Source organism: Chionomys nivalis, chromosome 4 (genome assembly GCF_950005125.1).
Source record: "Chionomys nivalis chromosome 4, mChiNiv1.1, whole genome shotgun sequence".
Taxonomy (NCBI): Eukaryota; Metazoa; Chordata; class Mammalia; order Rodentia; family Cricetidae; genus Chionomys; species Chionomys nivalis.
Window position 1 is genome coordinate 93,340,501 of NC_080089.1, and position 144,179 is coordinate 93,484,679.

Consider the following 144,179-nt stretch of genomic DNA (forward strand, 5'->3'; position numbering starts at 1 on the left):
GACAACATACATGCACGCATTCAACACTGATTGCCTTCAAAGTGCTGAATCGGGAGCAAGGCAGGCTCACGCGTATAAGGAACTGTTGCAGATTCCCGGCTGGTACATTAGCGCCCTCTGGTGGTGGGATTTCCTTCTCCCTCTCCCCTCCAAGACCGTAGTTCTGTCGCCTTCTGAGATGCCATACTGCAGATGCCCAGGGAGAGCAGAGTTCGAGGGCTTCCCTACTAATGCTTTAATTGGGGGCCTCAGCTCCCAGCAGTCTAAGTGAGGCTTTTGTCTTTGCCTCCACAAACTTCCTTTCAAAGCGTGTTCACTTTCAGATACACTTTTATTTTAAAATTCTCAAAAAGGGTGCCGGAGAGATGGCTCGGTAATTAAGAATGGGTACTGCTCTTGCAATGAGCCTGCGTTTGGTTCCCACATCAGCCTCCTACAAGCGATTGTAACTCCAGCTCCAGAAGGACCCAACGCCTCTGACTTTTGCAGGCTTCTGCACACACATGCAGATTCCAACACACAGACACACAAAGTTTAAAAAAAAAAATCTTAAAACAAAATTCTCAAAGAGGGAGCCGGCCAGGGCCCAAATAATGGAATTCACTCTCTGAGACCCAAACGGTTCGAAGGAGAGAACCGCCTCCTGAAGGTTGTCCTTTGATCTCCACGTGTTCCTGCGCGCACACGTGCACATGCACACAAATTAAACAAATGTAAAAAAACCAAGACGAAAAAACAAAATTCAAAAATAGTATTCCCAAAACAATTTCCACTACCCAAACAAGTCTGCTTTTTTTCCTTTTTTTTTTTTTTAGAGACAAGGTTTCTGTGTAGTCCTGACTGTCCTGGAATCTGCTATATAGACCAAGCTGTCCTTGAACTCACATGGATTCACCTGCCTCTGCCTGCCTACTGCTAAACTTTCATGCATTCATAAATAATAAATAATAAAAATACCACCCCACCCCACCCAGCATTTTACAACACATCAAAGTGAAATGAATACTGAATAAGGTTACTCTTCCGGTCCGCACTGGCACCTGGATGCTGAGGTACTATTTATAGATACACAAATTACACCTCCTCTAGCTACCCCTCACCTAACTCACAAACCAACGCAAAATGCAGCCGTTGTTCACGCATGAGCCGCATCTAAGTCAAGCAGACCTTTTGAAGAACAATCCAGGCACATCTGTCCTGGGGGACTCCAGCCCAGGAAGTCAGGCTGCCAAGTTGAAGCCATTGTGGCAGATCTTCCAGGATCCTATAGGATTTTTGCTGTTGTTTGTTTTTGAACAACTTTTTCCTAAACCTCTTGTCTTTGTGGGGCCACCGGGTGGCACTTGAGAGCCTTTTCCAGCATGAGGTTCGCCTGTGGGCGGAGTCTCTGCAGCCATCTTCACTGCAGGGCGCTGACTCTATAATCAGAGCTCATTGGGCCAGAGGCTAACTCCTGACCATGCAGGAACCAATCCTCGCACGGGGGGCGTGGTGGTCGGAAACATTCCCTTGCCTGGGAACGACCGCATCTTCCATCTACAGCTCCGGTAAGCCGCAGAGTCCATCAGCGCTGAGAGAGCACAGAAGGATGACTGGAGAGTGGAACGCAATTTAGATGAGATGTCGTGGGGGAGATGTTTGTACTTCCCGTTGAGTTTTTGCCCAGCCTCCTTGGATTCTATCGTACACTATTCTTCCCTTCCACCATGGTATTTTTTTAAGGAAGGAAAGTTCTCGAAGACACGGGCTTTTATTAAACTGACGTTTAAGATATAGAGCAGAATTTTGAAAAGCTTTGCGAGCTCAGACTTTAAATTCATACAAATCACCAAGAAACCCCGTAATGGGATGGGGTTTTGTCATGCAGGAGTTTGTGTTTAAAGGAGAATGAGACACAGAAAACCTTTCCCCCAATTTGTTTCTGTATTCGCTATAAAAATCTATCTAAAAATGCATAAACAAAAGCAAAAGATTGAAAACAAAGGCCACCATTAGGAAACTAGTTACATACCCATCATACAATTCCAGATTAGGCAGCATGTTGAAAGGACAACATGGAAGGAAGGTTCCTACATTCTATTTTAAAGAAACTTGTGTGTAGTGTTATATTCTAAAAAAGGATAAGAAAATCCAAGTGCATTCACACACACACACACACACACACACTGATTGGCATCTATGGAATGATTGTATCATGTGAAAACATGTTTTCATGTACGTGTATTATCTCGTGAAATACACAGTGGACACATGCGTATAAACAACTGTACCAGCCCGCTTTTCACCTTTACCGTCTTTGTACTTAGGACCCTTCATAGTAGACATTTCTCTTACCCCTCAGAGCGCCTGGAAACGGGGTGGATCTTCATGATGTCTACACTGCTCGAGTCCCATCCTGCTGCACTTCCTCTTATTTGTGAATTAATAGTGCAATCAGGTGGAAGAGGAGGGGTGTGAAAGGTCACTATTGCTTGCTCCACACAAAGTGCAATGCGGAAGGGTGTAGTTTGTGGACTGGGAAGTTGGTATCTGAAGGTGAGGAATTGCCCAGTAAGTGAACAGGGCGTCTTATCTGCATTCTCAACACCTAGACCTGTGGAGTCCTTGGCGTGGGCCTGCCGGCTCTGCACCCAGTAATTAGTGAAAGCAATACCCTTTCCCCCAGATTCTTTTAAATACAGATTAGAGCATCTGGTGCAGAGCCTGGATGAGTTGGCTGATGTTGAATGTTGGGTGTCATTTTGATCAGCTTCTCTTCAACATCCCCTACAAGGAGGTTATACCACTTAGGTTAGAAGAGACCGAGTGTCTACTATGATGCTGGCCTGTTCTGTTTGAATTCAGTTTCCAAGGACATTGTTAGTGGTTTGTCGTTGAATGTTAATATTGTTGTTGTTGGCAGGATTTCACTGTGTAGCCTCGACTGGCTTCTGACTCTTTTGTTGTTATTGTTGAAGGTCTGATTTTGTGTATGTGAGATTATAATATAATCACATCCTTTCTCCCTTCTCCTTCCTCCCTCTAAACCTTCTTTCTACATACCTCTCCTTGCTCTCTTTCAAATTCCTAGCCTCTTTTTTTTCATTGATTGTTGTTATACGCATTCCTAAATATATATAACCTGCTTAGTCTGTACACTGTTACTTGTATGCGTGTTTTCAGGGCTGACGCATTTGGTTTTGGTTGACGCTTGGTGCGCTCATGCTTGGGGAAGACTATTTCTCCACTCTCAGCGTTTGCTAATTGTCTGTAGTTCTTCGTGTAGAGCTTTCCTCTTTCCACGCTGGCATGACTATCGGTGTTGTCCCTGTTCAGCTCATATTTAGGCAGTCATGATGGGGAGACTTTATGGGTGGAGCTTCTGCCATCTGACTGTGTGACAGTCTCACGGCAAGCTTCCTGATGCTCTGGCCTCTGACTCTCAATCTTCCTGCCTCAGTCTGCTGAGTGCTAAGATGACATTTGTGCTGTCACATTATGCCTGAGTTTAAAAAAAAAAGTTTTGTTTTTAATTTTTGAGACAGGGTCTCACCATGTGTCTCCGGCTGACCTAGAGCTCATCTTGTAGATGAGGCTGAGTTTGTACTTAAAGAGATCCACCTGCCTCTGCCTGTCAAGTGCTTATATTAAAGGCATGTGCTACCTCAAATAGCTTTATATTGTAATTTTAGTTTATTGTTTGTGTGTATGGTGTGGTGGTAATGGTGATGGGGCATTTCCATTCTGTTGCTATGATATATAATACATAACCCGAAGCTACTTAGGGAAGGAAAGGGTTTATTTTAGCTTACATGTTACAATCTGTCATTGAGGGAAGTCAGGGCAAGAGTTTATTTTATTTTATCTTTCTTTCTTTCTTTCTTTCTTTCTTTCTTTCTTTCTTTCTTTCTTTCTTTCTTGATGGAGGTGGGTCATCTTTTTATCTGTTGTTTCATTGGTTAAGTAATAAAGAAACTGTCTTGGCCCCTTTAATAGGACAGAAAATTAGGTAGGCGGAGTAGACTGAACAGAATTCTGGGAGAAAGAAGCCGAGTCAGGAGTCGCCATGATTCTCCCACTCCAGACAGATGCAGGTTAAGATCTTTCCTGGTAAGCCAGCTCGTGGTGCTACACACAATATTAGAAATGGGTTAGATCAAAATGTAAGAGCTAGCCAATAAGAGGCTAGAGCTAGTGGGCCAAGCAGTGTTTAAAAGAATACAGTTTCCGTGTAATTATTTCGGGTAAGTCGCCGCTCTTATTACAACAGAGTGGCCCCCAAAGGGAGTCGGGTTCAGATCCCCGAATCCGGAGTGGCGGAGATGGGCACCGCAAGGCGTCCAGTGCGGTAATGCGACCGATCCTGGAGAAGAGCCCCGGGGAGAGTTCTCTTTTCTTCGTGAAGGGCAGGGCACCCTGGAATGGGTTCTCCCAGAGAGAGGGGCCCGTGCTCCAGTCTGGCGGGCGGGGCGGGAGTGTATCTTGGACTCGGCACTGGGGCCTGAGTCACGAACTAAAAAACAGCGGGGCATCCAGCAGCAGGCCGAGGGTGTGCTGTGATTTTAGAACCCAGGCAGAGGGCTACGAGATTGGGGCATGTAGCTCTCTCAAACTAAAACTCAAGACTACGTCCCGAGCTGCTCAGGGCGGGGCAAAAAAGCCCCACGTTGGGCGCCAGGTGTCGCAGCGTAAATGAACGGCAGACGGAAATTATAATAAAATATTCGGCTTTAATTAGGGAAAGACTCACAGAACCGAAGTTACAGTGGAGAACAGGAAAACAGAAGGGGCAGCTGGGAGCAAGCCTGCAATCTTTATAAGTAAAAAATATCCTCGGGGGACCCCGCCCCCTGCTAGCAAGGTGATTGGCTGGGTCTCCCCTACAATTTATTAAAGATTTCTGCTTCCTCCTCGCCACCGCCTCCCATTTCCCTCCCCCTCCCCCGATCAAGTTCCCCTCCCTCGTCAGCCCAAAGATCAATCAGGGTTCCCTGCCCTGTGCGAAAACCAAGGACCACCCACCTCCATCCAGGTCTAGTAAGGTGAGCATCCAAACTGCCTAGGCTCCCACAAAGCCAGTACGTGCAGTAGGATCAAAAACCCATTGCCATTTTTCTTGAGTTCTCAGTAGTCCTCATTGTCCACTATGTTCAGCGAGTCCGGTTTTATCCCATGCTTTTTCAGACCCGGGCCAGCTGGCCTTGGTGAGTTCCCGATAGAACATCCCCATTGTCTCAGTGTGTGGGTGCACCCCTCACGGTCCTGAGTTCCTTGCTCGTGCTCTCTCAAGAGTTTAAAAGATGAAGCTGGATATGGGAACTATGGAGGAATGCACCCTACCGGCTTGCCTTCTCACCCAGGCTCATCAGCTTTCTTATACTGTCAGAGTCATCTGCCTGGGGTGGTGCCTCTGGTAATGTTCCAGGTCCTCCTGCATCAATCACCAATCATGATAAGCCCCAAAGACACGCCCTTAACCCAGTCTGATGAAGGCAATTCTTCTTTGTATGATCCCACGTGATCTCGCCATGTGACTATAGGTTATGCTGGTTGTAAAAACTCACCAGCACAGAACATGCGCATGTCATAGCGCACATGTGGAGGGCAGAGGACAACTAGAGGGGTCAGCTCTTGCCTTCCATTGTGGACTCTGGAGACAGAATTCAGGTATTCGGGCTTTCAAATTAATTATCCACTGTGGCATTTTTCCAGCTCCTCCTGTATCTTTTTTTTTTTTTTTTTTTTTTTTTTTTGGTTTTTCGAGACAGGGTTTCTCTGTAGCTTTGAAGCATGTCCTGGAACTAGCTCTTGTAGACCAGGCTGGCCTCGAACTCCCAGAGATCCACCTGCCTCTGCCTCCCGAGTGCTGGGATTAAAGGCGTGCGCCACCACCGCCCGGCTCCTACTGTATCTTTTCAAGGATGTTTTCTTTTTGGCTGGAGAGCTTTGTTGTGTTAAGTAGAGACATCTTTGCCATAAACTTGGAGGAGCAGTATTATACGGAATCCAACCCCGACGGGAGTGAGCAGGAAGAAAAGGGTGGGGGCAGAGATGGAGAGAGCTGGAACACTGCAGTGTGAGTCAATGGATCCAGCCTTGCTCAAAGCCTACGATGGTTTGTGTCACTTTAGATGCTATAAGCTCTGAGCTACGTCACTAGGCAAACTTATTGTATGGACTTCATACTTGCACAAAATTAGATGGTCCAGGTTGATTGCTGGGTGTGGCCTCTTGATGCAGTGGAGAAAATGGTGAAGACGAGACGTATGAGGACGGTTGCTGGCCCTCCTTGTGTATTTTCATACTGCAGCACACACCAACGCACATAAAATAACCATAAGAATACAGGGTAGCAGGTGTAGAAACCAGTAACACCGTTGTTCCTGTTTGAGTCCGGTGTCCTCCGTGGGTTCATGGTCCGCAGCTGGTGGTGCCATTTCAGGAGATGTGTGGCACGTTGGGGAATATTATTTTCAGGTGTGCTACTTTTGTTTATGCTGCATTTAACTCTGTGTTACTGTGCCTGTTCTAATAAAGAGCTGAACGGCCAATAGTGAGGCAGGAGCAAGGATAGGCGGGGCTGGCAGGCAGAGACGATAAACAGGAGGAGAAATCTGAAAGGAGGAGAAAGACGAGCAAGAGAATAAGGAGAGGAGGACGTCAGGGGCCAGTCATCCAGTTACATTGCAAACCACAGAGAAAGAAGTTCAAGTAAGCATACAGAAATAGAGAAAGATAAAAACCTGGAGGCAAAAGGTAGTCAGGATAATTTTTTTATAACTTTATAACTTTCTTTTTTATTTTTAAAGATTTATTTATTATGTATACAACATTCTGCCTCAATGTATGCCTGCACGCCAGAGGAGGGCACCAGATCTTAGTACAGATGGTTGTGAGTCACCGTGTGGTTGCTGGGAATTGAACTCAGGACCTCTGGAAGAGCAGCCAGTGCTTTTAACCTCTGAGCCATCTCTCCAGCTCCCTAGTCAGGATAATTTAAGTTAAGGAAGAAACAAACCAAGCTAAGGCCAGGCATTCATAGCTAAGATTAAGTCTCCACTGGTTGGCGGTGGTGCATACCTTTAATCCCAGTATTTGGGAGGCAGAGGCAGGCAGATCTCGGAGTCTGAGGCCAGCCTGGTCTACAAGAGCTAGTTCCAGGACAGGCTCCAAAGCTACGGAGAAACCCTGTCTTGAAAAACCACACACACACACACACAAAGTCTCCATGTGATTTATTTGGGAGCTGGGTGGCAGGCCCCTCGAAAAGCCACAAGTAAAACATCTCACAATAGGGGCCCGGCTGGCTGAATGGGCACCTGGGAGTGGGCCTTTGAAAACTGGTTTCCGTTGAGACTTTTTTGTTCAGAAATTGGGGCTGCTGAAGAAGAGGGTAACGGTGGCTTCTGAAGAAAATTTAGGGACTTTCCTTGTAGAAATAGGAAAGGGCTCAGCGGGAAAACCCACAGGTATCCACCACACTGGGAAGACATTGTTTTGTAGGAAGGCCACTTGTGTGTTCCGCCACCCAGACTCCCGAAATAACCACACAGAAGCTATATTATTTGCAATACTGTTTGGCCAATAGCTTAAGCATATTTCTGGCTAACTCTTATATCCTAAACTAATCCATCTCCATTAATCTGTGTACTGGCAAAGTTTCAGCATGTCTGTCTCTGGAGGCTTGATCTGGTACGAAGTCTCTCTAGGGGAGCTTTCTCAGTTTGTAAACATTGGGGAAAAGGAAGCTGGAGCCCAGACTTTCTGCACACACTACCAACATTTGCACAAGGACCAGGGGAAGGCTTTGTCGCCCCCGTGGGTCTGAGGCACTGGTGTCCTTGACACGTCTATGTTCAACAGCACACATTCATCCTGACTCATCCACTCCCACAGAGTAGCAGTGAGGTCCCAGGCAAAGACAACAGAGGTCTGAGGAGGAGCCATTTCCCAACAGCACTGCAAGACAGGACCTTCCAAATTAAGCGTTGAAACATGACTCTGTGGACAGAGGACATGTTAATATGGCCCAGAACTTGTACACAGACACAGAGTGACGAAAGGGTTGTTGTTTGTGGGTGCAGTGATGGCTAACCCCTCCCCAACCCCAACTTTACAGGAACAAGTATACAGATGGAGTCCTGTATATCATGTGTTTGAATACTTAAAAGTTATAAATCCGGCCTAAGGGTCTTAATTAATATGTTCTATTCTGTACGTAGCCTCAGGTTGTTAGATGTGGGAAAGCAAGCAGCCGTTCCAGAGATGAGTCAGCTTGGCTCTGGCAATGCCTGGCAGCTCACGCGAAGTCAATAACTGGTTTCTAGCCGACATGCCATTTCCTGGTCCCTCCATTAGAGGGACCAGCATGTGTGTGAGTGTGATCGATTGCCCCGGCTTTCAGGCTATGGTATTATGCAGCAGAATCTACTGAAGGAACTTGATCTCTGCAGAGACCGGTTTGTCCACAGATTCTGCCTTTCTTCTAAGCTTTGGTCTTCTCCATAGGTGACCGGTTTGAATGGAGCATTTATTTGACCATCTCTCAGATACTGGCGTTCTCTGGAACTCTGGCTTCTTTCTCATATAAGCTTCATGGGGGTGCCTGTCATTGCCAGGTGCAATCATCCTAAAACCAAAAGATGATCCCTGACCCCTCCCTAGCCCTCATGTCTCAAATCCAAACCAAGAGCAAGTCCTGCTGATCTTACTCCCTAAGTATCTCTCAACGCTTCCCTTTTCTTCCCTTCGTCACTGCTGACTATAATCTGGACCACTGTCAGCTCCAGCACAGCCCCTTCCTAAGGCCGTCTCAGTCTGTAGACCAGGCTAGGCGTGAACTCACAGAGTCACCAGCTCCTGCCTTCTGAGTACTGGGATCAAAGGCGTGGACCAGGAGACCTAACCACAGGGACTCTTTTATCATAAGACAGTGGCTGAAATGCCTTCCCTTGGGCCTGGGAAGTTGTCTCACTAAGTACTTGCTGTGCAAGCACGAGGACCTGAGTTTGATTTCCAGAACTCACATTTACAAAAAAGCAAAACGAAACCGGATAACCAGTAAGGTGGCTCCTCTCTGAGAAGAGGTCAGTTCTCCCAGCAGTCATTGGTTGCCTATGTTTTGTTGACAGAGTGGGATCCCATGAAAAATCCCTCTTCCATGTTAGCATGTTTATTGCTATTGCCATTGTTTTGGTCTTTTGTTTACACACACACACACACACGCACACACATATGGAATAAGAATAATCAAAAAAAGAGCCTATCAGTTTAAGAGAGGGGCCACGGGAGGGGTGGGAGGGAGGGCTCCCAGAAGGACCTAGAGGGAGGAAAGGAAAAGGGGAAAGTGATCCTATTCTAATTGTCGTTGAAAATGTATCTTTTTAAAATGGGGGTGGTGTAGTGGTGCTTGCTTGTAACCTCAACACTGATGAGGCAGAGCCAAGCAGATCCCTAGGGATCCCTGACAGCCAGCCTACTCTCCTTGTTAAACTCCAGGCCCTGTCTCAAAACACCAAGGCAAATGGAATCTGAGGAATACCACCTGAGGTTCACCTCCGACCTTCGCAGGCATGTACCCACACGAACACATACATACACATACAAAATAACTTTCCTTGTCTTAACCTGCTCAAAATCACTCACCGGCTCACTCTTTCCTCCTTCCCCCCATCCGCATCTCCCTCCCTCCTTTCCTTTTTTTCCTTTGGACTGAACTCAGGGGCTCCCATGTGCCAGGCAAGCACTGAGCCCCACCTCCAATCTCAGTGCCTTTGTGCTGCTCTTCATACAAGACTCAAATCTCAGCATGATACGACAGCCCTTTGTCCTTCCGTTTGATCTCAAGCCCATTGCTCCTGCTTTTTGTTCACAACTGCTCCCCCATCCCACCCCCGGGCACCGTGATCTCTCCAGAGGCAGACCTCAGCACACCCATTCCTCAAGTCCTCTCCTTGTTAGCTGTTTGTAGATAGAGACTGCTCTTGCATTCCTGGTTGCCCAGACCCAAATAATCACACAGAAACTATTAATTGCAGCACTCCTTGGCCAATGGCTCAGGCATATTTCTATCTAGCTCTTACATCTTTAATTAACCCATTTCTATTCATCTGTGTCTCACCATGAGGCAGTGACTTACTGGTAAAGGTTTTGGGCATCTGTCTCCTTCAGCAGCTACATGGCGCCTCTTTGACTCCATTTACTCTATCTCTATATCTCTTCTAGCCTGGCTATATTTGCCCTGCTATAGGCTGAAGCAGCTTTATTTATTAATCAATAAAAGCAACACATACAGAAGGACATCCCACGTCAGCTCTTACACTATCCTTAAGATCTCAACTTAAATGCTACTTCTTCAAGGTCTCTTTTGGACATGTTGTCCCATTAGATGGTCTCCTAGAGCCATGAGCCTCTTCTTCATAGCGCTTAAAAGTGGTCATTTATTCATTTTTTTGTGTTTCCCACTGGAGAGTGAGACCCGTTTTCTGCTTCTCTTCCTGGATTCTCGGTGCCTAATGCAGCTCTGCTTTGATGACTGAAACACGGCTCTTGAATACACACTCGTTACTAGTCTCACCTTCTGAATCTTTGACCGTGTGTCTCGTTGTCTGTAGGCACCTCCATCCTTCCAATTGCTCAGGCCGCAACAGTCATCCTTGATTCATTTTCCTTACCTCCTGCTACCTAAACACCAACAAAAACTATGAAATCTATCTTCAAAATATACCCAATGTCTTCCACATTGTGTGCTTTCTAATGGAAGAACAGGGCCCCACTGAGGAAGTTTTCTTGCTAATACCTACATTGGGAACAGCCTAATAGACTACATTTAAAAAGGAAGTAAAAAGGGGAACCTACAGATCAGGAAATTTAATCATAGATCTCATTGAATTCTGATTTAAATCATAAAAAGCGTGACAATTATGATAGATTTTTAAAGATTTTTTTATTTTTTGTTATGTGCATACACAGGCAGGGACAAGAGAAGGTATGCGTACATGAATGGAGATGCTGCAGAGGCCATGGGCTGGTGTTACAGGTGGTTGTGAACCGCCTGATGTCGGTTCTGGGAATCAAACTTGGGTTCTTCTCAAGAGCAGTATATGCTGTTAACCATTAGCCATCTCTGTGGGGGAGCAGATGAAGTATTAGGTGAATGAATTGTTCACATGAGCACTGCCGTGTCAAGGACCCTAGTGCCTCAGACCCGTGGGAAAGGCAAGACCTTCCCTGGTCAGGCTCTAAGGAGAGGCAAGGTCTTCCCCTGGTCTGGTGCAGAAAGTATCTACCACAGCCACGTTCTCCCTGAACCAGCGGAACCAGGTCAGACTGCTCCTCTAGAGAGAACCCCAATGATTAGCTCCCTCACTCCTTGCTTGTGTTGTGCTTAATAAACTCATTTGAGTGTCCAGGCTTCTGCTGGAGCATCACTGGCTGAGCTCCAGTCTTTCTGTATGTCTGTCTGTCATTTCTTCATTCCCAGTCAGGTTATGACCAAAGCCATGAAGGTCATAGTGATCTAGCTAGCCCACGATAATAAAAAATTGTAGCTTATAAAATTTAATATGAAGTAGCATTTGGGGGTGTGATATTTGTGTATGTGCACATATACATGTGGATGCATGCAAGTGCATGTCCTGCATGTCTGTGTGTGTGCGTGTGTGCATGCATGTGTGTGTATGCATGAGTATATACTTCCATGCTGAAGACAGAGGTTAATGTAAGGTGTCTCCATGGTGCTCCACCTTACTTTCTGAGTCAGGGTCTCACTGAACCTGGAGCTCACTGATTTGGCTAGGCTGGTTGGTCACTGAGTCTTGGGGATCTATTTGTCTCTGTTTCCCTAGAACAGGAAAAAGGTGCATGTGTGTAGCTTTTTACAAGTGTGCTCAGAATCCAAACTCAAGTCATCAGGTTTGAATGGCAAACACTTTATTGATAGCTATCTCTGGAACTGGTAATTATTAATTAAAAAAATAGATTTATTTCTTATTTTATGTAAATGAGTGTTCTATGTATGGCAACACTATACACATTCCTGGTGCCTGAGAAGACCAGAAGATGTCAGATCCCTTGGAACTGTAACTACAGATGGTTGTAAGCTACCTTGCAGGTGCTGGAACTTGAACCCAGGTCCTCTGAAAGAGCAGCCAGTGCTCTTAACTGCTGAGCCATCTCTCCAGCCCACTATTTACTTTTTAGAATGATCGTAGTGATATTAGTACATGTGAAATGGTCTGCTGTCCAGACCCTGCTTCAAAATAATACAATAGAGAGGAAGAGTTGGGGAGGGTACAGCTAAACTATATGATTGGTGACAAATTGTTGGCATAGAATTATGGGTACTTGGGAGCTGTGTATTTGAAAATTTTCACATCAAAAGATCTAAAAATATATGTCTAGAATGTGACATGCTCTTATTATTCATTTTTGTTGTTGTTTTTTTGAGACAGGGTTTCTCTGAAGCTTTGGAGTCTGTCCTGGGACTAGGTCTTGTAGACCAGGCTGGTCTTGAACTCAGAGATGCGTCTGCCTCTGCAAAGGCATGCGCCACCACTTCCCGGCTCACCCTTATGATTTCCAACGTCCTTCTATGTTCCATTCTCAGGCTTGTTCAAGTCCCTGACACCTCCCACCCAGCCATTCTCAATCTCTTACCTGCTCTCCTACCTCCAGCCTTGCCCTCACTGGTGGTGTGCTCACTACACTGCAGGAAGAGTGTCCTCTCTGTGGTGTGCTCACTGCACTGCAGGAAGAGTGTCCTCTCTGTGGTGTGCTCACTGCACTGCAGGAAGAGTGTCCTCTCTGTGGTGTGCTCACTACACTGCAGGAAGAGTGTCCTCTCTGTGGTGTGCTCACTACACTGCAGGAAGAGTGTCCTCACTGGTGGTGTGTTCACTGCACTGCAGGAAGTGTGTCCTCACTGGTGGTGTGCTCACTACACTGCAGGAAGAGTGTCCTCTCTGTGGTGTGCTCACTGCACTGCAGGAAGAGTGTCCTCTCTGTGGTGTGCTCACTGCACTGCAGGAAGAGTGTCCTCTCTGTGGTGTGCTCACTGCACTGCAGGAAGAGTGTCCTCTCTGTGGTGTGCTCACTACACTGCAGGAAGTGTGTCCTCACTGGTGGTGTGCTCACTGCACTGCAGGAAGAGTGTCCTCTCTGTGGTGTGTTCACTGCACTGCAGGAAGAGTGTCCTCTCTGTGGTGTGCTCACTGCACTGCAGGAAGAATGTCCTCTTGAAAGCAGCAAATCCTTCCCCTTTCTGTGCAAGCTCTCCAAAGGCCCTTGGACTTTAGGTACCTCTCTGACCATGTCCCCTTCCACTGGGCCCTCCCCAGCTCCACCACAGCCCCATGTGTCAGAGGAGAAAGAAGTTCAATGCTGTGCCTTAGCACTCCACAAAGACCTGCTGTGCCCTTTGCCTGCCTGTCCAGCAGGCTTACCCAAGCTCAGTCTTTTGGAACAGTTTACATCCATCTATGGCTCCTTTTGTTCCAGTCATACCAACATGGGCCTGACCCTGAGGCCAGGGTCTCCTCAGAACTTCTTTCTGCTCTGGTTTTGAGCCCTTGGGAGCTCAGACTCAATTTCCGAATTTTCTGTTGCTTCATCCTCCTCCTTCGTGAGACTTAAGTAGTATGTTGCCACACATCTCTATGACCCAAGTCTAAATAAAATGCACAATACTCAGAATTAAGTATGATAGGGTACAGATGGATTTTTCTTTGGGCCACCAGCTCACAAATGACATGGAGACTTATTAATTATGAAAGCTTAGCCTTAGCTTATGCCTGTCCCATTAGCTCTTACAACTTAACCTGTTTCTATTAATCTATGTTTTATCATGTAGATTTTTTTAACCTTTTTTTTTATTCTGTATGTCTCCCTCCTGCACCTACATTCCTCCTCCTCCATCCTCTCTCTCTGCCTGGAAGTCTTGTCTATATTTCCTGCCTAGCTAATGGCCATTCAGCTCTTTATTACACCAGTCACAGCAATATACCTTTACACAGTGAACAAATATCCCACAACATTAAGGCCTACCTGTAATCACAGCATATGGGGAGTGGAAAGAGGAGGATCTTGGACTTGAGGCAAGCCTGGTCTACACAGTCAGACCCTGTTTTTAAAAACCCAAATCAAAACCAAACAACAGCGAAAAAAGAATTCTATATAAATTAGCATTGATCCAGCTTTTTAAATCTCCACCTACAGAAGTTTTTTATGTTAGGCAAAAAATACCTACACCTATAATCACTCAGAAGGCATAACTTTTATCAGAAGACTAACACTGATTTTTTTTAGAAACATTAAAAATATTTTTATGTGTGTGTGTGTGTGTGTGTGTGTTCTGCCAAAGCCCATGTATGGAGGTCAGAGGGCAACTTGTGGGAATCTCCTTCCACTATGTGAGTCCTTCAAGTCTAACCAGTTGTTAGACTTGGTTGCAGGTGCTTTTCCAGTGGAACCATCTCCTTGGCCCACAAAACCATTTACTATATAATTGATGCCTTTGCCATCGCTAAATATAGCATCTCTAATATGACTAGGTTTTCCACTCATTGTAATCAGAGAGATTACTGCGTGCCAACCAACCTGCTCAGTGATCATATTTCTTGAAGAATCAGGGCCAAAGGGTGCAAACTTGGGAGGAAAAAAAACTATCTGGAAGGAAAAACCAAAGGATGGCTGGGTTTTGGTGGTGGTGGTGGGGGGGGGGAATAAGAAGTTCTCAGACTCGGACAAAACCCAAACTGGAAGTGTCCTTGTCTCTGCAAAGAGAGAGGTGGGCAGTGGAGTGAAGCCGCATCAACAAGGTGGTGACTGACACATGGATTTTAAAAATTATGTACCAAAGCCTCACCTTTTAAATTTGATTTGTTTTAGATGCTTTTCATGTGAGTACTTCCTTAATTGCTATCATCTCTTGTTGAGACAGGGTCTCTCTGAATAGCCCCGGCTGCCCTGGAACTCACTATGTAGACCGGGCTGGTCTCTAACTCACAGAGATCCATCTGCCTCTGCCTCGTTGCTAGGATAAAAGGTGTGCACCACCATGCCTGGCTATAAGCTTGTTCACTATTTAAAAAGTTCTGCTAGATAATGTGGTTGTGTTTAAAAAGTCTGGATTTCTTTGCTTGTGTTGATGCACTACATTCTCTGAGCCTCAGAGCCCTTTTCTGAATTTCCCTTGTGACTGACTGTATTGCCACAGGATGACCAGCTAAGGTTAGGAATACAGCCTGTGACAATGGAACATTTCTTCCTAAGAAAGATTGCTGGCTGATAGCGGCATGAAATAACTTCACTCCATTATCTTAAAAAATAAAAAAACAGGCAAGGCAGACGCTGTAGAAGCAGGTTTTATGGAGGTAATATCCCGAGACCATAAGAGCAACTAAGGACATACGGCACTGAGTTAGACAGCTTCCTTCGGCCCACTCCACAGAAGCCTCTAGAACGTTCCAAAGCTGTCTGACTTTGTCTTGTCCCCTCTCCAGCTTCCTATAAGCATTTTTATTAAAAACGCGGAGAAAGTTCAAACACATGGGTTTTGGGATCGGGCACACTGTACCCTGTCTAGCTGCAGGACCACCACTCCAAGTTCACTACAAAACAGGGGCTGGGGCTCCCTTCAGACCTGGGGGTGGATAATGAATGCCTAGATCCAAAGACATGGCCAAGTGCCTAGGACTCAGTAAATGTAATTTGTTCTCTGTGAGACTAGAATACTTTCAAGTGAGTATTTCACTCTGAGGTACCACATCACATCAGGCTTATCCCGACAGTAATCTACGAGAGATCAATGTCTGCTACTCAGTTTTTTTGTTGGTTTCTCTTAGTAGCTCATTATATAGACCAGTGGCTCCAAACTCAGAGAGATCTGCCTGCCTCTGCCTCCTGAGTGCTGGGATTAAAGGAGTTTAATATCACAGTTTATAAATCTGAAGCATGTAGGTACCAGGAGATGTAAGCAAGGAAACAATATATTGAATGAGTATCGTGTGTAACAAAGCCCTGACTCACCAAGATGAAATAGCTGCACAAGAATTAACACTAAGACATTTTAAAAAGAGACTTAATGTAGGAATAAGCTATTTTAATCAAGCAAAACAAATTTATATTCATTATTTCTAAAAATAAAATTAAACCTTTCCAATCCTTAACATCTGCATTTAATAATATCTTCTAACCAAAATACAGATGCGAAAACAGCAAATTACAATATATCTTGTACAGAATACAGTATGCTCACTGTTTACACTGTAATTCTACTTGGTCGTTATGGACTTGATGCATAATTAAACACCACTCATAACATTTTCACAATCAGGAAAAAAATGTAACCAGTTGTCTTAAAATGGCTCTGCTATAAATTGTATAGAATATACAGAATTACAAAGTCAAGTATTTTATCAAAATATACACCCCTCCCTGAAACTAACACAAACTATCAACATTTTAAATGAACAATACAATTATAGAAAATATTTGCAAAATTATTTTTATGTATAAATATTCTGCCATGTTTACTTTGGTCTAGAATTATCAGCATACAAGTCCATTTAAAAAATATCCACAGATAAGGGCCGGGAGACATCAGTACATATAATCTTATATTTGTAGTTAAATCAAAACAACTTAAATACATAACTGATTGCTTTATAATCATAACAGATAAAACAAATTAGTGGATCACAGGATTGCTTGTCATCTAATTATTAACTCAAAAGTGATTTTCATAAGCCCTTTGTGACTACCTCTTTAGCAAAACACAAGCGAACCGTGTGGGTGTACATATATACAACAGAAAAGTAAAGTCGAATTTGCTTGCATTTCCCCGTTTTCTTCTAGTACATAATACTGCATGTAGATGAACATAGATGAACAAATGGTAAATGCAGATACAATATTGGAGTTGCTTAACAACTACAGTATAACAAGGTCACCTTGAATCATGTCCTTTTTCCTGGGTGTTTGAATATTTTCTTGCCTACCCCAAACCACACTAAGTCTTCTTCATGGAGACAAAACACTAGGTGCAACCAACTGGAGTCCTCTGAGCTACTTCTCCGTAATGACAACCTCTCAGCCTCGGGTTTCCATCTATCAAATCCAGTGAACAGGAATGGCTGCTGGCCACTCTTGAACTCTTCTGAATTTTGCTGATACTGGTGACTGAAGGGAGGTTAGGAATGAGTCCTTCTTCCCTCCTATTCTGGCAGTTTTAGCAGGAAGAACAGTGAGCTCCAGCTTTCCAGGATCCTAGTTCACATGAAAGACCATCCTGAAGGGCAAACAGACTTCTGAGGGCAATGTTGACAGTTTGCATCAATATGAAAAAACGATTTAGAAAGGTGAGGCTTTAACGAGGGAGCTAGATGTCTGCAAACATAAAGACAGAGCTTCTAGCTTTGTGGATGCTTCTGAGTCATGATAGTAAGGGGCAGAACCCTGTCCCTCCACATCCTATCTCCCCATCCCGGAAAAACAATGCTGCTGTTTGAGGCAAGGAAGGTCACTTCCCCTTTGTCCTCATGTCATCAGTGGGAGTGGGGGCTTCTGTCCTTTTAGCCCTGTGGGCTGCATTATCTCCAAGGTGTACAATTCAGGAATTGGGCTTTCTGCTGTTTCCAAATGCCTGAAACGTCATTACCACTGAGGTATGTCTTGTGCTCAACCTTTTGCATACTCCTTCAGTAGAATGGGAGACATCAGGATTATTTGACCCCTTAAGTCTGTGCGGAATAGCCCCCAACATCCATGGCCTTGGGATGGCTGGAAGACTGCAGAGAGTTCAGAAGAATTTGACCATTCTTCATTCTCTGAGGTGAGGCCACTGCAAAGGGTTATACGGCATAGGTAATCTCAGGTAGGTTCTGGGAAGGCTTTCCCCATAGGTAAGGCATGACTTATGTTTTGTGTGACTTGAGTGGTTCTAACAACAGCACAGCATTCCATCGAGAAGCACACACATGCTCGTAAGTCAGATTCCAAACGCTCTATGATTTTGACACCAGTCCTTGGTATTTGCAGGTCTATTGCTCGTTATAATTCTCTACAAGGGACACAGAGAGTTAAATGTTATAGTGACTCATATATGTATTTTACAAGGTTTATGTTGCAGAAAAGTAGTTCTAGATGCTGTATAAGTGTCCTACTGTAGGCTACCCATTACAGATTTTCAGTTATATTGTGAAGTATTCTGTAAATACCCATTACTTTAAACAAAGATTAATAGTGCAGAAATTGGAGGGGGATAAATACTGTCACACCTCATTTAGCATTGAACACATCTCAGAGACATGATTTTCATGATCCTGACCCTCATTTTCTCCAGTGACTAACGACAGTCCAGCAGGCCTCATTAGCACTCACGAGAATGTTTGAAATTAGGCTAAAATTCAGCGGCTTTCTTTCACCGTTCAAAATACCACAGCTAAGAACTTTATTAGCCTTCACAAAATACGTGGGTCCTTAGAGAATGCAGCTATCTTGTTCTATGCACTCCGTGAGAAATGAATGATAAAACCCAAAGGAGGTGCTAGGATCCTTTTTTTTTTTTTGAAGAGTTTATACAAATGAGAATTAGCTTCCCCATGCCTTTGTGAGTGGTAAGTGAACAAAACTAAAAAAAAACAAAAAACAAAAACAAAAAACTGAAAGAAAAAAAATCTCACAATTTTTTGAAGACTTTTCTAACTGTTCTTGTCACTAACGTTTTCAGCAAAGGTTTGCATGTCATCCTTTTGGTCACTGTCTTCCAAATCAGTGCAATGCTGACTCTCCAAGAGATCCGAGTTTTCATGGCACATGTCACCTGTATTCTCCTGCTTAGTTAAGGTCTTGAATAAATGTTTCTTTTGGTGCATTCTGAGGGCGGCAGCTGTCTTGCATATTTTGGGGCACTGGAAGCAAGCAAAGCCTTTCCCATCGTGCTCGCGAACATGCCGCCGCTCATGATTCCGCTTTGTGGAAAGATATAAAAATCCCTGGAAGCAGAACTGACAGTGGTAACGCTTTTCCCCGGTGTGGATTCTCTCGTGGATTTTGAGAGTCTCGTTCAACGTGAATGCCTTGTTACAATATTGACAGACGAACTCCTTCACCCCCAGGTGGATGCGCTCGTGTTTCTGCAAGTTCCCTTGGACTGAGAAGCACCGCCCACAGGTCTTGCATTGGTACGGCTTCTCTCCAGTATGGCAGCGCATGTGCATTTTGAGCGTGGAGGGGCTCTGGAACTGCTTTGCACAAAGCTCGCAGATGTAAGGCTTCAGCGCGAGGTGTTGGTGGGGCTTGCCTTCGGCGTCCACCCCTGCTGCTTTGTCGGCATCGCAGAGCTCACACTGGAGCTTGGGCATCTCTTTATTTTCTTCTTCTTCAAAAGCCTTATCTGGTGGCTTCACCTCTGCACGATCCAGTTCAGCTGGGTACCTGCGCCTACCGCTGGGGCTTCTGCTCCCACGCTCCTTCCTCCACTTGACCTTTCTCATTTTCCTCAACTGTTTGGATTTCTTCTTGGGCTTGTAGTTGTAGTATGGGCGCCACGGCTTGTCAGTGGAATCCTGGTCACTTACGTCATCAAAGGCTTCACTCATCTCTACGCAGTCAGCCTGGCAAAGCCCAAGGGGGCTGTCCCCATGTGTTTCTGGGTCACTCTCCTGAGGCAACGTCTCCTCCTGCTTTTGATATTTGGGCTTTCTCCCTCTTTTGCAAAACAGCTTCGACCCAAGGATATGCCTTTTCACGATGGCTTCATTCCCAATTTTCACTGTTATTTGGCAAAGGGGTGCAACGTTGCTGTTTGTGGAGGTGCCAGGCAGAGCAGGCTTTGCAATGTAAGTCTCAATTTTACTGGTTTCTTCCATGACATTTGTGGTTTTGCCCAAAGCCCCTCCATGATCACTAACGTGCGTGGCCTCCTCTGTTATTTCTCCCTTGTTACACAAAAGAGCTTTCTTCTTCTCCTTAATGCTCTTGGGTCTGCTTGCAAGTTTACTGGCTTTATCTGCCCCCAGTTTGCTATCCTCCTTCAGGGGCGGATTGGCAGCTGGTTGTGAAGGGACTTTGTCATTGCTGCTGGTCAGGGCAGCAACTGTATTGCTGTGTTTGATCACGGATGAGAACTGGCTGCTGTGCACAATGACAGAGGGCACCGAGCCACCGTAGCTGATCACAGAGGCCGCGTGGTCACTGCCTTTACCCACCGGTGAACCATGTGTGGACTCGGCCTGGAGCTTGACACTGACAGTGTTTCCAGTGGAAGAAACTGACCCCTCGGTTGAATCCAAGCTATCGACGGGATCAGTTTTCAGGGCCTCCTTCTTCCATTTGATGCCTTCTGCATTTACTTTGGCAGAAGTGGGTGCACCCTGATGTGAAGGCGTTTCCCCTGGTATAGCAGGGCTGCCGGTCAATGTGTTCCTGCCATCTTGGAAGTTCAGTGTGGGCATTTCAGAGCTTTGTGAATTTGGAACAACAAATGTATCCGGTGCAGACTCGCTCCTTTGACTGTTTTCTCGAGAACGTTCATAGGAAGATTTCCGGAAGCTCTTATACGGTGCCCTCTTGCATCTCATAGGCAGGAGCCTGTAAAGTTTATATGGATAGACAGCAGGCTTCAAGCCTCCATTGGCAGTTTTTTTATTGATGGAGAGTCTGTGATCTATGGCATGAAAAGACTTCTGATGGTTTTTTAGTATGTAGTAGGTCATAAACGTTTCAAGACAAAATATGCATTGGTACCGTCTCTCTCCAGTATGCCAGATCTCATGCCGTGTCCTGTACTCGGCCAGGGCAAAGACCTTGTTGCAGTAGTGGCAAGGATATGTTCTTCTCCATGAGTGAACGTTCGCATGCCTTCGGAGGCTGGACAAAGTCACATAACTACGCTTGCACACGATGCAACTGTAGAGCATCTGCCCGTTCACAAGTTTCACCATGTGCTCCTCATCTGGCAAGGCACCCCCAGCACTGGCAAGCTCACCAATCCTATTTTCTGGTACTAAAGATTCTGGACTTGTGAATGAACTTCCATTTTGTCCAATAGTGGGGTAGTTTTCTAAAAACGGTTGGCTTTCCCCTGGGATGGGCACGTGGCTAGACCTCATGCAGATCTGCTCGTGCCGGTCCAGTCTGTTGAGGGTGGTGAACTGCTTGTTGCAGTACTTGCACACCAAAGGCTCCTGGGTCGGCCTGTGCAGCTGCATGTGGGCGCTGAGCAGTGTGCTGCTGTCGAAGGATTTGGAGCAACAGCTGCAATTATAAACAAGGGGCGGGACCTCTGCCACTGCTGGACCAGGAATATCAGAGGGTCGGCTTTCCTCTTCTCTGGGAAAATGGACATCTCCCTCATTGCTGGGAGATTTTGAGTGTGACAGAATTGGAGCTGGCTGTGGGCTTCTTTCTTGATTAACCTCTGGGTTGGTTACTGGAAGCAGTGATATATTTTCTGTGGTTGAGTCAGAATCCTGGGTTTGGGTCTTTGGCTTTCGGCATGACTTTGCTTTTGTGGCAAGAGCCTCGCCATTTTCTTTTCCTGTTTTACCAGATAAACTGCTGTCATGTTCCCGTACAGGCTGACTCCTGTAAGCCTCAGTGATGGAAGAAACGGCGTATGAGTGTTCAGCAAGCGTGCGGACAGGCTCTGCCTCGTGGCAGACATTGGTCCTCTCCTGGCAGAGGCTGGCTGTTCTCATGGAATCAGACACTTTTTTGAAGCTTGCCCTCAAGTCCAGTGGAGAAAACATGTTATTACTATTTTCCGTTTCAATGATGGAAAATGCATTTGTGATCCTTGGCCCATTAGTAATGGCTGGTTCTTCGTGCCTTTTTTCATTTTTTTCTTCTTTAACCACACCCTTTTCAGTAATGCAGACTACATAGGGACCTGGGGAATTTGAGAAGTTGCGGTCACTAAGGTCTTCCAAGAATGATATTCCCAGCTTTTTTCCCGCAGCTGCAAGATCGGTGACCGTTTCCTGCCTCTTGACCACAACGGTGGAGCTGTAGATATAATTAAGTATTTCTGTAAACACTTCAGCTTTCAGATCATCCAGCTCCAGGACGTGACTGGAAATACAGATCGTATGGCTCCAAAATATATTTTTGAAATAAAGACTTGAGGCAGCCAAGACATTGCTGTGGGCTTTAAACTTGGTGTCTTCCACAATGATGGTGACATCGCATAAAATGCCCCGAATGCGCTGCTCATTTAAGATGGAGAGCACCGTGTCACTGTGGAAGTCGTCCTTGAGGTCCCTGGAGAGGGACATGACTGTCATCTGAAATGAGAGACAAATGGTCAGGGGGGCTTCCAGCAGTGACTTGTTCATTTCTAGCTATTCACTACTTCTGGGGGAAACTATCTTTACACATGAAAACTCAGACTTTTATCTCATCTTGTTGTTCTTCCTAAGACTTGGAAGTCAAAATTAGAAGCCCAACCTTCTCACACCAGACTGTTTCTCACGCCATTGCTAGTAGCTGTAGCTGGAAATCTCCCAGGACTCCTTTCCCTGCCATCTGCGAAGTCTCGGCTATGTGTGTGTGTCCAAATATGGGGAGGGTGAATTTCCGTTATGTCCGAGCAGGAAGGGTCTCGCCGCTCAAGGCTGCTGCTCTGAGACTCTCTGAGGCTGAGTGGCATCACGGTCTTTTAGAGACATCCTCTATTCACTTGACTTTCGCCTTAAGACAAGGTCTTACTATTTAGCCCCGATTAGCTTGCAAGTTGGTATCCAGACAAAGCTGGCCTTGAACTCAGATTTACCTGCCTCTACCTTCTTTGACATCCCTCCCCTACAGAGGACCTGGGGATTAAAGTCAGCCTATCACACATGCTAGGTGGGTCACATCCCAAGCCCTGCTGGCCTGGAACTAGCTCTGTAGGCCAGGCTGGCACTGAATTCACAGAGATAGGCCTGCCTCTTTTCCTGAGCAGTGGGAGTAAGGGCATGACTATATTTGATGTGTGTGTGTGTATGTGTGTGTGTATGTGTGTTGCTGAGGACTGAATCCCTGGCCTCTACATGCTGGTCAAGGCTTTACCATTGAGCCATACTCCCTGCCTCTTTTATATGTGTTCAGTGATAACCTTAATAATCTGATCCAAACATAATTCATAAAGCAGAAGTAATTTGTTAATTTATTTTTAAAAGTTTCCCATAGGTGAGTGGTACCTCTATGTCAGGTATCTGCTTAGAGAAGTAGCAAGAATGGAAGGAACTATGCTAATTCAGTCCGCTGAGGAGTTCTTTTCTGAACAGCAGCCTGTGTGACTGAGTCTGACAACCAGGGACACCTGCCTCCTCGCCACATGTGATTTCCCCTTTATGATACCCAGACTAGAGTTTTTAAAATGAAGGCAAAGATGACGAGACAGCAAAGACGAGACAGCACACCAGGACAGGGTGTTTTTCAGTCGGTGCTAATGAGTCTCATCACAGCCTCCCGTGCTAGGACATCAGAAAGGCATGGCGACTCTTGGATGCCGTGAGAAAGGTTTGCATGCAGTGTGCACAACTCATTCTCTTCCGTTAGACTTGGGGTTGTGGAAAATGTCCAAGAAACAATGGTTCAAAGGATTTAGTTGACTTTGGAAGAGTATGGTAGAGCAGGGCAGCTTACACATGGTGGGGGAGGGGAAGGGGAGAGAGGGAAAAGAAAAGACAAAGGAGCCCAGGCTAGATGACTCCCTTGCCCCACTTTTACTCTATTCAAGCCCCCAGCCTGGTGCTGCCCTCTCCTCTCATCCTTTCTGACACACCCTGGGCCATGTTTTACAAACCTGTGCATTTCTCAACCCAATCAAGCTAACAATTAAGAGACCACACACTCTTACACCACCACTGGGTGGCGGCTAAATGATCGCGCCATTCTCTGTTTTACTGTGAACCGGGGATGACCAGAGCTGACTGACACCCTAGTGGTCAAAGCAGCCGCTTCCACAGGTATCCAGAGCAACAGATACATGGCACTCAGTGACCTAAGACACAAATGAGATGAACACCCTGACTTCATGTGGTACCATCTGTTCTGTTCTAGTACTTTCCACTTTAAAACCATGCAGACAGTAACTCACTGTTCTCGCTCTCTGCCAGTTCCTCACCCTTGCATCTAAATGTGCACCGTCATTCTGCTGTGATCTACAAGAAACAGCACACATCCCTGAGCTCACCTCCTGTGCCATCAGTACGTGCAGGCCCCAGAAAGTCATACAACTCGGCAATGTTTCTCTGCCAGCTGCAATGTCTTGCTAGTCTATAGTGTTTAACTCATGACAGCTATTCAGTTAGATAGATCAGATGTCCATACAAAAACTCCTCTCATCTTTTGTAAAGGGTTTGTTATAAGCTGGGCCCTATGGTCTATTTAGCATCCTTTACACAAGCAACATCTGATAAATTCTTCCATCACCTTTGGTCACAGCGAAAGGGCACCTTCCTATGAGTCCATCAGTTTTGACAAAGAAACTGCATGTGTGCTCATCAGCTTCAGTCCTCCAATGAGGAAGCTTGGGCTTTCGGTCATCTGCTGCAGCCACTCCTAGCCGGGGCCTCTGCTGCGACTGTTGTTTCAGTTCCTTTATTTAACGCTAGTTCTACTTTGCTTTCCCTTGTCTCGAACTTAATTTTTCATGAGTCTTTTCTGGAATTGTGGGGAACTGCTTCCACCAGTAAAAGTGGAGAGCAGAAACATATCCTATAGGATCTACTTTCCCCATAGGTGCATCTTCTTATCCTGTTTAATGTCTCTGTACACACACACACACACACACACACACACACACAAACACGAGAAATGACGTCTCTTCTTGAAAAGCAGGAAGGAATGGATAGCATTGGAGTAGTCAGTCGCTTGGCGAGGACCGGTGCCCCGTAGTCATGCCCCCTGCATCGTAGTCATGCCCCCTGCATCGTAGTCAGTCATGCCCCCTGCATCGTAGTCATGCGCCCTGCATTGTAGTCATGCCCCCTGCATCGTAGTCATGCCCCCTGCATCGTAGTCATGCCCCCTGCATCGTAGTCATGCCCCCTGCATGCACATCCTGCCGCCTGACCAGTCACGGCCAAGCAGCTTTCCTTAGTAGCTGGGGTTAGAGTACTTGTATTTAAGAACAAGAAGTGTGATAATTACTATCTTCAACTTGACAATCTATCATCACCTGGGAGGTCGACCTCTGGACATGCCTGTGAGAGGTTATCTTAATGGCCCCGAGAGTGGGAGACCTGCCCAGTGTGGGTGGCACCATTGTTCGGTTGGGAGTTCGGACGGTGCAGTGGGGAAATGCGTCTAAGGAGCAGCATGCATTCATTATTCTCTGCTTCCTGATCATGGATGCAGTGAGACAGCTGCTTCAAGCTCCCACGCCTTTCCATCTCCTCCATGATGGAGTGACTCCTTGAACTATGAGCTGGAATGAATCCTTTTCCCCTTAAGTTGCCTTTTTAAAATTCAAAACAAACCATTACTCTGTGTGTGATGTAGAGGGTGATCCAGGTGCCATGGTATGCATGTGGAGGTCAGAGGGCAGCTTTGGGGACTCTCTTCTCTCCCACATTACACGGGTTGCAAAGACGTCCACTAGGCTTGCAGGGCAGACGCCTTCGTCTGATGAGTCATCTCACCAGCCCTTAGGTGGCTTTGTCACAGCAGCATCAGCTAAAGAAACAGGAAGTAGATGATGGTGGGGGGACGGGACACGATGACACAGGGACAGGACAGGGGACGGACTTAGCACTGAAGGGGAGGAGGCCCTTCTCACCAACATCGGTATTCTCTGACATTAGAGATGTAAGCACTCTACAGCAAACCCTCCACATTTCTCCACAAGTGAGTAACTTAAAAGAGAAGTCAGAGGAGCCTCAGCAGACGGAAGGCCAGGAGCCTCCTCAGCAGACAGAAGGCCCACAATAGATTTTGGAACAAAAAGTGTAAATCACAGAGAAGATGAGGTTTAATTTACATGTAATTTCTAAAATGTTTTCTAAAAAAGTTTCATGCAACAACTTCACTATTCTTAGCAGTGCGACTGAGAAAAAATATAGAACCATGAAAAGGCTAAAATAGGGGGCTGGCTCAGCAGTTATGAGCACTGGTTGCTTTTCCAGAGAACCCATGTTCAATTCCTAGCACCCACATTGGCTGCTCACAATTGTCTGGAATTCCAGTTCTGGGGAATCTGACACCTTCTTCTGGCCTCAGTGGGCACCAGACACACATGTGGTGTACAGGCATACATGCAGGCAAAGAATTCATACATACAAAACAAAAAATTTTAAAAGGCTAACAAAACCATTCTAGATATAAAAATTTAGGTGAGTCAACAGTAAAACAATCTGTAATTTGATAACTGCCCAAACCTGAGCTATGTTACTAGTTTGCTGAGTCTGTACTGTTTAAACTGTATTTATTAATGTGCATTTGTTGTTTATGCGTGGGGGAGGCATCCAAGTGTATCAGCACACACACCGAGGTCAGAGGACACCTTTGTGCGTCGTATCTTCACTTTAGTCTCACGTGGGCTCCAGGGATTGAAGTCAGGTCATCAGGCTTGCCTGACAAGTGCCTTTATCGGCTGAGTCATCTTATCAACCCCTAAGTTTGTATTTTAACCAGAATAGCGTTTAAAAGCACTTTTAAATATATAAATACACACACATATAGACACATGTATGTATGACTAAATGATGAATATTTGAACACATAATACACTTCTATTTATAAGTACAGGTATAGAAATAGGGTGAATAATTCAGCACCCAAAATAGGACCCCAGAGAGAGAAAGCAGGTGTAATTAATAACTATGCTAGAGAAAGGGCACATACTGGGACTAGATCCCAAGATGAATGGTCATCCTATATTTACATATATAAGTATGTAAGCAGAATATATAGCTGCACAAAATCTAACATAAAAGCCATGTGCTTTTTAACATAAAACACATCTTGTGTGAGTATGCAGTTGCCACGGAAATTCTAGTTAATCAGCCTATTTAGACTTTTGAGCTGGTTTTGTCCCCTGCCACACTCCAATTCTACAGAGTAAACACATATACGTATAGTACAAACATGGGCACCTAAGTCAGATATTTCGAATAACTAACATGACTTTGCAAGGCCAGGTATCTTGGTGCACCCTTATAATCCCAGCAGTTGGGAGGCTGAGGAAAGAGGACAATAAATTCAAGGCCAACCTGGGCTACATGCAAGACACCATTTAAAAACAAATACAGCTGGCCAGTGATGGTGCATGCCTTTAATGGCAGTACTCAGGAGACAGAGACAGGCGGACCTCTGCATTTGAGGCAAGCACAGTCTACAGAGCTAGTTCCAGAACAGACAGGGCTGTTACATAGAGAAACCCTGTCTCAAAAAAAGTAGCTGAAACCCTGTCTCAAAAAAAGTAGCTCTAACAAATAAGTAAATATGAGTAATAATTCTGCTATATTTGCTTTCAAAATCAACTACCTTGTGTATGTGTTGATGTGTGTGTGCAGATGCTTATATTGGGGGTGGGTATACACGGTACATGTGTACATGCCCATGTGGATGTCAGAGGCCAGTCTCAGGTGTTGATCCTAAGGAACCATCCACCTTGATTTCTGAGACAAGGTCTCACTTTGGGACTTAGGGCTCACTGTTTTAGGTTAAGCAAGTCCCAGGGATATTATCTGACTCTGCATCCTCAGTGCTGGGATTACAAGCATGCCCGACTTTCTTATATGGGTAATGGGTGCCAATGGTCTTCATGTTTGTGGAGCACACTCTACTGACTGAGCTACAGCCACAGCTCTAGAATTACCTACGTTATTAAAAAGAAAATAAATCTCGGCTCATGGTAAAGATTCAAACAGTTGGGAGCAGCAGTCCCTCCTCCATCCCAGCTTCCCACCCCCATCCAGAGGTTCAGACAGCACATCTACCTTTTCATGGACCACTTTTCTCATAGCATTGGAAGACCTGCTTTCTGTGTGCATCATGCTTCTCCCGCCTGGAGCTCTCCTACTTGGCAGTCTTTAGACATACCCGTCTCAAGCAACACCTTACGGGGGCAGCCTCCTCTTTCTATGATTTCTGGTTGTGTGTTCATGCCCACACTGGAGCTTCTGGGAATACATTTGTTCACGCGAATCTTTCTTGATGAGTCCCCAAAGTGCAGGGACAGCCTTGCCCATCTTTGTACTCGTATACCTATAGCACAATGCATGCTGACTATGCTGACGATGAGCATAGAGCAATTTAAGCAAATGTCCTAATTTACATATTGTGCAAACAGAGCTTCCTGAGTTAGAGCCTTAAAAATCAGACATAAGTGAGCCCAGGTCTGCTTAAACCAGAGCCAAGTAAGAGGAAAATAAAAATGAGTTCTTGCCGATCTTATTCCTGTGTCCTTTTGCCTGGCAGTTTTTAAAGCACGTTTCAAAGGCCTCTGGGTTTCCTAAGGTGTTTTCTAAATTTGTGTGGTCAAAACTACTTTTGTAATGACACAGAGGTATGGATTTATGTGTTTTTTTGTATGCTGAAAAGTATAGAATGGCTCAGTAGCAATGACAGGTAGGTTCTGGCACCTCAGCAGGCACTATGCCACAGATAATCAATGGAAGGAATAAAACTTAATCGTTTTATTAACTTTTAACCTCGAGATGTGTGTGTGTGTGTTTAAGGATTCTGTGTGCTAAAGTAGTATATGTAAAACTCTTAGGAGTGCATACTGAAACAGAACTGCTACCAAGAAAAGCAACTGGGTAGTTCTTTGAGTTGTAGGCTTGGCCAGCTTAACCTTTTGTCATGGATTACTAGAGAATCGCTGGTAGACAGACTGCAGCTATTTAGAGTTTTGAAAATAGACCAAGATTCCCTGGAATTTTATGGGTATAGGTATTTTGCTACCAATAATAAAATTTTATTTTTATATGAAATTTAAATTTTGGAAGTGACATTTCCAAATACAGAATGATTTTTCTGATGAGGCTGATAGTGATGTGAATAAATATGGTTTTTTGGGTATTGTTTACCAAATCTGGAGGTTGGCCTGACTGAGGGGACCAGTATTTTCTAGTGACCAATGCATGTGTTAACATGTACAAAAGAGACTAGTAGACTTATAAGTAATAAAGTACGCAAGGTTCAAAGTTCTTGTTTCAACTAACTTTTAAGAGATCGTCATGTCAAATTTTGGTGTAATATCCAAGACTATCCACAATTAAATAGAAAGACTATTTAAAAAAATCCTCTTTTCCAACCATTTGTGCAAGGTAGAATTTCTTTATATACCTCAACTAATATAATATGTTGTATTACAACTGGATGTAGGAACAGATGTGAAAATCAAGTTGTCTTTTTACTAAGCCAAAATTGAAGATATTTAACAAAATATAATACTTCTTACTGATTTATTTCATGCTATCGTCATTTTAAATGTTACTTGATTGTTTAATTAGGTTGAACAAAGTCATTTTGCATGAGCATTTAAATACTCATTTGAATTTTTGAATATAGCAAATAGTGACAGACCTCAGATGAACAAAACCTCTTTGAATCTTCAATGGTAAGTCCAGAGATTGAAGAGATGGCTCAGTGGTTAAGAGCACTTGTTCTTCCACAAGACACGCTTCATAGCAGCTCACAGTCATCTATAATTCCAGGCTGAGGGAATCTAACACCCTCTTCTGGCCTCTGTGAGTACCAGGCATGCAAGTGGTGCATAGACATACATGCAGGCAAAACACTCATGCGTACATAAAAAAGAATAAGTATATCCTAAGACAAAAACTTTGAAATTATTGTGCTAATCCATAAGGCAACATTCATAATACTTTGAAATAATTTCTGCCTCTAGGAAGTTTATTTTATTTTACTCAATGAAAAAAAAAAAAAAACTACATGTATGCCTAACAGAATCACACACAAAGTGACTGAAAATAAGACACAAAGTAGAGTTCTCCAGGAGACAGGTGGGGAGCCTGAGGGATGAGGGGTGGGGCCATGCCCACAGTTGCACAGAAGCACACTGTTCCCCACCATGAAATGAGCGTTCTCTTTGGGTTTGAGTATGGCTAAGCAGCTAGGTGGACCATGGGCCAGGTGGACCACGGACTGGTTGGACCACAGGGCGGCTCCTGACCAGTCTCAGTGAAAGCTGTTCTTTGATTGGCTCGGTTATCATCTTACCCTGTTGGTACAATTTACTACTGCTTGCATCTTGTTTTCTAAGTCTCAAGACCTATGTTGGTCACGACAAACTTCCTGTTCAAATGATTTTGTCCACTCATTTTATTTAAAAATCAGGTCCTACATCATCCTATCCACAATGCTGTTTTTAGGCCTTTGTTCCCTGATTGAATTTGAAAACAAGAAAACAATCCTTGGCGATGATGTGACCATTACTTCCCAGTATCTCTGTTTAATTAAAGCTTCTTTGTCTTTAACCAGTTAAGACAATTCTATCAAAATACCAAAACACATAGAATTATAATTCCCATGTAAACTCTATGAATTTACCATGTACTTCTTTATAGAGCTTGCCATCAAAATCTGGTGTTTAGTGTGCGTGTACATGTGCCTATCTGTGCATATGAAGAGACCAGAGACTGTCAGGTGTCTCCTCCATTGCTTTCCACTCCGCTTTTCTAGAGACAGGGTCTCTCACTGAATACGAAGGTTACCGATCGGACCAGACAGTGAATTCTAGATATTCTCCTGTCTATTCCCCCAGCACCATAGTTACAAGCTCATGCCACATTAAGTATTAGGGATCCAAACTCAGGTCCACAAGCTTGCAAAATAAACATTCTATCCTGTCAGTCATCTCCCCAACTCCCAAAGTCTGTTGTGTTTTATCGGCAAATCTCTAAGACATGACAGAGGAAAATGAAGCGGCCCTGGCCAGGGGAAGGCTGCTCTCCAGAGGCAGTCTGGATTCCGGTTTTCTAAATCTTCCGATCAAAGAAGGCCAAGCCTTCCTGCCAGCACTCAGACGACTCAGTTCCTAACATAAATAAAATAATAGCGTTGAACCGACAAACAACTTTCTCCCCTCTCTACTGCAAGTCGTGTTCTATAAAAAGAAACGTAGAAATCAACCCTAACTAAAAAAAGAATGCTCTATATGAGGATACTGACCTGGAATCCTGCAAAAGTCAAACTCACATTCCATATCCAGCTAGCGCAGGCCGGCCTATGGAAGCAGAATCCACTGTGTGGGGTTGCAAGGCCCTATGGAAACTTTCTGACAAAGGGCGGTTTGCTGCAGGGAGCTGGCTCCGCCATCCCACACACATCCTCACAGTGCATTTGCTCATAGTCATGGTGAGGTCTACGTCAGACCACACGTGATGGGGTGTTAGAAACACAAGCACCAGATCTCGAAAACAGATTACAAAACAGAAGCCCTTTACAGAACAGAACTGTGTCTAAGAAGAGGAACGTCCTTTTGACTTTTGTCTTCAAAATGGGTTCCAGCAGGGGCGTGGACAAGCTGTGTATGCTAGGCTGCAGTGCACCGAAAGCTATCAGATTCAAGGTAACACGGCGTGACGAGGGAAGTTCATTTTCTTCCCTGAAACTCGGAGTGACTCTGTGAGCTACAGATCGCACTCCACATAGGGGAGGCTGACTGGGGCAACCTCACCCATCATGGTGAGTAGGTAAACAACGGGCCTCCAGACCTGTAGTTGCACGCACAGACTGTGAGAACGGGTATTGTCAGATTCATGAATGATGCAATGGGTCCAGCTAAACGTTTTAGGTTGCCTGTTTGCAAAGATGAAAAGGGAACAGGTTCGTGGGTTCTTTTTCTCTTGCTGAAATGGAGCAGTGTTTAGGATGGCCTGCCTACCATGGGTTCATCTCAGGATCAAGCTTGCCCAGACACCTGCTGGCTTGAGAAACCTGGCAAACAGGCTCAGAGGCAGTCTCCTAAGCCCTCAGAGTTCTATGTCCTTGTTTCAGCAAATTCCAGCAGCACGCAATAGTCCCAAGTGGTGAAGGCATTTTCCAATCTGAATCTTGTTCCTTAGGACTGGTTCCCGTTCTCTGAAATGTCGCACTGCAAGAATGAGCTACCTATTAAGACAGCTGGCTTTTAACGGGCAAACACTGTTTTCCTGTGAACGTAGAAGGGCTGGCGGAATGAATGGAGGATGGCCCTTCTTTTCTCGCTTGACTGATACCCCTGGGGGTGGGTAGAAGGAAGAACTTTTGCGCATTCTGGCTTCTGAACAAGAACGTACATTTAACTAATGGCAAAGACAGGTTACCCTAAGTAGACAGAGCACACCAGCTGCTGCTTTGGTACTAGCCAATCTGGATCTACACCATTGTTCCCGACCTTCCCCGGGTCTTTTGCACTTGGTTCTGGGGACTCAACACAAGGCAGTGAAATCATAGTTCATGGCACACACACACACACACACACCATCAAGTGCATCACTTAGCACATAGTAGGGGTTCCACACAACCCATTAAGTGAAGTCCTCAGCATACAGTAGGGGTTCAGTGAATGTCAACAAATAGCGAGAGAACTAAACTGGCTGTGACCTGCCTAGTTCCCTGTGGAGAGAACCACTTAATCACCTAACCTTTGTATAGAGCACAAATACAAAGAGATCTGGCCAATCCATGCCAAAAGCATTCAGAGGCCTTTCCCCATCTTGGGGATAAAATCCAGGTTTCTCTGCAGCCTACGGGCACTGTGTTACCCATGGGTGCCCCATTCTCCCTGATTCACTTGTTCATTCCTGCCCGCACATAGGCTCCCCTTGCTTCTCCTATCTGCCAAGTTTCTTTGTGCCCTGGAGCCTTTAAAGTACCCTTGTTCAGGTACTGCCTAGGGATGGCTTCCTCTCATGCTTCAGGCCTAGCTCTAAAGTCATGGGCATCTCTTCCGTATGCTCCCATTTCTATATTCCCTCTGCCACCCCCGGGTCCATCATGTCTGACATTTGTTCCCCGGCTGGCAGTGCTGTCTGGGAGGCTGAAGCACTTTTAGGAAGTGGGTTGCTGGTGCCAAGACCCACCCCCCCTTGTTTCTTGAATCAATGCACTGTAAAAGCAAGCAGCCCCGTGCTCCCGGCCATCCTGAGCTGGCTTAAATCTCCATGCCTTCCTTGTACAGCCTTCCTCCTTCAGGTTCCTTTTTTAGATATTTTGTCCCAGCAACAAAGCAACACCCTCCTATCACCTTTCTGCCTTTATACTGCTCAGCTCGACCTGCAGTTATCACACACACACGGGTCCCTAGCTATCTGCAGAGCAGGGCGCAGATAGTGTCTCCCCTGCCATACACAAACACACTTTCCCCTATGCATACATATTATGATAAAGTTTAATTTACAAATTAGGCACAAATAGACATTAGCAATAGTTAAAATAACAAATAAACTATAATAAAAGTTTTTTGTTGTTTTTTATTTTTAGAGTCAGGATTTCTCTGTAGCCTTGGAGCCTGTCCTGGAACTCACCCTGTAGACCAGGCTGGCCTCGAACTCACAGAGATCCACCTGCCTCTGCCTCCCAAGTGCTGCGATTAAAGGCGTGCACCACCACCACCCAGCTATGAAAGTTCTTAATACTTCTAAGTTACTTCTGGAATTTTCCACTAAATATGATCAGACTGTACCTGACCTTGGAAAACCGAAACAGTGGAAAGTCAACATTTAGATAAGGGGAAACTACTGTTTAGTCTTCACGCTTCTTCCCAGGAAGGAAGCTCTGGGAGGGACAAGCCTTTCTACTGTTGCTGCTCATGACACATGGAAGCCATTCAGGTTTTGCTGGGTAAGGAAAGATAAAAATATATGAGACAAAGAGGGCTCAGTGTGATGAAAAATCCAATCTATGAAGCCTCGTGTGGTAGCTCACGCCTGTAATTTCAACACTAGAGAGGCTGAAAGAAGATTGGGAGTTTGAGGGCAGGCTGCTTACATAATGAGGAACAGAACTATACAGGTTTGAGGCCATCCTGGGCTACACAGAAGATTTTGTCTTTTTATCCCAGTTAATTTTTTACATACCAATCTCAGTTCCCCCTCTCTCCTCTTCCCGCTACCCCCTCCCCTCAACCCCACTTCCCATCCTCTCCATGGAGAGGTTAAGGCCTCTCCTGGGAAGTCAACTAAAACTGTCCATCCGCTCACTGAGGCAGGACCAAGGTCCTCCGCTCCCCCTGTACCTAGGCTGAGCAAGGTATCTCTTCATAGAGAATGGGCTCTATAAAATCAGTTCATGCATTAGAGTTAGATCCTGGTCCCACTGCCAGTGGCCCCATATACTGCCCAAGCCACACCATTGAGGAGACCTTGTTAAGACAAAAACAAGCAGAAAGGAAAATGCAAACTGCCTATCTCCTGCACGCTCATCTCCGTCTACCCCCACTGCTTCCTGACTTCCCCAGCACAGGCGCATTTCAACACCACACGCCACTGACATTTACCATGCATCTGCTTGCTAGGATCTGAGCCCCGGAGTGCGTGCGCAAGCTTTTACTTCTTCTCTGATGTGCTTTATGCACCTACAATATGGCCTGACACAGAGAAGGCCCTTGGTGAAAATTTATTAAAAATCTAAGTCATTTGTACCAGAAATAGATATTTGTTTGTGAGTTAATACTACATAAAGACAGTTATTGCTGACAACAATTTTCATCTTCTAAATTCTCCAAATCCACTCTGTTTCCTAAGATTTGACCATGCTCCAGTGACTATATGGACAAACAAATTGGACTTGTTCTTTTTTGTTTTTTTTATTCTTTTCTTTGCAGGGAGGCCATAAGGATGTGGGGAGGTAGACCTGGGAGGACTGGGAAGTAAGGGTAATTGAGGTACATTATATGAAATTCCCAAATAGTTTTTTAAAAAAAGACCTACTTATTTTTGTTTCTATATAAATGTGTGTGTGCCTACATGAGTTTGTGTTCATGACAAGCATGCAGTACTTGTGAAGTCCAGCAGAGGGTGTTGGCTCTTCTGGAACCCGAGTTACAGGCATTTGATGTGTGTGCTGGGAACCAAACCTGGCAAAAGTTTTGCAGGAGTAGTAAGTTCTCTTAACCTCTTAACCACTGAGCTATCTCTCCAGTCCCCAAACCCACTTTGATAACACTGTTTTACTCAATGCATTTCAGGCTGTAAAGCATTTTGCATATTAACTCATTCAATGCCCTCCACAGATGAAATGAAAGGATTACTATCCACTGATAGGATTAAATGAATGAACAGAGGCAGGGATTGAGATATAGAAGCGGCTATCATTATCATGCCTGTAGGAGAGATGGGGAAATTGAGTCCATAGCAGTTACTCGTGTATACCAGGGCATGAGGTTTCTGATGGGGAATGGTGCTCAATCTGCAAGAAGGTTCTTGTTCTATACACAAAAGAGTGCTGAATTCAGACTGCAAATTTATCACACAAGACCACTGCTGAAGGTTGCAGAGATAGGCTCTTAAGGCTCTAGGCAGAAGAGCTGCCATAGTGCATTGACAGCCATGGGTCGGAAGAGCTCCGAAAGCCACTGAAGAATATGCTGGAGAGGCCCCCAAGCAGGGCAGTGGAGGATGGGCAGTAAAGAATTCCCCTAGCAGCAGTTTTCCGGACAATCTGGGCATTGCTAGACAGCGGGCCTTGATTATGGTCTGGGCCTAGGAACCCTCCCAGCAGTCCAAGTGTACAGAGCAGCTGTACCATAGGCATTTCCAGGTGTGGCCTGCTGTGTCCTCAGTTTTGCCCCACACCCTGGAAAGTGTCTGCATAGCAAGGATTTGCTGATCTAAAGGTAGGCATCAGGAAGAGGCACTTGAGTGCAGCCCCTGACCTAAGGACAAGAGTGCAGAGGGACCCTCTCGGTACAGGCTAGTGATGCAGAGGGACGAGGAGGTTCTAATCAGAGTGCAGCAGGAGGTCAACCGTGGGAAGCCGCAGAAGAATGCTGAAGAGAGATTCTGCAGGGAAGGCAGACTTCTAGTGTGACCTCCTGCATGGGAAAGGGAAGAGCCTCCTGGCCAGTGGGGAGCTAGAGTCTTGTACCTGTATGCTAGTGTCTTTACAAAGGCTTATTAAGTCCCTTACAATTCAACCTCTTTTGCTTCTGGGGGCTGGACTACCTTCTAGTCCACCCTGGTCTCCATCCACCCCCCCCTCCCACTCCCACAAGCCACTCACCCGCTGCACACTCTCGGCAGGCAGCCTTGCCCCTCCTTTTTAGTATTTATGACTAGTTCAGAGTTGCTTGGTAAATGTATGCCTTACTACAGAGTAAAGCTCCCAGACTGTTCAGTTCTGCAGTTGCCGCTGAAGCTTCCTTTACCACAGCACCAGCACTAAGCGGCTCTGCCTGGTTCTATTCCCAGTTTCCCGGGTTCAGCCCTGGGGCAGCATGGGGCAGTTCTGCTATCTCCTCCTGTGCTACTGGGGGTGGGGAACACCCAAGTGCAAGAAAGTCAAGAAGGCTGCTGTGGCTTGGAAAAAGGACAAACAAAGCCACCCCCCACGAATGATCATTTCTGGGGATCTGCCAAGCAGGTTACATTATGAGAGCCGAGCTGCACATGACAAGCCAGGGCTGTGCATAACCCAGAAAGATAACACACAAGTTTGCAATGATGAAAACATGTGTTAGTTTTCAGTCTCTGTGACAAAAACCTAAGAAAATGGCTGAGAGGGGAAGATTTATTTTGGCTCAGAGGTTCATTCCTGTCCATGCTTGGTGAGGCAGATATCGCTGGAGGAAGAGCAAGGCAGAGAAAGGCTGCTCACCGGGTGGCAGTCAGGGAGCAGACTGAGCACGAGAGGTGCTGGGAGCGAGGTAGAGCAGGCTAGCCCACTTTCCCCGCTTGTCAATCTCCTTGTCCCCACCTCCTCCTAGCTATGCTATCAGATTATGACTCTACCTGTGGATTCAGACACTATGGTCAGAGCCCCCAAAATCCAATTGTTTCCCCAAAGCCTGTCAGCTGGCAATGATGACTATGACATGTGAGCCTTTGGGGTCATTGCCATCCCAAGCTGACATGATCACTGCTTTCCCTCAAAGGAAGGAAAGGAGATCAATCCTTTAAGCTCTATGGTAACATTTCATTTAAAGCCCAGAGACTGGGCCACTGTCTCAGATACCTACAACAAACTGGTAACAAATTTCAAAGTTAACTTCCAAGTACACCTTTAACCCCAGCTCTCAGGAGGAAGAGGCAGGTGAATCTTATGAGTTCCAGGTCAGCCAGAGCCATACAGGAAGTTCAAAAGTGTTAAGAATTTAACACTAAAAGTATAAAGTTGGCAGCCCGCATGTGTCATTTCCACGTGGCGTCCTCCCTCTGGCACCCACACAGCTTCCCGCTCCCTGTAACCACTTTTAAATTCCTTCTGACCACAGTCCCTGCCTTCTCTACTGAGGAGCACTCATCTGGAGGTGGGGCTGGGCCTGTGACCTACTTCTGGGTTATGGAACTGTGGGTGCCTGTACATACCAGTGCCCCGTATATGACTTACCCTAAAGGCACACGTGAGCTGTCTTCCCCTGTGAGACAACCAACAGGAAGATGGAAAACACATGGCAATACGAGCTTACCACGGTGGTACTCAGCTCAAGAGTGTGATCAGATACAGTAGTGGGACCTCAAAAAGAATCACATTATCACTAATGCTGTGTTGAGGCTTTGGGGGATAGGTCCTAGGCTGCCATGCTTCTTGTGTCCTACTGTGTGCTTTGAACACAACCTTCGGGACGTTACACAGCACCATCAAGTCATATAAATGACTATGTTTCCTACATGTTTATCCTGGAGCCTGCTCGGCATCTTTTCTAAGTATCACTGTAGAAGGGCATTCACATTCCTCCCAAATGCATCAGAACCCCTACTGAAAACCCGTCTGCTGGTGGGAAGACAATCAGGTAAATATGACATCCGTTCGCTGTGCCCAACACCTACCAAACATAGTCGTGTCCAGCACCATTGTACACATTGCGTACATTATCCCAGTAAGCCTCATTGCGGCAATTTGTGTGCACGTGTGTGTGTGTAAGTGGAGATCAGAGGGCAACTTCTGGGAGCTGGTCTTCTCCCCCCACTTTGTTGTGACTGAGCCTCCCTTAGAGTTTTCCGCTGCTGCTAACAGGCCGGCTGCTCCTTTAGCTTCTGGCCATTCTCCTGTCCCCACCCTCATCTCACGAGGATTATAAATGTGTGCCGCTGTATCCAGCTTTTAACAGGGGCTCTGGGGCCTAAACTCAGGCCTGAGATTTATATAGGAAGTACTTTTAACTGCTGTGCCATCTTGCTGGTACCAATGGCAATCTTATTTTACAAAGGATAAAACTGAGAGTCAGAGAGGCTGTGGAGCTTGGCTAAGATCATTTAGCTTGTGAGTGGCAGAGCTGGGGATTCAAATCACAGACTGACTCAAATCTGCAATTTTTATTTCAAATTCAGGACCATGAAGACATAACAAAACTTAGATGTGGGAGCTAGACAGCTGACTCAGCAGTTAGGAGCACTTGTTTCATCTGCAGAGGACCCAGGTTTCGTTCTCAGCACCCATGTGGCCACGCACAACTATAACTCGAGTTCTGGGTGATCCACCATTCCCTCTGACCAGTGTGGGCACCAGGCACACATGTGGTGCACACGAAAGCATGCAGGCAAATCATGCACACACATAAATAAATGAATCTAAGAAAGAACTTATATCCTTGTCTTCTGGTTGCATAGAGTGATATGTACTGGGGACTGAAGACCCAGAGGTTTGTAGGATATCAGCCTTCTCCCCACTGCTTGTTTGGTGAACGTAGCCTGAACTTAGACAGGACTGCCGTGTCCCTAGGGTACAGTTTGTGCACAGTGGTAGGCCGTGGATAAACCACACACTACCAAGTCTACTGCTTGGTCAAGTATGTATCTCATACGGGCCTCTGCCCACCAGAAAGGGCCCATTTCATTTCTCTTTTGTGTTCAAAGGTACCATATGTTCCACAGGTGGCCCTGGAAATAATATTTAAGGGAAATTAATACTTTGTATAACATATTAATTCATTTTCTTAAACTATATAAACCTAAAAGTACCATATGGCATTTAAATATCACTTTTTGGTTTTAAGGCCTACCACCTACTATGTCTAACACAGGGCTTATCACAAGATGGGGCAATGGAGAAGGAATCGTCGGGACAGAAGTCACTAATCGAGGAGAACAGAGAGACCTCAATGCCTAGAAGGAGTCCACGCTCAAGGCAGGCTTCTTCCTAAGGAGAATTTAGAATGAGCAGGCTGGCACTATGGGAGTCCAACCTTGGTGTCAGGTGGTTCTGTCAGGATTCAAGTGAGCTTCTTAGATCTTTGTGTTATAGTTTTTTAAGCAGCCATATAGCACTAATTTCTGGATACCAGCTCTATTGGTGTTTCTTCTAGGCAGATGCAAAAAGAAATTAATAGTTTAAAACCCCCTCCCCCTTTTTTTTCTTTCAAGACAGGATTTCTCTGTGTATCCCTGGCTATCATGGAACTCACTATGTAGATCAGGCTGACTTTGAACTCACAGAGATCCACCAGCCTCTGCCTCCCAAGTGTGTGTACCCACTACCTAGCAAAAAACCCTTTTAAGGTAACTACTTATATGGTCAGTACAACCATGACATGCATTTTCCCTCTTAAGTCAGAGGCTCATTAAATGTGGCTATGAATTCAGGAATAAACACTCACAAGACCAAATGTTACCTGCTTGGGGTTTCTATATATGGGAGCAGTCTTTTCTCTTCCCCCACACTGTGTCTCATTATCTTGATTATCTACTTTCAAACTCTCCACAGACCGCTCCTGCCCCTTTGTCTTCACATAGGAGGGATTTTTACAGTGCAGTCTCGGGACCCAGGAACCTAAGATCTTAGCAGTTTGGTTGTGATTTAGCCTACAGAATATTTTCTTTCTTTTAGTTTAAGTACTAAAGGATTCACTAGCTTATAGTTTGGTAAAAAAAAAAAAAAAAAAAAAAAAAAAACTGGGTTCAGTTTGAGGTTTAACATAGTTCCGTACTTTGTTGTAGACCATGCTTCAAACTGCCGCCAAATTCCTTGATCAAAATCATCAACAAGTGCTGGGGTTAAGCAATAATTCAAGTCGTCTTGCTCGGCTGGATCGGTCTTTCTCTCAGTTGATTCCCTTTCTCCTCTGAAGGCAAAGGTGGGCCCTGCCTATTGCAGCGCCTGTCTCGTCTCTCACTCTGCTGCCTTACTTGCTGTATGCCCATTTCATTAACATAGTATCTTGGGCAAAGCCCTTGCCTGGAAGTTTTGTCCAGGGTGTGACTTGTGTTGTATCACAGCTGATGATCAGAGCCCACTTCCAGTTTACCTATAAGGTGTTAAACACATCCAAAGAAACATCTGTCCTCCCCCAGCTGCCAAATCCATTCTTTCAAAATGTTTCTTAAAACAAAGGCAGGCATGAAAGCACTGCTCCAGCAGGATGGAGCAGTTTGGTTTAGACACTCAAAGGCACAGGAAAAGCCCACACCTGAACTCATTCTCCACTTGCCAGAGATTCCAGAGTCTGCTCCACTCATTTGAGGAACCCAAGGGATCTCATTGCAGCCCTTGTCCCACCACAGCCCTTTAGGGTTTTTCCTTTCCTTATTTTGATCTCAATTCATTTGGCCATTCTCCTTTAAAGAGAATATTATAGAGAAGCCAAGGGTGATGTGGGATGTCTTTCTGTATGCTATAAATAGTGTTGCTCTCACTGGTTGATAAATAAAGTTGCTTTAGCTTATGGCAAGGCAGGATAAAGCCAGGTGGGGAATCCAAGCAGAGATGCAGGAGAAGGGCAGAGTCCAGGAGATGCTAGCATCTGCCCAAGGAGCAACATGTCAGAGCACCACTGGTAGGTCACAGGCCACATGGCAATACAGATGAATAGAAATGGGTTAATTTAAATGTAAGAGCTAGCTAGTAATAAGCCTGAGCCATTAGTCAAACATTTATAAGTAATATTAAGCCTCTGAATGGATATTTAGGAACAGCTGTGGAGCTGGGTGGAAAACAGGCCTTTGTTTACACAAGGGTCTCACGTGGTGAGTAAAACAGGCCTCAGACTTCTGGCTTCTGCACCAGGCTCCACAAATGGCTGTGTTGGGACCACACTTTCTGACCTTGGAAGCTGCCTGACCTCACGAAGCCTGCATCAGCCTGTGAAAGGGAGCTCACACTGCTTCCAGAGTGCTGGACTCATGGGAGATCAGCGTACAGCAGCAGCCAGAAAATACAAGTGCAGCTGACTGACTTTATTTTGAGTTTGTGCTTTTAGATGAAGGCATGTGGGCCTTTCTTTACTTTTCTGCCAGCTCCAATTTCCAAACGTCTAGGACTAAATTTTGTAACTGAAACTCAAAATTTCATGTTTATTCTTTTTCTATTAAATGTGTTCAATTGGTCTCTTCTATTTTTACCTGCTAATACATTGAAGAACACTAATTGTATCTCAAATGACATCCACTGATTGTTTAAACGTACACAGATTCCTGCTTCCACTTAGGATGGTGATGACCAAAAGGCATGAAGGTAGCTAGAGAGAAATGTTCTTGCATTTACCCAAATTGCCTTTGAAGGGCAGTACTGTGTATTTGTGACTCTTTAGGACACGTTTCTCCATCTTTCAAAATAGGAATGCTGGAGCCTCAGTCTCCTTAAATAGGGAGGCTGAAGGTGCACTACCAGCATGCAACCCTGAGCAGCAGCTCTGGACACTAATGCACTTAGACTCCAAGACACTAGTGAGTGAGTCCTTGACTTCAGATTCAGAAGGCTACAGAGCTGCAAGGAACAGCCTCAGAAAGAGAGAGCACACATTCACTAGTGAAGTACAGCTCAGCGCTGGTCTTTGGTTACAGGGGACTGGGTGCAAAAGCATCATCCTGTCTACTCACTCTTTTCAATGAATGCTCGATTAATTTCCTTTCTTTTCCAGTCCCTCAAACCCTTTCCCAGCATCCTTGTTCCCTGCCTCACTGTGGAATTCAGACAGTCTGCACTTGTTTCGGCTCCCATATCCACTTACCAAGCAGAATACCTCCTCCTGATCCCGACACCTTCCCAAGACAACTTTCTGAACTCAAACACAGAGCAGCCAGCCATATTCACACTGCTTGGGCCTGTCTCATCTACAAGTCCCTCTCATAGAAACCAACTCATTTCCCTTCCCATGATGTCCCTGTTGCTATGAGATGATATTTCCATTCCAAAACAAAGAGACACTGGGACTCAGAAAAGTCAGACTGCAGTCCTAGCACCACATAGCTTACAACTAGCAAGGATGGGAATCAACCTTGGTCATGTGGTTCTGTGTTTCAAAAATATTTTTGTGCATGTGATCTTAACATTAGTAAACATAAACCACCACCTCCTTTTGATGAGCATGTTTGATTTCTGGGATCACTTTATGCCAGATGCTGCATTATCACTAGCTGACAAGCCTGTATGCAACAGATCACGTGATGCTACAGATCATGAGGTCACTTCTTTATTCTGCTGTGCCACCCTTCATTACCTGACCATAGCACTATCTTTAATCTGTTCAGTAAAATGACAGCAGTATCTAAGAGGATTACAATAATTATGTTAAAAGCATTTTATGATGAACAAATCTTGTCCCTATGCCACACAGCAGCCTTAAATGCTTGGTAAGTAAGGTGGAACAAAACCCTTATAATTCTGTCTAAATTATAAGGCAGAATTATATGCTATTCTCATTGTATTAAGGAATTTTAAAGAACCTCTCAATACAGTTACTGATTTGTGATATGCAGAAAGAGCTGCCTTCCATATTGAAACCACTTGATTTATACCAGATGATACAGAATTGACTTCATTATTCATTCAGGTTCAAGATATAATCAGGAACAGGCTTTGTCCCATATTCATAACACACATCCGATCCCATACAGGTCTTCCAGGTCCTCTAGCAGAAGGTAATGCGGAAATTGACCAATTATTGATTGGAAGTGTTCTGAAGGCTTCATAATTTCCCAAGAAACATCATGTCAATAGCAAAGGTTTAAAGAAAGAGCTTCTATTACATGGCAACAAGCTAAGGAAATTATAAAGAGATGTCCTACTTGTTTTTTCTATAACCAAACACTGCTACCTGCAGGAGTAAGTAACCCAAAGGGTACTCAAAGGAATGAAATCTGGCAGATGGATGTGCTCCACTTTGCGGATTTTGGAAAATTAAAATATGTACACCAAACCATTGATACTCATTTGGGTTTTCAATGGGCAACTGTTTTGAGCTCAGAAAAGGCCAATTCAGTAATCACATTATTTATTAGACGTTATGGCCATCATAGTTATACCTACACAAATAAAGACAGATAATGGTCCAGTATATGTCTCTAAGAAAATGAAATGGTTTTTTGCTTATTAAAATATAAAGCATATTGCAAGTATGCCAAATAATCCTATAGGTCAGGCAGTTATAGAAAGGTCAAATAGAACTATAAAGGACATGTTAAACAAACAGAAAGATATGGAAAATACCCCCAGAAATAGATTGTATAATGCTTTATTAACCTTGAATTAACCTTGAAGGAACAACAGCAACAAAGAGACATTATACAATAGAAAAAACTTCTGAATTAAATCACCCGGTATATTTCAAGGATGTGATGACCTCACAATGGAAACCAGGAGATGTGCTACATTGGGGAAGGGATTTTGCTCTTGTTTCCACAGGAGGAGAAAAGCCATAGATCAAAATTAATAAAGATTGGGTTTGAAAAAGAGAAACCTCTTGAGAAAGAGAAATGACGGCTCACCCACAGAGGTGACAATCATACAGGAAGTAAGAAAACCTCATAAGAGTTGGGGCAGGGTTCTGTTCTTGTCTTTGCAGGAAAATACTCATCTTCATAAAGTCAAGAGACCCTGGACATCAGGATGCCTAAAGAGGAAAAGATAACTATCCAGATTGGATCACCAAGCAAAGAGAATTATGATTTATGAGGACAGGTTACCTGAGGGTAAAAAAAGAAATCACTGAACATAAACTAAAATAATAGTCATGACTCACTTAAAAATCAAAGCTGGCTTTGGAGTTGGACAATGACTGTATCCTTCTCTAAATCCAAACATGTTGTTAAAATAAAAAAATCAGAGTTGCTGTCTCATGTCAGGAGTCATCTGGTATGGGACAGAAAGAAGAAAGAATTCAGGAAAAATTTTACTTTTCTCCATACCTATTTTTGTCTTTATCATATCTTTCATTGAATATATGTCTATATAAATACTGTTTAAGTTTTCCACAATGAACAACAAATTTTCCTGCTGTAAGTATTGAAGTTTCCAGGAAGAAGTTGGTGTCCCATAACAACAACTCCACCTGATAGATATGACATCATGATGCTGATAGCACTACTATAAGACCGGGTTTTGGTATCAGCTCCTCAAGATGACTCCAACTTGGTTAGCTGAAATGGTGCACCTTTTTACAACCTTCCAGCCAGAACTTCAAATAGGAACCTCAGAAAAATCCTACCAAATACTCAGAGATTATTTGTAATTATACCAGGCAGTAATCTTGACTCTTAACCATCATTTGACTTTTACAGGATCCCATAGAAAGAACATTGCCCCCATGACAGTTGGAAGTAATTCTAGAAGACAATGTTCCCTCTTCCAACAAAGTTTGTCCTCAGGGTTAGGGGCATCAATTAGAGATTGATTATAACTGGTATAAGGTTGGGGGTTAGGGGTTGGGGTGGAATTTATGTAGGCTCAGGGATCTCTTTGAATAAAAATGAAAAAAGGGAAATTGGATGGGATAATAGGTATATTAGTTTGAGCTTATTCACACTAATAATAATAGTGAGCAATAGAGTGAATACTTGTGGGACAATGGTCTGTACCCGTCACTTATATTTTAAATAAAAGCTGATTGGTCAGTGGCCAGGCAGGAAGAATAGATGGGGTGACTAGGCAGGAAGTAGAGGTGGGGCAAGGAGAATTCAGGGAAGAGGAAAACAGTCAGTCTGCAGTTGTTACATAGTCAGAGAGGAAGCCAGACACAGAGCAAGCAAGATGTGACTGCCTCACCAAAAAAGGTACCAAGCCACGTGACCAACATAGACAAATATTATGGGCTAAAATAAGTTATAAGAATTAATTAATAAGAAGCCTGAGCTAATAGGCCAATCAGTTTGTAATTAATGTAGATCTCTGTGTATTTCTTTGGGGACTAAACGGATATGGGACCGGGCAGGACAGAAACTTCTGTCAACAGAATGAGCTATTATTTATAGGCAGTTTACATTGATATAGATTCTTGTATATTGATACAAATTCAAATTATATTTGCTATATTGAATATGCTCTTATTTCTGTTATAATATTTGTACAAATATTGTACAAACAGACAAAGTTATTTTATCATATTGTATGTATGCATGCTTCTACCTCTGCTTAAGACATTTTGTATATTGATATAATTTATCATATTGCACTATATATTTCTACTTCTGATCAAGATATACATTGTTTATATTTTAGTACGCTACATAATATTACATCATTGTCCTCATTTGTTGCACAGTTGTTTAAAGATTGTTTAATATTCTAATATTAAATCTTAGTCTTTAAGCTATTTAAGTATTAAGAATAATAGGTCAATAATCAGCTATGTTTGTCATACTCATAGTTAGACTAATCAGGTTCTCTAGATACATAGAGATTGTATTCTGCATAGATAGGTAATCTTCAACCACTTCTGTTGATGTAAGACACAATTGCTCCTGGCAGTACTGATCTATTCCCCAGAGAATGTTAAACACCAAAGACATTCCACTTGGAGGTTGTTTTCTTCTTGGCAAAACTGGTCTTTAGGCAAGGACTGCCCATGCCTTGACCACTGACAAAATGCACAATGTCTAGCAACAACAAGCAGGATATAAGAAAAAAGACTGTCAAACCTTGCCAAGACAGGGTAAGATAGTTCTGAAAATTCTTCTGCCTCTGAAAATGGTCTGTCAGTTACTCTAGGCCTTAGCCAAAGTTAGTTGCTCCAAGGTTGCAAATGAGACTTTGGGTGATTGACCAGGTAGCTGGTTTTCTCTGTCATTTATTGTACATTTTGGAAGTTGCTTGATTGCACTTCCTGCCTACCCAAGTAATATTATCTCCCTTCTCAGGCCTTTGATGTGGTTGAAGATTAGATAGTCATAGTAACTTTCCTCTCATGATTTGGTCAAGCTATTTATAATACAAGACTTAGACTCCTTAGGGTAGGATAATTATTGAAACATTTAGTATGTTTCTTGCTCGATATTGTTAATACTTGATATATGTTCTTATTGTATATAGTTTTGTATTGGGTTTGGAACTCTCTTGCTTAAACAAAAGGGGGAGGTGCTGTAGGAATTCTTACAGCCAGTAGCCTTTAAGATACCAGCCCACTTGAGTGTGGCCTCTTATACTATAAATGCCTATGTAAAGCATGCACACACATATGCACACTCTCTCTCTTTCGGCTGCTGAATTTGGTTCCTGTTCCCCGTTCGTGCAGAGGACTGTGACCTGTGAGCCTACCCCTAAATAAATAGCCCTTTACTATGCTCAAATCTGAGCTGGTGTGGGATTATTTTATAACTTCCATCATCACCTTGGCAGGGAAATGTTCAGGCAATGGTATGACATATTACTAGTAATGCATTTTCAATACATTCTCTAAAATCACAAAGTCTTTTGTTTTATTAGCAAGTATATGAGACAATACTAGTTCAAAGAAAAGGAACTATTTCCTGCTCTTGGCCTTTTGGATTCCTTGATTTCTTCACAGGGCACCTCCGGGAGGAGCTGTCTCAGGGAATTGATGGACTTGCAGAAACCCCCATAAGGTGATCAGAGAAGCTGCTCATGGGTGCTCAGGGCTGAGGAGAAGGGGGTATTAGGCTTAGTTTGGGAACTCAGAGAAAGGGGAAGGAGCTAAATCCTGGAGGACCCAAGAGGGGAAACAACATTCAACTCCAGGAAGAGGACTGAGCAACTCAGAGTCAGGAAATGGAATGATACATCCGAGGGATGGACAGAGCGGTGGCTGCTTCCCATGGCCTGATGGGAGATGAAGAGGGAGAATGGCAGGGCCCCAGATGGGAGTGTCAATGCCATGACGACTTGGACTTTTCCTCTAGCTCCAGAGATTTTAGTACTAACTACTTAGCAAAGAGAAGAAGACGGTGGGAGAATTTCCTACTTGGAAATTAGAGGAAAGAATGGCCGACTAGCCATTAACAGGCAGGGATCTCAGATGAAAGCTAGTGTGGAGGAGAATAATGAAGCGTGGGTCCCTCTAAGTAGCATGTGGGAAAGGCAGGAGTCTCTCTGAATCTAAGCACCCACAGTGGACTTGGCTGCTGGAGTAAACTGCAGTGCATTGACATGGGGTGGGGGATGTTGAGAAATATTATTTTCAGGTATGTGATTTTTGGTTTGCTGCATTTGTTTAACTCTGTGAAGCTGTGTTACTGTGCCTGTCTAAAATACATGATTTGTCTAATAAAGAGCTGAAAGGCCAATAGCGAGGCAGGAGCAAGGTTAAGTGGGGCTGGCAGGCAGAGAGAATAAATAGAAGGAGAAATCTGGGAGGAGAGAGAATGAGGAGCAAGAGAACAAGGAGAGGAGGACATCAGGGCCCAGCCACCCAGGTACACACAACAAGCCAAGGAGAAAGAAGTAAAGAAAAGTATACAAAAATAGAGAAAGATAAATCCCAGAAGCAAAAGGTTGTCGGGATAATTTAAGGAAAGCTGGCAAGAAACAAGCCGAGCTAAGGCTACAAGTTTATAAGAAAGAATAAACCTCTGTGTGTGATTTATTTGGGAACTAGGTGGTGGGCCCCCCCACCAAAAGCCAAAAGACTAAAATGTCACACTATAGGGGACTGCAAATGTGATCATGGATTTTGCCCAAGGAAAATAACTGCATCAAAAGAACAGTCCCAAAGGAACTTGACAGGGACAGAGAGGCTACCAGAACCCCTGGGGACCCTTATTAAAAGCTTTCCTGCTGTCACCTTGAGCTGGAATAGCCTGTGTTGTAGAATATTATTTTAAGATGTGTTATGTTGACTGAGGTTGCTGTCATGCCTGGTCCTGCAATAAACACACAGAAACTATATTATTTGACATACTGTTTAGCCAATTTCTAAGTTAGCTTAAGCATATTTGCATATTTCTAGCTAGCTCTTACATCCTAAACTAACCCATCTCCATTAATCTGTGCATCACCACGAGATCGTGGCCTACTGCCAAAGTTTTGGTAGGCTCCAGCGGAGACATCTCCAGTGGCAGATATAAGGCTTCTTACTGATTCCACCTTCTCTCTCTCTCTCTCTCTCTCTCTCTCTCTCTCTCTCTCTCTCTCTCTCTCTCTCATATATATATCTATATCTTTGTTTAGGCTGGGGACCATTTGTTTAATGATGTACAAATGTTCTTTTGTTTATGCTGCATTTGTTTAACTCTGTGAAGTTGTGATCCTCTGCCTGTCTAAATCACCTGATGGCCTAATAAAGAGTGACCTATAGTAAGGCAGGAGAAAGGATAGGCAGGCCTGGCAGAAAGAGGATAAATAGGAGGAGATATCTAGGAGAGAAAAGAAGGAATGGAAGCAAAGGTGAGGAAGACTTCAGGGGTCAGCCACAGAGTAGAAGTAGAAGCCAGCAAAGGAAAAAGTCCAGAGGCAAAAGGAGTTTGGATGATTTAAGAAAAGATTGCTAGGAACAGGCCAAGCTAAGGCCAGGCATTCATAAGTAGCAATAGGTCTCTCCAGATCATGATTTGGGAGCCGGGTGATGCCCCCCAAAAGAACAAAACAGCTAGACTAAAAGGTAAAACAAGAAGCTTGAAGTGAATCTGAGTTTTTCACAGGTGCCCAGGTGCGTTTAGATCAAGGCAGCTTGGGGCATTAAGCTGGTTTCCTAAGGGTGCTATCACAAATTAACACCCTCGACACTAACTTGTTCTCAACAACATAGAGCCAGAAGTCCAGACAAGGTGTTTACAGGACCAGGATCTCTCTGACAATCACGGGGCACGGGCAGAACCCTTCCTTGCTGCTTGTAGCTTTGCTGATTCTTTTTTTTCCCTTGGCTATGGCGGCAGGACCCCCACCTCTGCCTTTGTCTTCTCCTGCCCGTCTCCTCTTTGTGTGTATGTCTCTCTTCTGTGTGGCTTGCCTGATCATCTAGGATGATTTTTCAAGTTCCTTAATTATGACGATATGTGAGATCATTTTTCCAAATGAGGTCCCGTTCACAGGTTCTGAGCTATAGGCATATCTTCTGGGAGGCCTCACCATCCAACTCAGTAAAACCATCAAGGCAATTAACTTATATGGATGAACGGGAGAGGGGCATGGATCCAGAACTGCAAGCTGAGGTCCCTAGCAGTTGACAGAGAAGAAAAGACAGAACGATTGTGGGACCATTCATATACACAGCAGCACCTCTCTGGAGCTGAGAGACAAAGCCCCATGCTGCGAAGCATCAGGGCAAAGCCCACCTGAAAGTAGTACAGGATAATAACACACAAGTTAGCGGCGTCACTGTGCCCATGCCACCTTCAAATGCAGGCAAGAACTCTGAACGGCCAAAGAGACTTAGTTCACTTTCTAAGTTGGATTAATTTGATATGAAGCTCAGATTTCCTCTCTAAAATAGTGACGTCCTTTTCTCCCCACCCTTGTCCTTAAAGTTTGGACAAGCCACCATGGCGGAATGGGATTATTTTGGCTTAAGCTGTTTCTTTAGGGTCAGGCAATACTGCTAGCCACCAATACTGGGGTTGGTTTTGACTCTCCCTTCTCACCACCTACTATGGCCCCAAACACCTTCAAGAGGAGTAGCTCATCCTGTGTTCTTATAGTGATACACACTGCCCCATTAATACGCCTCATTCTAACCATTTACAGAAACGTCTCTTCTTGGAAACCATTACAGCAGTTTTCAGAATCGATTCTTACGGAGAATCCAACTCTCCAGCATGCGTTTCTAAAGCAGAATCCAACCCATGCCCTCCGAGACCGTTCCTAAGCATGTTCTAGTTAGGAAACTGGCAGACTCGCCTGCACAAGTCTGTCTCTGCTTTGCTAGAATGTCTACGGCAATGTCCCCCAAAGGTTGAATTCACGTACATTAGGGGGATCTTAGGTGCATTCTTCCTCCTAGTGGGTCTGGGGTAGTGTGGGAGGCAAGGATCTCAGGTTGGGTCCCCACTGCCAGTCCAAGGACCACACTGAGGAGCAAACAGCATGACTTCACTGCACTGTCTGACGACTTCCCATCTGTCAACACACCTTGGAGTTAATTCCTAGAACAACTACATTCTGGCTCCCCACTGGTGACCCCACCTGACACAAACCACACAGCCTTACCAAGTGGCAGGAATTTGCCTGACTCACTCCAGTGTTCCAAAACAAGATTGCTAACTATAATAAAAGCGGGTGAAGTAAACAAAACTTATTCTAGAGCACTGCCTTACATGTGTGTTCTGTCTTCACTTGTCTAATAGAGATGGTGAACGTTCACCTACACACGTGGGTTAAATGAAGCCTAAGGAGGCGAAGGTCCCCTCCTCTGATGAAGCGGTAATAGCTATGATGGAGATGATGAAGAAGCCAGTGATATCAAAGCTAACATTTGCTGAGCACTTTCTATGTGCCAGGCTCTGTATTGAATGCTGTACGGACATCATGACTCATCACTGCCAAGAGGAAAGTGGGAGTCACTAAAAAGATGTCAAGGAGAAAGGGAAGGTATTTCACACTCCATGGTATAGAAGGGGAGGGGACAATTCATGCAAATCCAGGACGACTCAGAAAGTTGCTGCTTGACAGTTTGGTAAACGTCCCTGTTGAGTAAGGATGTCTAAGTCTCATGCCGAAAGATGCCTGCTGTCCTTCATCACCTGATGCTAGCCTTGGCCCTTCTGCTGCCTTGGGAGTGCCGTCCCGGATATGGAGGACTTCCTCCGGCGGACTCCTCCTGTTTCACCAGTGCTGGCAGTCTTACCACAGATACCTGATGCCTCTCCAGACGGCACAACCATCTGAAACAAACCATGTTGTTTTCAGCCACAGACTTCACAGGCTTATTTTGTTCACATGGAAAGGGTATAGTTCTATACGAAGTGGGTGATTTGTGTGCTGTGATACAGAGACAGAATGGTCAATGATGATTACCTTTCCTTGGATGAGGCTGTAGACAATTTCAAGCCCGGTGAGCTACAGAAAAAGTCTGCACAGGTTCCACTGTGGCGATCCTGATGGGGGGGGTGCACTCAGACAGGATGCAGTGTATTCCATTGCTAACAACAGCCTGCATACCAGTCTCTAAGTTCCCAGAGTGTTCTTCACATGTTTTGGAGCTGGATAAATGGCTCGGTGGTTGAAAGTCCCTACTGCTCATGCAGACGACCAAGTCTGGTTCCCAGCACCCACGTCTAGTGGCTTACAACCACCTCTAAGTCCAACTCCAGAGGGATCAGACTCCTCCGCTATAAGTGGGTGCTTGCATTCAACTTGCACAGACCCACACACATGTAGTTAAGAAAGAAATCTAGAAAATATAAAGGTCTAACGCCTTCTGGCTTGCCACATGCCCACTACTCCCTATCTCATCGCAGCCCACAGTGAATGCTCATACTGCCTCCTTGCGTGGACCGCATCTGGCTGACACGCTAGTTCTTCAGCGCCTCTCCAGGCTGTGGGGGAAACGCTCTCCACACAGGAATCCCAGCAGGCAGAGTGCAGGGTGCACACTCCTCGCTTCGACCTGTGTGTTTTCACTAAGGGGTCTACTCAAGCGGCAAGAAGTGATCAAGCCATCAGGTCTACCCACACTCCCTTTAGAAGAGAGGCCCATACACATCTTCAGTGGATGCTGTAATGGGGAACAGTAATGGCCGAGTACCATACACAGGCCTTTATTTAGCTCAGCACTGTGTCAGAGGACTCTGAGCTGACATCATCCCAGTACATCACTGTGTCCTAATGTGACAAGGACAAAATGACAGACCATGAGAATGGAGCCCGGCAGTCAGGGCTTCAAGACAATGGGGCAAAACAATACAGCGAATCCACCGAGACACAAATCAAAACTGCTTCATGGAACAAAAGATGTCAATGCTAGGAGGCCAGTTTCCTCTCTAGAGCCACGGAGACGATGTGCTGCCCGGAGAACAGTCTGAGTGGTCACTGTGCACTGGGAATTCCTGGACCATGACTCCGGGGCTTTGGTCTGGCTCTGCTCTCACCCCCTCTCTACCTTCAGCGGGCAGCCTCACTTTTGCTATGGTTTCCCATGGCGTTCTAGACACATGGGGTCAATGTACAGAGCCCTCTGTTTGGGGCTGCGCCCCAGATGTTCATACTTTCTCTATACATACATTTCCCACAACTCCCCCTGCATGTTTGCAGTTTGAAGTCACTGTTTGCACTGTGATTACTGGAGGGAGGCCAGGTATGGTAGTGCAGGCCTTGGAGATGTCCTGGGGTTGGTTTTTTTTTTTTTGGTTTTTCGAGACAGGGTTTCTCTGTGGTTTTGGAGCCTGTGCTGGAACTAGCTCTTGTAGACCAGGCTGGTCTTGAACTCACAGAGATCCGCCTGCCTCTGCCTCCCAAGTGCTGGGATTAAAGGCGTGCGCCACCACCGCCCAGCTTGTCCTGGGGTTGTGAAAGCCACTTCCTCCTAGAGTTTGGGAAACCTGACTGAGCAGCAGAGTTGTTGAGCAAGTGCACAGAAGGCCTGAGGAGGAGATGCACATGGCTTTTCAGCGATGGAAAGGCTACAGAAACTCTGGTAAGCCAACAAATGGATATATAATAGTCTTGACCGAGGAAATCAACAAAAAGTGGACTGGAGTGGGAGAAGAGTATGAAGAACTACATTCGGGAGGCATGTGCTGACTTTACCCTGAAATTACTTTTATTAAAACGGAATTTATCAGGTGTGATACGTGTGGGGGCGAAAGCCTGTAATCCCCGCACTGGGGAGGCAGAGGCAAGAAGATGGTGAGTTGGAAGCCAGCCTGGGCTACACTGAGAGACCTTCTCTCAACAATAACAAAACTCAGAATGCATGTTTCTGGCACTCTCTGGGTAAATATTTCTCCTGTTCACACATTTTAGAGAGAATTTATCTACACTTTAAGCCGTAAAACTCCTCAAACCCAAACTGTCCCAGATAAAAAGCCTACAGCACACTGTTGAGAGCAACTGTTCTTTATACTTACTCAGCTAAAAATAATCTAAACACAGGTTATGCTCCCCACGCCAGTTTCTGCTTGTGCTTTCACTGTAGAAAACAGCTCAGAGGCTGCACAGTGGGCGGAGCGTCACCCTGGACTCAGTACAGAAAATGGCCACCCAGTTGGGACCTGCACACAGCAAACAGGGTATCTTCTGGGGACACGCTCATCCGAGACACAGAGGCACTTTTTTCACCTCCAGTATCGTAAATCTTGCTTCCCAGAGAGTTTGTTTGCTGAACACCGCAGTAACTAACCACCAGAGCTCTTACTATCTCCCCAAGCGAGGAAGCCTCGTGGGGAAAAACTTTTTTTTTTTTTTTTTTTTTTTAAACACAAGATGGTTGTTAGGATTCAAAGGGAGCTTACATTAAACCTTACTAAAGAAGAAAACCATGCTGACAGGTGTTTCTGAAGAGAGGAGCAAAGCATTTCGTCAGAAACTCTAGAGTCAGCTCTGTCAAAAAAACAAACAAAAACTTCTTTTAATTGGTTTTCCGAAAATAAAAATGCCAAAACAAAAGATAGAGACAAACACAGAGAACAAAGCAGGGCAAGAATACACGCAGCAGGATATTTCTGTTTTGGAAAGGACGTGTCTTCCAGGTGACTGAGAGTGCATCTGTGCAAAAAGTCAGCTCACAGCGAACAGGGCCTGAAGACACTCAGAATCACCAGAACTTGATAGGGGAAAAATGAAGGTCAGGTTGTCTTCTTCACTCCAGTTAGCACAGGCCCTGAGGACAGCCAGGGCTCTAATGCCCAGCCTGGGAACAACTCCACTCAGGCCGCCCTTCAGTCACCCACATCAGCAGAGCGATCCTTCCCTCGTTTCCCATAATTAAAGCCATAGGAAGGGTGAACGCACATGGAAGGTGTGATTCAACAACAGGCACTCAGAGGGTGTGCCAGTGACACTTCCATCACACAGATGGGTGATTCAGCGCTGAGGCAGTACAGAGAACGGCTATTTGAGTCACATCGGGGACCACAAGACCAGAAGACGGACGCTGAAGCAGAATGTGCAGTGTGCTTTTAAAAGAGGAAATCCTCATTTACATTTAGGAGCCAATCCCAGTCCTTAGAGCTGATGGGAGGCATCGAGGGTCACACAAACACACTGAAGCTTGGGAAGGCGACTGTGGTTACATGGCAGAGAGCAACGTGGGGCGGGTGGAGGGGGGTTAATGCTGGACCACAGGCACTCGGAGCCTATTCTTACATGATTACAAATATGATCCATCAACATGGATAATACAAGTATGCAGTTTTGGAGCACAGGCGCCCTCTCTTCTGTTTCCTAGAGACGGCCATTTGGAAATCTCCATCTGCAGTCATGGCAATGTTTGCTTAAAACACAGATCCCTGGTTCCACTCCAAACCTACTGAATCAGACAGACTCTCACGGCCCAGACATCTACATTTCGGTCAGAGACCCCAGTTAAGTCTTATTTATATTTATTTATTTATTCATTCATTCATTTTTAACAAATTTCCTTTAAAAGATTTGTTTCTATTTTATGTGAATGAATGTTTCATCTATATGGATGTAGGTGCCCTGCATGCATACCCAGTGCACGCGGAGGTCAGAGAGGGTACTGGATCCCTTGGAACTGGAGGTACAGTCCCTTATGAACTGCCACCTAGGTGCTGGGAATCAAACTCAAGTCCTCCGCAAGAACAGCGAGTGTGTTTAACCACTAGAGCTATCTACCTCTCCTCTGGTGAAGCCTGATCCATGCTACACTCCTGGTCACTTCAACACACGCAGGACAGAACATAAAACAGGAAAAATAAATAGACTGGAATGAGTCAGGAAGACACAGCTTCCTGTGCAGATTCACCTTAGACGTCCATCTGTGCCCAAGGCTAGAGACGAAGGAAATCACCACTTGTCAACTGCTTACCATGGTGTAGTTACTGATCAAACTACCACTCAGAGCTTCAAAATAGACCAATAGAAGTTAACTGGGTGGAAAAACTCGGGACTTTGCGTAAGTCACAAGTCTGGAAAATGGCCCAGCTAGTTTGCGAGACTGGGCTTATCTGACCCCAGGATCCTCATTCCATTGTATTAAGTCATATGCTCAGAAAAATAGACACATTACTTAATATATATGGCAAAAAGCAACGGAATTAAATTACTTCTAGAAACTTTGCAATGACAAAGGTTTTTTTTCTTTAGTTTATGCTTTTAAGAGAGATTCTCTGATTTGTCTGCCGATAATAGAATACAGTGTTAACCCCACTATCAAAACCACATTTAGCATCCTGAATTTTAATAATGAGGTATATGCTTGAGAACATGCTAGGATCAATGATTTATGCAAGATTCATTCTTGAAACATATGCACTGTGCATATCACACTACCTTGCAAAGAAAAATGCCCACAGACACACACTACACCTCATGCTCTTGGGCCCATCCCTCCTTCTCCACGGTCCAGTGAAAGCCATGTTCCAGAGGCTTCTGGAAACATGCTCCTCTGAGGTTTTTTGCTTTCTTCGCAGGCTTCTGTCTCCCCAGGTAATTTCTTTTCTTACAAGGCTCAATACTCAATCACATTTTCCCATACCCTAATGGAAACCTTGTCTCTTACCTTTTCATAATTTTCCTGTATACCAATAGCTCCTGAACGGGCCTTTCCCTTCCTATGGGGTCCTGAACCCCATCTGGGTGAGAGATAGCAGCTTCGGGGCTTTACACATAGAGTCCCCTAGGATGCAACTCGTCACCTTCTTCTCAGGGTCACCATGGCACCATGGCTCTGGATGCTGTGCCAGTTCCTTCTCCAGCGAGACAGCTGAGCCAGCCCTTGCTTCTCATCTTACCACTCGCAACCCTGATTGGATAGCATCACTCCGGCCGGCCCCTTTTCTGGGAGGACTGAAGCAGCCTTCTTCCTTGTGTCCTCCCAACCTCCTCTAAGCTCTATACAGGAGCAGGCTCCTACTGCACAGCCATGATATTTCCTTGTTCAAAGAGCCTTAATGACACCATTGATTAACACATTCCAATTTCCTAGTTGGCATTCAAGACCATTATTGTTCAGCAACAAATATTCTCCAGTTCTGTTTCCCCCGTGCGCCTGTACAGACCAGTTCTAACTCAACTGGACTTAACACTTTTCACAGAATTTGCTCCATGCTTTCTCAGTCTTTCTATATTTTTATTTCAAATGCCTCCACGAATCACCAGAATGATTTCTTTTTACATTTACTGCCTGGACACACACACACACACACACACACACACACACACACACAGAGGAGGGGGATGTGTATGTGTATGTACATGTGTATTTCTTGTTGTTTTTTCCCAGCTTTATTAACAGTCTGAGAGGGAAGTGTCAGTTGATTTTCTGCTGAATTCTCCAGTCCTTCTAGCTGGGCCATACTATGGCAGCTACTAGATAAATATTTGCTGCATAACGTTTATGGAACGTCATGAAGTGCACGGACCACGTGCACATTCGTGGTCTCATTTGTTTTCATATGAGACTTATGACATAACAAGTGGCAGTCAGGTTGTGCAATTTGAGTTCTAGTGCTTACTGCAGTTCTTGGGGCTGCCTTTTGGCTTTTTGTCGCATTATTCAAACAACAGTGTTTGTGTGTCTTCAATTGCTTTATTTTAGAATGCCCACAGTCCTCTGGTCTACGAAGCTAAAAGACATTGTTTTGAATAAAATGGTCTCTCGTCAGACCGCATGTCCACCTGTGGGTAAGGTGTAAAAATAAGAAAGGCTTCCACTGCAAGTCACAGAAATGGAAAAATGAAAAATCTCAAGTTAGATTTCAGGACTTCGAAAACGAAAATGACACAAGTCAATCTCTAACATTCTTAAAGCTGATTACCAACAGAAAACCACCAACAGCTGGACAAATGATTCCTTGCTAAAGACTGGCCATGACAAATATAGTTATAAAAGCATAATCATCTTTCTGAATATTCAAGAATCTCAGAGAAGTTCAATAAAAAAATAAATGAATCCAGAGGCCTGACGATTGTGTATAAATTCAAAGCACAAGTTTAGTAGATGTTAAAAGTGGAAAAGAATGAAAATTTGAACTAAAAAGCAAGAACTTTGAAATGTTTGTCTCTGCTGTCTGTTCCTGTGTCAGACGGCTTTGTGCGGCTGCTGAAGCAGCACTTAGAGTTACGGCCGAGTGGCTGGCCCGCCGACTCTGACTCTTTGGATTTCAGTAGAAATTAGACTGCAAGCATCAGGAGGACAGGCATCCAACCGCGAACTCTGTGGCCCCAGCCAAGCACTGTGCATACAGAATACACACCGGCCTTTCATGGCCCGCCACCATTTTACATTTCAATCCTTTAAATCTCTTCTTCCTTGACTTAGTACCGTTGAGGAGTAAATTATTAACACACAGCCTGGCACATAAAGACACACAACCGTTTGACAAACGGTACTTGTTTCTGTCACCACCTAGGACTTTGTAACCGCCTCCAAGGTAGAGCGTAGCTGCCGGGGCTGCCAGTACATCTGTGTGAGAACTGCAAAGGGCTCTTCACGCTTGCACACTCTATGGCTAGCAGAGGGCTCACCCTACCATGAGTGGAGAGGCTGGGAAACAGTTCTGCCTTGACCTCAATCTGCTGAGGTAACGATAAAAATGCATTTTAACTCTCTGGGCTTTTGTCATGTTTTGGGGTCCTTACGACTTGAGGAAGCTCTGATCTATCAAGACATTACAAAAGTTCACATAAAAGCTACCAGCAGAACTAACATGAGAAGCCAGTTGTTTTGAAGTCCTGTTTTCTAGTTCTCCCTCCCCACAGGGGACTGGCACACCACGTGTCCTGTGTCCTTAATAACACACTGCTTGAGAGTCATGGAAATTTTGCAGTGCACAAACGTGGCAGGTCGAGATCATGATTCAGACCCCTCCAGGAGTCTTTCAAAAACTGCCATTTCTTATTTTTGTGTAGACTAAGGAAAGACACATAGTTTAGTTACCTCAGTTAGAACGGACCAGCCTTGACGGAGTTAGTTTCTGTGCCGCGGCAGAAATCACTTGGCAATCCTTGGTTCTGAGTCTTCCATCTCCTCCACACCAGGATCTAAGAGAAGACAAACGCGCAGCGTTTCATGGCTAGCTTCTAGGATTCCATAGTTCAGCGACACAATTGCAATTGGTGTATGTGGAGCCCCCCTCCCCGCCGCCGCGCCCCCGTAAGCCAAGGACTGCCTCAAGTGCAGCCAGTTGACGAGGAATCTCTGCAATACCCCTCAGCTGAAGGGCACATTTCCTCATTTTACAGCTGCTAGCATTGCCAGGAACCTGTTGCTGGAGGTCACACAGTTGCATGAGCGCTGGGACTTAAACCGAGGTTACCTTTAGCGCAAAACCTATGCCATAAAACACTAAGCCGGGGTCTTAAAGGCTGTTTTGACAGTGACCCATTTTTTTTTCCAGATTACGTTATATAAGCCAGAGGCTTCATTAGACAATGCTCATCTTTACTATGTGCAATGCTTACTCTTTTTTTTTTTTTAAAAAACCGTACTATATATTCTAATCTTTTAAAATATTTTTTTCAGCTGTGACCCACCAAAGGGATTCTACTAATGGGTTTTTGGTCTTGGAAAAACATTGGTTTGTCGAATGGCATGCTAGAAGCCTGTAACCCTAGCAGTCAGCAGACCGCTGCGAGTTCGAAATCAGCCCGAACTGCTTGCATCTTTAACATTCTAGGCTCCTTAGCGAGACCCTGTCACGAAACAAAAACTCTACTCTTTGATCTTGGCTACAGAAGGTCACTATATGTTTCTCTGGAACCACAACAAAACTCCCATTCTTCCCAGCCATGAGAACCCGAGCGAGCGATTGAGCTTCCCAGTTAGAACAGTCTTTAACCTTTCAAATAGGTATACAGTGCATAAACGCATAACATCTAGAATAGATCATTAGAAGGGATTTTCAATCAGGCCCAAACTCCAGAACGGAATCAGACACTTACCCACCGCGGAACAGGAGTTACAGAGCGGAGCCGCAGATAGGCTAAAATCTCAGGTTATTTATCAGCTAGTCTGCAAAGAAGGGTCTAACGACTGGCTGTTGAGTTGTCCCAACAGACCGATGGCTGCAGGAGGAGCAAGAGGCCGAGGCTGCAACCCCCTGGGGGCAGGGCCCTGGCTTGCACGTCCGGTTCAATTCCAGGGGCTTGGTGTCGCATCAGGATCTCATCGCGATCCGGTAGGGTCAGGACGCTGCTCGGCTTCGCGTTTACAGGGGATTGGAGGCGCGGTAATCCTGAGCGGTTCCCGAGCCCCAGGTGCGCGACAGTCACCCCCCCTTCCCCCACGTCCCCCCTGCAGCTGGGCCTGGTGGGGCGGGACGCTCCACCTGCGGACGGACGCTGGCTGCTCGGCCGGCTCGGCGTCCGCGGCTGCGGCTCGGCCTGAGCGCTGCCCCCTGGCTCCCGGCTCCCTCCCGGAGACGCGCGGCCCCGAGGCACTTACGGGGCTCCGCCGCCCGAGCGCTTCCCGCGGGGTCCATGGAGCTTCCGGACCTGCGAGTCCGGCCGCAGCGCCGCCCAGAAAATGGACGCCGGCTGCTGGGCCCGAGCGCTCCGTTCCACCCCGGTGCAGGCCGGAGGGCGGCCAGACCTCGAGCGGACGCCCAGGCCCCAGGGAGGTTGAGGGTCGCGGGGCTCCAGCTCCCGGTGCCACCGCTACAGAGCCGGCTGGGACAGAACTGCGGGGTCACAGAGCAGGCCCTGGGCACCGGGCGCAGGCCTCGCGGACCCAGGTCCTGTGTAGTTTGAGCCGCACCAAATTCTCAGGAACAAGGTGTCACCTGTGCTTTCCCATGACCGTCAGGGGAGGCCTAGATTATTCCCCAACATGGTATAAGAATTGTCTCACTCGAAAGAGCCGACCCTCTTCCTCAAATAAAGGCCACTGCCTGCCTGCTGGCATCCTTCCTCCACCAACTCACAGTGTGGCGCGCTTACTGCCTCATGCACACCTAGGTGCAGGTGTTTGTTTTGTTTTGAATCATCCAGCACTGAATCTTTAATTTGTTTCTTTCGAAAAGACTCCCAGACTACACCTTAAGATTTTGAAAAAGGCTATTTTTGTGTAATACAGTACTGCCCTTTCTGTATGCATCCCAATTCCTCACCAAGTGTTAGGAATGTGGTCATTTTGGTGAGTTGAGTAGATTTTAATAGTATATGCAAAGTAAAGCATCTTAAATGATGCAGGAAAAGAATGAGAATGATGTCATTTAAGAACAGAGCTGTGACGGCGGATGGGTTGAACAACATGCATAAACACGTAACAAGCAGTTCCGAGCCGTCTCAATGCCAAGAACCCTTTTATTCGTTCTCTCCGTAGGCCAGTGTTCAGAAAGATCAACTCCACTAAACTGCATTTATTAAACAATGATTCATCTTCCCCTTAAAAAAAAAAAAAAGCCTGAAATGTTTTTGTCTACATAACTGTCAATGAGAACTTCCACAAAACCTGAGCTAACTTGTTGATAATGGTGAATTCCAACCTTAAAAACAAGACCAAAGGAACTCATGGTCTAATTGCATGTTTGTACGTTTGTGGTGATATCTTGTTTGTATTCTAACAAATAAAGCTGGTCTGAAGATCAGAGGGCGGAGTTAGCCACTAGTTAACCATAGAGGCCAGGAGAGCCGCCTTAATCCCAGCACTTGGGGGGTGGAAGCTGGAAGATCAGGAATTCAAGGCCACATTGGGCTACCTGAGATTTAATCAGTCTAAAAGAGAGACAGAGCTCACACCTTTGATCTCAGCACTTGGGATCTCATGTCTTTAATCTCAATACTAGGGAGATGGAGACAGGACAGCTAAGCAGAGAGAGGAGACAGGAAGGAGCTCAGCCCTTCGACCTGAGGTTTCAGTAGAAGTCTCTCTAGTGGCTTGCTCCTTTGTTTCTCTGATCTTTTCAGCCTTTTCCCTGAAATCTGGCTCCAGGTTTTTATTATTAAAGCCAATTAGAATTCGTGCTACATATGTCTCCATTGAGGCTTCTGGAAATTCCGAAAATGTTTGAAAAACTTCAGAGAAAGCTGATGTACACAGAAGAGACTATAAGTCATACTGTTGGTGGTGACTGCTTGCGACTGCCGGGTAGGAGGTGAAGAGCAAGGCAGTTTGGCCTTTTGGATTCAGCCTGCCTGAATTGACAGCTCAGGTTTGTTGCTCTAAGGCCACACCTCTGGCCTTCAGCTTCGCTATCTTTAATAGTGATGCCTACCTCCTAGGTGTTCTTTATTTTGGTTTTTTTTAACAGAACTACATAATACATGTGAAGCTTTCACAGCAGCACCCAGCGTTATAAGGTTGCTCTAATTTCAGGCAGGTGTGAGTGTTAACAGTGCAGGTTAACTTTCTGGGCAGTTATTTTCCACGGGGGACGCTGCTAGGGTCACGTGGGACTTAGACCCAGGTGGCACTCCGGGGTCCACTCTTCATCTTGCTAAGGGTTCCGGGAGGCGTCTTGATCAGGTGCAGTCAACAGCTTGTTTCTAGGGAAATTAGGCCCTGGCTTTTTGAAGTTTAAGTGTGGTAGCATGGCTCCTCACCTCTACCGGGGCATTCACAAACAGTTGCACTTCTTTCCTAGAGGAGCCACATGTGTTCTCCAGAAGCAGATTTCCTCAAATTGTTATTAAAAACTAAACTATCACAGTAATAGCCTAAAAGTTACGTAATCAGCGAGTCCTTCAAAATTTTCCATCCTCTCTCATAACCAGGCTGTCTTAATCATCCTGAGTATGAGGAACTATCTGGAAATTTCCAGAAACATGCCACCTTATCAGAATCATACACTTTTCTGTAAAGGTTTTCTTTATAGAAATTTTCTTTTCTAAAATAACTACATGTGTCGTTGTCCCTGTAACAATGTCCACTTCAATGCATTTAAAGAGGAAAACAAGGAATCTAAGACTTTAAGTTTCTTCCTCTTAAACTTCGGTCTGGTTATCTTTGCTGCACAACTCCTATGCCTTGTTCAGGAAGCTATCTTTGTTTTCTGTCTCATTTCGTTTAATTCCCAAAGGATTTCTGTTAGACTGCATGTGCTTTCTGATTAAGACTGTGGGGCAGTTTAACACTGACTGCACCCTTTCTTTATAGGACTTCAAAGACTAAAATGTTGCCCCTTTAAACTCTGGAAAGTCATCCTCCACAAGTCAGGTCTCTCCCAACTCTGCCAATTTATAGTGAACATTGCCCCTCACCATGACATTCTCAGTTCTCAATTCTAACTTTGCTCTTCTGTCATGGTCTGCAGATCAGCCCCACGTCTGGACACCATTATGTCAGGGTCTGGTGCTAGCCCGGACCAGAAATTATTTCTCTCTGGACCAGACCCCAACATAAACTATCTCTCTCTGGACCAGCGTGGAGGTGCAGGAATAAAGACACAACTCACATGGCGTTATCGGGAGGGAGATTCTCCATGGTCCCTCATGATTTCATGAGTTCACATGCTGAAGAATTCCTCCTCCTTTATTCTCCAGTCTTTACTACCAAAACTTAACTGAGGGGAAATACATTAGCATTCTGTTTCCTAGGTAACCAGGTGAATGGCTTTTAGCCACATCCATAACCACCTGTGTGCTCTGTATGCTAGGTGTTCCATAGGTTTGAATTAGCACCTCTATCAGGCATCCTCCAAATTACAAAGAAAGGAACAAAACAACATCCTGACCTTTTGTTAGGTAGCGACAGCCTGTCTGGAAGGTCATGTGGCCATCTAAGGTAGGGAACTATGGCTTGATAGCCTGGCTGCCATACCATATAGAAATATGGGATGTGCACGCATGTTCTGCCTGCATATATATCTGTGTGAGGATACTGGAAGTGGAGTTACAGGTGTTACAAGCTGCCATGTGAGTGCTTGGAATGGAACCCAGGTCCTTTGAAAGAGCAGCCAGTGCTCTTAACCACTGAGCTATCTCTTGGGATTTCTTTTCTTATGGCTGCTTATCTCTTTCCGCTCAAGCCTTTCAGACCATCCCATCCCTATCATTTTGTCTTCTACACCACATTCCTGAAGGACTTCCTAGGGATGTGATATGGTGTTGACATGGATCACAGCCTCTGTCGAAGCATTTGGAGTTGAGATGTCGACTTGCAGATACATTTGAGTACCTCTGGCAGAGAAATGTATGAAAATGCCCATCCTAAGAGACGTGGCCCTGGCGTACAGGAGGGTTCCTGTTCTACCCAGGATGGGGATTGAGAGTTGAGTGCTTGCTACCCATACCCAGACCCAGGCTGACTATTAATGGGAATGGGATAGTCCAATGAAACCCCAAAGCAGGCTGTCACATAAGACAGACGAGGTGTTGGCCCTGCCCCTTAAAAAAAAAAGTCAGGAAGGTGGTGGCGCACGCCTTTAATCCCAGCACTAGGGAGGCAGAGGCAGGTGGATCCCTGTGAGTCCAAGGCCAGCCTGGTCTACGGGACAGCCAGGAACTCTCTATTATACAGAGAAACCCTGTCTCAAACAAACAAACAAACAAACCAAAAGAAAGAAAGAAAGAAAGAAAGAAAGAAAGAAAGAAAGAAAGAAAGAAAGAAAGAAAGAAAGAAAAAGGGAAGGAAAACGGAAAGAGTTGGAATTTGACCAAGCCTCAGGCCTCTAGCCCTAGACTACCAATTTACTTTTTACTTTTTTTTTTTTTTTTTTTTTTTTTTTTTTTTGAGGATCTAAGAGAAAGGGGGAATTGTTTGGAGCCAATGAAATTCAATGTGAGATGAATTATGTGGAACTTACTTGGAATTGTGCTTGTCTGTTTAATGACCTAATTGGACAAATTCATATATCCCTAGAGATGTGGTGGCATTCAGCAGTACGGTATGGCCCTGTCACAGCTATACATGTTTTCAATAATCTACAGTTTAAAAACGTCTTTTAAAGAAATATTTCAAGCTTACAGAAGAATGGCAAGGACTCCTCTCTCTCCCCCTTCATCTCTCCTCTCTCTGTCCTTTTCCTCTCTCTCCCCCTCCCCTTTTTCTCTCTCCTCTTCCCCTCTCTTCCCCCACCCCTCTCTCCCCTCCTCCTCTCCTGATTCATTTGAAAGTTCCAGACATTATTCTGGAACATTATCCAGTCCCACATAACATAATTCAGCATTTCTTTCCTAAGACAAAATTTTTCTTAGAATTTGTCTCTTTTAGAGAAGCATACTCAAGAGTCAGAGATAAAAAGATTTGAGGTATGAAAGCCAGGCTTAGTGGTCCACACCTTTAATCCCAGGATTTAGGAGGCAGAGGCAGATGGATCTCTGTGAGTTCAAAGCCAGCCTGCTCTATATAATGAGTTCCAGAACAGTCAGGGTTAGAGACCCTAGCTTGAAAACAACAACAAAGATATATAGTGTGGGATTTCCTTTGAAATAAAGAAGGAATTTGCATAAAAGAAGGAGAACCTTTGTTAAGCCCTTATATATTCAAGATTTTCATAGTAAAGTTTTTTTTTTTTTTTTTTTTTTTTTTTTTTTTTTTTGGTTTTTCGAGACAGGGTTTCTCTGTGGCTTTGGAGCCTGTCCTGGAACTAGCTCTTGTAGACCAGGCTGGTCTCGAACTCACAGAGATCCGCCTACCTCTGCCTCCCAAGTGCTGGGATTAAAGGCGTGCGCCACCACCGCCCGGCTTCATAGTAAAGTTTTAAAGTGTATGTTTGTGAAAGATTTTTAAATGGTATAAAATGCTTGTGCTGTGTTATCAGTTAAGAAAATATACAATGTGTCTACAAAACATTAAAATGTTTACTGAATGCAGATAAAAGATTAAAATGATAGGTGTAAAACATTAATATTCTAGTTGTTTCACTGTATGTATATCACAGTTTTATTTTAAAAAGTAATAAAATTAGGAGATAACATTCAGTAGAAAATATGACTAGAACTTTGGGCCAGTGGGCTGGTTCTATGGGCAAAGGTGCATGCTGCCAAGCCTGGTAGCCTGGTAGCCTGAAACCCCTGGAAGTCATCCCCTGATCTCTACATGTGTGATGTGTGTGCACGTGCACACACACACATGCACACACACACAGTTTTAAAAATATTAGAAATCAAACAAAACATATTGGCTCAATTGGCCAATTGGTCCCCAAAACATACTATAATTTACAAAACAGAATCATCATCCATTCATGTAATCCCAGTACTCTAGAGACTAAGGCAGGAGGAACGTGAGTTTAAATTCAGCCTGGGCTACAAAGGGAAACCCTGCCTCAATAAGTGGAGGAAGAGAGGGAGGAAGGGAGGGAAGACGGATCTTCAAATCTGAATCTAACCTGTGACCTGTTTTTGTATGCCCTGAGGATAATTTTATATTTTTTAAAGATTAAACTATATTTTTTAAATTATGATATTCATAATATGTATCTTTGTTGGATTGTGTGCACATAGTACAGGTGCCTGAGTAGGCCAGAGGCATTGGATCCCTTGGAGCTTGAGTTACAGACAGTTGTGAGCAAGATGAGTTTTGGGAATCCAACTTAGGTCCTCTGCAAAAGCATTATTTTCTCTTAACCATCTGAGCTGTCTTTCCAGCCCAAGTATTACATTTTTAAGTGATGGGTTGAGGGAGTGTCAAACAGAAGAACATTATATGATGAGAAAATCATATGGAGTTCAAATTTCATTGTGCAAAATAGTGTAGAGACACAATTACAACCACATCTATTATAGTTATTATGGCTAATACTGTATATTTTATTTAATCAATACAAAATTTGAAAATTTGCTTTCTTCTTTGTTATATAGATACTCATGCAATATCCTTAGCTTTGCATCAACTCGCTGTTTTTGTTTTTGTTGTTGTTGTTTGTTTGTTTTGTTTTTTGAGACGGGGTCTCACTGTAACCCTGGCTGGCCTGGATCTCACTATGTGGACCAGACTGGCCTTGAACTTCCAGAGCTCTGTCTGCCTCTGCCTCTGGAGTGCTGGAATTAAAGTTGGACAGCACCACACCCAGCTGAAATAAACTGATACAGAGTTCCTTGTGGATCCCAATAGATGAACTAAAGTTCCAAATGACTGAACTAGAATTAGGTTGAGAAATCAGAAGATAATTCTGAAGTAGGCCAACCCTGGCTATCACATAAGAAAGTCCCTCTGCTTTAACCCTCTTAAGGGCAGAAAACTGAAGAAACCAGTGTGAACCCCCGTGTTTCCTCTCAAGCTACCTTATAAAACTTGGCTCTTGCCAGGCCCAAAGCAGCCCATTTGTTATAGAAAAGGAGCTACCTGGTTCACAGATCTCTAGAGAAAGTCGACTCCATCAATCAATCTGTTGAAGTTTTGTCTAATTCTTTATTTTGGTTTATTGCTTGAACCCAAGGCCTTATGTATGTGACGTAAATACTCTACCCCATATTCCTAATTAAAAAAAAATATTAGGCATTAAAAAAAGCCTCAGCTGTTTTCTATTTGATCTTTTATAAACGAAAGGGCTAAACTTCCCTGTTAACTGAGAACAGTTGGTTTAATAGAAGGAACAATAGACTAGGAGTCAAATATGAGACTACATTTGACTCCCCACACAACCTCTGAAGGCACAATTGCTCTGACCAGTTCCTCCAATGAGAGAGAAAAAAAAAAACATGCCTGGGGCATGTCAAGTCTGGTTTGAATTTCTGTCAGCAGCAGGCAAGAAGCACAAGGAAGACAACATACTCAATGTTCCCATGCCACCCTGTCCTGGTTCTTCTGCAGACCAAGACATTCAGACAATCAGAATCTCCCCTGGGGATGGCCAAGGAGCGATGAGACCACACAGGATGGCGAAGAAGAAGGAAGGATGACAGGGAGGGAGAGGGAAAGAAAAGAGGGAAGGAAAGAGGAAGAAGAGGAAGGAGGAGCAGGCTTTGAGGGAGCCAAATGCAGAGAAGCACGGATTTGGGAAAGAGAATTTCTTGGTTCTGCATCTTACAGCAGGTATTTTGGGTAGTGTTAGCCATGGTCACATCATTTTGTAAAGCTTTACAAGTGATAATTCTCAGAACTAAAGTAACCTGTTTTTCTAGATTCTTACCCTCCCTATTCTACCAGCCCCTGGTAAAGGCTAACCACCACTGGAGAGTTTATGGTTCGGCAACATTCTGTAACCCACTGCTAACTTTATTTCTCCGGTTACACTAGTATCGGCTGACCACGGGCCAAAAGAGGGACGTTTTCCCATCCCCTTCTCCTTTTCTGCCCTGAGACTCCCTAGCCTTTAAGTGAAGAACTTAGACCACAGATATCTCTCTAGGTCTTTTCCCAGATAAATTATGTACTGATCCCGAGTCATTGTCTGGCTTTCCTTCTCCCAGACCCTGCAGGTTTAGCTCTAGGTCTGCTCTGTGGGAGCCCAGCTGTTCTTAGGCACAGCGCAAGCTAAAAGCCCTCTCGCTTTGCTTAAACTTTGGTGGAGGTCTCATGGAGGGAAGGGGGGTCTTCGCTGGCATTCTGAGCTTTAGGATGGAACTAAAGACTTTGTAAGGCTTTATAAGATTTATCACATCGAAGGAGAGCCATCAGTGCATGCTGCCCGATAGGCTAGGTGGCACGATTAAGTAACAAGGTCAACCAGACGTCCGAAGCCCAACAGAATGGCTTAGAGCTTTGTCTCCATGCAGCTGGCCGGCGGCCTGCACCCCAGACTTCTTTCTCTACAGCAGACTCTCCATTTTCTCCCTTGTACCCTGAACCCCTGGTTTCAGAGTGGGGCAAAGCAGCCTCCCCTGCTTGCCCCCACTGCCTGCTGTCTGCTCCATCGTTCCCATTTTCTGACCGCCTCAGCCGCTGCCCACTGCATGTTCGGTCGGCACCACCCCATTTTGCTTTCCAGATGACGCCCTGTTCTCTCCACGTGACTTCCTGTACCCTGCATACTTTAAAGAATCCATGACGAGGTTCCTCCCTGTCCCTGCTAAAAATCCTCCTTTTCCCTTTCTCAGCTCCAGAAATAAAGAGAAAAGGGGGTGGGGTGGGGTGGGGATTACAAGGGCACTGCCCTTCTGGGATTTAACCACATTCTCTGCTGGTGGCTTTTGTTTTCCCATCTCACAGGCTTGTTAGGCCCTCAGGCGGGCACTCTGCAGCAAGCTCGGGATTGGGGAGAAGGGCAGCACAGTGAGACCTTAATTAGAGCAAGGCCTTGGACCCAGTAAGGGGTTTTAGTATGCAGAAGGAAAAGATATTTCAAAATACCCATTTGGTAGCAACAAGCGAGGGAGGGTAAAGAAGATGGTTATTTTATTGTGTAAAGCAAACAATGAAAGCCTTCATGCATTCATGAACACAGAAAGAATATTTATACTGGCATTTAAAAAAACAAAACAGTACTAGAAAACAAACTCCCTCTGCAGGCCTAACAGAATGAAAGCGGACACAAATGCTGGTCTCCAACCCTTAGCCGGAAAGAGCCGCGGAAGCAAATATTCCATTAAACAAAAAGATGCAGAGTCAGCTGCCAGACCAGAGAACAATTTTCTGGTCACGGCCGATGTTTAGACCACAGCGGTGACTGCTGGGATCACCTAACAAAGATGAGTGATTTAGCAACTGGGTTCAATTTACCTGCTGCCCAGCAAGCTTTCTGCAGATGTCAGGAGCCAGGCCTCCCCGCCCCTTTGTTGCCCGCATCACAAATTCAAATTCTTGCATTCAAGGGCTTCTCAACCTAACATCTGCTCATGAATTCAAAAGTGGCAGCCGTTACTGAGGTCACCTGGCAATGTAGGCGGACCAGCTTGGAGAAGGGTAGCCAGGCATACGGTGGCTTTATTAGTAGCCAACACGTCTTAGCGAGGTGGCGAGAGAAAAGACACTGAATCCAAGCGAAGGAACCTGTCCTTGACATTGGCTGAGCTGTCTGTACACTGAAGAATCGACTTCAGGGAATGGTAACAAAGATTTCTTTCTGCGACCGGAAGGATACGTCATTGTGCCTGTCTATACCATTATCTAGCCTTGTGGGGGGGACCTGAACAGAGTCCCGTGGGGGCACGGTCATATCCATTTTGCCTGGCCGACAACAGTGTCCGTTACCTAGGAAATGCTAAACAAACACTCCAAGGGTGAAGCAAATGGCTGAAGCATCTCTTGCTTCCACCCGTGGTAGGCGATTCTTTACAGCAAAGGACTAGAACAAGCTTGCCCTGCAGCAGGATGTTTTGTAAAACCAACGAAGTATGAAGAACCCGCCAGGCCACCTCTGGGGTACTCGGTAATCTGCTAAGTTACGGATCAGTTTTAGAAAGTGCTTCTAGAATGTTCAGAAGGCTTTTAAGGACCGTAGAGTGTTTAACTTGTATAACGGATCATTCCTGTTCTCTGATCCCCATCGGCGACTAACCTGACAGGCATGGAAGAGCAATAGCTCTGAAGACCCTTGTAAGCCCTGTTGCTGTATCAGAGAAAAACCAGGCAGAGCCCGAGTGTGTCAGGCTTTTTAAGACAAAGGCTGTTTACTGGGCAGTTGAAATGTAGACCCTTCGAGCATTTTGCCCTTGGGGGAAAAAAAAGAGAGCAAGAAATGGAAGTCTCGTTGTTTTGCCATGAGCTTAAATCCTGGAGTCCTTATGAAAAACAAAACAAGATACTTTCCAGAACATTCCTTGCTCCAAGAGGCCGTTACTGAGTTGACATTGGGTCTGCGCCGGCATTGCATCACTCCTTGGGATGCAGTGCCAAGAGTTTCACTCTACCTTCCCACGTACACTCAGGGCGCTGCTGGGGTCAAAGGCAGACATAGCTGGTGTCTGACAGGCCAAAGCAGCCGCCCGCAGGGGCCTGGACTGCCTTCACCCCAGGAGCTCGCAAAGGCAGGAGCAGCCACCGAGCTGTGAAGCCTGGCTTCAGGAGGCTGACGGGTCCACAGAGACAGGGTTGCAGCTCATGCTTGCACACTCTGATGCACATGGTGCAGTTCCTCCAGCTCCTTGTCCTGCTGCGTCCTTACCTTGTGGGTCTCTATTCCAGTGCCACAGCCCCGGAAGGCTTTCCCAAACCAACCATTCAAGTGGTTCTCCGTACAGCACATCACCCTTGCTATTTTTTTTTTTAACTTCTAGCTCTTCTTTATTTGTTTTTGAGACAGGGTCACTTGCCCAGGCTAGCCCAGTGCTTGAACTACACTGGGTGCTTGTGCCACTGCACCCAGCTACTTCTCCTTCTTGTTCTTGGGTTTGTTAGCTATTTGCCTCCATGTTGTTGCTGTTGGTTTTTTTTTTTTTTTTTTTTTTTTTTTTTTTTTTTTTTTTTTTTTTGGCCACTGCCCTACTGTCTACCCCAGCAGAAACATGAGAAGCAAGCTCTGGTCTGTCTTGTCGATTATTGTATTTCTAGCTTCTGGACTATGTCTGGTAGATAGTAGGTGCTCAGGAAAAATGCTGAATGTTTAGCCTTGGAAAGCAGCCGTTAGGACGAGCCGCCGCATGGGACTCAGTTTGATCCCCACCCCCCAACATATAAAGCAATAAAGAGACTCCAAGCCTGTGCTGTGGCCTGGCTGCCAGTCCAGCTACAGGAGGTCCTCAGAGAGGACGGAGTTAGATCCACGCCAGTGTAGAAGCAAGAGACGAAGCCTTACACATCACCCCTGAGTTAAAGCTTGGAAAAATATTTTTCTATTCCCCAAAGAGAAACTTGAGTTGAGAGTTTTATACTATAAATCATTCAGGCAGAAAACCACACATTTGCCCACTGCATTTTGATAGAACAAAGCAGTTGTTTGCACATTCTCCTGTCGCACCTGCTCTGGCCTGCCCAGCACAAACACCTCAGCCAAAAAGTGTAAAGGGGTTAAGCCTACCTAGTCTGTTAGACAGCAAGGAGTAAGTGCCACTTTCCCTCATTTCAGCTAATCTAGGAAATCCAATAATAATTGTAAATGGGTAAGTTTAGAAAAGCTTTATGCCTCGCAAATATCGCTCTAAGAGACACACGACAAAGTAATAAATAATAATTATTCTCTCATTCACGGGTCTATTTATTAGAGTGATAACGGTGCAGTATATTTCCCAACAGTCGTATTCGGTTTTCTGGATCTATGAATTATATTTTAATTATATTTGAAATTCTTTTAAAGCAACACAAATGAATAATGTCACTTAAAAAATCATTAGCTATGAAAATCTACATGATGACGCAACCACGGTTAAGTAGAAAACAAAAGGCTCAACATCCTCTGAGCGTGGGATCTATCCGGCATTCATTCACGCAAAAGCAACAACTGCATTTCATCCACCCAATCTTGTAGTTCAGATTCCAATTCATTTAAAAGGATTAGTTTGTCCTGGCCTATCAAGATGGAAGACATCCTGCTAGGCTCTTTCTGAGCAGCAAGTATTTTAACTACAGATGCTGAGAGTTCACTATGCTTGTCCAAGAGTGAGTGACAATTAGCCCCATCCTCCTGAAACCGTTCACGCTGCTGGTCCTAAAATAAATGTCCATTCTTTATCAGGCTTCTGACATTTCCCTTCAGTCTGCAACCTGACGGATCGTATATTCGAAATGTACTTAGTCATTTTAAGTCACAGGCAAGAAACAAAATGGCTCCCAAGCAGATTTAAAAAAAAAAAAAGGTGTTGCAGGAAGACGGCTATTTCGTGGCAAGCCCAGAGAACGAATCACCGTGAGAATCATGCTTTGATATAACCGAACCACATAATGATTCCAAGCACAATAACTTAGTTGGCCTCAAAACAACACAACACCAATAAACAACAGCTACTCTTTAACCCATGAGAGATTTGACTGCAGATGTTCCTGTAGGAAGTGAAGCAGACTGCTGGAAACAAGCGCCCATTTATATAGATGGTTCTGAACCTCAAACTGCTTCACCTGGGAGCATCTCCCAGAGGGTGCAGGCCTGGCAGCAGCCCCAAAGACGCTCCCATGAGGGCTCAACAGACACCTGTCATGGGGAGGGAGGGCTGGGGTTTGGGTGCAGCTCTACCCGAAGCTGGGAGGTCACTATGGAGGGCTGAGGAAGGCAGAAGCAGAGGCATTGGCTGATTCTTAGAATGTCTGAAACGGCTTTTGTTTCAGCGGCGCTCGTGAACTCGTGAGAATGAAAGCCCACCTCTCTCCACAAACCTGGACTGCAATCTAGAGCGCGTGGAGAAAGCTTCGTTGAGAACGTGCTGAGCACAAAGGGGGAAGGGAAGAGCTGCCGCGGAGCAAGCCTCTGCTGATTTGGAAATGCAGCTGGGATGTTAGGGTTTGAAGACTGCCATTTAAAAAGGAATGTCTAAAGCAGTGCACATTCTGTGGGAGAGGACACAGGGCTGCAAGGCTCTCACTTGGCAAGTGGCTCCGTTTCTAACACATTCTTGTGCATATCTATTACTACATTTTTAAATACGAGTTGGTTACCAAGGAAACAGGTTCTGGCCCAGTGTTAATTTGAAACTAAAATATTTTTTGAGGGGTTCGGCTCAAAGGAAAGAGCTTGTGAAATGATTTTTGAAAAATACCAGGATTTGGTACACAGGGAGTCACGGCTGTATTTCTGCAATGAGCCATTCTAAGGGCTCAGCTTCATTGAATGGAGCTCGATTTCTGTGAGGAGGGCCATGGAAACTTAACATTTCCCCCTTCAGAAATGATAACGCCCCGCCCCCCAGTTCCATGCACATACAAATGATGGATGTATCATTGTATACGTCAAAAAATATGATTTTGAAAGAATTTAATTTTTAATTTTCATATTTCACACAATACAGTTAAAGTCCGCTTCTTAAAGATTAAACATTTTTAATAGTTCCTATTGAACTTATTTATGCTCTTGGAGATTATCTCAGAAACCCATTTGTTTTTTAGTTTTAGCTAAAATTGAACCAAATCACCAGACTTTTAAAAAAAAAAAATTCTTTTGTCTAGTGGCGCCACACCTATCATAAACTGAATTTCTTTAAAACAGAAGCCATCTCTCTTTTACAGCAGAGTCTCTTTATAAGTTTATGCTTGTGTTTATGTAGTATTTGGATACAAGGGGCTATTTAGCTTCATGCCATCTCCAACATATTACAAGTATCTTAGTTTCAATTTTTAAAAGTCACATTTTAATGCATCTGATGTTTTTCCTGCATGGCTCAAAAAAAAAATCTATAAAACATGCAAATTCCAACCTACCTGTGCGCGTCACTCAGGGCAGTGTTAGCATAGCAAGACACTCGGCCATTTTTATGTGAGGCGATGGAGACCACTGATTTCTCCGTCTTCCTGCTCACGAGTTTTAGATGCGATGGTCACACAGACCAGGCGTCACACGCAGAGCAGCCTGAGTGTACTGTGATCACGAGGACTGAATTTATCAACGGCAAAGCAGGACTGAAGGAAGAAGTTTCTTCTCCGAGGACTCTCTGAGGCTGCAGCCAAGGAGGTGGTGTGTTGGATATTCTTCTCCTCCCTTGCTCCTCAGAGAGTTCAAAGCTCAGAACTGACCACTGCAAAGGCCACAGCCACAGTCACAGTCTGCTGAAAATCAAACCACTGATCCCAGCACTGAGAACACAAACATGAGGCAGGACCTGCCCTGCTCGCACACGATGCGGTACCTAGGAGTTAAAAATAGAGTTCACCTGGACTCCTACCTGCATAATAAACATGTAAGTTTCAAGTGTTTAATTTGATATTCACATTAATTAACAATACAACATACATTATTTAAAAGACAGCAAATGCAAGGAGAAAGGGGGAGACACCATCTGGTAGCAGAGTTTTGTTGTTCTTGTTTGGGTTTTAGGGTTTTGTGGGATTTATTTGGCTTTGTTTAAAAAAAAGAGAGAGAGAGAGACAGAATCTTATTTTGAACGTGATGGAAAGCAAACCTCCAGCAGCAAATGAACTCGAAAAGAAGGGTGATGTCGAAATAACGAAGGCTGTAAAGATGCAGAGCCAGGCTTCGCTACCAGATGATATGGCATAGAGAGCGTTCACATACTCACATCGGAAATACTAGGCAACATGTAATGAATTCTACACAGCACGCACACACAGCACAGCACGGCTAATCCTGCCTGCCATCTTAGGCTCACACAAGCAAGCTACGCACTGCATGCAGCCCACAAGCGAGCCAGCGCAGCGCGAGGGAAGAAGGAGGAGGCAAGGGACAGCTCACCTTAAATGCAGTATCTGATTAATGTTGTAAGTGACATTGCGTATCAGCCTCAGAGTCTTGGCTCAACTGGGTAGGAGGGAACAAAGAAAAATGTCATCAACTGGTGATGCAAGATGAGCCCAATCACTAACCACTGTTTAGCAAACTCCAAATTCTGCAACCAGGCAGTAGAAGGCATTCCATGCACTGAAGCAGAGCGGCTGCACAATGAAGGAGTCCTTCTGCTTCTGAAAAAAAAAAATTAAACAGTCCTTTTGCTAAGGAAGAAAATCAGCTGGAATGAGCACAGTCATATCCTCTTCTTGGAGAAAGCTTGCAATACAGTATGTATCTGCTTGGGGATGCATTTTATAGTCTGTTAATTTCATAGAATTGCTAGCAGCAGCAGAAAAAAAATGAAAAAAAAAAAAACCTGCTAAGCTACTGCCGAGTGACGACGGATTCTGAAAAAGGGAATAGCATTTGTAGATTTTTTTTTTCCAAACCCTAAGGTGGCGGCAGGCTTGTAGAAGAATGCATGATCAGTTGTCTGTATCCGTTCTATAACCTTTAACCACAGGCAGCATAAATGCATCCGGCTAAATGGATCTGCAGAACAGAACAGCAGATACCGCTGCAGACATAATTGTATGAAGATGGAAGAGACTTTCCTTACAGGGAGAAGCCCAAGAAAATCAGTATAGAAAAATAAATTATGTCAGGTTCCTTAGGATGTATAGCTTGCCTTCATAAACAATTAAAGCTATCTTTAGGATATTGACCTAAATAATAGTAAGATTTACAGCAGCATACTGTATGTGTTCCAAACATAGCAAATGCGGAGTGATTTGTCTTCCCCCTCCCCCTCCAAAGCGAACAAGCCAGTTATAGGAATACCAAAGGCAATGGACGGTACACACTGGCAGGGAGGCAGTGTGTGTCTAGAGGCGATGTCCCTTTGTTTTACTTGGAGGTTTATTTAAGCTACATGTGCACCATGGCATTGACATTAGGAGGTCGGGGCTGATATCCATTTTATGAGTGAAATGTTTTCCCAAAATTAAATCTCATCTACTCAGACACCAAATTTCATGTCTTCCTCAGTGTCACCTCCCCCGCTGCTCCGGATTGATGGGACCTAGTGTGGCTGTATGTAATAAACTGGGATTGCTGTCTATAGAATCCAATTCGTAATTATGAGAAATTATTTTTAAATTATTTTTAATTATTGTATTTTAATTTTAAAAAGCCTTCAAGAACTCATATGCACAGATCCTTTCATTCTTCTCTCTCACACACACATATACGTGCATGCACACACATAAGCACACACACACACACACACACTTAGAGCTCAATTTGCAACAAAATGTTAACACATGGAACAAAACTGTTAAATGGCTGCTTATTCAGGATTTTAAAGAAACACTTCATAAGCAAATGCTATTTTTCTACGAAGCCGGTGTGGCTACGTCTCCAAAGTGGAAAATAGGTTAGCTTGGTATATTTTTTTTAAGATCCCACCAGCAGATTTAAAAACAGAAAAAAAATATTTAACACGCTGTATAACAAGAAGTCTTTATTTTAAGAAAAGAAGACAGACTCTTTTCTACAAAGAAACCAAATCCACCTCCACCCTCAGAGCCCAGATATAGCTAGCATTTTTATGAAGTGCTCTGAGGTTATTTCTAAATATGTAATCTTTACATTTTTCTCCTCACACAGTCTTTAATTGCCTCTTGCATCACCAATATGCCGTTGTTAATTAATTTTAACAATGCACCAATGAATTAATGTTTTCCTGGTTTGCCAGTTCTCCGGTGACTCTATTCTCTGTATGAGCTGCCTGATAATAACGCGGTTAGCAAAGCATTCACGCACCCTAGAAACTGTTTAGAGGAGAAAAGCCATCGGAACACCTCGGCTTAGGTAGTAGGCTTCCCTACTGGATTGTTTCTAGTCTGAATTCTATCTTCTCCCTCGGATCAGAAGTGATTGGCAGCTGACTGTGCGGAAAGCACCCCTGCCTATCTCTAGCCCATAGGCGTTATTCTGTCAGTAGGGTAGGCTGTCGGGACAGTGAGACCTACCTGATCCACAGCAAGTCACCTTCTGTTGAAGCACAATTCTCTCTCACAGTGCTCCAGAAAGAAAATGGTAGCTCTGGTGTTTCTAACACCAGTGGTGGAGCCCTCTTCCCCACCCCCACATCAGGGCTCTTGATACTCTGGCTAACAACATTGACAGCGACCAAAAATTAGAATGGAATTTCCTTGTGCTAATTCCTTCTTTACCAAGGGGGTCTAGAATTAGATGGTTATGTGACATTACAAGCACCAAGCTAACTACCATCATCTATAAAGCAGAGCCCTTCAAGAAGAGTTGAAGAAGGGTGAAGGAAACACCTTGGCACGTGACTGTTGAGCTAGTCCCCATGAATGACGTCGGAAGGCTAGACGGTCACATTACGCATGCACAAAGTATTATTGGGATACAGAATCAGTGGTGATGCTATTGAGCCAAGTCAGCGGCTCCTCTGTCTGGGCTAATAACTGCCGATGGCAACAGCAGTCATCCATCTCAGGCCCCCTGGAGATGAGGGGATAGTGTCACATCCTTTACAGCAGTGGCTCTCGACCTTCCCTGTGCTGCGACCCCTTCATACAGTTCACGTTGTACAGACCCCAACATAAAATTATTTTCATTGCTACTTCACAACTGTAATTTTGCTACTGATATAAATCGTGATGTAAATATCTGACGTGCGAAGTATCTGATGTGTGACCTCTGTGAAAGGGGTTGTCCAACTCCTGAAGGGGTCAAGACACAGGTTGAGAAGGGCTGCTTTGTATGTCAGGGTGGTGGCTGTGGTTGGGCCCTATCTGGGTACTTCTTATAACCAGATGCCAGGGCAAAGGGTTTCTACACCTCCTGTGGGGTATCCTTGTTCACTCTTTGTGTCAAAATGATCAAGAAACCCCCACATATTGAATGTTATTTTGTGATGTCCCCAGTGAGCAAATTTGATATATTCACCAAGCCTACTTGGGTTAAGCAAACATGAATTCTAGCTGTAAATATTCTGAGAAATGAATCTGTTTGGGCAGATGCTGTCAACTAATAAATCTTGTTTTGCACTGGAAAAAAAAAGGCATGCTCATGCTTGAATTATTTAAACTTTGTCACGATTACAAGTGGCAAAGATATGCATTTGCTTAGGATTTAAAAAAAAAAAAAATCACATGCCCTTCATCCTCAGGGCATATGCACAGACATTAACTCAAATGAGAATCCCTTCTCCACAGTGAACATTGTAGGCTTTGACAAGTCAAACACAAGGTTCCCAAAACAATGCGGCAAGAACGAGCTGGAGCACAGAGCAAGGGAGGAGAGACTCCTTTACTGGCGTGTTATTCTTTGGCCTCTGCGTTCTGCAGGCGGGGCTAATTTTATTTCCGGGCCTGTGAGCTAAAGTTAAATTGCATGGCTTATGCAAAGTACATAATTCAAGTACGAACGAAGCTTGGCTCTTCTCATTTGAAAAAAACCCATCAAGTCAGGGCACTAAGTCCCAGAGGAATCCCTGGTTTATAAACATTTGAATGGCTTTGCATGTTTCTTGATGCCATTCACAGCTTTAAAAATTACAGCTGGTTTCATTTTATACCTAATCTACATATCAGTAGGTGAGCCCATGATCAGGTTAGCTAGTCAACGGAATTTTAAAAATAAATATTTACCATGTATAATATTTTTGTTTAAATTCTTATGTTAATATAAAAAGCAGAATTTTTTTTTATGATGTTGATTATATTCAGGCTTGGAAACAATTTGGTAGTTCTCTTTCTTTTTTTTTTTTCCTTCTTTAATTATCAATGGCATGGCCATACCACCCTGAACGCGCCCGATCTCGTCTAATTATCAATGGCTGTGTTCTTTGAGACAAACTCTCACTGTGTTGCCCTGGCTGACCAGGAACTCACTGTGTAGGTGGGTCTAACATCAAACTCAGAGATGCCTGTTTGCCTCTGCCTCCTGTATGCTGGGATTAAAGGCATGCATTACCTTAACCTTCAATAAAGTGATTTATCAATGACTTAACTTTGGGGGGCTGGAGAGATGGCGCAGCAGTTAAGAACACTGACTGCTCTTTCAGGGGACCTAAGCTTGATTCCCAGCATCCAAATGGTGTCTCACAATCATCTGTAACTCTAGTTCCATAGTTCAAGAGGATTAACTGCCCTCTTCTGAACTCCATGGGTCCCAGGAATACTTGTGATACTCAGACAAAGCACTTATACATATTTAAAAAAAAAAGAAGAGATAATCTAAAACATAATGGGATGATAATTTAGCTGGCATTTTAAGAAAGTCCATCATACTTCCAATGGCTATGTCTTGTCCAGAGATCTGCATAGGAACTGTGGCTGATCAAAGCTGAAAATCATACTAAATTATATTAATAAATTCTAACCTGATAGTACAATATCCTATAGTATTGACTATCTTCAGTTTTAAAGATAACCATCATATAGAGACTAGGATTTAAAATCTGAGACTAGTTGATTGAAAGCCTGGACCTTCCCCCAACCCTAAGGGATGAGACTGCATCCTGCATCTCATCTCTACCTAACTCCAGAAATCCTCCCAGACATCCTGGGGGGAGGTTTCTCATGGAATTGTGGGTACTTAGACGATCACCAACCAGAGACATCCTGGGCCTGACCATTTGAAAAAAGAATAAAAAAAAAAAAAAACCCAAAGAGACCATGTTGGGAAATTAGGAGTAGAAAGTAGAGTACCAACTTTGGAGGGAGGCTTGTTGCAGTTTGTAAATGGTTCATGGCATGCAGTAGCTGGGGAAAGTGTGCATTTCTGCACATGCTAACATCTCACTGAGGAAAGTCCAGTTTTTCCACATTACACCTTAGGCTTGCGGTGTAGCTCGGTTTGAGTTTGCTCCCTCGCACCGCATCTATACAGATTTTCTCCAAATCGCACCTGTATTAAGCTAGTTCGTCTAATCATTGTAGTAAAAACCACAGCTGGCTTTCTTTTATACCTACTATGTTTAGCATTTATGAACAAATTTGTTATAGATTACCTGACTTTTAACAGCCTAAATTAGTAGTGAATGAAAAAGTCAGCATAAATCATCGAGGTCAACCTGGTTTCAAGTTACAAACAAAACAGTATTTTTTTAAAACAGAAATTTTTTAAAAAGAATGTTTAAAAAATTTTTAAACAGAAAATCAGGTGCATATTATGAGGTCCTTTTCCCAACATGTATTTTTCCTTTGTTTTTTTTTTTTTGTATGTGTGGGTATCTTTATTTGTGTTTTGAGGGGTACACATGCATGCATGTGGAAGCCAGAATCTGGTCTCGGGTGGTGGCTGTTCCTCAGCCCACATCTTTTCTCTTCTTTGTGGCTCATGCATATATTTTTAGTGTACTTTTTAAAAATTTACTTTATTGTAAGGAACTCACAAATAAAAACATCACACAGCTAGATTAAGGGAGCCACTCAAACACTTTCCCAGCTCCAAACTCTATACAACTAATGAACTTCTGTACAGTTAGAATGGCCATTCTGAAGCCATGGAATTTTACTTAGGATTTTATACTTTCATTCTCAATTACATTTTATCACACTTTTCTATTATTAAGAAAAAGAAGAAGAAAGAAAAAAAACCTATGATAGAGTTGAAAGTAGAAAAACATTTAAGTTATATCCTCCTTCATGACTTGTGTGTATTTAAGAGCCCAATTTTCCTCAACTAAGCCAAGTGGTTAAATGTATCATTTTAATGAATGAATGTGTAACAGCTGTTCTTTCTTTTTTCTCTCCTTTTCTTCTTTTCCTTCCTTCCTTCCTTCCTTCCTTCCTTCCTTCCTTCCTTCCTTCCTTCTTTCTTTCTTCTTGAAATAAGCAACACTGGTTATCCTGGAGATTGCTAGTTAGACCAGAGTCAGTTATTCCAACTCAGAGATCTGCTTGTCTCTGCATCCTGAGCGCTGGGATTCATCTGTTCATTTGTTCTGATCTAAAATCCCTCTGTACGTATCTACATATATATAGGAGTTCTATTTGTATGTGATCCTAAAAGAACCCATCCCAGCTTGCTTTCTAGGTTGAGCAGACCAAGAGCTGGATTCCAAGCCTCCTGCCTCCTTACATCTTGTGGCAGATTATTTCGATTAACTGTCAGCAATTGTGTAAGCCAGTGAGATGGCTCTCAAAGGGGCTTTCTTATCAACCTGCTCCACCCTGCCTGGGAATGGGAGAGGATTATCTTGCTCTGTCTAGTGAGGGATGAGCAATTAGAACACTAAGAAGCCTTCAATTTGTAGATTTCAACTTTTTACTTCCACCTGTCAGCATCTGGGAAAGATCTGATAGCAAAGTCAGGCAGAAGCCTTGGGGACTACTCAGAGGTGGATATTCCCAAGCCTTGGGGATCACGCTGAGGCAGATACTCCCAAAGTCTAGGGAAACTCAGAGGCAGATACTCCAAGAAAGAGCCAGAAGGAGAAGGGGAAACCGAAATACAGGTTTTCAACAAAGAAAAGAGAAAAACTGGTAAGATGGACAGGAGGCTGTGCAGCTCAACCCAAGCTAGTCCAAACGACAAGACATCCTCAGGTGGAACCCCCTCAACAGGTGCCACTGCCACGAGGTCTGCTTTAGGAGCTGTGTGAGCTCTGTTTTCACGTCTTAGTGTGTCTGAAGAGTGCTAGCTGAAGAACATTATTTAGACGACCTTGAGTCTATTCGGGTCCGTTGCCACACCAAGCCCATTTACCACCATGATCACCTGCCACTGACCAAACAGACAGACAAAATGATAGGCTAGTCTAGACTTGAAACTAGGAAAATACTGATCCGGCAGGGAGGCTGTTTCTCTTTCTAGAGAACATGATAATTGGATAGAAAGAGAAAGGTGGAACTGTAAATAAGATTTCTTATACATGACAGCATCTACCTCATGTGAGAGAATCATCCTTCCCATATGTCCTTCCCCTTGACAACAGATATTCCCAGACTGAACCTAGGAGTGCACTGGTCTTTTCTTTCACCAAATAAACTAAAGTACCAAATGAGTACCGAGAGCCTCACCTCAGCCCGGCAGCTCAACTCACATCCCACTGACTTCTTTTCCTTGTTTTGAACATAAAACGTCGCAAGCATTTACTGGTTGAAGCAGCCACCATTACCTGAGTCTCTGGGCTTGCCTCCTGCGGGATCTTTGTGTCTCCCAGGGCACCTGGAGTTTTGCCTTATGCAGCGAGATGACTCGCTAGAGTTTGTTACTGACTCCTAACTTAAGTCATGAGATTCTTTCGCTAGTTCCCTCATTACCGGTGGCAGCTTCGGTCTTGGGGCTAGCAAGACGCTTCCTAAAATGGAGAACTTCAGCCCACGAGAGACAGATGGAGATTCCTATGGAGACCTTTCAAAGGTTTCATCACTCGCTCCTCAAAGAAAAACCCCAAGCTGACTGAAAAGCTGTGAAACCTGCCCTTTTGGGGGCAGGGAAAGGGGAAATGGAAATGAGGGTGGCCCGACAAGACCACCTCCACCTCCAAAGAGCACCTCCCTTTTCCCCTGGGTCTTGGTGCCTGAGGGTGTTTCACAGAATTGTAGGATGGGGAAGGTAGTTTGGGAAATGTTGTCTACACACTCTGAGGCCAAAGACAGTACAGTCGGACCTTACAAGAGGATAGAAACAGGACTCCTTGCTGTCCAGGGCTCTGTTCCTTGTGATTTCATCATCTGGTTCCTTCTAGAAGGAATTTCAGACTGTCAACTTGCTTATTGAACTGCTGCAGATTACATGAAAATGATCAGATGCCCAAAGAGGATTTATAATGTGTTTCTCAATTCCTCTGGAGCAAATACATTTACATCTTTAAAAAGCTCAACTAAAAACAATTTTAAACAAAATATGTAAGTATAGGCTCAAAATTCCCTAGGTCCAAGAATCTTTGATACTTGGGTAGTAGCAGAGACCCAGGCTTAATCGCTGTAAGTCAATCATTCTAAATTTAGCTAGTTGAAGTCACCTTTCTTCTATTTGGTTTGCAAAGAAACATCTCATGAGTTAGCATGAATGGCTAAAAATAAGCTGCAAGTTTCGTTTTCTGTTGTTCAGCATGACTTAGAAACAAAACAGCACAAGCCTCGGAGATGCGTTGAATGGTGCGAAAAGTCAGCAATTCAAACTGCTTGCTTTCCTGCTCATCCCCAGGCCTGAAAAACTCACACCTCTGTCCCTCTCATGGTCTTGGTTTTTTTTTTTTTTTTGGTTTTTCGAGACAGGGTTTCTCTGTAGCTTTGGTGCCTGTCCCGGAACTAGCTCTATGTAGACCAGGCTGGCCTCGAACTCCCAGAGATCCACCTGCCTCTGCCTCCCGAGTGCTGGGATTAACCTCTCATGGTCTTGAAATGAATCACACATGCACATAAATAAGACACGGCAGGAAACCAGGGGCTGAGGCTAGTAATGGGGGCGCGGGGGCAGTGGCTTGTACGTAGAAGCATCATCACTTCCGCACAGGGTGTCACGTACCCTTTGCCCGAATCTCAAGTGATGCTGGAGACCCTTCTGTGGGGTCAGGGATAAATGAATAAACAAACCGTAGATTCTGTGACCACAGGTTCTGAGGGATTGAGCTCAAAGTCTCCCTTGACCCAAATGCCATTGTTCTTATGCAATTCCATACTACAGACCCAGGCAGCTCACAAGTTCAATTTCAAAACTGTCTTTTCAGGGCCAAGTCGGGCAAAAAGGTGTTCAGCAGCAGTGCCCGTGCTTCAAAGCGTTCAGCCGTGTTCGTGCCCGGCAAGCAGCACCGTGGCAAGCAGGCTCTCAGCTAAACAAGATTGAAAGGGGGCGAAGAAGGGTTAATCTCCCTCCATTAAGGAGGGGCCGCTGGGTAGAGGTGAAGAGAATAATCTGTATGAAGTGAAGAGCAGACAAAGCACGTTCTGGAAACGAAATTACGGTGTGGGGCGAGAAGAACGACTGTCCTGATTTTCACTGTGGCCATTTCTTAGATCTCGGGGTCTTTGCTTAGCTTTGAAGTTACAGCCTCAGGGAGGGGGATAAGGGGCTGTTCACACCGAGAGCAGGACTATTTGAGCTGTGATTCCATGGAACTGGGCTGCCTGGGAGGAGAGGGTGAGGCCACAGCTGCCAGGATATTGGACAGGCTTACCCAAGCACAAGTTAGACACCAGTCACATAAATAGAACAGTTGCTTCCCCAGGCTATGAAATGGCCTCTGCATCATCTTCTTTTTCATTTAGAAAAACTTTTTAAAAAGGGTTTATTTATTATTATTATCATATGTATGTGTGCATGTGTGTATGCATGTGCGTGCACATGTGCTCAGAAGCATGTTGGATCTCTTGGAGCTGAACTTACAGACAGTTGTAAACTGCCTGATTGGGGACTGGGACTCGGGTCCTCTACAAGAACAATACATGCCTCAGAGATAACACTGAGTTATCTCTCTATACCTTATTTTTTGTTTGTAATTATGTATGTGTAAATGTGTATGATGTGTGGACATGGAGGCTGGAGGCATCAGATCCCCTGGAACTGGAGTTATATGTAGTTGTGAGCTGCCTGACCAGGGCACTGGGAATCAGAGCACCAAGTGTTCGTAACTGCTAAGCCACCTTAACAGCCCCCTATTTTGAAAAACAATCATTTGAGAAATTTTAAAAATAAATTTTTCTTCCTGTTTTTGGCAGTGGGGAGGAGTCACAAGAAGTTACAAAAACAGTAAAGGAAGGATGGTGTCGCACACCTGTGATCCCAGCAGAGGCGGGAGAATGGGGAGTTGACGTCCAACCTGGGCTCAGGGTGAGACCCTGCCGGAAGTAAGGGAAGGGACAGTAAGCGTAGTACTCCCCAGTGGTCCGGGTACCTTCCAGACTGTGAGACACTGATTCTGGGATCCGGGGATGGAGCTTATCTGGTTTCTCTGGTTTTCTCATGCGCTCTCTGTCGCAGTAGCTTTGCTGCTCTCTCACGCAGCATCAACACCATCAGGATGCTGTGGTTCATCACTACCACTCCCTGGGCCTCCTTAGAGTCACAGCCTCCCCAGTCCTGGACCATGGCAGCCATGGAACTCATCTCCCTCACTGCAATTCACTCCCCTTGAAAGTGTTCCGTATCTGTGTAACCCTTTGAGATGAGCCTGTTCGTCCTGTGGGAGGTCCTTCTGACCCATTCCACTTCCTGGATAATGTGGCCCGCTCTACAGCTGGCTGACCATTCACCTGTTGAAGACTCTCTGACTGGCTTTTAGATTGTAGGTATTGCATGCAAAGCCATGGATATGTATATACAGACAGCTAGGTGAATGTAAGTTTTCGCTTCTCTTGTGTAAGTATCCAGGAGCGGATTGGCTGGATCATATGGAAAGAATGTTTAACTTTGTCAGAAAACTATCACCTGTTTCAGAGAATGACTGGATCATCTTACATTCTTCCCGGAAAGAAAGGCCCAAGGCATCCAGTTTTCCCACCCCCTGGCCTGAACTTGGTGACAGTAGCATTTTCTACTGAGTCATTCCGGTAGATATATTGTGGTTCCTTTTGCTGACGTACAATAAAATGGGGTAAGGTTTGATCCTGGGTAGGATGGTCACTAAAAAGCTCTCGCTACCTCAGCTTTTCTGTCCACATGGCAGTTCATGCTGCCTGGCATTTAGGTAATGGACAATTGCTGGTCTCTCTGCCTGGGGCGAGCCTTCAGTTTTGCTCACTTGCTCCTGACTGCAATGATGGGATATCTCCTTCAGGAGCTGCTAAACCTCTTTGAGCCAGTACCCCCTTGAACTAGTGGTGCCTGTTTCTATAAGAAGAGATGAGTGATACAAATTCACAGAGAATTTTCTTGGGCTAGAACCTTCTTTCTGCTATGGTCATAGACTGTGTAGAAGCCTGTTTTTATAGTGGAGGTGGGGCATGGAGTCAGTATAGACAGGAGTAAGGAAGGCCTCCAGCAGTACCTGCCAATCAGAAGACCTACTGAACACTTTTTGCTTTTGGACTTTGTGCTCTATGACCATATAGGACTCTTCAATGGGATGTAGAAACCCTGTCTGCATGTCCTGGAACTCTGACTTCTCTCTCCCCTTGGTTAGGAATGGAGGTACCATTCTCTCCAGTTTCCTAGCACGAGGACCCAGTCCTTTGAGTGGCCAGAATGTCATTTAAGTACCAGAAGATGCTCGGTCCTGAAAGTTTTGAAGGGAGCTACAGAGATGACTCAGTGGTTAAGAGCACTGTCTTGTAGCGGGCCTGGGTTTGGTTCTGAGCACCCACGTGGTGTCTCACAGCCATCTCTAGCTCTAGTTAGAGGGGATCTGATCTCGTCTCACTTCTGAGGGCAGCAGGCACATAGAAGACATACTCTCATGCCAACAAACATTCATCCACATAAATTAAAATAAATCTAAATAAGTTGTTTATTTGTTTGTTTATTTTGAGACAGAGTCTCACTATGTAGCTCTGGCTGTCCTGGAACGCACTATGTAGACCAAGCTGCTGGCCCCAAACACAGAGATTCTGCTGTCTCTGCCTCCTGAGTGCTGGGATTAAAGGTGTGTGCCACTGTGCCCAGCACAAAAAAAAATTTAAAGAAAAAATTTCAAGCCAATAGGAACATAAGCTTCATATAGAGCAAACATAGTGAGGACATGGATTGCCCCAGTCATTCCTGTAATGTCAGCCTGCATCAGTTGAACCCCGGACTTCAAGGACAGTATAAATGCTACTAGAATCCGTGCTTATCACAGCCTGCCCTCCTATGTTTGTACTAGAAAGCCAAGAATCAAGAGTTACCAACGGGGATGAGGACAGTCACGGGACGATGAGGACATGTGCAGAAGTGGAGACACTTGGTGAGAACATCAGCCTCTCTGGTGTCTCAACATGGAGAGAGACGGGCACAGCTGAAATGCTACCACTGGGTTTTGTTCTTCACCAGCTGATGGTGGGGGCATGGATAGCCTCAGAGGAACTATGGGCAGGTTTATGGTGTTTGAAGGCGCACAGAGGGCCTGCCGACAGTGGTGTGGTCTGTAGAGGCAGAATTTGAAAGGCAAACAATGGTGGTGCACGCCTTTAGTCCCAGCACTCAGGAGGCAGAGACAGGTGGATATCTGAGTTTGAGGCTAGCCTGATCTACAGAGGCTAACCAGGGCTACACAGAGAAACTCTGTCTCAAAACAAACTAAAAATAAAAGGCAAATGGCAGATGTGCCCCTCTAGCAGTTAAGGCAGAAGAATGGGAGGAAGTGCGGGGCTATCAGAGACCGTTATGTGACTGGTGGGCATGGGTTAATGATTTCTGCAGTGTTGTGAAGACACACGGACCTTTATGCTTTCTCTCAGATGACAGAGTTTTTAGGTTTGGTTGGGTTTGTTCAATAGGTTCTCTGCGACTACTGTTTCACTCCTTTCTATGGTTTCATTCTCCAATCCCTGCTGTCTGGCTCATTGTTCCTTCTTTCCTGGTGATAAGGCTCAGTCACAGCACCTTGCAGACACCATAGACACCTCCCCTGGCTCGGAACATCATCACATTCTTCCTGGGGGTGGGATCCACCGGGGCTCCACACCAAACCCTGGCTGTGTCTTCTCTTCAGTTCCTGTCTCCTGACCTGAGATCCGCCCCACACTTAAGCCTGGCATTTGCCGTGGCGCTGTTTTGCAGTTCTACTTTCTGTCCTTCAACCCACCATGGCTCAGTTCTGAAGAAAAGTATTTTAAAGATGCTTTCTGTATGACTGTCCTAAGTCCTTGTCAGGGCTCAGAGATCACAGGGGTCTGGCATCACTAGGTGACCAAGAGTATGACCTGGGCCCCTGCGAGGTTCAAACTGTATGTGTTAGTCCTGAGATTTGACCCTACCTATCAGAGAGCAGACACAATTTCCTTGACTGAGGCAGGGAGCTGTTTCAGGAGTTGTCTTCTTGTTGGTTTCTTTTGTCGCTACCAGACGGTTGGGCATGTTTAGGTCCCTTGTCTAGGTCGCCCTCTGCCAATAAATCTCTGGGTGACCATTAGGAGGCAAATGATCTATGTTTACTATACTGCTCTCATATTTACAACAAGCTTTTCTGGTTGCCAAGCTAATAATCTTTGTGCCAGATAAAGCTAAAACTCAGAAGCCAAAAAGAACTTTTCGTTTCTCGTTTGGATATGTGCTATGGTTTGGGTACAGTTTTTCCTCCAGCATTTATGTGTGTGCTAGAGGCTTGGCCCTCAGGGTGGCGGTGTTGAGGCAATGGGACCATCCAGAAGTGAGGCTCTTGGAAGAAGGTAATTAGGCCATAAGGGCATTGCCCACTGAAGGGATCTTTGTAGGTTTTGTGAGATGGGATTAGTTTCCATGAGAATGGTTGCTGTAAATAAGCCTGGTGCCTCTCCTCAATCCTTCTTTCTGTGTAGCAGGTGATGTCATTTGCCCAGAGGCCCTCATCAGGGAAGAGCAGGTGCTAGCACCATGTTCTTGAACCTCCAGAACTGTAAACTAAATATCTTTTTAGTGATGACTTTTTTTTTCCAGGTGTTTTGTTATAGCAGTACAGACTATGACGTATCCCAGCCCAGGGCTCGCTAACGTTTTTTTCTGTGTAAAAATGCCTAGAATTTATTAGGTAGCAAACTAGACAGACGAGTAACTAGTTCTCAGGCTTTGATGGATAAGAGAATAGGGAGGGTGTGTTAGAATGTATATTCCTGATATTTGAAAGATAGCAAGTGATTCTTAGATATGGGTCGGTCGAAGTCTCCATAGAGTGACATGGATGAATCTAACATGTCTGGGATGACGGTCAGAGTTTCTGTTGTCACAGGGACTTGTGAACATGCATTTTCACGTGAGAAACCTCAGGGGACCAGGTTCTGAGGTAGACACTGATGATCTGTGGACCAGCATTTACCAAAGGTAACTTTAAAAACAGATCATTCAACTTGACACTTCAATTTCTGGGGATTTTCCTTAAATTGCCCACAAGAATTTACGTTCAAGAGTGTTTATATATTTGTAACAGTGGACCACCAGAGGCAATCAAAATAGCCATTTAAAAATGGTTAAATTAAAATATGCCAATGCAAAGATAATAACCATTTAAAAAAACCCAGCAAAAACCAAAACTAAAACTACAAACTAAAAAGGAATTTGTCTTCTGTAGAATGGAAGAAGGAAGAGAAATGTAATGAAGTTGAAAGTCCAGCCAAGCGTGGCCCAGCTGCAGATCGGGGGGGTGCAGCCTGTCCCTGGGGAATCCTAACCTACTCCCTTGCAAGGCACCTTGATATAGTTGCTGCCTTGGACTTAAGTCAACAAGAGAGGCCTTTTTACTGGCTACTCCCTTCCTCCTGTGATGCAGGATGATCGCCTATGAGATTCTGAATAGAAGGGTGACCACCATCACAGCAGGCAGAAGCACAATCCCAAATCAGTGCCTCTAGGATGGTCAGTATCATCTGTCAACCAGCCAGGCTCTAGAATCGCTTAGGGCTCGGGCCTCCAGGTATACCTGTGAGAAACGACTATTTGAGAGTTAGCCTCTGAGAGTATCTGCGATAGAATTTATCTTGTTAGGTTAATTCTTGTGGGAAACCCCATCTCAGTTGTGGGCAGGACCATTCCCTGAGTGGGGATCCTGTACCTCATGAAATGGAGAAGTCAGGCTGAGTAGGAACATTCCTTACTCTCTGCTCCTGGTTTGTGGATGTGCTGTGTCTGGCGGCTTCAAGCTCTTGCTGCCGTGACTTTCCTACACACTGGTAGACAATCCCAGACTGAGGCAAAATAAAGCCCTGCTCCCTTAAGTGACTTTTGTCAGGACATTGTATCACAGCCACAGAAAAATGACCAAGATTGCTTCCACAGAGTAGACATCAAGCCTGCCTTGTTCCCATGTGCTGGGACCCTCAGTAGAATTCCAGGAATCAGCACTCAGCACAGAGATGCTCAACCAGTTTCTCTCAAAGTCTTTCGTGAAGTTGGCTCTTTTGAGCCGCTGGCCCACACTCACACCTGGCCAAGTGTTTGAACTAGTTGTACCTACCATGTGTTTTGCTTAGGCATGTTTTTAAGGATCACAGATGCAGGCGATTCAGAGAGAATTTTTCTTGTTTCAAAACAGCACTACTTCATAGCAATCTCCAAAGTCAAGACATCAACGCTGACCATACGGTAGCAATTGTCACGAGCACGCTTAGTCTTCACAGTCCTCATTGCCTAAACCATTCGGCGCGGAACCTTACTCAATTTAACGGTCTCAGCAAAACAAAACACAACTTTGAAGGTGAGAAGGAGCTTGAAAGTTCTGGTAAAAACCAGAGGCTTCTTGAGTTAACAACAAAACCCCAGTGTCCTTTGTGTGGTGTTTTCCAAATTGGTTCTTGACGAGAACTGGGGATTTCAGTGTGAGAAACAGCAAAGGCCAATTACTATGAATTCTTAGCTGTCGTAACTATGACGTGAGCTCCTTGCAAAACTCTCTAAAAGGGGTAGCAGGGCATTCATAATGCTGAACCAGGAAGAAGGGGGCTAGCGTATCTGTGCTTTAAGAACTCTATAACCTCTGAGGTCAAAACAACCAACTGGCCCAGAGTCCATGTGAAGCTGTCAAGTTCAACTTCTTGTCAGTGTTCGTTGTGGATAAACAAGGTCAGGCGCACATCTTCAGATGACCTAACTCTGCGAAGACCCTGGTGTCTCCACTGTGAATCACACAACTCATGTATGATTAAAATGAAAAATAATAAAATATAAGATTAAAGTGAAACAAACTTATGAAAGCTTTTTTTCTGTGAGATCTATTTGGGTGCCATTTGAAAAATGTCAAATATGAAAATATGAATTGTGTGCTTGTACACAATCCTGCCCTGCTGGTGATGCCTCTGAGGTCACCCCCTGCCTGCCATTCTAATAATGTCAGGTGATCCTAAGGCTCTGTAACTTTCTTTCAGACATTACATGTTTACAGCAATAAAATTCTGGTTACTCGATTTAGTGGTCATACACCTCTCCTTGTCATACAGTGTAGCTAGAAGTGTCAAAAGTCACTCCTGGATCAATTTGCTATGCTATATGTATTGAGGGGATCATATCGAATGGTAGCTGAAATTAATAAGCCATGATTAGTCGGTGTTAAGGTTTGAATCTGAAATGTTCCCTTGTGGGCTCATGGATTTGTACACATGGCCCTCAACTGGCGATGATCCTGGAGGTTCTGGATGCTTTGGCAGATGAAACCGAGCTGTGGAAAGCAGGTTAACGAGGGCATGTCTTCACAGCTCTGTCCGACCCTGGTCCCTTCATGGAGGGCATGTCTTCACAGCTCTGTCCGACCCTGGTCCCTTCATGGAGGGCATGTCTTCACAGCTCTGTCCGACCCTGGTCCCTTCATGGAGGGCGTGTCTTCACCACTCTGTCTGACCCTGGTCCCTTCATAGAGCTCTTTCTGGTCCCATGACTCCTCCACTCATCTCGCTGCCGTCATATCTTCTGCTCAAGAGCACAGCCACCATGGAGTGAATTCTCTGGAACCGTGAGCCCAGATAAATATGTCCTCCTCTGGGCACTTTGTCACAGCGTGAGGAAGTAACGAATGCAGCCCAGCTCCTAAGTGAGTGGACCGGTGACACTGTTCTTCCTGCCTGTGGCCTTTGGCTCTGCGTTTCCTGGAAAACTCTGTTAAGACAGAACTTTTGAGATCTTGTGCGTCTTCAGCTCACTCCGTCAGGTGGTGGCTTCCAGTGGGCAGTGTGTTCCCACACTTTGGACTCTCCCATCATCCCAGCCTGCTCAGTAGACACTCTTGGTGCTCAGCAACCCCAGAAAGTACACCTTCAGAGGTGGAAGTATTTTTGAAAAACTGAAACAAAACAACTTGCTATTTATTTAGCCCATTCCCGATGTGAAGGGATGAACAGCAATCGAAGAGGCTATCAGATTGGCCGGGAACAGATCCTCCTACACAATGGACAATGCTCACTTTTCAGGGTGGGGATACGGGAGCCAGGAATATCAAGTCTAGTGGCAACATTTCATTTGCTTAGACAGATACTGACCACAAAACTAGAGAACTATGCTCCATGCAGCCTGAACCGATCTTTACTAGAGCCCTTTCCTGACATTTACCAGTGAGAAGAGAATTCTACAAAAACCAACAATGGCTAAAAATCTACATAAATTATAAAGTGAGACAGGGCTCTCCAAATAGGGCTCATACATTTGCCCCTCACTGTTTCAGTAAATGAGACTTCCCAAAAAGAAAAAGGCAGAATTAGACATTGGGTATAACTCTTTTATATTTCGTGGGGTTAGCATTAATATTCCTGCCCAAGTCTTTTATAGTCTATATTAAATATTTTTCAAATAGTTTCATTTGAGGGTCTCTTCTTAGAGGAGCCCTCTCACTAGTCTCCCAAATTCTCCAGGACTGGGCAGAACCATAGCTCAGGGCTCCAGGCACGTTCCTATACATCACTGCAGTTCATAGCGGTGGGAGCAAAATCCCATTGACAGCTAGTTTGCTTGACTCAAGAACACGAAAGGAACAAAGCCAGAAAAGACCTAAACAAGAGAATCGAGGGAGGAGACATATGGGGAAGATGCCCTTTCTGTTTCATTGGCCACTGACAACAGGAATGTGTTTACCTTAATCTTAGGATTAGAATGGACAGAGGCATCTTGGGAAAGTTCTCTCACTGTTCTTTGCCCTCATGGCCAGGTAAAACCTGTGAGTGTCCAATAGTGAATTCCAAATATCTCCTAATTTTTTGCTGTTGTTTTGAGATAGGGTCTTGCTATGTTGCCCTGGTTGGCCTGGAACTCAGTATGAAGACCAGTTGGCCTTAAACTCACGAGCAACCCTCTTGTCTCTGTCTCCTATCTGGGTTTACAGGTGTGCACCCTATATGCTTGGCATTATAATATGCTTTTATAAGATTTATTTTTATTTTATATGTGTACACTTGCTACTTATCTGCCTGGAAGTATGGCTGTGTGCCATGTGCATGCCTGGTGCCCAAAGAGGCCAGAAGAAGGCACTGGATCCTTAGGAACTGGATAATCCCAGATAGACATGAGCCCCCGTGTATGCTGGGAACTGAACCTGGGTCCTCTGCAAGGGCACCAAGTGAGCTCTCTCTCCAGCCCCTCATCTACCATCCACTACCACCACCCCCTCCCCACCACACACAGACTGTTCTACTCTACCACCTTATATTTGAGCATTTCCAAGCTTTTACACTCAATGCCGAAGAGATTATCTTTCTCTGGAACCTCTCCACGGTTGTCTCTGGAAGTGGCTGCTCTAAGCTACCTACAGTCATGTCCCTGGGTTTTAGCCAATGGGATGGGAAGAAAGATGATATGGACCACCTTAACCCATAAGACGCTTTTTAGGTTCTTTGCTCTTTCCACTGCGGAGTGAAGATACACCCTGATGGTTCTGAAAACCACCAGCTGCTGACAGCAGAGTCTCCTTCAAACTCTGAATGTTTTGCTTTTGTTAGTGTTTGTTGGTCATCAAACCAAGGGACTTGAGCACTTAGGACACGCCCATTGAACTCTACCCCAGCTTTGAATCTGAACAAATGCTTGAAAGAGAGTTATCCCAACCAACCTGCACTGTGACATGATCAAAATGCAAACCCTATTGTGTTTAAGCCAATCTATATTTATGGTAGCAATTAGCTTATCGTGACACATGTTCCCTTTGACACAGCTGTTGTCATTCTGTGAAACAGTACCTATGCCCTGTATCCTTTTCTTTATTGTCCTAAAACCCCCCAAAAGTAGAATTAGAGACGTAAAAGCAGGGAGTCATCAGGGACAAATGGCACTCACCACAGTATTTCTCACGCAGCGCTCAGATCTCTCAGCCAGAGGAACAGCAGACTGGCATAGTCTCGCTTCAAGACAGCCTCATCTGTAAAATTATATTTAAAAGGTAAAACACAAGGCCTTCAAAGCATAAAGTGTGATGGTTCATCTCATAGGATGTTGGCTCACCAGGGATTTGTGTTTCTTGCTAAACGACAAACTTCTGCACTGCCTTAAAGTGAAGGTCATTTTCTAAGATACACACAACCACATTGGCGCGTGAAGAACAGACTTAATGTGCCGAGGAAGGTCTACAGAAAAGGGACCGTCACTCGGGAGGTGACTCAAGAAGCCAGGAGAACTGAGATACAGCTTTAGGCCTGTCTGCTCTGTGGTTCTCACACCCCGTGGAAAAAAAATGTTTTTCCATAGAAACTGAAATTTCTTGAGTAGAAACTTCCAGAACTCATAAATGACAGGTTATGCAAAGGCCTAGGAGTTTTTAGACGATACGAAAACAGATGAACTGTGTTTCGCCTCTGCTTAATGTCCCTGCTTGATGGCAGCGTAAGTGGAAATGAGAAACTGTAAACAGGACACCAAGGAGATAACGAAGCACAGAACACGCAGAAGGCCAGAAGGCGCTCCCAAGGCAGGCAGGCCCCTTTCTGACCAGGTCTGCCATTATCCATCCCCCACCCCGCCCCTCCCCCGCTAAGTGTGAAAATACTTTGACCGACAAAACATATGCTCGCCTAGGATGGGGCTTGTCTTATGTCTGATCACCCCCTAGACGATCCAGGAAGCAAACTCTCCAGAACCCCAGATACATAGTTTGGTTTTCTTCTTGAGACAGAGCTCAGGTAGGCAGAGCAAACAAGAATCCCCGACCCAGTAGGACATTCTCCTCAGGGTTTCGCCTGAGCAGCTTTTGTTTATCCATTCTTGCTGTGCCCCCAGGGAAGAGAGAGAGCAGGCCCCTCTGAGGCTATGTTTAGAAGATGTCCCAAAGTCTGTCCCCACTCCCTCCTCTGGGCCGGGGCCTACCAGGCCTGGCTCTTAGGAGCAAGATGGCGCCCACCATGTTGGGCTGAGGGGCTGAGGGGCCTTCACTTACTCAGAGGTGCTGGCTCTGAAGCCCACACGCTGCCAACTTCCTGGACTCAGGAGGCCCCACTGCATTCTTCCTCTGGATTCCTCAACTCCTGGTTGAGAGCTGCGCCACATAATCTTCTCATGACGTCACTCATTCTGACTGCTGACACTTGGAAAGCTGATTTACAAGTAAAGCCCTCCTTAAGGCTTAAAACAAAAGAAGAAGAAAAGAAGAAATAAGGTGGCTCGAGGGGAGAGAAAGAGAGCACAGCCGTGGCCTCCGGTTTTGAGATTTGCTGCAGCTATGAGAACCACTCCCTGGTCAGGTTCCTGGCTACAGACCGAGGCCAGCAGCAGGGCGTGGGTGACGTCAGGGCCAGGCCTGAGTCATAGCCAGTGGCCCGGCTGCTCTGCCACTCGGAAAGGGACAAAAGGAACCTTTGATGTCCAGAGGCCCTCCTCTCTCACAGGCTGGCTGCGCTCAACAGCAGGCCAGAACATTCCAGCTGTCTCTCCACCCCATCCGCCCTTCCTCCTTCCAGAACAGTCCCAGATAGATTCAACAGGGCCTCCCTGAAGGACATCGCCCTCTGTACAACCTTGACATGGCCACCTTCTGTAACCGAGAAGCAGGGAGGAACGGGGGTTTTCCCCCAGGACCCTCTCACTTCCCCTGTCATGTGATGCTCACCTTAGCCCAGAGCTCTAAGGGTATTTAAAGACATGGAAAGATGGACTCGCTGTCGCCATCTCCGGGGCAGCCTCCACTGCTCAGGCTGTGTTTGCTTCTGCTGCACTGTGGAGACAGGCCTCAGGTCTCCACTCTGTTCCTCCTGGGTCTAAGTGGCTTTCCTCTCGGAAGACACAGTCATAGCACAGTACCTGGCGTGAAGCTCACTAAGTATACCATGAATGAATGAATGGCTGGCTGGCTGACTGGCTGCCTGAACGAATAGATGAAAACCTTAAAGTAAATGTGGAGGGCATATATTGAAAACGTTTGGTGAATGTTTCAGTCTCCGCAGTAAGTTCTTTGTGACAATATTTCACTTACTGTGACAAAGCTGCAGATGAGGAAATAGATCGAGGAGGAAATGGGTTCTCGGAGAAACAAAGACATCTTTGCCGCCTAACAGCTAATCAGTGGCAGAGCCTGGGCAGTCTTCAGACCTCAGGTTCTCTTTCAGCCTCCATGTTGAGAGGCTGGGATGAATGAGGAAATACTGACTAATGTTCTTTCCAGGAGAGGAAAGATAAGAACAAAGATGGGCCTCGAAACCTGACCCTACAAGAGCATGACGGAACAATCAGGTATGTTCTGTCTAGGTGAGGTAAGCCTCGCGGCCTCTTGATGGGTCAATGTCACAGCTGAGGCGTGACAAGCAACTAGTCTATCCTGAGAAGCTGGAGCCAGAAGACAGAGCCAGGGAAGCCTGGTGGCCCAAGCTCTGGTGTGGTAGAAGAGCCTCAGTGGGCAGAGCACTGGATGCCATGTGCAGAGAAGAGAGGACGATGGGCTAGGAGTGAGTCTGGGCCCATAGGAAAGCAAAAGTGTGGGGCGATATTATCCAGGCCACATATTTCTGCACTGTATGATGGCCGGGCTCTCAACCGCAGCTCCGCAACTGGGATGGTCACACAGCAGTTACAGACTGACTGCCGCCTGGGTCAGGTATGCTGATGTTGTTCTGCCCCTGCTTTGTAATTATGGGGACCGCCTGGGAAGAGGTGCTAATCCAAACTAGTGACAGAGATGTGGACATGACTTCAGTCCTGCTATCCCAGAAACAGAAAGCTAATGAACTTCCCCCTCAGTTTACCTTTGGGGATAAAAGCTACTTTGAGAATAAACGCAGGTGATCTTCAGGATTTGAATGAACCCCGAGACTCCCTTCCGATATTGCTGTGTGAACTGTGTCTCAATTATTCCCGTGCCTCCATGCTGGTCCAGAGAGACAATTTATGTTGGGGTTGGACCCCAACGCTAAGGGGGAAAGGACACATTAGTGCTCGGGAGAACCGGGAGGCCCAGATGAGGAGCTGAAACAGTGCTTTCAGAGGACTAGAAGGGGCCTATGCCAAACAATCACAATCCCTTCCTTCTGTCATGTCCCCGGGAATAGCAAATAGTGGGAATAGCGACCAGGCCAGGACACAGCCAGAGCCCCGGCTGTGCTCTGCTGCGCCCACACCAAGGCGAAGGGGTGCAGGAAGAAAGTCCACTCAGGAGTTGGGCCCCTAACAGTGTGAGCTCCTCAGCTCCTTCTCCACAGTGGCTTGTGACTCTGCCTTGTACTTTTCCATGACTCTCTGATTTCAAGAGGAAGCTTCCAGCCCCTTAGGTCTCAATGATGTGGTCCCACACCCATCTTTGGAGGGTCAGGTGCTATGAAACAGTGTGAGAGGGATCCTTCCCATGGCGGGAAAGGACTGCCGTGGGTGACAGGATATGCCACACAGACATAGTTTGGGTATGAGTTTATTGAGAAGAGAGGAGGATAGGGGAAGGGAGGGAAGACACACACACACACACACACACAGAGAGAGAGAGAGAGAGAGAGAGAGAGAGAGAGAGAGAGAAAACTTGGGAGTAGGAAGAGTATGTCACTTAAAGGAACCTTTGCACCTGCATACAGTGAGGGTTCTGCTTGCCATATGCAGAGGGGGGCAGGTTCCCAAGGGGCAGGACCAAGGTGTGCCTGGATATTAGCACCAGGGAGACCTCTCTCCATGACTCTGAATCTGTCTCCAATGGCCAGGCAACACACACTATGTGATTACCTTTTCATGAAGGCTCTGCCAGCCAAGACTCAGAAATCACACTTGGTGGAGTTTGGGTCTCCATGCAGGTGGAACTAGCCGAGAATTTCCGAGGAGAAACCCGTGTGCTTTTCTGCAAGGGGAACAGCAATGACAGGTCATCTTTGCTGGCAGCGTCCACCAGAGCCTGACCGTGGCCTGAGGAGGGCATTGCGAGTTTCAGGCTTTTATGGTAGAAGGTTTATTTGTCCATTGCTGCCCTGTCTACAGAAATGCCTCTGGATGCCTCCCTGCTCTGTTTCCCCTGGGGCCTGGTGGATAGCCTGCTCCATAGGCACTGGTCTTTATTTCTTTAGTAAAAAGACTAGGTTCATTCCTACTGTGCCTAGTAACATGCAAACAGAAAAGGGAGAGAAAATAATAAGCAGAAATGGTTCACAACTTAAGCAAGCTGCAAATCCTTGTGTTTCGGGCACTGTGGTTGATGCTAACTGGGGTGTGGGGGGTAAAGTTAGGGAATTGGGCAGACGGTCCACTTGGAGATACAGAGAAGTGGCCCCAGGAACTCTTCTTGTGCACCTCATCTGGGAAACCTCCTTCTTGGCTACAATAATGTACACTGTTAATTTCCTGGTAAATCTTTAAAGGCTCAAGGAATTCCTCAGACCTCTTTATATTTGCCACCTCCAATTTTTCTCACTTCCTTAAGTCTTTTTAAAAACATGATTAAGATATGATTTACATAGCAGAAAGTCCACCCACTTAAAGTATGCGATTCGATGGGTTTAGTATATTTGCATGTATTTACATATATTTCGTATATTTACATATTCATAGTCTACTTTTACATTTTTGTCAGTTATCCCTTGTGAAGAAACATTGTACATTTCAGCTTTAGGCAACCATCAATGTGCCTTCCAGCTCCAAAGAGTTTCCTCCTCAGGACATTTTGCACACGGAATATCACAGTTCATGGCCTGTTGTGATTGGCTTCTTTCACTTAACACAATGCCTCCGAGGTGTATCCATGTTGCAGAGTATTTCCTCACCTATTCCTTTTATGTCTGGATAATAGTCTACTGCATGAATATAAGACATTTTGTTTATTATCTTGGAATCAGTTGATGACAGTTTGAACTGTTCCATTTGTTTGTTTTGCTTTTTTTGCACAATACTGAAGATTGAACCTAGAGTCTCACATAAACCAGGCAAGTGTTCTACCACTGAGCTGTATCCCCAGCATGAAAAAAAATTCCTTCTGTTTGTGAAAAATCAGACTAAATAAAGAATTAATTGAAATTGAAACAATAAAAATCCTTTTTTTTTTTTCTATTTCAAGCTGGCCTTGAATTCATCCTGTGTTCCAGGCAGACTTTGAACTCAGGACCTCTGGAAGAGCAGCTGGTGATCATAACCATTGAGTCATGTCCCCAGCCTGGCACAACTCACTTTTAGACTATCGTTAACAATATTGCCGTGGACACTGGTGTACAATGTTGTTGTTGCTGGTAGTGTGTGTGTGTGTGTGTGTGTACGCATGCTTAAGTTTTGTTTCTCTTGGGATGATAGCAGGGAGAAAGATTGCTGAGCTGTGTTAGTTACTTTTATTGTTGCTATGAATATATGATTCAGGGTTTAAAAGTGATTACTAGATGGGGGCTGGAGAGATGGCTCGGCAGTTAGGAGCACTTGGTTATTCTTACAGAGGACCAGGGTTCAGTTCCCAGCCACCCATATGGGGGCTCACAATTGTTTAACTTCAGTTCCAGGGGGATATGACACCTCGCTTGACCTCTATAGCACCAGACAAGCTTGTGGTACACACGCATACACTCAGAAAAAACATTCATATGCATAAAATAAAATTTTTAAATATTAAAAATTTTAAGTGCTTAAAGGATGGTTTTAAAGGAATAACCATTTTTTTTTTATTTGTACACAAGGCTAGGCAAGGGTTGCAATCCCTTGATGCAATCCATAAGATGCAGGCCATACTTGACACTGCTGAAGTGGCAGGGAAACTGAGGCCAGACAGACTATGGGGCCTGGAGGAAAACTTACTGCTATTATTCTGCTAAAGGAACATAAAACTAAAATGACTCCTAAGGACACACTGCTGTACCATGGATCAGTGCCTTGCTCAGTCCACATCAGAGAAGCTTCTTCTTGCAGTAGATGGGGATTAGCACAGAGACCACAGCCGGACACTGGGCAGAGAGTGAGGGACTTAGGCGCACTCAGTCCTAAGTGGGACGTCTTCATCAAACCATCCCTTCAAGGCTCAGGGAAGACGAGGCAGAAGATGACAAGAGCCAGAGGGATGGACGACACCAAGGAAAAGGTGTCTTCTGAACCCAACAGGACAGATGCACACATGAATTCACAGAGAATGGCAGCACGCACAGGACAGATGCACACGTGAGCTCACCGTGCATGGCAGCATACACAGTCCCTGCACAGGTTCAAGCCAAATGGGGTCCCAGCACGGAGAGGGGGAAGTGGACACAGAGTGCCACCCTTAACCAAGAAGCTATTTATAAACGATACCCACTGGCAAAGGGACAGTCAATTTTCTCTAATGGAGTGTTACTGGGTAGGTATATCGATCACAGTCCAGGGCAGGCCTCCATGTCCAGGAGTGGATGGCCAAAAAGAATTCTATGTTTTGTTTTAACTTTTTGTTTCATTTTCTTTGTTTTGTTTGAGAGAGGAGGGGGGAAATAGAATTAGATGGGTAGGAAGATTCTGGGAAGAGTTGGGGGAGGGAAAGAACATGATCAAAATATATTGAATAAAAAAATTTAAATAAAAACTATAGTTTTAGGGACTAGAGTGTAGCTCAGTGGTAGACTATTGGCCCTGCATAATCAATGCCCTGGGTTTGATTTTTTCATGCTGAGATGGGATGGGGCAGGGCAGAATGCAAGGGAAGGAAGAAAGGAAGGAGGAAAAGGAGAAAGAGAAAGATAAAGGTGGAGTGTTAAAGTGGATCCTTTCCCTATTGACTCATTTAAGTAACTCATGAGTGCGTGGAGGACACCTGCTACGTCCATCATGAAGGGTGGAAAACATGAACTTGAGGGATGGAGGCCAGCAAGAGTGAAGGACCAGGAGCCCTCCTCCCAGGGCACCTCTCAGCCACTTCCTCATTCCCACAATGTGTACACAACTTCATACTGAACTCTGCTATCTTCTGAGACTCTAAGACATCCCCTCTCGTTTATTCTCTCAGCTACCCCAAGAAGTAGACGGATCAGACTCAAATTCCTATTTGATCACAAGTGACCTTAGACAAGTTATGGAATGTGTTAAGCTCGGTGTCCTCAGCTCTAACATACGTTTTACATATAACATATATAAAACCAGAGAGGCTGAGGATCTTGACTGACCTCACACAGCCTGGAATTGGCAGGATCAAGGAGAGAACTAGAGTTTCTCCTCTCGGCCTAGATGGTCCACGGGCTTCCCTCATGAAAACTCTTTTTTTAGAAGAATGAGTCATCTGACTGCCTTAGGAAGAATGCTTTGAAAAGCCAAGGCCATTTTATTCTCCCCTCCCCCATGTCTGAAAACACCAGAAAAGTACAAGACAGACAATGCTTCGTGCCTCAAGTTAAGGGTTATTACTCCCAGTATCAAAGACTCTCTAAAGCCAGAGCTGTCAGAAGTAGGAACCAGTCAAATCAGAGGGAAGACCAAGTCCCTGGCCGGCTTCTTTTCTATTTTTGTTCTTTGTATAGCAGAGTGTCCCCTCTAGTGGCTTTGGTGAAAATAGCCTGTATAAACAGATGCCAGTTTCAGCAGGAACAAGGCAGAGAGCTCAGGGCTCTGGGTTTCTCTTCCCCGATGAGAACCTGAGGTTCTCAAGCAGAGGTAATTTTATCCCCCCTTGTGGATTGTTTGACAACATTTGGAGACCCAGCAGGTCAGTGATACTGATGTGGAGGAACCCTGGGCAGGAGATGACGTGCCCGGCCTGAGACCCGTGGTTTCTTCCTAGCTTATGAAGGCTCAGACTGAGCATGCAATTTTTTTTTATTAACTCTTACAAATAGTGGGGCAGTGATGGTGCACACTTTTAATCCAAGTACAAAGGAGACAGAGGCAGGCCGATCTCTGAGTTTGATGTCAGCCTGGTCTACAGAGGGAGTTCCAGGACAGCCAGCACTACACAGAGAAAATCTGTCTTAAAAACCCAAAACCAAACCAAACAACAAAAAGTTCTTACAAACTTGCATTAGAATTATTAAAAATCCAAAAGTAATACAGTAATACATACTCTCAAATAAAAACAAAATAATAAAAGAGCTTCTATTTTCTCATCCCTTTTCATAATCCATGTTAGCCTCCTTGAGAGCTTGTTACATTGAACTACATTAAAATGCCACCTGAAGACTACTTTGACCAAAATAGCAACTTCCTTTGGCTAAGATGTCCACCCTCTCCCTGTGCACAGACTGAAACAATGTCGATGCACATGCACGGGAGTCTTTAGCTGTTTACAATACTTAAATGTTACCGAGTGGATTATCCCTTCAGATAGAAGACAAGGTCTTTCCATATCTCCACATCACTGGGCTGCTCTCCTGTGGAGTTAAGATGATCCATGACAGGCATTAGAGACATGACGTTGAGTGGTCCCTGCCTGGGATTTCCCTGCTATGTGGAGAGCTTGGCTCAGGATTTTTAACTTACTGTAGCTAGTTCTAACTAGAAATGAATAACATTATTTTGTGTTTCATTTATTATTTTATGATAACATCTGCGTGATTGGTGGCTCATCCACTCGGGAGGCAGGAGAATTGCTACAATTACAAGGCCAGTCTGACCTACATAATGAGTTTCGGGGTAGCATGGGCTACAGAGAGAAAGCTTGCCTTGAAAAAAAAATTTCATAAAGAAAAGAACAGAAAAAAAGCGACTCAGTTTTGAAGAAACAATCTAATATTGTCTTGCTATTGACTAGAGGGATAAATTTGCAGCAAATTTATATAAAAACTAAAATAAAAATTTAATTTGCTTTTATTTCTTTTATGTATATGGGTATTTTTTTTTGCATGTATGTCTATGTACCACGCATGCCTGGTACTTGTTGAGGTCAGAAGATCCTGCTGAGGTGTCTGTGAGCCACCATGGGGGTGCTGGGAATTGAACCTAGATCCTGTAGAAAAGTGGCCAGTGTTCTTAACCACTAAGCCACCTCCCTAGTTCATAAATATTTTAATGGGTCAGGTGGTGGTGGCAGCGCATGCCTTTAATCTCAGCACTTGGGAGGCAGAGTCAAGCCAGTCTCTGTAAGTTTGAGGCCAGCCTGGTCTACAAGGGCAAGTTCTAGGAGAGAAACACATATATGTATATTAATGAACAAGACTGATATTTAATAATGCTTGGTATGGCAGATCACATGTCACTAAAAGTTACAACTGATGAGCAAAAAAATAAAATTGTTTTCCTGTTAAAACAATCTTCAGTGAATATCCTTTCCTGTTTTAATTTCTGTTCAATACATTGCCCAAAGTTTTGATTAATACACTATCAAGTGAGGCTGATAGCTGATAGTTTTTAGTTTATATATTTTAAATTTTAATAGATGATTTCCCCCAAAGCTGAAGTAACTCATATTTTACTCCACATGGCAATATATGAGTCAAAGTCTTTTCTCTCATTCTAGATGTTATTGGATATTATCTGACTAGACTTATGTCTAGTACTTTAGACCACAGACTCTGAAGCCAAACTCTCTGAAGTCGGATCTGTTGCCTGGTTATATTTCTCATGGCTGAGAGTTTCAGTGCTTTTCCCATCTGTGGAGATAATAGAAGCCCCGCCCACAAGAGCTGCTCTGATTTCATGGACACAGGAGAAAAGTGCCCAGATGGCGAAGCCCTTGCTACGTGTTCATGTCACAGGAGAGCTTGAACCGGAAGCACTAACCACGTGTTAGGTCAGGTGAGCTTGAACAGCTTTATTTTTTGTTGTTGTAAGTTTAGAGGTCATTTGAATGTCTTCTTTGTGAATGTTCACTCCTTATCCTTTCACTATTCTTCCATGGACCTGTTTGTCTTTTATCCATTTGTAGGCTCGTTTTAATGCCAAGCAGACTGGGGTGCATGTAAGATATCTATCGCAAACATCCGCTCTGTGCACTCTGTCATTAGTCTTTTGGCTATAAATGTAATACTTTCAAATGACCCACGTATCAAGTTTGTGTGTGGTTATTTCGCATTGTGAATTCTAGGTTTCATCCCTTTGGTCTTTCATGCTAAACAAAGGTATTTTAATTTGGAAATGAATTTTATGGTTGTATTTGTTTTGCTTCACTTATTTACACTTTATGCAGATGACAGATGGTAGTGAGAACAGAACCCACATGCATGCCTCTGAGTAAGTTTACTTCCTGCAAAGCATTCCTCGTTGATCCCGGTGTCAAACTGCTCTCCCGGGTTTGGTTCAAAGGGTTCCCCATGCTTCTGTCATCCGTTCCCTGTCTCCTCATCTGTGAATGCATGGCATCTTCTCCTCGGTTACTGTGGCAGTGGGAGGTTACTAGTGACGCTATAAAACACACACTATCATGTTTTCCTTGGCCTTTGTTCTCTTGTCTTCACTATGACATTTGACTCCACTAGTAATGCCTATCTTCAGGAAAGGCTGCCTTTCTTGGGCTAAAGAGTTTTAGTCCCGTGCAACAAAAACTATTATGTGCCCAGCCTCCTTTCTTTCTTGCTGGCAGAGTTCACAACTTCATAGCAACTGCCAATGGCAGAGATACACCATCTCCTCCTGTCCTTCAGCCGAGGCAGAGAAGTGTATTGTGATCCAGAGAACAGGGGCGCACAATAGGAAGTCTGTTAGGTAGGTTACACAGGGAAAAAAATCATTCTCTTCAGCTGCATGCTTCTCTAATCAGTTATATTAAGAGGTGATGGCCTTGGTGTGCAACAGTGTCTTGCAGCAAAGAGGAGGGAGATCTAGGCACAAAAGTCAGTGCACTAAGTCAATGGAGAGAAAGATAAAGACTTGGGTCCCTGTTAACATCGGTGAGACATGGTCAGTGTCAGCCTCTCTGTTATTTGAGCCATTTATGGCCCAGTGTTCTTATTTGCAGCCCAAGAGATTCATCATCACTGAGCACTGTGACCTCACAGCCACTGACTGTCCTCCTCATGGTTCTCATTGGCCAGTCATTCAAGGAGTGTCTAAAAACAAGTAACACAAGGATGTCCAGCCCTAATTCATCTAACCCTCTTCAGGATAAAGACACAAAGATAAGACCAACTAAGATATTTTACTATCTGCCTTTGTAGCAGCCTGTTCCAGGCCCTGGGTGCCTGAAAGTCTCCGGTCTGTCCTGAACCTGAAGTCACCTTGGATCCCGGGAATGTGAAGCCTGGCAGATCAGCCCAAGACGGGATGAGTGGAAGCAATATGTCCCTGTGTTGGGAACCGAGGAGCAACCGTCTCCTGGGAACTGGCTTGCCCTCTCCAGTGATAAGGCCCTCTCCAGAGTCACCCCGTAGAATGGAGACCAGGGTGGACCACAGACTGATGGGGGCTGTTCAATGATGCGTGCACCACACAATTTCTCCTCTACCTAACTAAGCCTACAGCTCCTGTCAGATCCCAGAGGGCCCAGAGCTTCATCTCCATCTTCCCAACATTGCTGCATCTGATCAATGCTTCCTTGCTTTTCCGTTCTTACTTTCCCACTGATTTCCAGGGTTAGTGGACAGCCCTGATTCGATGGGACTCCTAGAGTCTGACTGCTGGCTACTCTAGACTTTAGAACATGAACTAATGCACAATGCACTTGTTACAACATAATGTAACCACCTGCTGCATTTACTTTTACTCTGATAGCTAGGTAAAGACCCAGATATTTTACAGGGAGCTCCAAATACCAGCACACAGAATCTTACCTTTGAGAGGAGAGCAAGGTGTGTGAGGCTCCTCCTGGCCAGCAGGCTGGGTACACAACAGTATAGTGAGTGCTGTCTAGCTGCCAGGTGACTGTCAGGAGGCCATTTGCTCCTCTGTCGAGTGTTATTAATCACCACAGATCCAGCTCCATGGCTCACTCAGGGGATGTTTGCAGATCGCCTGGGTTCCCACAGTTTATTGTGAAATGGCTCCTCTAAGTTTAGCCTCCAGCCCACACTCATACAATGCAGGTTTGGCATCCACTGCCTGCCTTCCACCACCGCTTCTCTGTCCACCACCCACCTCCAGATTCTTTGAAATCGCTTCTCTGCCGTGGGTCCCCTTATCGTTGCTGGATTTCTGTCATTTTCAAGTGCCTTTATTTTATTTTAGTATCGTCTTGGTTAGGAGAAATCAAACATGTTTAATCTGCTATCTTTCATTGAATATTTATTTATTTATGGGTGGGTACAGTTCTGGGGTCCCATGTCTGAAGTCCTAGCACTTTTACATGCTTTCCTTGAAATTGTAGGTCCTGGACACTTCCAGAAAACGAGGTAAGGTAGCCCTACTCTAGGCAGTGTGCTTTAGTTGAGAGCCCTTTCGAGATTGTCTACAAATGCAACTCCCAACCCCCACTAGATACAGTCTTTCTAAATTTGCAATTAGCAGTAGAAAGGATTCCAGGCAAGGGTTCAGGAATGATCTTCCAAGCACTGATGGAAACCATTTATGAATAAGATATAACTACTGCCAAGCTCTGCAGTCCATATGAGCATGCCACTTACTGTAATCACTACCCTATCGTTCCTCTGTGCCATTGCAGGAAGTCAGTAAGTACACAGACTAGTTCCAGAATGGATGTGCGTTCTTCCTTTAAAATAGAGAGGTCATTTCATTCTGAATAAGAGTCAGCCATTGGCTTCTAATTCACTATTATTATTATGTTTATAGTATAAACACGCTGAATAAAAGATAGTGGAAATCATGAGCATTTAGGCATTTTACAGTTTTACTGGCAGTTGACTATAACTTCCATAGATGAACTATCTTTCAACCAGCTAACCAGAGATAATAGTAAACTGGTAACCACATCCCTAATTAAGGGATATGATAATAGCTGTACATGTCTATGGCCATACCACCCTGAATGAACTAGATCTCAGTTGATAATAGTTGTCCATGTTAAATGAAATCCATGTTATAGGATAAGAAATAAATCATTCTGGACAATTTTCAGTATTAGATGTGCTTAGCGTTAATCAAAGAGTCACAGGGAAGCAGAGGCACTAGGCCCATCTCTCCAGCTGGAAACTGACACCTGATTTTCCTAGAACCCAAGAGTTAGAAAGTTGCACAGCCTGGTACACAATGGAGCCCATGAGCAGAAAAAGGGGCAGTAAACAGTCTCGGGATGTCTATCAGATAAATCCAAGCTTTCTGAACGACGGGATGGGGATTTGGAGGGGGTGTGCCAGAAGAGCGCACGTAGTTTAGCTCTCTGGTGTGCTGGGGGAAGAGGACGGGATGGCCTGTGACTTGGACTATAGAACCCAATCTCGTGCTGCCAAATTGGCACGATCACCAGCCAGCTTCACCCTTCCTTGATACTGCATGTGTCTTTCTGCAGAACGCTGGGTTAAAAACAGTTGTGCTTTCACTGACTGAGAGTCTTCTCGGTTGTACATGCACTGATCACTTATTCAACGTAGCAGAGACCGGTATGCATGTAGTCAAGATGGGATTCAAAGTCATCTGTGACACAGATGACAGAATCAGAGCAGCTCAGAGGGGTGGCATCAGGGAGTCACTCCCAGTCTGTGTGAGTGAGAGGGGACCACTGGAGTCACTGACAGCAGCTGGAGCCATCCCATAGTTATAATCAGGGGCACATTCAAGGCCCATAGGCTTAGCAAAAGGCACCTGTTTTTTTTTTTCCCTCTCTCCCATCCTCCAGCGGTTCTCATTGGCTGATTCCAACTGGAGCATCCCTGATCTGTGAGTCCGGGAAACCTATTTGCAGGGGTTGGCACCTGCAATGCAGAGCCATTAAGAGAAGCATGAAGGATAGATGTAAAAGCAAATAGGTCATGACCCATGCACTATATATAGTAAGATACTATGCATAATATAAATACGTGTGTGTGTATGTGTGTGCTTCTGCAGCTCTCTGCATTCAGTCAAATGAGCCATAAGCTATTGCTAATATAGCAGTCAATGACATGATATTTTAAAATTTCTAAGTCGGGAAGTTTATTGACCATCTATCTTCAAACCAAAAATTATTTCCATCTTCTGGTTTTGTTTCTAATCATGACACTAGGAGTGTCTGGTCCCAGGGGCACAGCTACCATTCCCATAAACACCACACACCCCCCCCCCCAAAACACACACACAGCTTCGTCCATGTGGCCTTTACCAATGCCGTCTAAGCTTAATGGCATTAAGAAAATAATGGAGTAACATTTTGAGACCTGGGCTTCACAAGTGACAAAAGACTCTCTCTAGAAGCTGAGGGAGAAGTGCTGTGCTGGCTGTTTTCCCTCACCCTTCCCACCTGGCAGGTGGCAGGATAAACCATTAATGGCAGACAGTGTCTTCTTAGACTCTGAGACCCATAAGGCACGTGGAGAAGCTGGAGTCTGCTCTTTAGCTGACAGCATCGAGCTACAAAGGAAACCAGAAGGGCTGAGAGGCAGCCTTGTCAGCCTGCGCTGTCTACAAACTTTGAGGGTCCAGCATGCCGAGAGCCGGGCTGTAGCGGCGCCCCTGTGGGTCCTGACTCACTTCTTACTTCTCTGAGTCCAAGGGTCTCATTGCAACCTTCCTTTTGATCAAGAAGACCTTAAAAAATGAGAAAACCTGAAGCTGTATCCCTTTGATCAAGAAGACTTTAAAGAATGAGAAAATGGAACCCCGAAGCTGTAGGTTGTGCTGGCTCTTGCATCCTTGCCTTTTGCTGCAAGGAGGCTACAACTTGGAAGAACAAAAGAAACCACTCATCCTAAATAATAATAACATTAGGCAGGGGGGAGAAAAAGAGAGCATGTAATAAATTAGAGGGGATACATCCCCCAAGGCAAATGATTAGCCCTTGTTCCAATGTTGCTAGGCTCCACAGGATAGACGTAGAGAAAAATCTCTGGATAACAGGCTGCTCGGATCAGCTAAAGCAGTCTCTGGAATGACCTGGATAGTCACACGTTTTGTAGGCCCTGTGATTTCAGCTCGCAGCAGTGTCAGGAAGCCCCAGTAAGCCCTGGGCACAGTGTGGCAAGGAAGACACAGGAGTTCTTGGCAGATGCATGGCTTTCCTGCTAAAAAATCTCCGCACTGCTCAGAACAGTGGAACCCAACAGAGAGGAGACTGGACTTGGTAGGGGAGGCTTTAAATAGTGCTTGTAACAGCATGTGTCTGCGGTCATTTGTACTCCACACAAACTCTTATGTGGGCATGTTTTTATTTTCTCTTGTGTGTATAATTAGGAGAGGAATTGCTGGGTCATGTTAACGTTCTGAAGAACTGCTACGCCCTTTTCCCAATCATCTGGGCCGTTTGAAAATCTCACCGGCAGTGTATAAACATATCTCTCCATTATCGTCATTGTGTGTTACTGTCTGTTCTTTTTATTGCAGCCATCCTAGAGGGATATGATATGCCATTGTGATTTTGATTGGCATTTCCCTGGTGATTAATAATTTGATCATTTTTCACATGTTGGTTAACCACATTAAAATTTTATTTATTTCGTGTATGTGTGTTCATGGGTATGTATGTGGCTAGGTAGGGAGAAGGGTAATGGTGACATGTGTTATGGTGTGTGTGTCTGTGTGTGTGTATGTATGTGTGTAAATCTGTGGACAACTCACAGGTTCCAGCTCTCCCCTTCTACCATGCAGGTTGGGTGCTGGGACTGGAACCCGGGCCGACAGGTGTCTTTACTCACTTAGCCATCTCACCAACTATAGCCAATTGTATATTTTCTTTAGAGAAAGGCCTATTTGGGTTATTAATCTTTTTATTATTGGGCTGTAAAAGTGAGTCTTCATCTATTTTAGATATAGGTTCCTTTTTAGAAATCATTTGCAAATAATTTTTCCTCTCTTTCTCTCCTTCCCTCACTTCCCTTCCCTCTCCATGTTAGCACAGGTGAACCTGTGTGCATTGCTGTGTGTATTGTTCATCACTTTGGTTTTGTTTTTGTTGTTGTTGTTGTTGTTGTTTTTGTTTTGTTTTGTTTTTTGTTTTTTTGTTTTTTTTGTTTTTTTTTTGAGACAGGGTTTTCCACTGCCCTAGAGCGCCCAAGTCAGTGAGGCTATCTGGCCACTGGACCCCAGGAATGTGCCTGTCTCAGTCTTCCCATCACTGAATTAGCACATCACCACACCCCCTGTTCTTTTAAAATGTGGTCTAGGGATCAAATGCTCTTCATGGTTACAAGTACTTTACCAACTGTGCTATTGGCTGTAGCCTGCAGGCTGTTTCTTAATCTTATTTTTAACTATAGTTTCCAGCATTCTGTATACTGGATTCATCTGAATTCCCATAAGTCTTTACAGCCAAGTCTTCAATCATCTCTTTTTCTTTCCACTCAATTCCAACTTCCTTAGGACAAATAAAAGCTTCAGTTTGCTTGTTATAGGAAAACTGGAACTGGACATGTGCCCTGTTTACGTGTTAGTGAACTTCCTAGGGCCGTAACAAATGCCTGACTGACTAACTCACCTAAAGGACGCTCTGGGAGTTCCAGGCATTGCCGAGTTTGGGCCTGCTGCTTCTGGCCCGTGGTGAGACTGTACATTACCGTGGGAAGTGTATGGTAAACCAAACTGCTTACTTGGTGGTGGCAAGTGAGCAAGAGGCGGGGGTCTTCGATCCCCTCTACCACACACCCGCAAGCCCACACACTTCCTAACGTTTCCAATGTCACCCAATACTGCCATGGTAGACACCAAGCCCTCAACACATGGGCCTTTGTGGGACATTTAGCATTAAAATTACAGCAGCTTAAGACTCTAAAGTACAAAAGATTTTTTTCCCATGTATCTGTGTGTGGTGTGTGCATGTATATGTTTTCACATGTATGTGGGCACATGTAAGTGTATATGCATACTTGTATGTGTGCGTGACGGCCTAAGGATAGTCCAACTACCTAGTTTGCTTCCAGGAATCTCACTCAGCCCACGCATATAGGTTCTAGATGGTCTGAACTCTGAGCTCATAGACGGGCAGCAAATGTTTTTATCAACTGAGCCATCTTCTCAGTCCCTAAATGACTTTTCAATAATAGATTATTTATTTTATGTATTGATGGAGAGTTACTTTTATTTAATAAAGAAACTGCCTTGGCCCATTTATAGGCCAGTCCTTAGGTGGGTGGAGTAAACAGAACAGAATGCTGGGAGAAAGAAGCCGAGTCAGGAGTCGCCATGATTCTCCCACTCCAGACAGACGCAGGTTAAGATTCTCCCTGGTAAGCCAGCTCGTGGTACTACACAGAATATTAGAAATGGGTTAGATCAATATGTAAGAGCTAGCCAATAAGAGACCGGAACTAATGGGCCAGGCAGTGTTTAAAAGAATACAGTTTCCGTGTAATTATTTCGGGGCATAAGCTAGCCATGCGGGCGGCTGGGTGCCGGGGACGCAGCCCAGCTGCTCCTATTACAACAATGTATATGAATGTTTGGCTTGCACTATGTATGTGTACCACAAGTGTGTCTGGTGCCCACAAGCATTGAATCCTCTGGAATGGGAGTTAGGATGGTTGTGAGCCACCATGCTGGTGCTGGGAATTGAACCCAGGTCCTCTGCAAGAGCAACCAGTGCTTTAAACCAATAGACCCTCTTCCTCATGTAATTTTTGAACAATAAAATTTTAACCTTTCCTGACCACATTTATTTTCAGTTGTAAATTGAAGGAAGGTTTTAAATCTGTGATTAATCAAATTCTAAGAATACTCTCCTCTAACATTCAAGAAAGCTAATAACGATGAAATTTATAGCCATTCCTGGCAGCATGCATGGCTCAGAGAAAGATATTTAAACACTGTCTATATTATATGGCTCTGTGTTCCTCGGAGTACTGTGGCTTACACATAGTAATTAATAAACTAAATCCCTATTAAACCCATTAAGACCCATAGCTATAAAAATCATCGTCTTAGGGTTTCTATTGCTGTGAAGAAGCACCATGGCCATGGCAACTCTTATAAAGGAAAACATTTAAATTGGGGCTGGCTCCCTGTAAAATATCTGGGTCTTTACCTAGCTATCAGAGTAAAAGTAAATGCAGCAGGTGGTTACATTATGTTGTAACAAGTGCATTGTGCATTAGTTCATGTTCTAAAGTCTAGAGTAGCCAGCAGTCAGACTCTAGGAGTCCCATCGAATCAGGGCTGTCCACTAACCCTGGAAATCAGTGGGAAAGTAAGAACGGAAAAGCAAGGAAGCATTGATCAGATGCAGCAATGTTGGGAAGATGGAGATGAAGCTCTGGGCCCTCTGGAATCTGACAGGAGCTGTAGGCTTAGTTAGGTAGAGAAGAAATTGTGTGATGCACGCATCATTGAACAGTCCCCATCAGTCTGTGGTCCACCCTGGTCTCCATTCTACGGGGCGACTCTGGAGAGGGCCTTATCACTGGAGAGGGCAGCCAGTTCCCAGAAGACGGTTGCTTCTCGGTTCCCAACACAGGGACATATTGCTTCCACTCATCCCGTCTTGGGCTGATCTGCCAGGCTTCACATTCCCGGGATCCAAGGTGACTTCAGGTTCAGGACAGACTGGAGACTTTCAGGCACCCAGGGCCTGGAACAGGCTGCTACAAAGGCAGATAGTAAAATATCTTAGTTGGTCTTATCTTTGTGTCTTTATCCTGAAGAGGGTTAGATGAATTAGGGCTGGACATCCTTGTGTTACTTGTTTTTAGACACTCCTGTGCTTTTTTGAAATCGACCCTCTCTGAATTTCCAGGATGCTAGGAATTACAAACCTTTGGGTCTCACTCAGCTGCCTCGCTCATGGGAACTTTGGTATTGTCTCTACCTCCAACTTTTGCATCAGTGCCTGATTTCAGGGCTTCTAAACTCATCTTTGCAGTCAGACCTGGCTCAAAAACCCCTTTTCTTGACGTCCTGGTACCAGGTGATTGTGTCTTTCTTGGGCTGAGAACACTTGGCTGATGTTCTTACATGATAACGTACTGAAACAGCTTGTGCCCACTCCGTCTGATCCTCGCTGGGTCCCTGGGACACCAGTGTATTCAGGCCTTGGATCTTCTTTCTCTGCCTCACTCGTTGTGCCTGCTCAGTCTTCCTCTGTCTCGTCCTTGGGAACTGTGTCAGCCACCTCCTCGTTCCTGTTGGGATGTCTTTCGGAGACCCACCGACAACTCCTTTAAATCAAATCTGGCTTCAGCATTCCTTGGACCAGACAGTTGGAGAACAAAGAAAGAATCCTCCTCTTCCTTTTTCATTGTTTCAAAACCTGCTTGCTACTGGATTGGGAACCCCTATGAAGTGGATGCTTTCCTTCCTGACCCTTCTCCTTGTTCTCCTACCTTTAACAACCACACCCTGCCTTACCAACTTCTTTTCTATGTATCTCCAACGACACATTAAAAAATCTCTGATGGAACGACTAATCAGCTATTGCTACAGGATTATCAAGTGTTAGTTAGTCACCAAGCTGGAGGTGCAAAACTACCAAACATGTCACGGTGATGAGAACCAACAGCACCCCAGAGGTATCCACGTTCTCCCAGATTCATAAGAGACTTTCAGAACACACTTTAATGTAACTCTTAATATTCCTTTATTTAAAAGGTACGGACTCTACAATGTAGAGAGGGACACATCCCTGTCTTAAACTGATCCCTTAGTTCTCCGCAGACTGTGACCGACACAAAGGTATCTTTAGAGGCATTTTCTAGTATTCTTTTTTTTTAAAAAAAAAAATATTTATTTATTTATTTATTATGTATACAATATTCTGTCTGTGTGTATGCCTGCAGGCCAGAAGAGGGCACTAGACGTCATTACAGATGGTTGTGAGCCACCATGTGGTGGCTGGGAATTGAACTCAGGACCTTTGGAAGAGCAGGCAATGCTCTTAACCTCTGAGCCATCTCTCCAGCCCTTTTCTAGTACTCTTACAATTTTCTCTCATTGTTTCCCAAAGTTCTTTCCTCCAAATGCTATCAAAAGACATCCTGAAGTCGATGTAACAGACATGTAAGTCTTTTCCAAATTCTTCAGATTTTTCTTCCAGTTGCCTCAAAGTGAAGATCTGATCAATTGTGCTCCTGTTAGCTCTGAATGGGCGGGCACTGAGCCTCTGCTAGGATTTCCTCTGTTCTGCCCTTGATCCTTTGCAGGATAATGGGGAAGATCTTGCTGCTCTGGCATAACAAGCTAATGCCCCTGTAACCTGAGCAGTCCAGCTTGTCCTTCTTCTGGTGTATGGAAATTATGACTGAGTGCTTCCGTTCCGTGGGAATCACTTCACGTTCCCATATCTCTCTGAAGAGTTTGAGAAGCACCTCAGCCCCTAGCCTACTGTAGCCGCCTCCAGCTCCTCCACCGTGACATCATCCACTCCTGGGGCCTTTCTGCGTTTCCCTCCCTGATAGCTTTTTCTATCTGCTGTTGTCAGTATTTAATATTTCCTCATCATCTCTGGTATATGAGTGGCTGTTGAAATGTTTCTCGTTGTAGTCTATGTTGACAGCATTAGGTTCATTGTATAGGGTGTCAAAGTATTGTCTCCGTCTCTGCTTTACTTCCCCTGGTTCTGATAATACGTGACCTTGGCCATCTTTAATCACCTGAATCTGAGGAGCATATCTGGCAGTTATCCGTCTGATAGTGTCATAGACAAGATGTGTTTTATTATGGAGTCTAGCCTCTTCGACCTCCTTGCATATGCCTTGTACGTACAGCTCCCTATCCTTCTTTGCTCTTCTTCTGACCTCCCTGCACAGATAGTTGTGGTGTTTTGCTGCCTGCAGATTGCCTCTTTGTCTGCTCTTAAGCTTCCTTCTTTCTTCCCCCAGGTTGATCATCTCTGCAGTAAGACCTTCTACTGGTGTTGCCTTTTTTGTATAACCAATTGTCTCCTTTGAAGCCTCCTGTATAGCTCTTTTGATTTTCTCCTGTTTGCTTTCTATATTTGTAAAGGGTTGTTTGATGATTTCCCTCATTTTTTCCCCCAGTGGTTCTCTCTCTCTCTCTCTCTCTCTCTCTTTTTTTTTTTTTTTTTTTTGGTTTTTCGAGACAGGGTTTCTCTGTAGCTTTGGTGCCTGTCCCAGAACTAGCTCTTGTAGACCAGGCTGGCCTTGAACTCCTAGAGATCCGCCTGCCTCTGCCTCCCGAGTGCTGGGATTAAAGGCGTGCGCCACCACCGCCCGGCTTCAGTGGTTCTCTTAAACTCTCTCCGTACAGCCCGGTTCATCGGTTGTTTACAGCTGATCTTCAGGTTCGTCTTGCCTGGCGTGCCTCTCCTAAGTTTCAGTTGAATGTGGACTATAATAAGTTGGTGATCTGACCCTAAGTCTGCACTAGGAAATAATCGGCTGTTTTGGATGCTAGACAAGAGCTTCCTGCTGACAGAATGTAGTCAATTTGGCTGTATGTGCATTTGTCAGGGGATTCATTCCCACGTCCAGCATCTTGATGGTTTGGCCTGCTTGAATTTTGTGTTGGAGATGGACAAATCATTTGCATAGCAGAGGTCAAGCAATATATTTTTTAATATATTCCTGGAATTAATAATAGCAACAGCCCTGGAGGATGAGAAGATAGACATACAGACCAACAACTTGTGTTTTGCCAACGATACAGCACTACTTGCTGAAAGCCCAAATGAGCTGCAGGCCATGGTAAATAGAGTGATGGAAGCAAGTGAAAACCTGGGTATGAAAGTAAACATCGAGAAGGGAGCAGAAGAATTTCAACATTGTAATAAAGAATCAGAATCTCAAGCAAAGAGTCAACTTTGTCTGTTGTAAGGAAACCTCAGTTCAAAGGAGAGAACTATTTCAGATGTCAAGGGGCAGATAGGGATAGCAAGATCTGCATTCCAGGCACTAGGAAAGGTTTAGTCAGCAAGAGACAATGACAACAGCAAAATTACAAGTATATGAGACATTTGTCTTGAGCTGCCTTCTTTACAACTTCGAAATCTGGACAATGAATCGCTCCTCGGAACAGCGGCTGAATGTGTTTGAGATGGCATGTCTTAGGAGGATTCTTGGCGTCACATGAAGAGACGGCTGCACAATGATGACATTAAGAAACATCTCCATCTGCAGAAGGAAGTAAACCACAGGATACGACAACAGCGCTTGAGATACTTCGCCCATGTTATGAGACTCAATGACGGCAGATACCTGAAGATAGCACTGCTTGGAGGAGTGCATGGGATAAGGCAAAGAAGAAGACCCAAAAAACGCTGGATAGACAGCATAAAGGAAGACTGTGGGACCTTGGGTACGACAGTAACACAAACATCTAGGACTGCCCAGGATAGGAACAACTGGAGAACCGCCATAGGGCTGCCCATGCATGCTTAAGCATGGCTGGGGCATAGATGATGATGATGATGATGATGATGATGATGATAACTCTGCTATGACAGCCTTGAGTAACCAACCACCTATGTTTCTGAGTAAATTGACTAGAACGAGGTTGTCCAGGTGATGCTGTGGTCATAGGAAAGGATCAGGTGCTTTAAGATCCATCCAGGCAGTTGGCTTGGATCTATCTCAAACAGTACCGTGTCAGGTCCAAGAGGCACCAGACAGCCCCACGGAGCCTCAACAGTGAAGTGAAATAGCCAGCTGACCCTGGACTTGGAAAGCATCCTGGCTTTCTCAGTTTCCCCAAAGATTATGATGCTTCCAGGTCAGCAAGAAACAGTCTTAAGAACACGACGTCCTGAGAATATGGTGTCCTTATCCCCACCTCACCTGCTACCCCTTTCTAACTCCTCACCTTTTTATAATAAACAAAAGGGAGGAATGTAGTATTCAGGCATTTGTACTGGCCTGCCCTTGGGGTCCTGACAGGATACATCCTCAGCTGCAGCCACTAAAAGAACCATCTATGCACAGTTACTACGTTCCCTTTATAAAAGGGTGGCCTTTTTCACTTCCTCCTCCTCCTCTCTCTCTCTCTCTCTTCCCCTCCATCCTTCCCTCCCCCTCTCTCTCCTCTGCCACTCTTGTCCCCAGGGACCAGTCTCTGCCCCCCTCTGCCCTTTCCCTTTTCTCTCAAATTAAATCTCCTATGTGAGCCTTGTTGCATAGCATGACTTCTTTCTGTCATTTTAAAATAAATTACAACAATGACTTCTTGATATTAGATGCTCAAATCACAGATCTAGAATTATACACAAAAGAAAACAATGGCCTTCATATTTTAATTGAAGACAAAAAGCGGGGGATCATTGCTCTGGTTTAAACTTTCAGTTTCAAACCACGTTGAAATTAATCACCACTGTGACAGGACTGGGACCTTTAGAAGATGATTAACTTCAGGGACAAACTAGTGTTGCTATCACAGCCGTGGTCTTATTGTAAAACTGAGCTCTCTGTGTCCCCTGCCCGCATACTTCCTCTCCTGCTACACTTTGATACAGTGTCAAGGCCCCCCATAATACTGGCACCAGGCTCTCAGACTTTGCAGCCTCTGGCCATGAGGAAAAACAAACATATTTTTCTAATAAGTTATCCACCATTAAGTTTGGATCTTAGATTTCCCCCAAGATCCCTGAATTAGAGGTTTGGTCCCCAGTGGGATGCCATTGAGGAATGGTTAAACCTTCAAAAGATGAAGCCTAGTGGGTTGTCTTTAGGTCATTAAGGGTGCTCCCTGAAGGTGGGTGGGACTCTAGTCTCTTGCATTCTGGCCAAGAAATGAGGAGTTTTGTTCTCCTAAGCACTCTTTGTCACAATGGTTACTGTGACACAGACTGGACAGCAACAAGGCCAGTCAGTAGAGTAAGACCTCCAAAACTGTGAGCCCAAAGCAGCCTTTCCTCTTTATAAATTATCTCAGGTATTTGTTAACAGTAACAGAAAGCTGACTGGACAGCTCTGTCTCAGCTGTTTTGTTAAAGAAGCAGGAAGCAGACTGACAATTACAGGCCCTGTTTTCTTAGAACTATAACTTATTGGCTGCAGTGATGTAGGCTGAGAGTCACCCAGGCTCCTTTAAGTAACCTCAACACTCATTGGCCCACTGAGCGAGACTTGGGTGGAATTGTTTGTTAGCCATGTCTTATATGGGTTAAACAAACATCTTTTCACAGCTGGCCAGGAAAAGTCACACAATATAGTTGGTACCCGAACAGGGAGACAGAACCAATGGTGAATTTACATGAAATACTTGTACGGCCACTGCCATATGTTGGTGAGTTGTACAACTGCTACTGAGCCATCTATAAATAAGCTGTTCCTGGGGACAGTCCCAATATGGATACCTTTTCCCATGTAGTATAGAATGGTGTATCGTGTTGCTTAATGGCAGAATACCCCCAGATACGGGTAAGAAGATATAAAACCAATGCTGAGACATCTTAGGATGGTGCATTCTTCACGGGGAACCTAAGTGGCCACATTCCTCTATGTGGTATGGGGTAGCATGCATCCTTGGTAAATGAGAACCATCACTAGAGTAGGGGAATATCCTGCCCACCCCCCAATGGCTGATGCACGAGAGAGCAGATTGCAGACTTCTAAAGTAGCTCCTGTAGAATGGGCTTGGAAACAGGCCGTCGTGGAGCTGCTTGGTCTTTGCTGGGGGTGAGAAGAGGTGCAACCGAGACTCGGCTGTTTCCTCAGACAGAACTCACCAACGCAAGGGAAGAGTTCTAAGAATGTGCAGACACCGCTCTCTACATTAGCCTCTGATCTGCCAGGAAAGTGGGGAGAGGAGACGGTGCCCAGGAGGCACCCCGCTTCTGTAAGTAACCCCAAACAAACTCAGTGGTTCAGCAGACTGGGTGTGGATGGAGGCTTTCTCTGGTCTGTCGTCAGTCTCCTATCTGATGTGTACAGATGTTTGTTCACATCTGCTCAGGAACAGTCACACGACAGAGGGAATGACTCAAGATGACCTCAGCTTTTGTCTAATCTGGTCCTATGACCAGACCAGAGGCAGCGCCTTATTTGGGGTAATAATTTCATTTACGGCACTCTGCTAGGAGACGCGCTGACGTGGTAAAGCACTGCTCAGCACTTACAGAGAACAATGCATTTCTCTGCATTTAGACATGAAAAAATAACCAAGACTCATTTTGGAGTTAAAAATTCCAATGTGCAAATAAACATAGAGCTACCTACACATCAAGAAGACCTTACTACTCCAACAGGAGTAAACAGTGGATTAAGGTGCAGCAGTGATTAAACTTGAATAGGTACAGCCACAGACCTATGATGCTGGATTACAGAGTGGATGCCCTGGGGCTGCAGAGATGGCTCAGCAGTGAGAGCGCTTGCTGCTCTTGCAAAGGACCCAGGTTCAGTTCCCAGGACCCACACAGTGACTCACAACCATGCGTAGCTCCAGTTCCAGGCCCTCCTCTGCCCCCACTGGGTATCAGGAACACACATACATGCTGCCAGAATGCTCATATACATGCACATTTTAATTTAAAAATACTTTACAAAAGAGCTGTATTGATTACTAGCTGAAATTATTAATTTCCAAGAGTATTTGTTTTATTTTATGCATATGTGTGGGTGCCTGCATGTATGTATGTGCGTCACGTGCATACCTGGGGCAGGCAAAGTCTAGAAAAGGGGGTCAGAGTTCCAGGGGGTAAGGCATAAGGTCCCTGCTGTGGGTGTCGGGAACTGATCCTGGGTGTCTTTGGAGCAGCTGTGAGAGCTCTTAACTACTGAACCATTGCTCCAGCTCCTAAATTATTTTTCAGTATTGCCTGAGTAAGATGATACTCGATCACACTGTATTTGAGATAAAATGAAATCACTTACTTCCCATAAGTCGGTATTCTCAATTGGCACATCACAACCTTTGGTGGGGGGATATTTAGACATGCCAGGAGTAGTTTGAATTGTTATGAAAACTCTGTGGGTGTTGGAGGCAACTGGCATGTAGTCCCCTCCTGACGGAACATACTAAATGTCCTATTACAGGGGATTTGCACAGCACACACTTAGATGCCTACAGCAGCAATAGTATGAAATTGCATGAAAGTCAAGTCGGGTTATATTTGCGTCTCAGTCTTTGATGCTCTAAGTAAGGATTTTTTCCTTTGAACTTCTAAAACTTCTAAGATATAGAAGTGCCTAGAAGATGGAGATGGACAGAAGTACTGTTCTTATGTGACTCTTAGATCAATTTAATACATATCCTTAGCAGGAAGGAAGGTGGAAAGGAGGGTGGATGAGAGGAAGGGACTTAAAGTTGGGGCACACCTCCATATTCTCATTGAGGGGTTTCCTGAGAGCAAGCCTGTATGTCTCTAGTTTTATGGGGATCCTCTTCAGCACTGTAGACCCCAGGGGCTTTCTGTCTCAGGAAGCATAGCCTGAAACAGCACTTCCTAACCCTCTCGTGCAGTTATGTGACAGCCCACATTTATATGGTAGCCATGGCTTTGAATGCAAACCAGAAAACATTGCTTGGTTTTCAAGAAAAAAAAATTATGGTCTGTTCTAGGGCTGAGGAAAATGGCTGTGATGGGCTTACTGAGAGATATAAGTTCGTGTGTGTGTAACTCGAAGCTCACAGTGGTAGAGGCCAAGCAGAGACAGGAAAAGAATAACGAGAAAGTGGTTCTGAATAACCACGCCTATGAGCGACATCCCAGTCAGGGTTTCTGTGCCTGGTCACACCTGACTCCATGTCATCAGCCTCATTTTCCTGTTCCTCAGTCCTAAGCCCAATTCCTTTCGGAGCCAGATGGCACGCAATTCTGTCTTTGTTATCCAAATTAAAACTTTACTGGGCACCTGGCTGTACCCTGTCATTGGTGTCCACAGAGACCTGTGGAGGCCTGGGAAACAGAGGCAAGTTTCTTACTGTGTAGAACTCCTTCCGACCTTTAATTGCATGTGGTCTTTTGAGAATGCCCAGAAATTCGATGGTACTTTAGCACTTTCTGACCGCAGCTGGTTGCTTTTTGCTGGTGTTGTGTAGAACACCAACTCTTGTCCGAATTGTTCCTATTCTGATTTCTCTGTGCTCCAGAAAGCACAGCTGACAGCCTGAGCTATGGCTTTCTTCTGCCATCTCATTTGCCACGGAGACAGCAGCAGTGGTTGCTAAGTTCTCAGTAAGCGTCTTTTTATTACTATTAAATTAATGTTTTTGAAACCTTAATACAGACCAGAGCCAACTTCTCTAACTTCCCTTTCCATACTCCCACTGCTGCCCGGGGCTCCACCAGATGCCTGGGCCTTGGGGATGGGTATTCAGGCTGGTGCTTGTGGCAGCAAATTCTTCATCCTTACTGAGGCAAACATCACACAGCACTTGATATATAGTATAGCCCCACCCACACTCTGCAAATGTAGCAAAGAGGAAAGTACAAGCCCAGTGTAAAGGGTAGATAAGCCAGATTGTGGAGAGCAGAGGAAGCCCTAGGAGAGTGAAGTCTTGAGTGAATGTGTATTTTGACATGGGCACGGTCATGTCTAGGACTCCAAGGCTTTGAACTCATGGGACATTTGGCAAACCCCGTTCCTTATAGAGGCCAGGCTCAAGAGGCAAAGCTCTCCTTGTATGTCCAGGTTCAATGTGCGCAAAGACTAGTAACTGTAGCAACCTCCTCTCCACCAAGGTTATGGGTCTCTGCTCTTTGAGAACCCCACCTGATCCCAACTTTACTGTACATGTGTCTGGCCTTTTTTAGTCCCTTAAGACCTCTAGGCATGGTTCCAGGACCCAAGCTGCACAGGGAATGACACGGGATAAGGCACATACCAACATCATCCAGAGCTCATGTCCAGCAAGGAGGGCACAGGGCTGAGAGGCAGAGAAGTGACTATGGGCTATAGAGTGGCTGGGGCAGGTGCAAGGGGAGCCACGACAAGAGGAGGAATTTGCAAGCTTACACAAAAGGAGAAGATGAAGTCAGGAGTGTGGTGTAAGAGACAGAGCCAACCAACGTGGAAGGAAGTAAGAATATAAATGACAAGGGTTTCAGTGCTTTTCAAGAGGCAATCAACAATTTAACCAACAGGGAGGATTTTCCACTAGGAGGAAGAGGAGGAATAAAGAAAACAAAACCAAGAAGAAGCAATAATGAGACTCCAAGCTCCTGAGCTGTCCGAGTCTGTGTAGGGTCAGCCAGGGGACATGGGTGACTTCTCTGATGCTCACCTTCTTCCCAAAGGCTCACAGGCTACCAGCCTGCTGACAGTAAGCTGCATCATCTTCTGTTATTCATCAGATGTCAAGAAGAACGCTGACTCATCTGAACGCACACACCCAAGACTCCAGGCCTCTGATTCAGGCCTTCCCACAAGAATCCTCTCTGGGCAAGGTCACAAATGACTAGACCAGGGTTTCTTGGAACTTTCTCTGGATACCCACACTCATAAAAGAAACAGCCATAACTATTGCCACCGTGACAGCATCCATGACTCTCTTGTGGCCGAAGATGACTGGTCTTATACTCTATTACCCTCTAGCTGCTCCCAAACTACCAACACACACACACACACACACACACACACACACATTCTTATGTGCAATCCCCTGTAGTAGGTGTGTGCTTGGATGCTGAGCTGGGACCCGTCTGGGACGACAGCCTTGGGAGACAACAATAGATGTCATTGTCTTGTCAGACACCATAACAAACTCAAAACTTTCTTTTGAGTTGTTTTTTTCCTTAGGAATTCTGTCATAAAAACATTTGGGCTAGCCTGCTCTCCCTGACTTTGTGCGGTGACTGCCCAGAGGAAGTGGATTATCATTATGGGAACCAATGATGGTCTTTGTTGGTCGCCCAGAACTCAGCTGCCAACACGTGAGTATCTCTGTCACTATTGCCTGGACATACATACCAGTATAAAAGCAAACTGGACCTTAGGTTTGATGTTATAGGCAATTAATCAAGTTAAGGTAGGGACAATTATGAGCAAAAATTCAAAGAGATGCTGCCCCCAAGAGAGACTGTTAACAGCTGAAGGTACCCCTACTTCCTTTTTTTGATTCTTACAAGAATCTGGGGGCATGGAAAAGCATGTTGGTTGGTGGGCAGGGTGGAGTAGGTGTGGATAAGGCCACTAGGGACCTGAGTGAGGCGGAACGTGTCCTCCTTTTCTCAGGTTCTCAGGTTCCAAAGGCTGGGCAATTTCAAAGAACTGTAGGATGCGTCAGTAAAGGGGAGAAAGAGGGCAGGAACACCCAGGTGCTGGCATCCTGGCGACGAAGGGGGTCTACCCTATCAGGAAGGCTGTACTAACTTCCCATACCCCATCTCCAAATTCCCAGAAGTCTCAACTGGAGGCTCCAGGCTGAGGCCAAGGCATTCCAAGGCCTGGTAGTCAGGAGTGCCCGTCAGCTGCACTGGCAGCTAGTGACTCAGCCCTGATGGGAAGGCCACATCCCCTCCCCGGGGCCACTGGTACACTCAACTCTGGGCTCTGGAGGAAGGAATTCTTTCAAGCAGCTCTAGGCTGGCACAACCTCTTTTCCATGATAAACATACAGCAGTCTCTCAGATGTTTGTCGAGTCCAACTAGTCTTTCTAACTAAAAAGAAAATAAAAAACAAAACAAAACAAAACAAAACAAAAAAACCCAAAAACAAAAACCAAAAACACAAAGAAAAGAAAAGCATCAGGGGCTTAGGTACAATCTGCGTTTCTTATCCACACGTGGTCTGTATTCTTGGATTCAGTCAACGAAGTCTCAAAGGTATTAAAAAGCATGACTTCTGTAACGGACAAGAACAGAATGTTCCTTGTTGGTATTTCCTTAGCAATACATTTAGGAGTTATTTCCATGCTATTAACTAAAGGTCCCAGTGGGCAATTTCAATTTAAAGTATCTGGGAAGATGTTAGCCGGATCTATACAAATACCGTACCATTCTATTTTCAATTAGCATTGATAATTGTACAAAAAATAATGGGTTTCACGGTGACATCTCCATACATGTGTATGATGTACTTGAACATATGTATCTTCCTTCCCTTGTTCTGTCCTGTCTGTCCTCCCACTGGGCTCCTCCTTTTTCTTAAGTAGCCGCTCTTCTATTTCCATTCTGGGTGTAGGAAAAACACAAAGTATCTGTCTTTCTGAGCCTAGCCTGTTTTGCTTAACAGGTTGATATCCATTTTTCTCAAATAAAGAGGCAATTAGCTGCTTCACATATGTGTTGCTTAGGTTTTTTGTCGTCTTGCTACAAGCTACAGTCATCTGGGAAGAAGGCGCCCAGTTGTGAAAATGCCTCCATCGCGTTGTCACTAAGTGTGTGCTGCTTGGAGGGCTTTAGACCCTCTTAAATATGTGTGCGTGTGTATGTGGGTATGCGTATGAGTACGGGCGACTGTGGAGGTCAGGGGTATTAGATGTGCCTAGAGCTGGACTTAAAGGCAGAGCCTGATGTTTAATCCCCAACACATCTCACACACACACACACACACACACACACACACACACAGAGAGAGAGAGAGAGAGAGAGAGAGAGAGAGAGAGATAAAACTACACTGATGGATTTAAGGAGGGGATGGAAAAATTGGTTACTTTTCCTGAAGGTATTTTTTTTCAATCCCTGTCAATCCCTGGCTTGAAGATGAGGACAAAAATCAAGACCTTTGTGTATCTAGCTATACTTTTGAGTACCATGTGGTGAGCAGTGTGTTGAGATCTTAATAAAAGCTGGTCTTGCCTTCCAAGAGAGAAGATTCAAAAATGAGACAGTGTGTGAAGAGCAATATCCCAAGCAGGTGGGGTTCACCCGTGTTCACTGCTGCATTTTTAGTATTTAGACCAGTCAGCTATTGAATGCAACACCAGAGTTAGGCATGGTGGCAGGGTTGGGAAGGGCTCCCATAAAGGAACTAAGGAGGAGGTTTGAAGGATGTCCACATCAGGTTGCAAGGCCTCTGAAGAAGTTGGGGTTGAATATGGAAGACTGAGCAGGAGTGGACCATGGAAGAAACAAAGAAACAGGAGGACTGAGGGAGAGCTGGGGAACAGGACTGGATGAGGAAGTGGCAATAGCAACAGATTTAGTGTGTTGGGCTAAGCATCCTAGGTTCATTCCAGGGGTGATCGGGAGTCTGAAGGGTGTCACTACAGGGGACCTTGTTTTGGAGACATTCCTGTACGTGCAGGGTTCAGGAATGCTCATGGGGCTGGGGACAGGAGTTCAGTTATGGAACTAAGGCCAACTTCTGTAGGAGAAATGTGATCCCCAGAAACTAAGGTGCAGAATTTGGAGGGAAGGCCCAGATCTGGGAGACACTGAAACATAGAACCTGTATTCTTTGGTAGCAATTTTATAAGACGATTTCGAGATGAGTGCAGAGCCCAAGGTGAGTCCCTGATTGAGTAGATGGGACGATGGCCTCTTTCATTAGAGTAGAGACTTTGTGTAGAACAGAGATTTTTAAAACTATTGGGTATGCAGGAGCGGAGTGTCTATGCTGAACATACAGGAAGACCTAGGTTGAATCCCCAAAGCTCCCCCAAAAAGATGATGAGTTTAGCAAGGGTGGCAGTGGGGTTGGGCCCAGCACCCTTCCAGACTCGATTTCCGTGTGGGGTATCCCAGGGGAGATGTCTTTCATCAGGTGGGTGTGTTTATAGATCAGGCAGGTTCTGCGGGTGACAGAGCAGCTGTTACATGCAAGGGTATGAAGACACAGCCATTGACAATGGGTCTGTGCAGAGCAGTCAAGGAAGGAGCTGAGGAGGTCACCTGGGGGAGAAGGTGTCCTGCTTGGGCTGGGGCGTATGAATGCACGGATATATGAATGAACAAATGAACAAGTGAATGAATCAATGAGAGGATAGTGTGGAGAAGTCTCATATAACCAATATATAGTTTTCCCTGCCATATAAATCCCCTTAATTCCTTTTATTAGGGGAGAACCTTGGTTTACAAGCCAATGCCAATACGTTATTTCTAGACTTAAGCCTGAACTTCATTCTGTGTTCTTAATTTTAAGTCAGCCTCAGTTTTCAATTCTACAGAAGCATTGTAGTGGTGATGGATACTCAGCGGTCACTCTTCTTCAGGCTCCTCTGGCCTTGTTTAATTCTCTGCTCCCCTTGTTTTTGATGACCTAGACCAGAGGCTCTCAACCTGTGGGTCAAGACCCCTTTGATCCCCAGGACTCAATGGCAACTCACAATGATCTGTGACTTCAATTCCAAGGGATCCAACTCCTCTTCTGGCCTCTGTAGGCATCAGGCATACACGTGGTGCATAGACATACACGCAGGCAAAACACTCAGAAACGTAAAATTATTATTATTATTAGTAGTAGTTTTTTGTTTTGTTTTGTTTTGTTTTGTTTTTGAGACAGAGATTCTCTGTGTAGCTTTCAAGCCTGTCCTGGAACTCACTCTATAGAACAGACTGGCCTCGAACTCAGAGAGATCCACCTGCCTCTGCCTCCTGAGTGCTGGGATTAAAGGCATGCACCACTAGCGCCCGAATAAAATTATGTTTTTAATATTTAAATGTAGCTCAGTGTGCACACCTCTAAAGCACTGTATGGCTAGATCCTAATATGCGGGTCAGTTGACTTCACTACTGATCTGGAATTCCTCTTGAAGCAAGCCTAGACAGATGTCTAGGATCCCACATGGTAGAAACTCATGCCTGTCTGTCTCGTGCTAGTGACACGCGTGTGGCTGGCTTAACCACACATCAAGAGGAAGTGGCCTTCCCCTCCCCCAAGAGGAAAGTCTCGGTGGAAGTATTTGAGAAGTAATAGTGGCAAGATCTGTTCATCATCCAACACGAAGTCCTACCTGTTCCCCAAAGTCCATTCCTTCCCCCCAACCCAACAACGTCCTTGTAACGCTTTGTCCTTGTGACTCAGTGCGCCCAAACCTCACAAGGCTACAGACAGGAGCCAGGCAGAGTCCCACACTAAGACAGTGGGCAAGAGGCTTACTCATTTGAAAAACCGGAACTCCAACAAGTGCAACTGTCGTGGGAATCATGAAACACAGTACTTGTATTGTTTTGTAATAAAATTTTATAATTTAATAAAAAAGTCATTGCACCCTGATAAGATAAGAACCTGTCCCCCTAACTTCAGTTTCCTTCAGTGGCTGTGTCTCCCCCACCCTCTCTTCCCACAATCCCCTGCCTCTTCACAAATAAACTGTTTTTCTCCCTCACTCTCTTCTCCTTATTGGCTGGACTTTGAAGTCCGGCTCCATGTAAACATTAACTTGCCTCTCAAAACTACAAAGAGCAGACTGTAACCTGCGCACATAACTTACATTTCCCATGAGCTCGAAGGAGTCTGGCTTCTCTCCCAGGACATCCCGACCTCATAGAATTTATGTGGAAACAGTCTTCACTTACTTGTTATCGAAGTGCTTTGCAAAAAAATAAAAATAGTTTCTAGAGATGATTTCTGGTAGTGTAAACCACCATTTCCTCTTAAATGTAGCTTAGTTCAAAGATTGTTGACTTAAAGAGAAAGAATACTAAATTTAAAAAGAGAGAGAGAGAAAGGGCAGCGGGAAAGCTGGCCAAAGTGTGAAATTCATGTGTGAACCAGACTAAACACTAGACCCTTAGTTGCCCTTCAACTTCTGGAATAATCCATGCTATCGAAGGTGGCACATGTATCCCTTCCACTGGCCCTGAGCCATCCACTATCCACGTCATCAACAATCATGTGCTTTTTGGTTTTTGCAGTGTGTTGATCAGGAGTCTGACTTCCCTTGGCAAACTCTTCAGTTCACCCCGGCACATGCCTGCTTCATCACTGTAATCGGTGGAGAACTGATATCAAAGAGGAACTGTTTTGATTTTTTTCCCCTGTATTTTCTACAGAGATGTTTTTAGACTTTGCCATATCTTGATTGCCCCTGCCCATGAGGTAGTTTGAGATTACAGTGAATTTTCCTAACATAACTTTAGTACATATTACTATCTGGGCTTCTGAGGAAGCCATTTTAGCCTTGAGATTTTAATTGTAACTGTGATGCTTTCTTTTTCTTTTTTTTCTTTTTTTTTTTTTGAGACAGGATTTCTCTGTAGACCAGGCTGGCCTCGAACTCACAGAGATCCATCTGCCTCTGCCGCCCGAGTGCTGGGATTAAAGGTGTGCGCCACCACCATCCAGCATGGTAAATTTCCATCACTTCTTTCTGTATCCCATGTCCACTCTATTCAAAGTTGACTTGCTGGACCTGAACTGTATATTTGTTTGATTGCAAATATACGAAAGACCTGATACTAAAAGGTAAAAAGCACAGCAAATTTCCTTTACCCGCCCCCCCCCCCCCGCACTGGGTTATATTTTCTTAACACATGATTGAATACACAGAGCATTTGCCAAATGACTATGTGATTAATCTCTCTCCAGAGCAGGAAGCTCAGTGGATTTCCTCAGCACATCACTTCTGATTAGCTGACCTTTCCTGGATGCCGAACGGAACGGTTGCAGTCAAGGCCATCCCCTCCAGCATCACTTCCCACTTATCCCCAAAATACCTGTCTGCTGACCCGAAACCAAATCTTGGTTATCTGATTTCTTTTTGAGAATTGGCATAGAAATGGAACAGACAGCTCTTAAAGCTGGGAAGTTTTGACTGCGTCTTGACATATGATCACCTCTGTTTATACATACGCACTAGAGTATGTCTTTGTTGTCAGTCTGCTATGACTTTTTTTTTTTTTATCTTTTATCGTTTTGCAAAGTGTTATTAGAATTACTTACTCTGGGTATTAGTGATAACACACCTGACTGGTTTTGAAACAAGATGGCCATCAACATGTTTTCCTAAACGATGATAGCATGTTTTTCTTTTCGCATCCGTCCTTCAATCCTTTCTTCTTTCTCTCCCAAGCATTTATTGAGCACCAGTGTGTCAGACAAGCAACACTCCAGATGCCGGTGAATCAATGATAAATAAACTCTTGGACTCTATGAACCTAAGTCTATTGATTTAAAGTCTTTCCTTCTCACCCGTTCTAAAACTCATTTAGAGAAAGGACACTATTGGAATTTCTGGAAAAGAAAGTCATCCCTGACATCTTTTACTGAGCTAGAGGAATGTCACCAATCTTCCACTGTTGTAGTACATCTTCGGGTACTCTTGCTATGCCCACATTCTTCTTTTCTCCAAGAACTGAATCTGGGGAAGTTACTCTTTCTCCTTAGTATCTACAGCCTCAGATAGGAGTGTTTGGATGGGCATCCATCAGATGCGACCCAGGGAAGTCAGAGAAACTTTCTAGAAAACTCAAGTGCCTACTTTCATCTCATGCAGCTGCCTGAGTCCCCAGCTCCAGCAGGAATCACAAATGCACAGGAAATTGGGGAAATCAGACAGAGGCAAACCTTTACGTGGCACATGGACAGCAGGGAAACAGTTAAGAATGAACTCAGATTAATTTAAGGTTATAAAAGCGAATGGCGCAATGGTTTAGTTAATAAGAAGCTGGGCAAGAGAAGCAAATGACAAAGTGCTTTCAGGGCTACCAGGGGGCAGGTGGCTCGACAAAGAGACCACCAAGAAGATAAATAAATCCCTGTGGAAATCGGGTGCACATAGCATGATGGAGAGATTTGTTTGTACGTCATCTACCCATATGTACATTGGAACGCATATATTTGAGGATCCATTTACCAAATAACTTGCTGAATACCACTGCTCCAGATGATGGCACTGGGAAAACGGAAGGAATTAGGAATGCACACCTTTACGGAGCTTAAAACTCATCAGCACGCCGGAAGCTTGTTGAAAAGTTAGCATAGTCCCGAAGTGTATTCCACCTGACAAGGCAGGGCTGAACCTCAGATCTGATGGCTTTGAGCAGCTTCTATGGACTACCAAAGCTGAGTATAACGAGCCGTCACCCATTCCTTCATCCTTTTCCTGGTCTGTAAGGGTCCACATTTTAGGTTCATGACAGCACGTTACCCTTGACTGTCTGCACTTGCCTGTGAGCTTCTTTTTTGTTTGTTTGTTTGGGTTTTTTTGTTTGTTTTGGCTTTTGTTTTTTGGTTTTGTGAGACAGGGTTTCTCTGTAGCTTTGAAGCCTGTCCTGGAACTAACTCTCTCTTGTAGACCAGGCTGGCCTCGAACTCACAGAGATCCGCGTCTCTCTGCCTCGCGAGTGCTGGGATTAAAGGTGTGCTCCACCACCACCCGGCTGAATGAACTTCTTGAATTACTGATTTCCTCACTGTTTGAACCTCTATGAATCCAGTTCATAGCCATAGATTTCCCAACTCAACATTTACTCAATGTTCACTGCCTGATATGCTTAAATTCACAAGACCCTCACACTGAAATCCCTAACCTCACACTGGGGAACTGGGCTCACCTGCTAGGCTGTGGTAATCTATTTACGAGCTCCTAGAGAGTAGTCAATGGACAAAGTGAGCAAATCCAAATCTGAGATAGGTTAAACACCTAGAGATCACGTCAAGGAACAGTATAGTCCGGAGGTGTGAGCAGGAAATCTGCTCTTTCTGAAAGACTCAGAGTGAGCAAGGCAGTGGCGCACACCTTTAATCCCGGCACTTTGGAGTCAGAGGCAGGTAGATCTCTGAGTTCAAGGCCAGCCTGGTCTACAGAGTGAGTTCTGGGACAGTGGGGCTACACAGAGAAACCCTGTGTCGACAAACAAACAAACAAACAACAGACTCAGAGAGAAACCAGTCTGGATTTTGGCTTAGAGATAGTTTTCTGGTAAGAGTAAGGGGCTCTTTGTAAATAAAAATGGAGAAAAAAAATCATTTAATTCAGATAAATAGGAATAGAATAGATAACTACTCAGAATAGCTAAGAAAAAGGTTTATTATTATGTATTAGTTAGTTTTCTGTTGCTATGACAAATACCGAAGGAAATCATTTAGAGGAGGAACGCGTGCCGTTGGCTCTTGATCTCGGAGGGTCTGGTCTGTGTCCACTGGACTGCAGTGTTTCTGGGCCTGTCTGGAAGCATCCCATCACAGTAGGGAACACACGCAGAGTAGAGCTACTCTCTCATGGTAGTCGGGAAGCAGAAGGAGAAAGAGAAGTGGCCAGAATCCTAACACATGCCTAAGGGCATGCCCCTGATAACCAGCTTCTACTAGTTAGACCCCCACCTCCTAAAAGCTTCAATAGCTCTGAGACCCAGCCTTCAACACATGAGCCTCTGCAGTACATTTCAAATCCAAACTATAATATCCCCAGTTCTGTAAAGAACGAGAGATGAAGGACTGGTCTTCTGGTCTGTTTGGGAGGAATACCCCATGGATTAGACTTGTGCTATGATTTCCTTAGCACCCAGATTTTTGTTTGCCTTTGATCACACACTGTGACCTAGATAGTATTGACGAGAAGCTGATAAATGAGACACAAGCCATTCATTTCCTTTTGGGTCTCACAATTACAAGCTTATGAACAACAAATCAAAACACCAGGGATTCCTTGGGACCTCAGAGCAGGGTAAAACCCAGTATTTTCCAGGAAACTAAGGGAAAACACTACTGATGAAAACAAATTCGGAGAACAAGAGTCTTTCCGAGTAGGGAGTGAGAGGGTGAGAGGGTACTTGGCTCTTCTTAGTGGAAAAAAGTCTCAGGCTAGTCTGCCATGAATGTTTCAATCTTGTTGGCAAACATCACTTTCATTGTTAACCAGGGAATTCCCTCCAGCTGGGATTACAGGTGTGGGCCACATGCTTGGCTTTGTGTTGAGAGTCACCCAGAGAGCAAGAACCTGCAGGGAAGGTTTTTTTGTTGTTGTTTGTTTGTTTGTTTTTTTAAGATAGGGTCTCACTATGCAGCTACAGTTGGCCTGGCACTCACCATGTAGACCAGGCTGGTATGAAACTCACTATATAGATCCACCTGCTCTGCATCCCAGGTTCTAGGATCAAAGGTGCACACCACCATGCCTGGCTAGTTTTGTATATCAATGTTCCCTTTATATTTTCTTTAGTTTTATTTTGTTTTATTAGGTGATGCTTTGCCTGCATGTATGTCTGCACCACAGGCATGCCTGGTGCTCACAGAGACCAGAAGAGGACGTTAGATCTCCTGTGACTGGAATTACAATTTTCTGTTGTCACACGGGTCCTGAGAATCAAACCTGGGTCCTCTGCAAGAGCTCTTAACTGCTAAGCCATCTCCCCCAGACCCCCTTTTTTCATTTAATCACACAGACTTCTTAAGCTTTCCCCTTGTGACTGATTTTTTACCCAACCCCAAGCATATAGGTTTATGAAGCAGTTATATGATCAAACATTTACTGTCATCATAAACTGTTTAAAACAATTTATAGTCTTACCATTTATTAAAAGCAAAAAAAAAAAAAACAAAAAACAAGTCTGCATACTAGCAAGACAGATGTACCCATTTGTTTTTACCAAGAGCGTCAAATCTTGTTTGCACATCTGATGCCGCAGGGCTGGAACATACCCACTCTTTTCCAGGACTGGGAGGGCTTATTCTGGTCTCATCACAGTCAAGGCTTGGAATGTCAGTTTGCATAAATGCACAGCACAAAATAGCATAACACACTATGGCAAAGTGCAAATATTGTGTGTTCAAAACCAAAGCTGGAGTAGTCACCCAAAGCCACACAGGCAAGCCTGCCAGAAATATGTGGGATTACTTACACATTTGATTTTGCATGAACCTTTCGTTGTTATGCCTTCAGAAACCTTCAGCTGTTGCCAGATGATCCACAATTTAATTACAAGATATATGGAGTCATGACTCATAGTTTAAGCTGGGATTTAAGAGGTTGGAGATTTAGCTCAATGGGTCCTTAGCTCTGAAAGCTAGGATTTAGATTCTTGTATGATTCCCTAAATGAGTTTAGATTCAGAGTGTGGCTGATGGCAGAATTGCTGAGATGGCTACTCAACTCTTGATGAGAGGTTTAGATAAGGTCTGACAGATGAGGAGACAGATCGCAGGGGCTGATGTCTTGCTTGACTCTAAGAGGAAGATGTACTAAGCTGTATATGTAGAACAAGGCAACTTGTTTCTAATGAAGAGAATGTGGTAGAAATTATAGAGTTGATCATAATGAGCTCTTTCTTCCATTCTCTTTGATCGCATGATTTGGGTAAAACTAGGTTTTCCCCAAAGTCTAAGTTGAGACCCCTATGGTTAATACCTAAGGCCTTGTGTCAACAGCCATGTAGGCAAAAGTTAGAATCACCTAGGTATTTCCAAAACCTGGACACACAGAAACTGTCAGATAAAATTATTTGCTGTTTTAAGTCCCTGTTTGGGAAAATTCGTTACACAGGAAAAGATTTTGGGGTGCAGGTCTTCTAATGGTGTCCAATTGTTATGCAATATTTTTCAAACACCATTTTCCGATCTTTGTTTATGAATACTTCCCACTTTGATATACATAGACTGTTAAAGGAACATGTCCTTAAGGTTCAAAACTGAGTAAAATAAATACAGCTCACTAAGGACATTTTTAAGCGAAGTCAGCTTTCTGTATCTCTTTAAGTTCAAAAGAACAACTTCAGACAGAGTTCGGTGCCACTGCCATGATCCATTCATGCCAAGGTGCCAACAGTCAAGTTTATCCCTCATGTAAAAATAGAAATGCCAATATAATATATGTAAATAAAATTCCTTCCCTTGGAAAGATGTAAACAAGGTCTGCCCTTGTTCCCAAGGTCCCAGTGACAAACCGAGACAGGATTCTGCCAAAGTCTGCTCTGGGGAACCAATGAGTTCATAGGCTTTACAGAGCATGGGTGAAGGGTCACTCACAGGGGTGTCAGTTCTCCTCCCATAGAGGCCACACTGGGGAAGATCCTGCCCGTCAGGGATGAGGGATTCCCTGAAGCTGCGTGGATGGAGCCTCCTCCTTGGTCTTCCCAGGCCACGTCCTCTTGTCTCTTCTAGAGGCCACATGTGATCAAGGCAGAATTGCAGATAACAAGTTGGTAGAAAGCAACTGGATATTCAGAAGAGGGTCTTGTGACCGTCCCCAACACCCCCATGAAGGTAAACAATCAACAAGCCCAGTTGGGATAATTCTTTGGTATGGGGGGGCCCAACTGAACTTAGCTCAGAGGACAGTCACACGCCAAAAACTAGTTTGTTTGTTTTCCAATCAAACAACATTATTACTGTGAAAACGGTTTCCCCCATCTTTTTTTGTGGGTGGGGCTTTGAAACAGGGTTTCATGTGCCTAGGTTGACATTGAATTTAATATGAAGTTGGGGTTGACCTTGAAAGTTCTATCCTCCTGCCCTCAAAGCCCACATGCTGGGATTACATCCAGTTCAGAAAAATAGTTTTGACAATGTAGATCCCCTAAAAGGGTCTAAGAGACCTCCACAAAGTTCAAGGAATGGAGAAACATGGGGGAAATGTCAGTACGTCTGAGTAGTCTATCTTCAAGGCTGTGTCATAGAGCACACTATCTCATAGAACACACTAATGCCAGTGGATGTAGCTCCCTAGGATTTAGGGACAGGTGCAGTGACTTAAGAGTTTAGAAAAAAAAAAACCCTAATCACTATGGGTTATATAAACATCACACAGTTATGGGCAAAGGTTGTCATTTATTGGTACAGCAATTATCCAGCATGTGCAAGGAACTCCAGGCTGTAGAGGAAAAAGCCAAAGACATTAATGACAATGTGTGGTGGGGCCATATGATCCCAGCATTCAGGAGGCCAGCCTTATTTACTCGATGACCAATAAAAATGAAGGGCATGGTGGTACACGCTGTTAACCCCAGCCAAAGAGGGTAGATCTTTATGAGTTCAAGGTTAGCCTGGTCTACATAGTGAATTCAGGTCAGCTAGGATGACATAGTGAAACTGTGTAGAAGGAAGGGAGGGAGGGAAGGAGAGCAGGGAGGGGGGAGGGAGGGAGGATTAATTCTAATGAGAAAAACATAGAGTTGGCATGTTAGACCTCATTCTCTCTCACCCCCTATCCCCCATTGGTGTGGGATTCCCCTCTGTATGCTGTAAATACCATTGGTTAATGAAGAAACTGTCTTAGGCCTGTGCAGGGCGGTATATAGGAAGGTGGGGAAAAGTAAACTGAATGTTGGGAGAAAGAACACAGAGTTTAGAGATGCCATGGAACTGCTAGAGGAGAAAGATGCAAACCACCAGCTGGCACATTGTTGGCAGGCCACAAGCCTCATGGTAAAATATAATAATGGAGACGGGTTGATTTAAGATAAGAGTTAGACAGAAATACATTTAAGCTATTGGCCAAACAGTATTGCAAATAATATGGTTTCTGTGTGATTATTTCAGGGCTGAGCAGCCAGGAACTAACTAGCAGCCTCATACAACAAATTGGTGCTCCAATATGTGCTAGCTAAATCCAAATAAAACCTGAGAAGGCTTAAAAAGGAATTCTATCTGGAAGCATTTTCTCAGGTGGACTAGAAGCAAACAGAGGCACGACTCTTTTAAGAGAAGGTTTCCTGACTCAGCAGTAGCAGCAAAAACCATGCAGTTACAAAACGGCAGCTTCCTGAGCTGTGCTGCCTGCATGAACTCTGGATCTTTCAGGAGGCTTAGCATTTAAATGGGGCTGTGAGTATGGCTCCCTTTAAACAGACCTCTGCCCCGCCATGATGGACTGGGTGGAGCCAAAAGGCAAAGCAGCCTTAGAAGCACTTAGCATTTTAAGAAACACTCCTGGACAGAAAAGAATTACAGATATACAATAGGACAGATTCAGATATAAAAGAACTCTAAACAAGTCACAGTGTTGGATAAATGTACATAAGCTTGGGAGAGAGAAGAACAGTATAAAGTGTTATAAAAAGAAATAAATGGTTTTTTAAAAAAAACAAAACAAAGTCTTCAAAGAGACAGAGTACAGTCATAGATTAAAGGAGTAAAGATAATAAAATAAATATTAAACTTGTAGAAAAATAAGCCACATGAAGATGGAATATACACAGAGTTTGAATTATGTATATTATTGTGTTTTATTTGACTTTTTTTGACTGTGAAAGAGCTAAGTAACCAACATTTATACTTTAAAGGTATTTTGTCTTGTTTCCACAGAAGAAAAAAAATCTATGGATACCATCAAAATTAATAAATATTTGCTTTAAAAAAAAGAAAAACTTCTTGAGAAAGAAAAATGACAGCTCATCTACAACAGTGACAACCATATAGGTAGTTAGGAAATCATATAGGGTTGGGGCAGGGTTCTGCTCTTGTCTTTACAGGAAAATACACATCTTCAAAAATTCAAGAGACCCTGGATGTTTGGATGCTGACAGAAGGAGAAATAACTATCCAATAAGGATCATCAAGAAAAAGGAATATGACTTATGAGGACAGGTGATCAAAATATATACATTTAAACACACACACACACACACACAGCTGGCTTTGGAGTTGGGCAATGGCTCTGTCCTTCTCTAAATCCAAGTGTGTTGTTAAAAGGAACATTCAGAGTTTCTGTCTCATGTCAGGAGCCATCTGGTATGGGACAGAAAGAAGACTTTAGACAAAATTTTACTTTCTCCATGCCTATTTTGTTTATATTGTATTCTTCATTAAATGTTTGTCTATATGAATAATGTTTAAGTTTTCCATTGAACAATGGAGTTTCCTATAGATACTTTTCCTGCAGTAATCTTTGGAGTTTCCAGGAAGAAGATGGGGCCCCACAGCAACAACTCCACCTGGTTGAGATGACATCATGATGCTAATAGTGTTACTACAAGACTGGTTTTTGGGTACCAGATGCTGAAATGGTACACCTTCTCATGATATTCTGGACAAAACTTCAAATTAGAACTTTGGAAAAAGCCCTATCAACTGCTCAAAAATCGTTTGCAACTATACTAGATAGTAATCTTGAAACTTAACCATCACCTTACTTTTACAGGATCCCATAAAAAGTACATTGCTTCCATCCCCATGACAACTGGAAGCAATTCTAGAAGACGACATCCCTTCTCTCAACAAAGTTTGTCCTCAGGGTTGGGAACACGTTTAGGGGTTGTTGATTATTACTTGTATAAGGTATAAGGTTGGGGTGGAAACTATGTAGGCTCAAAAAAATCTGATGAGATAATAGATAATTTAGTGTGAACTTATTCACACTAATAATAATAGTGGGTAGCAGAGTGAATACTTGTGAGCTACTATTTATGGATAATTTACATTGGTATAGTTTTTTGTATATTGATAAAAGTTCAAAATATGTTATTTCTGTTTACAATATTTGTACTGTACACCTATGCAAAGTTATTCTGTCAGATTGTATACATGAATGTTTCCACCTCTGTTTAGGACATTTTGTATATTGATATAATTTTTAGGAAACATTTTCATATTGCACTATATATTATTCTTACCTCTGATCAAGATATTTATACACTGTTTACATTTTGAGGTCATTGTCCTCATTTGCTGCACACTTGTTTACAGATTATTTAATATTCGACATGAAGTCTTAGTCTTTAAGTTATACAGGTATTAAATATTATAGGTTAATAGTTGTTCATGTTTTTTATACATATAGTCAGATTAATTAGGTTCTTTAGATATATAGAGATTGTATTCTGCCTAGATAGGTAATCTTCAGCCACTTCAAGGATCTGTAGAACATGGCATTTAAATAACCTAGGGTTCTGTTAACATGAGACGTGATTGCTCCTGACAGCACCAATCTATTCCCGAGAGAATGTTGAGCATCAAAGACACTCCACTCGGAGTTTGTTTTCTTCTTGGCACAATTGGCCTTTGGGCAAGGAACTGCCCATGCCTCAACCACTGACAAAGTACATGATGTCCTGACTGGATAAACAGGACACAAGTAAAATGACTGTCAAACCTTGCCAAGACAGGGTAAGACAGTTCTGAACAATTTCCTGCCTCTGAAAATGGTCTGTCAGTTACGCTAGGCCTTAGCCAAAGTTGGTTGCTTCAACATTACAAATGAGACTTTGGGTGGTTGCTCAGATAGACAATTGTCTCCATCATATACTGCTCACTTTGGAAGCTGCTTGATTGAACTTGCTGCCAACTCAAGTAATATTATCTCCCTTCTCAGCCTTCGATGGGTTTGAAGATTAGATAGTCATAGTTAACATCCTTTTATGATTTAGCCAAGCCCATTTCCGATGCAAGACTTAGACTCTCTGGAATAAAATGTCTAATAAAACATTTATCATGTGTTCCTTGCTTAATATTGTTTTTGTTAGTTGTAATTTTATACTTTATGTCTCTTCCTATTGTATATAGTTTTGTATTAGGTTTGGATCAATCTTATTTAGACAAAAGGAAGAGGTGATGAGGAATCTTTGCCAACCAATTATCTTTAAGAAGTAGAATCAAGTTAGGGTGTGGCTTTCTGGGACCTGGAGGAAAACGGTGCTTGGCCTAGGTGCCCTCTCTCTGTGTGGTTCCTTCACAGCACAAGCTGAGCTTGGACTTCTCATTTCTGTGAGTTTTTCCCTTATAATAAATAAAAATATAATTGTTTTATTTTTAGCTAGCCTGAAGTTCCACAAACACCCCAGGCGAAACAACCACAGTTTGTATGAAGAGGACATAGAGCAGACCCATGTGCTTGTCCCTTCAGACTCTGTGAGTCCCTGTGAGCTCTGCTTAGTTGATTTTGTAGGCCGTATGCTCCTGATCTCCTCCTGGCTCCTACAATTCTTTCTCCCCTTCTTTAGCAGGGTTCCCCGAGCTCAAGTTCTTCCTAATGTTTGGCTGTAAGTCTCTGCAGCTGCTCCCATCAGTTGCTGGAGGAAGCCTCTCTGATTGAGCAAGGCATTGATCTATGAGTATATCAGAATATCATTAGGAATCATTCCATTGACTTTTTTTCCCCCCGTCAATCATGTTTTTTTTTTTTTTCTTACATCAGTCTAGGTCTCTGAACCACCCAGCTTCCAGTTCCTGGATTTCCAGGCAGTGTCTGACATGATCTCCCTCTCCTTGCTTGAGTTTCAAGTCAGACCAGTCTTTGGCCATTCTCACAAGCTCTGAGCCGTCATTGCCCCAGCACATCCTGTAAGCAGAACAGATGTGAGTTGAAGGTCTTGTGGCTAGGCTGGTGTCCCAGTCCTACCACTGGGAGCCTTGCCTGGTTACAGAAGATGGTCGGTTCCGGCTTCATATCCTCCATTACTAGAAGTCGTCTTTCTGAGTCACCCTCCTAGGTTCCCGGAAGTTTCCACTGCACAGTTCCACATCACCCATGCCCTAAATGCCCCCCATTCTAGTCATCTCTCCGAGTATTCTTTCCCTCAGACTCTCGCTCCCTCATCTAACCCCTCCTATTCCCACCCCCACCTGGCCCAAGTCAGCAGGCAAAATCTGTTCTATTTACCCTTCCCAGAGGCTGCCTCATCCAGCTTTGATGTGAGGGTTTGTGCCTAGTCTTACTGTATCTTGTTATGCCGAGTTCCGTTGATATCACCGGGAGGGCTACTCTTTGCTGAAGGGAACCGATGGAATAGCGGATCTGGGGTTAGGGGAGATGAGGGTGGGACTGAGAAGAGTGGAGGGAGGGAGGATTCAGTCTCCCAGTATTATAGAAGAGAAGAATAAATAAAAAGAAAAAGGGGGGCAGTGCGGGGGAGGGGACACACAACAAACTATTCTGGGGCCCCAAATAGGTTGTAGTCTGAGAAAATGACACAGAGTGGAGAGTCTTAGCAGGAAGACCAGCGACCTCCAGAATCCAGGTGTTTACCGGTATGAGCTGATTGGGCAGGGTCACCGGAAAATTATCTTCCACTTGGAAAACAGGGTCAGGAGCCACGGATAATCCCCCACCCCCCATTGGAAAACATGGTCAGGAGCCACGGATAATTCCCCACCCCCCACTGGAAAACGTGGTCAGGAGTCGCGGATAATCAATCCCTCTATCGGCACTGTTCACACTTGTTCCTACACCCTGCAGACACAGAGGAAGCTGCAAGAGAACTGTGGAATTCACAGGTGACAGCCTACGGATTCTGCCTGGAGGTTCGAGATTGTCACATCTTTCAGGAGGGAGCCTGGCTGGATAAGGAGAGGCAGGAACCGTGCATGCATCCACAGGTCTGTTTACTAGAGACGCCTGGAGACCAGTAGGGAATATGGTACCGGCCTGAGCCCTTGGTAGAACCGTGTCAGGTCACCCTAACAAAGCCTGGCTTTTTGTGACGCACAGCCGTCCCCAGAGGCCAACACCCCACGCACGTCCTCAGAGGAACCTCCCTACTGCTTAGCTCTACGTTCTGCTTTCAACCAAAGGCAGTCCTAGGAGAGGCGGGGTTGGGGCACGCGAAGCTTTCTGGGAAATTCAGCCCTTGTTAAGAGGCTTCTGGGAGTTGTAGTTCCTATAGGTCCCTGTACACAGGCATATTTCCGTTTTTCAGGTTGAGGCTTCTATTGTTCCAGGATAACGGAAAAAGGCATGGGTTCCTGGAGGCATCTAACCTGGTGGATTCATAGCAGAAAATGTACTTATGACATATGTAATATAGTACTACATGTATGTCTTTTAATGGACATATAATGTGTTACTGTGTACTGTTTGGTTGTATCATGCCTAACTCATGTTCCCACCTATGTATTTTAAAAAATGTCTTCATTTATGACTTTCAAGAAGTTGGATATACAACATGATGGATAAATGTCCGAAACTTTTTTCTGTTTGTCAGATTTGTTTTCAAATGCAAATACGTAATTCTTTGTATGACCAAAGTTGTCAAAACCCATTAGATAAAAGTAATTTGGAAAAAAAACTTAAAACTTTTTACGGGTTGATAATTTTTAATAGTTATATAATGCTTACATTTATTAGTGACACCTATAATTGTACTATAGATGTGAATTTATATAAATAATTAGAAAATGCCTATGATTGTCACTGAAGCATATCAGAATTCTTAACTCAAAACATCTAATTGCATTATCTTTCTTTGTCCTAAGCCAAACATTTTAAAAAAGAAAATCAGATAATTTAAAGGGTTCTGATGGCATATATACAATTTTTTTTTACTTTGGACATAACATTTTATAGCAATCTGTGGATTATTTCTTAAAATCTAGGTGAGTTATAGAAGTTTTATACAGTTACAAGTGGCTTTTAAAAATAAATCTTATAGGATTAATATGTAATTAGGTTAGCTATAGTTTAAATGTTATTTAAATGATTTCCTATATGCTATATTCATTCTGTGCATATATGGGTGCCTGCATGAATTTATGTGCACTGTGTGTGTAGGAGCATTGGGAAGCCAGAAGAGGATGTCAAACACTTGGGACGGGAGTTGTGATCTACATCCTGGCCGTGGCTGCTCATTTTTGGCTGCAGGATAAACTATCTCTTGCTCCCTTGGAAGTGAGAACCATGTTCTGCGGTGACAGCGTAAAATGCTTTACCAGGCTGGAGTCACGCAAAATTGGTAACGCCGATCTTTGTGGTACATGCGTGCTCCCACCGTGAGCCTCATGTCTGGGTAGTGGCATGACTCAAGCACTTTGCACTCTATTGAGACCCCCTCTTTATAAAGGGGAGTAAACATGGATCACACAGAAAGTCCCACCGTTGGGCTGTAGACAGTGGAAATGTCCTGCCAATCACCTTTCTGCAAAATTCTAACTCTAAAATCTTCTCTCGTTGGTTGTGTTTTGTATTTTCCTTGAACTTTTTTATAGCTCTTATCTGTTGATTTTCTACTGCCAACGAAGAAGAGGAAGGAGGAGGAAGGAGAAAAGGAAGAGAAGCAGCAGAAGCAAAAACCTCACCACTTTCAATTACAAAATTAGCACATTTAACAGACATCACAGAAGGCTGACCTTAAAGCTGACCTTTAAAGAGAAAGATAAGGAAAAGCTTCCAGCCTACAAAGGGGCAAAAATGGACCTGTAATGATGAGCTAGCTCTGCCCAACACACAAAGAACTGGGCCCAGGTAAACTCAGCCTGATCGCCTTTCTCTCTAGACCTCCCAGCTGCTTAAATTGGCTAGCAGAAGGAACTTTGACACTGGCTCCCCCTACCTGCCACACCCCCCAAAATAGGATCTGACCAATCTGGAAAAAAAAAAAAAGTTTCCTGGTGACAGGGACAATCAAAGCCAAACTCCACGATGATTTATCAGATTATCTTCAGAGAAAATGTTCTGAGATAAAGGGGGGAATTGGCATAGTCAAAATGGAATTATTTTAAGCCAATCCTTCCCAAAGTAACGGAATCAATTCGTTTCCTGTTGCGGTTATAAAACACCATGGCCAAAGCAACTTCAGAAGAGAGAGTTTATTGCAGCTTACGGTTCCAGAGGGATGAGAGTCCATGGCGGCGGCGGAAGGAGGCCTGGTAACGAGAAGCAGGCGTGATAGCAGGAACAGGGAGTTGGGGACAGGAAGCAGAGAGCAGTGAACTGAAGTGGTAAGAGAATTTTAACTCTCAAAACCCACCCCCAGCGACACACTTCCTCCAGTAAGACTGTACCTCCTAGCCACCCCCCCCACAAACAACTCCAACTGGGTGACACTGGGGAACGTTTCTCATTCAAACCGCCACAGTAAGCAGAGTCAAAATGCAATAGGAGTAAAGATATTCTGAAGAAAGACAGGGGCTCTCCTCCCGTGGCTGCTGGGTTCCTGACGGGGCGCTGCTGTGCTGGGAGAAGGAAAAGACTGACACCTGCTGTCAGCCAGTACGAATGCAGTCTCAGAGTCTAGGCTGGTTTGCAGAGACTTCCCTGCAGCGGCTCTCTCCACCCAACAAATACGGACAGCCATCCTGCTGGGACCTGGCAGCCAAGACTTTGTTGAACTCTAGCTGGGACCTGGCAGCCAAGACTTTGTTGAACTCTAGCGTCCAAACACCGAGGAGGAGTCGCCCCCAGAGACCATCTCACACACCACAGCCGATGCAAAAGCATGAGGATTTTATTAATTCTGTCATGACAGGGTCCCTCAGCATTCGGGAAGCCGAGAGACCTCGAATAACTGGTACAGTCTACTTTTAAAGGGGTCACAGAAGCAAGGGGGGTTGTTCTTTGACTATTTTGATTGGCTTATTCGAAAGGGCTATTGCCAATAATTGACTGGAGAGCTGTTGCCAGATCAGGTGAGGTAAGAGGTCATTTTGACCCCGTTTCCCAGGGAACTGAACCAAAACATACGTATATGGGTAATTGTTCAGGAACTGAGTACGTACATGTGTAGCTGTTAGGTCCTTGGTTCCCAGGGGAGGAGGGGAAGCACTATGGCACGGAGGCTGAGAGGATTCAGAATTGTCAAAATGGCTTCAGAATTGTCTTAAAGTCTTACAACTTCTCACCCGGGAGTTGAGTTAACACCAAAGGGCATTGATGTTAGAGGCCTGGGGCCACATCCCTCCCACTCCTCACCCTATTCTCTGCCTCCTGCGTGGGAGTCAGAAAGTCTGACAGCAGGCTCTTGTGTAAACTTCCCTTCTGTCTCAAAAGGCGGAAGGACAGACTCCCTTCTTTGCCAGGTGGGCTCTGATTCTCTTCAGATACCCCACTATCTTGTCTGTCTCTAGTGGTAGGGCCTGACTTCTCCTCAGCGCCCCCACCATACTACTGCCCTCTGTCTGTCCATGGCATTAATAACTTTTCTAACAAACTCCTTAGTTGTCTTAGTCAGGGTTTCTATTGCTGTGGTGAAACTATGACCAAAGCAAGTTAGGAGGAAAGGGGTTATTTGGTTTACACTTCCACATTACTGTTCATCACTGAAGGAAATCAGGACGGGAGCTCTAGCAAGAACCTAGAGGCAGGAGCTGATGGGGAGGGCACGGAGGGGTACAGTTTACTAGCTTTCTCAGCCTGCTTTCTTATAGAACCCAGAACCACCAGCCCAGGGATGGCACCACCCACAATAAGCTGGGCCCTCCTGCACTGATCACTAATTGAGGAAATGCTTTACAGCTGATCTCCTGGAGGTCGTTCCTTAACTGAGGCTCCTCCCTCTCTGAGGACTCTAGCTTGTGGCAAGCTGACACACAAAACCAGCCAGCACACAGTTCATCACTGAAAAAAGTCAGGACCGGAACTCAAACAGCACAGGAACCTGGAGGCAGGAGCTGATGCAGAGGCCATGGAGGTGTGCTGTTTGTTGTCTTACTCATCATGGCTTGCTTAGACAGCTGCCTTATAGAACCCAGGAGCACCAGCCTTGGGATAATACCGCCCACAATGGACTGGGCCCTGTAGGGACATAGCCCCACCCATTGCGGGCGTGTTCGCCTCGGGCTAATGTTTATTGATAAATCTGCCGGGCGTGAGCCCAGCAGCCCTTTTTCTTTTGCTCCGCTTTTCCGGTACACCGCGGGAACCTGTGGTCCTGTAAGTCTATTTCCTTATTAAAGCTGTATATATCTATATAATCTGTCTGCATTCATTTGTGCCACCACATTTGGCGCCCAAAGAAGAAGAAGAAGAAGAGGAAGAAGAAGGGGGTAACTGGTTTTTTGGGATGATTGGTATTTGTGAATTACTGTCTATAGAAAATTGTACTGGTACTGTTTCTTGTATATTGATATGTTAAATATTGAATATGAGTGTTCCTACCTCTATTTTTGTATGAGTATGCTTATAACTTTGTCCATATTGTATTGATACATCTACCATATTACATTGTACATTTCTACCTCTGATACTATGACATTGTTTACAGTTGAAGATCATTGTCTTCATATATTGCACAGTTGTTTATTCTTTTAGTCTTCAAAGTTAGATAGGTATTGAGAATTATATGTTTGTCATATTTATTTTTAAGTTTATCAGGTCTTTTAGTTACATAGAGATTATATTTAGTATAGATAGTATGATCTTCAGCCTCTTCGAAGAGCTGTAGAAAATGGCCTTTAATCTAACCTAAAATTTCTATGCCAAAGAGACACAATTACTCCTGACAACACCACTCTACTCCCGAGAGAACGTTGAGCACCAAAGACACTCCACTGGGAGCTTGTCTTCTTGGCAGAACTGGCCTTTGGGTTAAGAAAAGCCCATACCTCAACTTCTGACAAAGATAC

The 144,179-nt window shown here is 44.5% G+C and overlaps 1 protein-coding gene across 4 annotated transcripts; it reads right to left on the reverse strand.

Moving 5' to 3' along the window:
• Positions 1-15,856: 15,856 nt before the first annotated feature.
• Positions 15,857-94,644, reverse strand: Zbtb38 (zinc finger and BTB domain containing 38). 4 transcript variants are annotated; one of them, XM_057767252.1, is made up of 6 exons: positions 94,360-94,644; positions 93,267-93,348; positions 74,391-74,456; positions 73,403-73,827; positions 58,235-58,338; positions 15,857-22,262 (listed from the first exon to the last, which is right to left on the reverse strand). In XM_057767252.1, exon 6 carries the CDS (start codon positions 22,260-22,262, stop codon positions 18,678-18,680), a length of 3,585 nt encoding a protein of 1,194 aa, XP_057623235.1. In that variant the 5' UTR covers positions 58,235-58,338; positions 73,403-73,827; positions 74,391-74,456; positions 93,267-93,348; positions 94,360-94,644; the 3' UTR covers positions 15,857-18,677. The 4 variants fall into 4 exon arrangements, with proteins under 4 accessions (XP_057623235.1, XP_057623237.1, XP_057623236.1 ...); XM_057767254.1 differs by lacking the exons at positions 73,403-73,827; positions 74,391-74,456; positions 93,267-93,348; positions 94,360-94,644 and adding an exon at positions 59,741-59,909; XM_057767253.1 differs by lacking the exons at positions 73,403-73,827; positions 74,391-74,456; positions 93,267-93,348; positions 94,360-94,644 and adding an exon at positions 59,239-59,726.
• Between the last annotated feature and the right edge of the window lie 49,535 nt (positions 94,645-144,179).

Bases quoted from the DNA above. Each gene is read 5' to 3' on its own strand.
- Zbtb38 (XM_057767252.1), bottom strand. From the start codon at position 22,262: ATGACAGTCATGTCCCTCTCCAGGGACCTCAAGGACGACTTCCACAGT.